Source organism: Homalodisca vitripennis, chromosome 2 (assembly GCF_021130785.1).
Source record: "Homalodisca vitripennis isolate AUS2020 chromosome 2, UT_GWSS_2.1, whole genome shotgun sequence".
NCBI classification, from domain to species: domain Eukaryota; kingdom Metazoa; phylum Arthropoda; class Insecta; order Hemiptera; family Cicadellidae; genus Homalodisca; species Homalodisca vitripennis.
In genome coordinates, this window is record NC_060208.1 from 123,742,582 (window position 1) to 123,886,760 (window position 144,179).

Genomic DNA, 144,179 nt, shown 5'->3' on the forward strand with positions numbered 1-144,179 from the left:
GTAAAATTCTTTACTTGGTAGTGATATGTTGGACGAAGTGTCCTTGTCAACTAAAGTGTTTTTTTTTTTTTTTTCAAGCCAGTACATAATTATACATTTCAAAATAAATAGATAAGACCCTAAAATAACCCCTCCCCAAAATACCCCTTAAAGATGTCATGGGGAGTTCAAAATAATGTTTCGGTTTCTTTGGCCACAAAATAGGGAGGGGGTACAGTTGAAACGGAGTGTCTTTCTTCTATTGTGTTACCGCTAAAATCAGTGGCCCAAGTGATCTGATTCAGCCTATATTTATTACTTCAGAAACACTGTGTTCCATATCTATACTAGGTGTTACGCACGGCTTCGCCCTCATTTTCCCGCAGTATAATAGAGGCATCAAAACGCAACCCCTTTTAAATGGCTCTCGTATTCCCAAAGAATACTGACAAAAATTACGATAATTGAAAGATTTTCCCGTCTTTTGACTTTTACCGATGACTGAACGTCCAAGAAGCCAGTGGACCGAACGTCTGGCCTTATTGTTTTCTGAGATAACCGCATTTCTCTTTGTTCCTTCTGATTTATGTCGGTCAGTGTATGAGATTTCAGTGGCTAAACATACATTCTTCATAAATTTTAGCATTTTTATAGTGTTGCTCTGTTACATGATGAATAGTCAAATAGTTGTGTGAAACAATGTTCAATACATTACTCCCAACTACAAACTTCATAAAATATTTTTTTTCCAAAACAACATTAAAAGTTAATTTGTACTGAAAGTTTAAAATTGATGTTTTTATTTATTCTGAGTACAGTAGTAATTAGTCTGAAATCCTAGTGCTAAAATCGCAATGTATGAGCACACAACCTGGTTTTCTTGAAATAAGAGAGTAATTATTAAAAAAAATAAATCGGTCGTCAACATCGCTAGTTTTGGTAGAGTTCGAAAGAAGAGCGTATCATATAGAACTACAATTATTTTACGAAATCATTTTTGTCTTTGCTTAATAAACTTAACCCAGTGTCCCTAAACTTAACCATATACAGGCTCTGAAAATGGCAACTTTCAGTCTCTTTATGTAGTTGTCTCACGGTGATATAACTATTATTTGTCTGACTTAAGGGTATCAAGCGGAAAAAAATATAAACTGAGAAAAAATTATAGTTGCATGTTATTAAATTTCCCATTTCGACCTCCAGCAACAAAACAAGCGAGTCTGAAGACTTAATCCTTAAGAACATATATTATGCTCTATCTATTTTAATAAACACCAGATTGTATGCTTATACAGTGTAAATTTTCTCACGGTTCTTAAACAATAAAGTTCACTCCAAATTATTAGTGTGTTTACATGTTTATCGAGAGCTGAGCAACGAGAGAAATAAATAGGGATGTTTACAGCAATGACTTATTGTCTTCCATAATTAATACAAGTTCTATACCAATATACTGTATTATAAAAACAGCAGACAAGAACACTGACAAAGAACTGCTCTCTGATCGAGTGCCTCAACAACATATCGTATTTTCATACAACTAGTTCAATCAAATTTAATATTGACAGTTGTAATTTATTTTATAAACATTGAATTAAAATTACAACTTATTAACCAAATTCTTTTTATTTATTGAACAGTTAATTGCAATACTTAGACTAAACAGGCGTCATTGTGTTCTTTGGCTGTACAGATGATTACTATTGTTTTATTCTCAGTCCTAAATCATTTCTGGGTAAAAACAAAACCATCCCAAACAAACAATAAAATGGCCTAACTGCGCGGAACTTATTTTTAGAGTGACTAGTACAGTCAATCACCATGGCAACGGCACGCCCTGCGCCCGCCGCCAGCCTCCCTGCCTTTATACTCTGCACCTTCACTCATCTGTTCTCGACTTGTCGCAGTACATGCCCATAAATGATTCTGTAAATTTTTACATATGAAACATTCAAAATAAATCATAATAAAGTACTATCTAGCTCTATTAAATGGAAAGAAAATATTCAAATTTTCTGTTTTGATTAGGATTTGGAATTTTTTCTCTAAACAGAATAAACTCAGTTGCCTATCAAGTATTTAACATTGCTCTGATTAACGTAATTAGATATTTGAAACAACAAAATTAGATAATTGTGATGAAGTTGGCTAATCCCTGAAAATGGACTATTAGTTTAATAAAATAACTGAAAAAGTAAGTACGAAAATAAAAGATTAATGTTTCTTAAGTATTTCATTTAGTTTAAAAGTGTATTTTGATTTTTGTTTGGAAATGTGTCTTCTTACGAAAATTAACTTTTATTTTTGTAAAAATCGGTTAGTTACTGTAGTAAAACTTCTTAGACTCAAATAAAACCTTTGACGAGTGAAAAATTAGTCGTTTTTTAGAAGAAAAATATTAAGATACTTGAAAACATTTCATTTTACCCAATTATAACCAATTCAAATCAAATTAAAATAAGTTAATTGCTTTACAGTTTACTTACTTTGTTTCATTATTGTTAAAATTAAATACGAAAGTAGTAGATTGAGAGGGATTTTTAACACCAAGGGATAAAGCGGAAACTGATTATATTAATCTTGCAGAATGTAATGATAGCGTCAACAATGTAATTGATAATGTTACCATATTAGTAATAACGGATATGATTCTGTTATATGTAGTTCATAGATTATTTATCAAGTGTCTGCCTATCCACTCTTGTGGTAAATACTATGTAATTGAAGTGAGGCGCCGTGGCTTAGTTGGTTAAAGCGCCTGTCTAGTAAACAGGAGATCGTGAGTTCGAATCTCGCCGGTGCCTGAATTTTTTTAAACTTCAGTAGAAACAAAACATATAACGTAAAGTTATTAGTGGTGATATGTTGGATGATGTGTCCTTGTCAACTAAAGTAATTTTTTTAAAGTCAATATGTAACTATATATTTCAAAATCATTATTTAAGTACCTTTTTAGTACCTCAAAAACTCATGAATTATTACAAATTATTAATCCATGCTAAAAATTAAAAAAATAACAGATAAAAAATATGCTAAAAAAGATATGTTCCAAATAATAAATTGTTAGGATAACAAGTTCCTCAATAGGTGTAATTTCCTGTTCCAAACAAACATAAGACCAAATGTAACTCCTGCATGTAGGAATACTTTGCAGACACTGTAGCTGTGAACTCCATTAATTCTTGTGGTTTTAGGAAGTTAAAAGTCCATGCGGAAATGTATATCTTATTTAACACACGAAGCAGTTAAATTATTAAAATAATAAACAAGTTAAAGGGGAGTGCAACTAACTTTTTAATCACCCTGTATAAATAAATAAATAAACACACACGTGTGTGTGTATATAAAATTAAATGTATACAAAAATCAATATCACATCGTATAGAATGCAATAAATCACAATGATGAAATGAGCATTCAAATTTTCCGTTTCTAGTTCAGGGAGTTTTAGGATGCAATAGATCTCGCTAGATATATTTTGGCACTGCAAGTTTGCATTTTACTCGATGGTAAACACATAACATCATGCTAGTTTAATTAAAGTGAAACATAATCGAAATCAACCTTTTAATATTAAACATACATATTGAGTTAACATTACTTTCTCATCTGTGAATAGCGTAAAAAACATAAGAAGGAAACAAATAAATAATCTTATGGCTGTTAATTCAGTTTTGTTTCTATTTCTTAATTCGTCTAACATTCACATAGTAAAAACAACAAACCGATCTATGTTTTGTAGTTAAACCTTTTGAGGTGTATTTGCAATAATTTTTGTTGTTGTTTACTAGGAGAAGAATGTTTTACCTCAAGAAACCTATACAGGATTTAAACCTTTAGGACCTTCCGGAAAGAAGTTATTCAGGACGATGTGTTAGGGTTAGGGATAGGGGCCGCCCCCTGCCAATATCCCACGGAACAGCGAATTAGGAGGGATAATGGGCCCTATCTCAAACTGCCATCTTGGAAGAAGGGGAGGTTTTGTTCCAGCCTCACCGTTAAATTGGGCAGATAAGGGTTCTCCTACACGTCTAGTCTTGCTAAAACATTTAAGGGATCCCCACCCATTCAAAAAATCATCCTCCACAGTAAAGTTGACTTATCGATCAAGTCATCCCTTTATCCAAATATACCTTGCCGTTAACGATGTGGCGCTTTTGGACGACATCTACCGATTTGCACGGATGTAAATGACATTAACTGCTTTCGCTGTATCTAGTGTCGGTTACTCTCAGATATAAACCATCTAAAAGTAAACTATCTTGTGGAGATGTGATACTCAACTATGTACTACAAAGTACTATGGAATAACTATTCCACCGAGAAGCCTCATGCATGACTAAGCGCAAGCGTGCCTACTTCAAAGTTCGCTCATAATTATACAATATTTCGAAACCAAAACTATATTTACATGCAAATTAGTATGTACAACATTTAAATACACAAATACGTTCGTTCAGAAAGACATCCAACGGATTATTTTGATCTCGCGATATTTGATAAATGGCTCATTAGACTTTTACAAACATAGGTAATTTAATGAAGTATACCTGACTGATGTACAAAAATAAATCAATTTTAAATCAGCGGCGCCGTGGCTTAGTTGGTTAAAGCGCCTGTCTAGTAAACAGGAGATCGTGAGTTCGAATCTCGCCGGTGCCTACATTTTTTGTCGCTTCGGTAACTGTTCAAGTAAAAGCGTGCTGATAGATGTTGTAGATGTGTCATAGTTCACTAAAACATTTGTTTTTATTTTTATTTCCAAGCAATAACTGTTAAATTTTATTTAATGCTTAGGTATTCTGAGTCAAAAGTTTATGTTTATTTACTCGTGCTATATACATATATCAGATATATCAGATAACTATATATATATATATATATATATATACATATATATCAGATAATTTATATTATATATATATATATACATATATATCAGATAACTATATATATATATATATATATATACATATATATCAGATAATTATATATATACATACATATATAAGATAATTATATATATATATATATATATATATATATATATATATATATATCAGATAATTATATATATATATATATATAATTATCTTTCCAATGGACAGATTTTCAGAATGTTTTTACCTTAATTTTAAGCATACCACTGCTCCCACAGATTAAATGAAGATGTTCTCATAATAAATTCGTAGTTATTTGAAAAGTCTACAATAAATAAATTGAAAAAGATTTACAAAGCGTAATTAATTGTTTTTGATATGTCTTTTATGTACACTGAATTCACAGCAGGAGTAGGTTAGATTTTATTAAATTAAACGTTTAACTAAATGCCTGCACTAACATATAATCATTTTCTAACTATGAAAGCGAAATGAACCTGAACGAAATTGTAAGGCCTAACCCAAGATGTTGAAACGTGCACCACCTTATTCAGAGTTGTACAATTTAATAGAATCGTAATATTATTAAATTCTGGTTAATTCATGTTAAAAAACATGATGCAATTCATAGAATAGTACAATTTGGTTAAAAATTTCCCTATTTTTATATTTCATAGTTAAAAATGTATAATGAACTTTCCATAACACATATAAAACAATATATCATTCAACTTTAACTAGCCATTATTTGATTATAAAGGTAATCCCTAATTTTTCCCCACAATTCTTTTACTTGTGTAAAGCCATGTTTAAGGACAAGGTGTCAGTTACGAATAAAAAGGCAATTAGGTTTGAAAAGTTAGAGTTACTAGCAAAATATATACATACGCATAAAGCCATTTAAGACTTTACCAATACATGGAATAATACATACGTACTCTTAGGTAACATGTTTATTGAATTACATTCATTTATTGTAACATAGACAAATTATTTCGATATAACTCCACTTTTGAACGTTATATTTAGTGCAAGATGTTTGGTCAGTTACAGGAATCTTGTTGCCCACCCTACGAGTTATATAACTGTTCATGCTTAAGAACTAAAACTACTAAAACATAACCTTAACATTTCAAATTTATATAACCGTTGTAACAAGTCATTCGCTTCAAGTGGAATTCTATTGTATAAAAGAAAGCCCTATCTGATTTACCTTAAGTGTACCTAAGTTAATCCAACGAGCTGATATTCCGTACATATATTGGCTACTAACAGAAAATGGGAGTAAGGCATTACAAACTCGTTATAGTAATACTAAAACTGAAGAACTAGCTTCTGTAAAATTGTGAACTCTTGAATATGTAGACTTAGGTTTCACGCGTAACATGAGATTGAATTGAAAAATGCCCGCCGGCGCATATTAACTATTCCTGAAATATACATTCGGACAATGTTTATCTCATTCTACCAGGGACAAGTCTGACCATTAGCTTAGTCTGACTACTCTCTTGAAATGACCTTTTATTCAGTAGTGCAATGTCTTTACAGAACTCTATGTTATATGTTATTACCATGAAAAAACTAGTCCTAATACAAGCTAAATGTAAAAAACGTCCATTTGTATGTAATAGTCGGACTGTGAATAGTTTAATGTAATCCTAATCGTATTATAATTCTGAGGTTGAACATTCCCTTTTGGAAACTTTAAACAGCACATAATAGCTGAATCTACTATTTGTCTTTGTCGTTTAGCAGAAGGTACAATGTGTGACAAAACACAATATGCCACACACACACACACACACACACACACACACACACACACACACACACACACACACACACACACACACACACACACACACACACACACACACACACACACACACACACACACACACACACACACACACACACACACACACACACACACACACACACACACACACACACACACACACACACCACACACACACACACACACACACACACACACACACACACACACACACACACACACACACACACACACACACACACACACACACACACGCACACACGCACACACACACGCACGCACGCACGCACGCACGCACGCACACACGCACACACACACACACACACACACACAGTGTGTTTTGTTTTAGTGTGTATGTAGTTTAGACTTGTGTTTCTTGTTTTAACTAAAAGGTGTCCCATAACGTGAAATATATTTTAGGATTAATATCTGCATACTAAAAAATAATAGTTTGAATTATAATTGACAATAGAACGAAATAGGCCTAAAACTATTTTAAAATAACCATTATTAGAAAAAGTAGTTTAATATATACAGCCTATACTATTACACATTTATTGCATGACAAGATTGTCCAATGGAATTAATTGTTGGAAACATTTGAAATATATTTTAAAACTAATGTAATTCCAATTCTATTTTAAGAATTTAAAAAAAGTTAGTAAATTTGTCAATACTTGACAGGTCTTGTCAATACTGTAGGAAAATATTAAATTTCGATGAAAACATGGTACTCAAAGTTGATAGCTTTTACCATACATAACTACCAGCTTATCACACTTAAATGTACCCAAAATTTATGTACCAAATATACCTAAAACGCATAACTACATATAATTGTGGAACGTTAATCAGTTATACAAATAAATAAATTGTGCTGTATAACAAATGGTGACATATGGAAAAACATAATTTTTGATCATTGATTTTTTAAAATTTTAATGACCTAATTAATTTTTGAAAAACTTGTCACAATTACGGAAAATTCTGTATAGTATCCTCTCGCAGTAGAAGCTATGTTCAGATAAAGTTCCAATTTTAAGCAGTGACATGGAATGGAAACATATCTTTTAATTGCCGTCATTAATCTCAAGGAGGCCATTTTCTCTTTTGATATTTCTCAATGACTCTAGTAGACAACGATGTTTGACTGCTGGCATAAAGGAACAGAAAGTCAAATAGTAAGAATAAAAGTGTGAAATAGTAAGAATATGATAAATCCTTAATACTATTTAAAAATATTACTGTATTGGAGCCGTTGTCAAATTATAATGTGTTTCGCTGATATTACCTTGTGATCCATAAATTACCACTGCTGTCGTCTAAATTTACTTTGAAAAATATCGGTTACCAAGGATAAGCTTCCAATGACATTCTATGTTAAGATGTCTAGACATTTAAAATTTTAATGTCTAAATCGTTGACTCTGAACACTAAATAAACTTAGATGTAGTAAAAGTGAATACGAGGAGAACGTGATTAATTCGATATTGTGATAGTGATTTCATAATAAAACATACCCTGGTTTGTATTCTAAGCTGTATTCAGAGCTAAAATCCCGACGTCTGAATTGAGTTGCATTTGTATGAATACATTATTTATGCACGGAGAGAGAAGTGGCAAGCCGGGATTTGCATCACAACGAAGACACAAGCTTGACAGTTTTGGCACACAATTCGTTAACTCGGTGTTTCTCTGATCCCGAGTATGTGATTCATATTGTTTCATACTTCGAAATATAAATCTGCGTTACCTCGAATCCTGTATCTTTGAGTATTGTTATAATCCTCTAAAAATATTTTAGTAGGACTTTTAGTGTTCACTGGACGTGCTTACATCATGTCGTTCCATGTTTACATGTGTGAGCGCCAATCCGATGCGACATGGGTTTGACAGGGTCAATATTCTCTAATGTGCCAGAACGTGAGGCGGGGCAGTCGTTAAGTTACAATCGTGTAAGTTTAGAGAGTGGGGTTTAAACATCCATCCCATTATTTTCATTTCTCAAATATCAGTGTCAAACTAGTTGGCAATGAAGCTAATATTTAATGTTGACTTAGTTTACAGTTTTGGCAGCCCACTTGGATTTCACATTATTTTCTAACTGGATTAACTATTATTTCGAATTCTAAACATAGAGTTTTGATATCCTACTTTGATAAAATTAGTTTCATTTACAATTTTCACGAAGATTTCAATTATACAGGATAATTAAAACCCTACATTTCTTTATTGTTATAGTAAAGAATTAATTCCGACTGTCTCAACACATGTTGACACATTGTCTGAAAACTGAAATATTAATATTGGAATTTTTAAATATAGAATTCCAATTACATTCGTCCAGAAAATGTGTCTAGGCTTATCAATAATGGAGTTGTAATATTTTATAGTCTGAACCGCCGCCGTATTGTTCCGAAATGGCGTACCGAGCTGGCTAACGTTAGTTACAGTCGACTTTTATAGCATCTGTCTAAACAATACCACGACAACTACTGTTACATGCTTTAAAGTAATTTTTCAATAAAATGTAATAAAAATAAACCATTTCGTCTGTCGAATTCGAATTTGATGGAAGTTAGCAGTTATACAACTAAAGTATATGAGAACAATCAGTTATCTTTGTCTCATATACATAATGGATGGTACTGTCTGGTTGTAATTAAAAATTAAATTTGTAAAGTACTGTATTAGTAAGTTGAACTGTCATCATAGCTGTTAACGGGTTTTTTTAATAATAATTGAACAAGAAATTTGATACCTCTCATAGAGCCAATTCCAGGACCTTAATAATTACTAAACCACATCATTAACTGACTTTAGATCCTCAATTCCATCCTGAAGCAACCGAATAGGGCATACATTCAATATGTAGTTCTTGGCTTGAAAGGCTGCTTTGCAATCACTAGACTGGTTCTCTGCTTAGCCCAATAATTACAACGCCAGCATCCACTCTTTGTGCAATAAACCCAGACTATTTACTGCAATCCTTATCAGATGTTTTTTCTGCTCATTGGGAATGTTGCAGGATCCCGCCTTTTTGTTATCAGAAAAAAAAATTTTTATCCATCGCGTTTTAAGTGTTTAAATATGTAAACTTATATTGTTAACAATAATAAGCACTGAATCGATTCATAATATATATATATATATATATATATATATATATATATATATAAATATATTTATATATAATTCATATCCCTAGTAAGAAAAATATATTTGAGAATGATATCCGAAATGGTGTTCATAATGTAAAAAAATTCAATTTATTTCTATATATATATATATATTTATATTTTTTACATTAAAAAGAAAAGCTGGCAATGGTAGCTCCAATATGACACTGGAAAATATCACCTAAAAAAAAAAATATTTTCTATCCAATATTGAGCGATTTTTAGACAGTATTTGAAGGAATGAGGAGATAAATGTTAGAGAGAGGGTTTGTGTTTGAAACTCAACCTATATGAAACGCTCGCTGACCTGTATTTGCTTTTAATTACTTACCATGCAAAAGTTTCTTATCAGCTGATAGAATAATATACATTGTAAAGTGACGTACCTTACATGAATGTCTCTCTGACTAGGTTTACGAACTATTAGAATGTGGGTTAAAATGCCAGTCTGGGTTCAAACTTTAGTCTAGTGTATAAGAACTACTGGTCGTAGGTGAAGCTGGTAAGATGGACCCTATCTTAATCAACTATGGTTAGTTTGACAGTATATGTATTCTTTCTTGCTGACATGTATTATGACTAAAACCATAAAAACATAATCATCGAAATCCATCTGTAAACATTAAAGTTTCACTAATCTTTTAGTTATGCATTGCAAGTTATAGTTATAAAGTTAAAGTTATAAAAAAATATTGAATATATTTTTTATAGTATATCAATTAAAAAAAAATATATAAAATACTTGAATATAGATTCAATAACATTTAGAAAAGAATATTGTATTTTTAACTATAAGTTATAAACTGAATAGATAGCCATATGAACTTTGTAAACGTAAACAGTAATTTTATCAATATTGTTTTGGGGGATCATTACGCCCTTATATTATCGTAGTGAAGCAAAAGAATGACGAAATGAATGTAGCAAAATAATATTATAATTCTTTCCGATTTAACTTTAGATAAATTGTGAGGTAGGAATGGTGTTGGTTTGACTGCTACATGTCTATGATATTGGATTTTTGAGTGTATTATAATTATATAACGATATCCCAATATGCAATACACAATACCTTAAAGAAAATAAAGTTTTACTAACTCGACACTTGACGTGACACTTCACTTTAAGAACAAAATAAGTGGTTTCTTTAGAGCAAATACCTTCTCAAATCCGTATTGCCTTGAGAGATGCAAGCTTGAAAATATTAATACCTGACAAGAAGTTGTAAGCTGTAACAGACACCACAACCTTTCTCAAACATTGCCGTAATTTAAAATACTTAAAACCTTTTACAAAACATGCACCGTCCAACTTTAACTATATTTTATTTGTTCCAATTTGAGCAGACTTAATAAAAGAACTTAATAAAGTTTACACAACAAAATTGTGTAAGCGATACTTTGCAAATATCCATTCATATTGGATCGTGCGTTTATCCATTTATAAATGAAATAAGGATTATTGCAGAGGATTATTAGTTGTTTATAAGCCTACATGATTTTATACTTGATATTTCGGCTAAATTATGCCAAGTTATACTTATTTATTTTGTATTGGTTCTTTAATGTGAGACTATTGCACATTAAATTAACCAAAACTGTCCTTAAACATATGATTACATCAACTTAATAGTTTCCTTATATTACTTTTATTATTTTTCCTGAAAATAAATGTAAATGTAAATGTTAAATTTTAGTTAGGGATAGTTATAAAATTTCTTCAGAAGGGATAAGATCCGTTATTTATTAATATAAATTAAAGTAGTAACACTGATTTTGATTTTAAAATAGAGTACAATAATGTATTTTTATACTAGCTTTTACACACTGCTTTGCACGCAATTTTCATTATCATACTCGTAGTATTTATACTACTTATTAAAATCACTTTGAAACAGAAACTGGATCAGAGTTTATTCTGACGTTTTTATCATGCTATAAGAGCATTTCTGATTCCAATCAATTATATTTATGACGCCCCATCCGAGTCTTTCTCTTTTTCCATGATCGAGAAAAAACAAATACAGAGGTCAAAAAACCTACATTGGTCAAAGAGGGTTTTTCTCGCCCTTTTCATATACTTCCAATCTAAGATATTTCCAGTCCCATAATAGGGTTTGATTTGTTGTTCTTACTTAAAAAAATATATACTTCGTACGCAATTTTAAATATCAAAGTCATTATACTACTACTTAAAAGCACTTTGACAAAATAACTCAACTGAACGTGTCTCAAATACTAACTACCCAATACCAGTACCCAATAAGAGATGACATGCTAAACCCAGCTATTGGTATTCCAAGGCCTTCCAAATGGGTTTCTGTCAGACAAAACAAAGCCTAATAAATGCTATGTTAATCATGGTTGTTGATTCTTGTAATAACTTTCTTTATGGTTTCATGTGTCATTAGTTCTCAAAATGACTAGTGAGTGAATGTTTTATCTGCATTACAATAACTTTAAATTTAACTTAAACTGTGGGGGTTTTATAAAAAATACAAACTACAATTGGCCACCAAATTTGAAAGAGTAAGATTAGAGTCCACTAGTTTATGCCATTTGTCTTCTTATTATAATTCCTTTAAAATTAGGATATTTGCAAGGTTTAATATTTAAAAAGTTTGACTTATCTCCAAAATACCCCATTTGTGGGAGGGGGGGGGTCAAAATTGTCGTACATTAAAACTCCTCAGTTGGTCATAAAAACATCCTCCAAAGTAAAACACTCCATCTCTATTCATAAGAAAGTTAATATAGTGTGGGACTTTTAAGAAACCCGATATAATGTGATGAAGTCCTAGGAAGATGTCCAAACATTCGTAGGCACATGTCAGATACGTATTGTATCAGTTTAACCCTGACTTTTTTTATCATACTGTAATAGCAATTCTGGTTCTAATCATTTATATTTCCGACGCCACTGCCGAGTAGGCTATGTCTCTTTTGCCATGATCAAGAAAATAAAAATACAGAAGTCTCGAAATTTTACATTGGTCAAAAAGGGGTATTTTTCGCCCTTGTTATATATTTCCGATCTAAGATATTTACAATCCTATGATAGAGTTTGATTTTTTTGTTCCGTCTAAGAAAAAATATATACTTACCTAGAACTGACAATCCTGTTTCGATCAAAAGGAATCTACTTTCGATCATTTTCATTCAATTAATGTGTAAAAATTACGTTTGCCTTATTAACCTGATCAGAAAATTGTATACATATTTTATAATTTATATTTTATACATTATAGCTACATAGCTATCGCAAACCAAATTCGCTCAAAAAGTGTCTACTTGCATCTCTTGTAATCTACTTTCGGTCTAAGATACTTCCAGCGTCATAGTTGACTTTGCCTTGTTGTCCCGATGAAGAAAATGTACGTACAGAACAAACGTAGGACTAAGAAGCAAATTACGGTCTATGGGGAAATCCCATCTACTTTCTATTTACTTCCGGTATAGGAGGCAAATCCTAAATCCTAAATACACATGCGGCATTTCAAAATAATCGTTCATAAGGTTTTGTGATAGGAGTCTTGTTATTTTTTCCGATTGTAGTCTGAGAAAGAATAGATCGAATCATGTTAGTGTTAATTTCTAAGTTTTTCCTTAAGGCATTGGTAAATGTCATGTTACCGTGTCAATGTACCGTGTTAAGGAATCTAAAAAATTTGCAGTATATAAACCAATTCACAGGTTTGTTCATAAGGTTCGTTTTAGAACAGCGTCAAACATATATTGTAAATGTATTTGGTGTATTAGGTGTTTTAAATTCGTTCTGGCTTGGATCTCTGAAGCATCTAGGAGCTCCCAGCCTTTATTTTAAAATTCTACATTATATTTATGGTTGGTGAGTGAAATGGTCTTGTTTTACTTTAGTAACACCAGGAATTAAAACTTACCATATGAAGGTTATTTATATGAAGGTTAGTCTGTTAGTTTTTTAAATTCCAAAATCTTACACTGCAGCATTATTTCGTTAATGTAGTAAAGTTCACACTACCTGTAACATTGTTGGCTAAGCGTTAGCGAAGTCACATCACTAGATGGTTTGAAATCATTTCTATTTGTCTGTCTGTCTATCTACACGATACCTACAGAACAATGTGATATATAGACTTTGGAATTTTGTATTAAGCTTTATTTCTGTATTGGAAACATCGAGTTCGATGATGATGCATGTCACTTCATGAGGTTTGGGTGAGTGTCATTGCAACCTTTCACTCGATAATCAGGCAAATTTCTTCTTTTGTCTGCTGGTGGCAGGGATTAGATTCAAAAGAAGGTATAAAGGGCTCTTGATTCCCAATGTTTCAATCTAAGATAATTATTACCTATTCCACTAGTATGGCCGGCTTACCCATTTATCTTCAACGAGATTCAATAGTTTCTGCCCAATGCTGACGTCGAATTCATACCTGACTGTGAAGCTTCAGTTCTGCAGGTTATTCTCATAACCTCAATTCCCTCACAATCTAAAATACTCGCAGTCTTCTTTGGATTATTACAGTATACACCATGGATCTTCAGTAGTAAGACCTAAGTTGTGCAAGTGTTTTCTCAATTAAATGAATCTATTAATGATGGAAATTACCTATATTAAAAGGCCTATGTTTATTTCTGCTGAGGGTATGGAAACATTTACTTTCTGTGTGTGGATTTGTCTGTCTATCTGCAAAAAAAAACTGAAGAACGAAATACGTTCATAAACGTACTTGAAAAAAAAAAAAAAAAAACAAATCTAACAAACAGCATATAAATATTAAAGTTTTAGATTCTAATAAAACAATAGACTATTAAATTTTAAAAACCTGGATAAAAAGTCTGGATAAAAATTTTAAGAAAATAAAAATCCTCATTTTAGAACAAGCATTTATAATTGTACGGGACATGGTAGATGAAATTTAGGCAACTTGTTCCTTTATTACTGATAAACCATAACATGTAAAAGTCATTTAAAACATAGAGAAAAAAGGATTATAACTCACAACATGACGATAAACGTAGCGAAGTAAACTAGGAAATTGTCTGACGAGGTGCAGAGCGACTTAGCAACACTGGAGATGTCTGAATTATTTCTTTCCACCCCCTGGCACCGGAGCGATCATGCCGGTAGTTTTATATCTAAAGGTTAGTCTTACTCCTGACCTGTATGTATTATGTACAACATTCTACGCTAAGTTTTACGTTTTTTACTATACTCAAAAATGTTTTATTATAGGAATTTCTAATTCACTGATCGTAGTAGATCTTGCACTGTACGTAAGGTAATCTTGAACCTAGTAATCATTATATTCAATAGGTTTATTGAAATTAGGACTAATTCATATCAATTTTATGATAAGAGTAATATTCATAGATAAGACTGCAATTGTTCGGTAAATTTTCAAAATGGTTTACATAATAATGCGATTAAATTTTGTAATTAACAAATCTGACGATGTTGAAAATCCTATAGATTTGGTTTTCTAACTACGAATTGCAAACTTCATTAAAAACATATCAGGCAAATATTGCAAAACAGATTCACCAGTTATTGGTTATTGAGGGATATAAAAACCTAATTATAACTAATTTAAGTATATTATATAAGTAAAGAAAATTACTTATTACCAGGGCGTGATAGCTTGGCATAAAATGATGGTAGAAATTATTTTTGAAAACGAAAGTTATAAGAGTAGTACTATATCTACTATAGTAAGGTCATCGGGGACAATGCTAGGCAAAAATATTCAGTAAGGTAGTAGTAAAAGATCTAAGACCACCTTAACTCAGCTTTCAACAAATAAAAGCGTAACCTTGAACATTTGACCTAAAATCCAATAGTATTATCAGGAGTTATACAATAATTCGATCGATAATTTAACACTGAAGCAATGTAAAGCTGCTTATAATTTTAAAGATATTTTAATTTTAAGATATAAACGAATATTACAATATATATATATATATATATATATATATATATATATATATATATATGTGTGTGTGTGTGTGTGTGTGTGTGTGTGTGTGTGTGTGTGTGTGTGTGTGTGTGTGTATGAAACTAACTAAAGAGAAAGACTGGGACAAATATGTCAATATTTAATTATACCAATATTTTTGTGGTTTTGCGAGTCTAAGAAAAGGGACTGGAGATATTTTATCGCTTGCATTATCCACTTTATTAAAATGTATTTTAAACTTATTGTTAACGTCCTTTAAGTTTAATGTTTTACAAATAGTTGAGACTTTCCAACTATTTGTAAAGTTCCAACAATTGATTAACACTGGAGATTTTCCAATGGCTCATTAGAAGGTGGCTCCTAGAACAAATAAATAAGTACGTTTTTTATTGCCTTTAGGAAAGATGTAACGCCACTGATACTATAAGGAAGCCATAATAGGAAGGAATCGTGATTTTTAACTGGTCTTCTGTAAATTAATTATCTTACTTTCCCGGTATCTTTCTTAATATTTGAACTGAATAGAAGCCCAATTTATATTACATTTGCTTTGAAAATTGCTGATTGCAATATATTCTTTTGTTACGCTAAATGTAATATTAATAAGAATACAGATTTTGAGTTATAAATCTGTTATAGTTGGAGACGTCCATGTTCAATTCCTAAGTCCAAACTGTATAAAAGACAGACACTCATGAACTTTTTTATGTATAGAGGTTAAGGCCTTTAATTAAGAACCCAACCTGTATAACTAATCATATTAATTTAATATATACAGATAATGTGGTTACAGAAATTCCAAATGATTACTGCGATGATATTGGATTGCTGCACTCTTATATTCTAAAATTCAGCTTTCTGACCACGATACAGAGCTGCTCAAATTCAGATTGAATAACTTCGAATTTCGAAATAGGTCTAAAATTGCTTCTATAACTACTTTTTCTGATGTAAATGTTATCAATTTTCATTTTATGTAAGCCCAAAAGTCATGGGCCCAGGTGTTAAATTAGAATTTGTACTAATTTTAGAACGCGAGAAATCGCACTCGGAAATTACTCAGTGGTTTTTCCCCTAAAAAATGCTTTTTACTGTTTTAAGATTAATTTATCGCAAGATTTTATATCAAATAATGTATTAATATAGTACTTTTACAAGTAATATTCATTACATTGTTTGACATATGTCTCATTCACTAAACACATTTAAAGGTTTAATAATTTATATTTAAAATTTCATACAAAACAAACTATTAAAAAACATTGTTAAAAAATATACTCACAAGTGTGCTTTTTAATTAGTTCATCCTAAAAGTAAAGAAAAATTTTTTTACTTTTGGCAAATACAAAATTTTTACATTTTTAGAATGATCTGACTTTATGGAATAACTTTATTACTATTTAAAATGCAATTTAAAATAATTGTAACCAAATGTGGAATTTAACACACAGTGAACAGAAGACATTATAACAATAAAGCCTTCAGGTAGTTTTTAACTTTAAAAAAGTTAGTGACTATAGCTTACTTCCATTAATTTCTTCATTGCCCGAAACACAGTTGACGCAACGGGTAGGACCAGAATGTTCTTGGCAAATGAAAAATCTGAATTATTGACATTTGGTCTTGGACAGGCGATTTTTCCTTCAGTCGCAACAGTAGCAACGTCCAGAAATAATGTCTTCAGGAGGCACATGCTGCGGCCGAGGAAGCTCCAACACCAACAGCTGAAGCCTTCTTCTTTTCACCCAATGCTGGAGTACTTTTTAACGTTCAACCTCGAGGGCATATGTTGCTAGCACTATTCTTTGGCAAATGTCCTTAAATAATGTCTATGAATCATGCGTGGATCCTTTAGATTTTCTTTCAAAACTATGAACGTGCTCAATCGAGCAATATCCAGCATTGTGTACAAAACTCTAAAACCTCAGTGGTTAGTTGTTCTGGCAATGCAGTACGTTTTCTTTATACTTGTTAACTCTACCTTTACTTATATTGTAAAAAAATAATGATTTTTGGTTTGCCGTATAGTCTTGAATGTTTGTACATGTCAACTGAATCATCGTAGTGAATTGATAACAATAAGAATCACATTCTTGCTTTTATGTGGTTTGGTAATTACCAATAGACCTTTGAAATCCAAAACTGAAGCTTCCATCCTTTCTTTCCCTTTTTATACGAACGTTGGTGGAATCTCCCTCTTTTTTTAGTGTGCCAACTAAGGTAAGCCGATGATCTGTCAGAAGCTCTTTTACACAAGGGAACAGAGGAAAACAAATTGTTGAACTGTGGCATTTCGCTCACTCCCAGTAATCGGCTCAATCAAACGTGTAACAACGCTTTAGCTGAATGGTCAATTTTAAACAGACCTTCAGATTGCCTACTAGGATAATCGTTTTCCATTTTTGCTGTATAAAATGTCCGGGCACATCCAAAAGAAAAAAAAAATCTTAATTCCATGTTTGGCTGATTTATTTTTTCATATAAACCCGACACTTGCCGTTGCCCCACAAAGGATTGTGTTAATAGTAAAAAAAATCACTGATGCCATAATCACGTATAGAAGCCACATTATACACAAGTTTTCTCTCTTGCATTATTGTTATGTCGTTAACCCTCATAGCTCTGAAGAATAACTGCAACCTACTTCTTGCACTGACAAGAGGAAAACATTTAATTTCCGTACCGTCAGTTGCACAAACATCTAGAACATTTTTTTATGTAACAATTTCATCACTAATGATAACCCAAACCCCCTCTCAGGTCAGATGTTGTTGTCTTCCAATCTCTTTATCTCGAAAAATGTTGTGTATATTTTTCAATTAAAATATCGCTATTGTCGAAGATCTCTGCAATTATTTCGTTAGTAAAAAAAAAGATTCCATACATCTGATGAAACACTGAATTCTTCAGCTGTTATATAAATTGCCCTACACGCATTCTCAAAATTTTTCCTTTCTCTCGTTCTATTTTGCATCTTTGGTTTGCCAACCCCAAGTGTTTTCTGTATTTACTTATGCATAAACGATTAACATCGGTTTGTCTCACCATTTTTGCCATGTTATCTGACAATAAAAGTAATACTTTTGAGCTCTTTATATTCAGGTAATTAAATATATGATTTTTTTCATAATTTTCATCACCTGATTGTCCATTTTCTCCCCTCCTTTTATTTTGGCCACAATCTTCATCTGCATTCTCCCGCATATCTTCTTCGTCAAAAAAAAAAGTGTTTCCTAATTGTCTCAGCGATCTTTGGATCGCCGCAAACTCTTCTCTAACATCACTGGCTAATAGCCTTGTTATACGATCATCGCAAAATGTTCATTTTACCAATAAACCACTGAATGACCTTTTAAAAAAGCAAAGAAAATTATGCAAACTTGCACAATTATAATTTAAACTACACGGGCACTCGAATATGGAAGAAAACTCTGGGTTTAACGCCACGTAAAAAACTCTCACACAAAACCTACCTCCAGGGCGTCGCAATAGTACTGCCAGGCTTAACACAAAGTGGGTGTAACGGAATAGGGTTGGAGAAATATTATTCTAGGAAAGACGCTCTCGTGAAGTGACTCGAAATCTGCACAGCCGACCACAGGCCTTCTTTAAGAAATAATGAATAAACTTAGACCCGGAGTTAACTTTTAATGTGAGTTTCTGGAATATTAAAGCTAACTCGATTTAAGATAAATGTGACACATTTTAAACGTTGAAATACCACTTCAATGATTTACCTTTGTAAAAAGAAAAATAGCTTAAGAAAAAAAATGTAAACAAAGACTGGTTTTTTTAAACATTATAAAACGAAAACTAAATTAAACCACCAAAAATCGCTGCCAAAAAGATCGGTGTCGTCTAAAATCTCAACAACAAAATGTATAGAAGGTATTAATAAAGATAAACTAAGTTTCTATAACTACAAAATTCAGATAACATTTCTAAAACCATATGGAACATATTTAATGAGAACGTTACAGTAAAGAAAAAGTTAAATTATATTTCTGGATTTAAAATTAATATGCTGTGTCCTGAGCCCCCTCCCTGCCCGGGCCTTTAGTCTTCGGATGCTCCTCATCGCATAGTTTTAAAACGTAAAATCCTTGCGATATGGGGTAAAGTTTTGGGAATCTAAAACAGCAAGAATTTTATTAGAATTTTTAGAATGCGGAAATAGTTCCTTAGAGCTGTTAAAGAGCTTATCACCCGAGATTCCCAATTTAAAATCACTCAACATTCTGACCCTTGTAGGGCACTCATAGGGCTGCATTTTGGTCAGAATGAAACCTAGCCTCTTCAATATCCGTGGGTCTTCTCACTCGTACGATACAAGAGGCAGGACCATGCTTGCAGTTCACAGGCATGGAAAAGGCCTTTATCAACTATGCGTGAACATTTATAAATGACCTGCCTACTGGCTACAAAAACAAATATTCAGGAAACCTTTAAACGTATATTTAAAACGTTTTTCCTATAAAGAATGTCATCACAAATAAGAATTCTTCCCATAGCAACGTAACAATGTTAATGATATTAATGGGTTGAATTCTTTATCCTGTTGTCTAGTTTACCAATCATTGCTTTACTTCAACTATTTTAATCATGACGTGTTCATAACTTATAAAAATAGTTTTGAAAGAATAAACGATTTAATACTCTGACTATTTGATTGGATATTTTTATAGAACTCGAGGCGACGAACGTGGGTGTCATTGTCTGCTGGGGAAGAATAGTTAAGTTTCATAAATATTTTTACTGAGAAAGCAGCTAAATACGAGTGATTGAGCGGTACATTATCTGTATAATAAAAGGCCAACTACGCTATAATTTTCGTGATCAAATGTGATATCACTTGGGGGCATTTAATAATACATAGCTTTGCACAATCTACCGAAGTTAAAACCTCATTATTAGTTAAATTTATGTTCTATTAATTAATTAAATATTTTAAAAATTATCAATTTAGTTGCGAGTTAAACGGTCAAATTTAGTTCTCTATTATTTAGTTTGTATGAGGGCATTAATACATCAGAATCAAATTCCTTTCAGTCATGTGTTTATTAAAAACTAAATGTATATAAAAAGTCAACCTTATGGATACAACTAGGTTGATCAGGTTGTATCCATCAACTGATTCGCAAGGCGAAAACAGCGAGTAAAATAGTAACGAGAAGCGGGCAGTGGTGTCTTCTATTTTTTGTCACATACATCTGTAGAAAGGCGACCGTAAAAGTAAGAGTTTATCCCCTCAAGAGAAATTTTATAACTGATACTATTGTACACCTTCAATTTAGACGTAGAATCATGTTAGATGTTTTTTTCGATGTTTTTTACGCATCCAAACGTGTTTTAAGTATTCAAATGATGAAATGTAGCATACGTTTTAGCATTCTATCTGAAAAATTCAAAGTAATATAAAAACAAATGATTAGGATGGGTATTCTTAAAGTTTATAAAATATAGTCCTATAGTTCTACGACGAAACATAATTACCTAAAAATGTTTGTCGATTTTTATAATTGTTCTTATAGTGCTAAGATCAAGTTAATCGCCATTGAAGCAAAACAATTACTAAAATTTTTTTGAGTAAAGAACTTATAAACATTTAAAATGAGAGAGAAAACTAATTTTATTTTATAAAATATTAGGAAAAAACGTAAAATTGGAAAGAATAAAAGTTTATTTACTTACTAGTTAAAAAGAATTTTTTTTTGTATCATATAGGAAAATATTTACAAATATGACCTAGCTCCTGTAAAGACAGAACACCGAATGATGTTCGGTTATTCCACAAGTAACACCGTAGTTGAATTCCCATGTGGTATGTTCCAAATAGAAGAGCTTCCATCACAATCGCGCAATTTCACCGATTAAACATCTCTTGTATTTTGTGCCGAATTGATATAATGATACCAATCACTCTCAATATTTTACGGTATATAATAAACTTGGATATATAGTGGTCCTAGACAATTTTACCTGCTACTTAATAATAATGCAACTAATAAAAGATACTGCACTTTTTTGACAAAGAACTAATTTGTGATAATCTTCTATGTAACATTAAAGTCCGGAGGTGAGAAATATATACCAAGGCTATCAAATCGGATTTTATTGGCATAATTGAAGAAATCTAGCTAAAGGAAGGATGGATTAAAGGAGTTGCAATTTTGACAACGAATTGCTTTTTTCTCTTAAATAATTTTGTAATAACGTTAAAAAGAAATATATTACTGAATTTTTTTATACTCAACTTTCTTGGTTTCTAATTATGTTTAGATTTTAAATAGACTTTTCAACTGATAACAATGGAATATCATAAAGGATGTAAAGAAATGTGATTAGACGTTTCTTTACAGGCGACTTTTAACTTTCTAACTTTTTAAAGGGGGTTCTATGTACGCCAGTTCCATTTTAATCCAGTTTACCCAACGTTTTAAGGAGAAACAGTTTAAAACCATTTGCAAATTATTATTAACCTTCCTGGGAATAGAACTCGTGACCTCTTGGTTAGAGAACTGTAGCCTAACGCTATGGTGATGATCATTCGTATTATATTCAGTATGAAATTTTAGGATCTGCACAGTTTGTCCTCCCGCTATATCGGTGCCACTGTTACCCTGGTTATCAGTCTGAAGTACGGCGCTAAATTACTGTAAATTTCATATAACTGGGGTGTCAATTTAAGGCGCGTTTAGTCTACAAAGTTTGTAGACTAAACATCATCAAACATCAATGGATTAGCGTTTCACTAAGTGTTTTACAAACATACATCACGGCAAAATCATAAAATTTTATTAAAAACAAACAATATAAACAACCCAAAAAACCTCATTTTCACGCTGTGAACACATACTCGTATCTGCGTGGTTTACAACTACTGAAAGGAGGTGCTTTATCATGGATGGACTTTGTCACTAACCTATCCTTTCTGGTGCAGGTGCATTAACATGTCAAACAATGAATTGGTTTGTCGATGAGCTCTTTATCTTTGTGTCACATTTCAAAGCTTTGTTCGTGTCATTGTGTTTAAGAGTAAACATCACACTGCTAGTCTGCATCTTTGAATTTTAAATTTATATTCTTGTAGTAGTGGTCACATATTATGAGATGTTTGCGTAATTTAACAATTGTGTCATGTTTCCACAATTACCGTCGTTAGGCGTTTTTCGGTAATTTAGTGTCATGTTACATGCTACACATATAATACTGATAAACGTATATGATAAACTCTGAAATTGCCTTTACAGGTATGCATAGTTATTTTCTTTTAGCAGTTGGACATGAAATTCAAAATTCTGGTGTCAACAGCTTACGCTTAACTTGAATGCTCATCGCTCTTAATGTGATAAAGCAGATCCTTTATTAATATTTGTATCATAGTTAACTAGTGAAATCCATAAAAATAAAGTTGAGTGGGGTATCATGGTGTATTTTAATGAGAATACTTTATCACGACCCTTTGGGTGACTGAGATATAGCAACGGATGGACCAGATATCTTATCACAGTACTGATCGAACGTCAGCAAAGTAAACAGCTAATTAGTATATAATACCAGAATTGAATAAAAATGTTTTAAAACTTATTTGTTGTTTGTGATTGATATTATTAAGCGTATAAGTATAGGGATATTTTATATATATTTAGTGTCTGCTCGATATCTGTACTGAACCGCATGTTCCACACAGCTACATGACCCGGACTGCGGATTACCACAGGAATGCATTTACAGCACGCTCTTACCAGGACTATCATTAGTTTCCTTTTTATTTGGTTTACTATCAGTATATTATGGTGAAATATCTTTTTAGTTTACAAAAGAGAATTGCAGTTTTATGCACTGTTGAAAAAGTATGTTATTTTAGTATCATTTTGAATGAGGACAAATTTAGCAAGTAAATTTTAAAAAATTTAATTGGAATAATTTTATGTTATTTATTTGACAATTTACTTATTTTATAACATTCGAAAAGTATCAAACGCATATAGAAGAAAATAAACTTCAATCCCAGAACAATACCAACCATCATTAATAACTAAAAGTGACAAAACATAAAATTTCTTTTAATTTTTGTTTCTTTAACGATGTGAGTTAAGATTCAATTTTTCTTGGTAACAGGAATTCTGTAAAACCTTGTATGTTCTGTAAAACTATAACATCAAGTCATCATCCAACCATATTTTAGTGAAACGTTGAAACAAAAGTCGCTTCATATTTCCACTCTGTAGGCCTAAAGGAGCTATATCAGTCACAGTATGATGTGAAAATGTGTTTACAGTTTAAATTAGAAGGTAACCGGTTGAAGTGTGGTGCGGAGGCGATGCGGCTCGTCACGGCGGGGCTGTACGATTTATAGTTTAATGAAGGCCAATCAGCTGATGCGGGTGCCAGCTGATTCAATTAACCATCGATTACTCACATGACATGACTAATAGATTATGAGCTGCAACATCTAATGACAAGTATAACAATTAGATTATACAGTAGGAATAGTCTGTACACTTAGTCTGCCTTATTTCAAATTACTGTGTATAAATATAAACAATTTATAAGTTCATTTACTCTGTACGTTTTAATCCCACCTTATTACAGTTTGAAATATGTATGAGTAGATTATATGTGTTTATTATACTATGATATTAATGTTTTGTTTAATGTATGTACATCTGACGACGTTTCCCGTACAAAAAATAAACACTACTAACAAACAATAGACTAATTATGCCATTTTATAATTAAATTAATTAATACAGCAAGAGTATATGTAATGTAAAATTTTGATAATGAACCGTTGCAAACCTAAAGCATCACTCTTTACAAAATGCATGCTTAACAATGTTTTCTAGACAGGATGCACAATATTAATTAAGTCTCCAGTCAATATTAATAAAGCTGTTATCATTATGAGCGTTACAAAATCAATTATTAGGAAAATAGCCTAAGTTTTACACAATATCTTACAATGAAATGAGGAGTAATTTCCAGAGGAAAAGGACCTAATCGTCGTAAATGCAAATATTGTTATACTTGAGGGTAAAGTTTTCAATGGATTGATATTAGAATACAATTTAATATTTAACAATGCAACCCGAAACTACTACTGAGAAAATAGATTTTATTTTGTATACCTGTACACACCAAATAAACAAGACCACGGTGCATACATTAACCAACAATAGTGCCGGATTATTATCTAGAAGATTTTGGAGAGGTTACATTATTCTCTCACCTCTCTCCTTTCTATTCTACAAATAAAAGTACAATATTAAAGAATAATGTATCTTGTATGTACAGTTTTTGTGTGAAATGTGGTCGGTTAGAGATAAGCTTGTTTAGATAGATAGTACAAGCGATCCTCCAAAAATAGTCTCATGTTAGATTGTATTATCTACGGCCGACAATACCATGTCTAGAATATAGGTCACGTCTCCCATGAGTAATATCTTGATACATACTCCAACTAGCTGTTACAGTGCAGCAGTAGCCCTGTATTACACTGTACTATCAGTTACACTCGGCTTTGTACGAGATTTACTTTTGTGTGAAATGTGGTCGGTTAGAGATAAGCTTATTTAGATAGATAGTACAAGCGATCCTCCAAAAATAGTCTCGTGTTAGATTGTATTATCTACGGCCGACAATACCATGTCTAGAATATAGGTCACGTCTCCCATGAGTAATATCTTGATACATACTCCAACTAGCTGTTACAGTGCAGCAGTAGCCCTGTATTACACTGTACTATCAGTTACACTCGGCTTTGTACGAGATTTACTTTTGTGTGAAATGTGGTCGGTTAGAGATAAGCTTATTTAGATAGATAGTACAAGCGATCCTCCAAAATAGTTAGAAAATTGTAGTCTCGTGTTATTCTACGGCCGACAATACCATGTCTAGAATATAGGTCACGTCTCCCATGAGTAATATCTTGATACATACACTCCAACTAGCTGTTACAGTGCAGCAGTAGCCCTGTATTACACTGTACTATCAGTTACACTCGGCTTTGTACGAGATTTACTTTTGTGTGAAATGTGGTCGGTTAGAGATAAGCTTGTTTAGATAGATAGTACAAGCGATCCTCCAAAAATAGTCTCATGTTAGATTTGTATTATCTACGGCCGACAATACCATGTCTAGAATATAGGTCACGTCTCCCATGAGTAATATCTTGATACATACTCCAACTAGCTGTTACAGTGCAGCAGTAGCCCTGTATTACACTGTACTATCAGTTACACTCGGCTTTGTACGAGATTTACTTTTGTGTGAAATGTGGTCGGTTAGAGATAAGCTTGTTTAGATAGATAGTACAAGCGATCCTCCAAAAATAGTCTCATGTTAGATTGTATTATCTACGGCCGACAATACCATGTCTAGAATATAGGTCACGTCTCCCATGAGTAATATCTTGATACATACTCCAACTAGCTGTTACAGTGCAGCAGTAGCCCTGTATTACACTGTACTATCAGTTACACTCGGCTTTGTACGAGATTTACTTTCGAATAACAGATATTTCTTAGTAATATCATTTTTACGTGGCACAATAGACACTACTGCAAATAAGTGATTATTATTGAAGATATTGCAATCTCATGAGCCATTTCATAATAACTGGACTTAAAAGAGCAAATAGTATAAAGAGCTATATTTTGGGGCCCTAGAGTAGGAGAGTGAAACCGTTTATGTTAGTACCTTTGAAATACACAAATTTAGCTAAAAAATTCCATGATATTTGAATGAATAGTTCCAAAACTGTTAGTAATATTGGACACATTTTAAGCTTCACTGAAGAAATAACATATACATGACAGTCTTAGTGAGACTACTTATGATGTAATATAATTGAGTCTTACAATAATTTGGAATCGCCAGTAGACATAAAGTATATTATTTAAATACTCATTGTTAAGAAACTCTAAAGTATGAAAAATTGGCACTTAATCTTAAAATAAAATGAAAAATGCCTTTATTAAAGAGGCGAAGTTAGGGCTATTAAACCCTCTCTACGACAAAACCCCATAATTGATATAGAAAATTTATAATATTTTAATACAATTGTGGTAAATTATTAATTTATTCTTTAAATAGAAAAAAAGAATGCTTAACCTATACAAAATTAATTAACTTACTTATTCTTAAAGTGACATTACTTTAGGTTTAACGAATGAAATCGCCTCGTTCTAATCAATAGTATTGACACGCCATAGTATCGGTCTGAGAAGCGTACTGTAGTTAAATATACTCTACTTTCGAATATTGTACTCTTGCGTTCCGGTCTAATGCATTCATCGTGCTGCATTTGTGTTTCCATTGTTTTCCCGATTAAGAAAATATACACATACTTTGTGGTGTGGGAGGGGGGGGAGAGAATTTTGCTACCATCAAAGGTATTATTTTTTTTACATCATTGTTGAAATGTAAACAGTTATGGTCAATGTTTTTTCGCACTTTTACCAATCACTTTGGTTGTTGTCATGTTTTACACTTCGTTGATTATCCACATAAGAAGCAGATCATATTGCAGATCCAATATTTTCCTGATTTGCTTATCGTTGAACAGTGACAAATACTCGAAAAATTCTTGTCATCTTCAAACAACCTTGCAATGACTGAAACAAAGAATAGGCTATATAGAGTACTTACTGTTACGTATAGTGGATATAACCGTCCGCATTTGAGACTCAAAGTTGGGTGAATTAAGTAGGGATGGTAATGGATTTTAAAAGCGAAACACTTCGGGATGAGCGAGAAATAGGAGTGGGATAGGGGAGGGTCTAACCTAAATGCAGTTGACAGTTGAGCACAAAACAAAAAAAATCCCATTAGATATGTCTAAAAATATCGAAAAGGAGTTTAGTAAAGATTGAAATTGATAAAATATATTCTAACAGATATGGATATGGAAAGATTTAAAGTCAAGATGTGTCAAATGTAAAATTATCTGTCTAAGAATATTACGAGTTTTCATTGATCATCAATACTGAGAAAAAGGTTTTGAAGCTTTTTATTAAGATAAAGAAACTTTAATATTACTATTTATGGATGAATAATCACAAGGAAATTGAAAATGGTAGGTCCTTTGTTTTCATGGGTTTCAATATTAAAATTTTCAAACCACAGTTCTGTATGTTCCATCGCAAGCTGCATCGAGCAAAGCTACTTTCCTTCCTTATCGCTTATGTAACATTTCATTCTTATGATAATATAGAACCAGCGAGTGCGCTTGGCGCTCGAAAGAAAAAGATAATTTGTTATTTATTCTTAAAATGTGCGGGAAAAACGTTCAAATTGGATTAATATAATTAGATTAATATAGAGTAATGTTTGATGTTAAATAAAATAATTCATAAGATGTCTTTCATACGTACTTGGTGCACACGTTTTCATACAATGTTTAATCAATGTTCGTGTTTGTAAATTTCAGAATTATCAGAATGTTCAGAAATTAATATATTACATTCGCTTAGTGTTGAAAAATCTAGTGAAATCTATCGCAATATCTAGTGAAATATCTATAGACATTAGTCATTTTAGAGGTTTAAGGTAGGAGAATTGTCAACCAATAGAATTGTAAATACCGGGATTAATAGTGCACTTGATTTAGACTGAAATATTAAATATATTCCTCGAGATAAGTCTTTGAAGCGTGACTTATGTTCATTAGCAATCAACCCTTAGTACAGAATACATAATTAACAGTAGTCTGGGTCATATCGTAGCTGCATTAGTGGAAGTATTGGAATTCATTGAAACCGAAGATTTAAACTATACGTACGTATGCTGTAGATGGAGCTTATATTGGTCACTGTTAAATTACATTAAAAACATAAAACCAATATTTAATACATTTTATTGTTTTGTGAGGCCTTTCGATATCCAAGATATCTTCTTCAGACACATCACAAAATAAATACAAAAAGTTTGTTAAGCTCTGCAGACTTGAGGGTTATGTTGAAATGCTGTAGATGGAGCTTATATTGGTCACTGTTAAATTACATTAAAAACATAAAACCAATATTTAATACATTTTATTGTTTTGTGAGGCCTTTCGATATCCAAGATATCTTCTTCAGACACATCACAAAATAAATACAAAAAAGTTTGTTAAGCTTTGCAGACTTGAGGGTCATGTTGAAATGCTGTAGATGAAGCTTATATTGGTCACTGTTAAATTACATTAAAAACATAAAACCAATATTTAATACATTTTATGGTTTTGTGACGCCTTTCGATATCCAAGATATCTTCTTCAGACACATAAATACAAAAAGTTTGTTAAGCTCTGCAGACTTGAGGGTCATGTTGAAATGCTGTAGATGGAGCTTATATTGGTCACTGTTAAATTACATTAAAAAACATAAAACCAATATTTAATACATTTTATGGTTTTGTGAGGCCTTTCGATATCCAAGATATCTTCTTCAGACACATAAATACAAAAAGTTTGTTAAGCTCTGCAGACTTGAGGGTCATGTTGAAATGCTGTAGATGGAGCTTATATTGGTCACTGTTAAATTACATTAAAAACATAAAACCAATATTTAATACATTTTATTGTTTTGTGAGGCCTTTCGATATCCAAGATATCTTCTTCAGACACATCACAAAATAAATACAAAAAGTTTGTTAAGCTCTGCAGACTTGAGGGTCATGTTGAAATGCTGTAGATGGAGCTTATATTGGTCACTGTTTATTTATTTATTTTATTTATAAACAGTTGTTTTACATAGTCTTGGCCTCACCAAGTTCTACAAAACTTGTCGGTGAGGACCACTTGAAAAAGTAAATAGAACACATTGATACAAATATTCAACTTTTAACTTTCTTTTAATTTACTAAACTATAAACTCAAATTCGGCGGTTTAGGGCAGGCACTAGCTTAGATATCTTGGTATGTGTATCTTAAATTACATTAAAAACATAAAACCAATATTTAATACATTTTATGGTTTTGTGAGGCCTTTCGATATCCAAGATATCTTCTTCAGACACATAAATACAAAAAGTTTGTTAAGCTATGCAGACTTGAGGGTCATGTTGAAACGCTGTAGATGGAGCTTATATTGGTCACTGTTAAATTACATTAAAAACATAAAACCAATATTTAATACATTTTATTGTTTTGTGAGGCCTTTCGATATCCAAGATATCTTCTTCAGACACATCACAAATACAAATACATCATTACTGAAAAAATGTATGTGGTTGTTTTATTCTGTTGATGACGTATACGATATCAGGCTTTTATATAAGTTATTCAAATTATTGTTTCTAGACTGATAAATTATTCTAAAATCCCAAAACTAGTAAAGATTAACTAATTTTAAAACTCTGCGAAATATTATTTGATATTGTAACCGTTATTAATAGGGTGCCGTGATCGCTCTCCAATTCAAACTATGGCCTGACGGTACTAGACAAACCGGTCGACAGTGCCGGTACACAATGTAGGTCATATCTCCCGAGAGCAATCTCTTGGTCAGCAGTCTCTTGATACATCTCCTACCTAGTTGCTGAATTTTACCCGATCTAAGCTATCACTTATTAGAGTGACTAATACTTGAGTTGTTGTAATAAATAGTTCCATATATAATATCCATTTATATAATACGTATTTAGCAATAAATATAGTGTTGAGTTTCGAAATAGAGTTTCATAATATTTAAATAAATTTGGAGTATATAAAAGCAAGTTACAATGTATCCAAATCCTCAGCGCCTGTATTCGGTACAGCGCTCTTCCTATATTTCTATTCCTGGTGAATAGCTTGCCGTCTTTATCCATGTAAGGTTAAATCTATGTTTTGTTTTAGTTTCTCTTGGAGCTAAACTAGTTTCCTTCCAAATAGACACAGACCAAATAACCTTTTGATTTGTAATGTTTTACTGCCTGATAAATATCATGACAATGACAGATAGTTTGGATTGGACTATATGTTTTTGTAAGTGATAATATATCTCGTATAAACTGTGTCACCATCTGCCTTCTAAGCCTTAATTTTATTGATTTTTTCTTTGTCACACTATAGCATTTTACACGCACTTTGGGTTTCTATAGCATCTATTATGTGTTTTTAAATTTGCTAATACTTCTCATCATAATTTTCCTGTAGTAATTGACAATTGTTTTTACCACATTTATTGAATAGCAAACATCAATGTTTGGACGCATTTTGTAAAAATTTACCGCAATTAATATAAATATAATATTTAAAATATTACCTTTCTTCCTTTCAGTATTTTGCAAAGAGACATACAGTTTTCCACTCACGGATGCAACACGCGGAACGTTAGATGAAGTTACCGGCAGCAATTGCGTCAATATCTTCTTTGCTCATCTTTACGCAGCTACCGTACCATGCATGCCGATAACATTTATACTAAGTCATATTTTACAGGGTGTCAAAAAAGTCCCGGGTCGGTTAAATATTTTTTCCAAATATTTAAATAGAGCTACAAAACCTTACACAAAGTTACTGGACATAAAAATCTATTTTATCACATATTCAGTGATCCGCTAGTTCCTCAGGGGGGCGGCCCGCTAGGAGTCAGAAGAAAATCTTAAAATGTAAGCATAGGTTGATATGCATATCAAATAAAAGGTCGTCTTTATTAGTAAAGTGCAGAACCGCAAACCCGACCTCAAACGGATAACCGAGTCAAAAATGACAGCCTGCACTCTACTAATAAAGACCTTTTATTTGATATGCATATCAACCTATGCTTACGATAAACATTGAATCACAAAAAATTACTGGCTCCCCCGTGACTCGAACCCGGATCTCTCACTTGCCGGGTGAATGTATATATATAAAGTTACACTATTTCATAGATGATTGTAACAGAATGCGCTTAAACACAGTACTACAATCTCAAAAAGATGTCCAGGTCAGGTGGTATAGCATTACTGTGCCGCTAAATCCTATGGATTGCACTTTTCTAGAGTCATTTTCGGCTGTTCTAGGAAAGAAGTCACGAGTTCTGTTACCACATGAATCCCTGAAATTGACCCTTTGAGGAAGATCTGAAGAATCAATCTTCAATGTTGCGAGATGGCATAAAAACAATACATCCTGATTCAAGCGTTCTGTCTCAGGAGATGGTAATAAAATGAGATGACACTACAGCAAGTGGAAAATCTAGCTATCTAGTCCCCAGGAAGGTCCCAGCCAGAAGGAGGACTCTGGTGCTATCAAGTTAACCCCTTAAGTATGCATGATGGGGTGACCAGATGGCAGCACAATACTCCAGATGGAGCCTAACCAGAGAGCAGAAGAGAATCATTACAGTAAGCAGACTGGTGAGAAATCTGGCAATGCGTTGTATCAGGCCTAGGTTTCAAAGAGCATTGTTGCAACTTCCTGAACTAGTTCATACCAATAGAGAGTTTAGGTGAAAAAAATCCAAAGTCTTTGTCTTCAGATGGTTGAGTAAGAACTGCATCATTAATCTGATAGTCTCGTCGGAAATGATCTTTGGTTCGGTGGAAAGTGATAACACGATTACATACAAGATCTGTAACCAATCTAGCACAACAGCATAGTTGGACATATTAACGTTAATAAAATGAAAATGTATGTAATTTATTCAATATGAAATTCTAAACAGTTTTATATTTTAGGTCCTTTTAAATTTCATTTATAAAAGTAATAACAGTTATCTTACAACTGATTACGGATGACCAGGAGATTAGCTCCACCATTAACGTTTTTTAAGAGCGATAAAGAAAACTTATATGAGTAGTTATGTATGTATTTCCTTTCATTTCATGCAATAAATTCATTCCATTTTCTCTTTGCCCTAAACAGTTCAGACTCTAAAGTAAGAATAGCATAGTATGGAAATATTGTGCGTACTACTTTATCAAGTGGCTACACTAGTATATTACGGCTTAAAATTCTGATATGCTATGCTAATTGCAAGTATAATAAAAAATAGATTGAATTTTGAAACTCTGTAAAACCCAATTAAGTATACTAAGATACTGTAAGACTTAAATACTTGATTAAAAAAAAAAACATAGGTACTTCTAAAATTTTGGAGAGTTACAAACTACACAATCCATTTACTTACAATTAAAATAATTTATTTTATCGTAATTAATATACGAGCGTTAGGTAAATTAGTACATGTTGGAACAAATTTAAGATTTGTTTTATAAAGGTAAAAACCACAGGGGTTATTCTTGTTAGTTTTTCCGATATCGCGCTGCGTAAAAAAACCACTGTTATTAATGTTTGAATTAGTTTCAATACAAGTATACAAGTTATAGTATAGGATACAAGTCAATAGTTTTAGCTTTTTACTATTAAAAATATAACGCGACAACATTAGGTACCTCAACTATAACATAAAGTTAAGATAACAGTTTTAATGTATGTTCTTAGACTAATACGTTCTATGACGACTTTGGTCGACTTATAGCATTGCATTTAAATAAGAAATTAAATAATATTCCTAAAATGTAAAATTATTTGAAGCGAAAATTTATTTTGGGTCTTATTCATATTTGAAACGCAGACTTGAAGTACTAGAGCTGTTCTGACGAACGTGTGTAGATTATCCCCTGGTAGAGGCTCTTACCGGATGACATTAGCTGCAGTCTGACAATGACCCGTCTACAATGTAGGTCATACCTACTGGGAGCGATTCTTGTTACTGCCAGCTCGGTTTCAGCAATACTTATACAAATTCCTAAGGAACTATACTACAGGATAGAAGAAAAGCTGTATCTACAATTAATAAGAGTACTTTTTTAGTTTTGTGTGATTATTAAAAATACTATTGCTTACCATAGGTGTAGTATACATTTTTATTATAAATCTTCTAAGACCAAACTATTAACCATTATTCATCAATATATATTATCCTTTGAAACGTGGTAGGCAGAAAATTGACGATAAAATACTAAATTATATTGTTCCATGTCTGTAAGTTTGTTTCATCTTACATAAGGTATAAAAAAATGGAAATTTAATATTTCAATTAAGTATCTCCGACTAACTGATTATTGTAATCAATGTTATTTTTAAATTGCACATAATCATTTATAAAAATCGTGACAAACAAAAAAAGTGCTTTCAAGGAACACTTAAATGAACGTAAAGATGAACAGCATATTTCAACGGCATATTTTCAGCATATTTTCAACGGCTTTATACTCCTTTGGTCACGTAGGCCCAAATATAAAACCCCCAGCCTGCAGAAACAATATTGATATATTCTCACCTACAACTGTACATTATGACATTTATCACTGAATACTCGAATGCATTACAAATGTAATGTAATGTAACAAAAGTGTTAAACATCCACGTGTACGTTAAATGGTTTTCTTATAATATATTCCAATCCTGAAACTGACCATAAACCTGCTTTAAGTTTGTTTGAAAGGCCTTTTCAAACATATATTGTCTGATCGCAAAGATATTATATGTTACGGCTTTGTCCTTAGAACTCATACTCACAAGACATACAATTATATCTGTTAGTAAAAGCTTCATATCGTGCCTTTAATAAAAACGATACTGACACATTTTTTAGTATGGCAATAGTTATATTTTTTGTGTTCCAACTGAAAATTTATATCTTTAAAATTATAGAGATAACTATTCAAAATGAATCATATAACAAAACTGTTTTAATAATCATATAAAAAGTACTAAATTTCAAACGATTGTTACCAAACCGAAGAGTGTGATAGATTCAAATTAGAGTGCTCCTATTCAAATTAGGAGCAATACTTTAACTTAAGAAACGTACTTGTTAAGGTGAAGGGTGTTATTTTTATGGATCGAATTGAAATATTCTTAACTTTAAGTAGAGATTATAATTACATACGAACAATCCTCAAAAATGTATCATGAACATATATTTTAACATATGGACTGCGGTAGACGCCTCAGCATGTACTGCTTGATGGAACTACTCAAGATCACTTAGTATAGAGCGTGATCCCTCAGTGATTGAGTTAATTTAATGCAATATCGATCGCTAGCAATGTTGCACAGCAGTTAAAATAGTACGGTATAAACATAATAATTTAGATAAAAACTGTTTCTACATGTTCTTCAAAACGATCATGGTATACCCCAGCCCACTTATTAATCAATACCGTGTTACTGTGCTGACGTTTCTCTACTTTTAGAATTGCAAAATAACAAATAATAAACAAAATAATAAAACACGGTTTGGTTACAATTGATTTTGAAGAGGCATATTGAACAGCTGAGAAAATAACACTAAATTGATTAGGTTAATCACTATTTGTATAAATTAGTCATGGATTGTTAAATTTTTATAGACTACATTAGAATTTTAAAGTGTGAAATATCGCTATTGACTGAATCAAGTCATAAACCAATAGTATTTGTCGAAGTAAAATTTAAATCTATTACAGACAAACGTTAATTGCGTTCGCCAATTTGTCTCTTAGTGATATTTTCAACATTGAGGTATACACTTAAATTTAAATTTTTTACGAACTTTTCTTTTGCTGTAAGATATCTAAGAGAAGTCTTAAAATACGTGCAGAGAAGATATGATACGTGCGTATTGAAGTTCACTACTTTAGCTAAACAAGATGAAAATACATACAAATACAAGTGCACGTAATTTGAGATAGCTAAAATATGAATTTAAAATGTACTGGATGTATTTAAGGTATATACTGTAATTAAAAGCAAATTTAAAACCACGAATGATGGAATAACAATTTTGTAACAAAGTACTTTGATTAAGGAATGTATAAAGGATTATATTGTATTCCTGAAGGCGGGACTTTGAAACGTGAGCCCTGTTCATTAGCAATCCCAGGTAAGTGAAAGTAAGACAATGCATAATAACGAGTTGTCGAGCTTGCTTAGTCAGGATAATATGAAAATCTTTATATTATTTCTTTTAATCAGGATTACAAGCTAAATAAATGACAATTTTAACCTTCAAACTGTTGGTAGTCATAATCTTTAAAGATAAAATCGTTTAATATAAAAATGTAGCTATACAATTATTATGGTGTGGTTAGATGTTTTATAAATTGTTCAAGGTTTTATAATGCCACGTTGGAGTTCTTAATTGAATAGTACAAATAGACTACAATGAGTTCAAGTAATCAGTTTGGGCTGAGCTGCAGTTGCAGAAAGATGGCTGCCTCTATTGGTTCTCCTGCCGGCTATCTTTAAACTATTGACGCGATTCACGCACATCACCACTGCGTATGTTTACTCTGTAAAACGGCACTATTTCCTTCTGCTTGCAAGAAACTAATAACTCCTCAATTTACGTCTGTCAAGAGAACATGTTTATGCGGCATGTTGTTCAGCCTAAACTAACTATTTGAACTCGACAGTGACAAATTCTGAAGCGGGGAATATGTGCGATCGACTACTGCCCTCACCGTGGTTCCGCCACGTGATCAGAGGTTGAAAAAATGGCCCTTGTACTACTCAACTACATTATCATTGTGGGCTTTTATATTCATAAGATATTTATGTAGGTATTGGAGTTCAGAAGCAGATGGCATTATAACAGCAACTACATTTTAAACTCTACACTGTTGAAACCATTTGCGTTTTTTGTTTAAAGTTGATTAGTTTTTTACATGTTTCTTTAAATATTATATTGTCAATCAATAAAACGGTTGTCATAGTAAAACGTTTCAACAATTTAACCTATACAACTATTAGCACTTTCCAATGACACAAACTTTATGCTTTCTTTTAGCTGTGTCGAAACGAATACTCTTTTTCTTAAAATGTTAGTGATTTGTACAATGTGATCTCTGAAATTTATAAAAATCTGAAATTTGTATTTCGAAATGACACATAATATATATATATATATATATATATATATATATATATATATACTAGCAGACCCGACAGACGTTGTCCTGTACACAGGTCTTTAATTCGAAAATGTTAAACTTTGATTAATCTGTAACAATCTGGGCTGTTTTGATATAAAAATGTCTATTAAAAAGTTATTACATATCTAAACTTCATCACATGTACATTTAATCACACTTCGACCAACCGATAGTGTGTGAGTTATAAAATGAGTGATGTGAAATTGTAGAGGATGTTTTAAATTAAAACTTACTTAATTCTGAAGGTAAAAAAGTTGAAACAAACTATTTTATAACAGGTATATTTTTTCAATTTACAACTTAATTTATCGTTAATGCCATTGAATGTACAATATTTTTTGTTAATCCTTCAGGAGTATACACAAACAAATTAGATGATTTTCCGATAGGGCTGAAGTATAATAAGTGACCTCCATCACAATCGAATTATTGATATTTCTGAGTAGCCTATATAACTACTATCCGAATTAGATTATAGTTATGTAAAGGCTGAAGTATAATAAGCAGCCACCATCACAGTCAAATTATTGATATTTCTGAATAATCTATCTAAAACTACCGAATTTCATTACAGTTACTTAAAAATTACAGTATAGTATCTAGAACTGGCCACAGAATTTAATTTATCTAAAATACTAAATAAGTATTCCATATAGGGCTGAAGTATAATAAGTGGCCACCATCACAATCGAATTATAGATATTTTTGAATAGCCTATATAAACTACTAAAATGACGAACTGAATTAGATTTATAGTTATTTAAAGGCTGAATTACAATAAGCGGCCAACATCGCAATCAAATTATTGATATTTCTAATTAGCCTATCTAAACTACCGAATTTCATTATCTTTATATTTATATTTCTTGTGTGCGTGTGTATGGAGCTGAACTCCTCCTAAATGGGTGGACCATCTTAGAATGTTTTACATTGTATCCAGCAGCTACAATCACCGTTTCAAAATGTTTTCTATTTTAATTCCAGGTTTTCCTGACAGTTTGTGCTGTTATCAAATATGTGTGTTGTTTTGTAAACATCGTGTAATTATTGTGTGAGTGCTAATTGTAATATCACATTAATAGAGATTGAAGGTGTTTGAAGTACATAATAAAAACTATAGTTATTTATTGAAGTTATTGAACTAATTTTGAAAAATTTATTGAACGATGTGAGTATATTGGTTGCATAACCTAAGTAGCATACAAATCAAAAGGTTGTGTTTCTATGTGTGAATAACTATTGTTAACAGTTTGGTCACATAAGTTCAAAATTAAGTAGCATATAAATCACATGATTGAATAACTATTCGTCCTCTGCCACGAAGACGTGGCATTTTTCTGTAAAAATAAAATTCTGTATAATACTACACAATGAGTATGAGTAACTTATTGAATATGTAATTTTAATTAAGTAACTTCTAGATAAAAAATGTATAAACAACGTAGACTACGGTATCTAAAATACTAAATAAGTATTCCCTATAGGTCTGAAGTACAATAAGTGGCCACCATCACAATCAAATTATTGATATTTCTGATTAATCTATCTAAACTACCGAATTACATTATAATTATTTAAAATTACAGTATAGTATCAGAACTGGCCAACAGAATTTAATTTATCTAATATACTAAATAAGTATTCCCTATAGGTCTGAAGTAACAATAAGTGGCCACCATCACAATCAAATTATTGATATATCTGAATAGCCTATCTAAACTACTAAAATGACGATCCGAATTAGATTATAGTTATTTAAAGGCTGAAAGTTAATAAGCGGCTACCATCACAATCAACTTATTGATATTTCTGATTAGTCTATCTAAACTACTGAATTTCATTATAGTTATTTAAAATTACAGTATAGTATCAGAACTGGCCAACAAAATTTAATTTTAAACCAATTCCTACATTATTAACAATAGTTATTGACACATGTGATTCTCTATTAATTTAATATTACAATTAGCACTCATACAATAATTACACGATGATACAAAACAACACACAATTTGATAGCAGCACAAACTGTCGGGAAAAACCGGAATTAAAATAGAAAAAACATTTGAAACTGCGATCGTTAGCGCATTCTGCTGGATCCAATTTAAAACACATACCAAGATAAAAAACAATTTATTTACAAACAAAAAAATTAACTGAACAATCGCTGCACACTTAATATTTACGAATTTCAGTTAAAAGTGTATTTTACTAAAACTTCCAATTTTATATCTGGATAACCTCTATTGATATTCCTGATTAGCCTATCTAAACTACCGAATTTCATTATAGTTATTTAAAAATTACAGTATAGTATCAGAACTGGCCAACATAATTTAATTTATATCCAATTCTACACTATTAACAATAGTTATTCACACATGTGATTTGTATGCTACTTAATTTGAACTTATCTGACCAACTTTGACTGCAGATTAAAAATGTTAATTACAACAAATTATTTTAAATCCCATTAGTTTAAAATTTGATTGTCTAAAATGTTAACAATAGTTATTCACACATAGAAACACAAACTTTTGATTTGTATGCTACTTAGGTTATTTGAGGTAATGCGACCAATAATCTCTATTAATGTTACTATTACAATTTTAGCACTCACACAATAATTACACGATGTTTTATTTTTTATTTTCTTCTTTTTGCCTGTTGGCTGGCCTTTATAAACTTATAACGCGGCCACGTAGTACACTTTTTATAACTTCATTCTATTATATTTTAATGTTATTTGCCCCGTATTTACTTTTGAAACTACAAAACAACACACACACATTGATAGCAGCACAAAATGTCGGGAAAACCTGGAATTAAAAATAGAGAAACATTTGAAACTGCGACCGTTAGCGCATTCTTCCAAGATCAACACTTAATATTTACTAAGAATTTCAGTTAAAAGCTAAAACTTCCAATTTTATATATGGATAATCTCTATCCTCCAAAGTGACTACAGAATATATTGAAATAAGAAGTGGTGTTATTTTTATATGTTTATGCTTACTCTATGCTTTCAAGACTATAATTGATTTAAACGTATGGCTGTGTTGTAATATTATAATGTTTACATAGAACAATTGGGTGAAAATTTAACTTTGCAATCTGCATTTAGACTACTGATCAAGCACTTTATAATAACGTAATATAAATGTAAACAAATGTTTCTGCCTCTTTGGTGAACTTTAGCTGGAAATATTCACAGCTGTTAAGTATTAGTTCACTTTGTATTACGTGTCGTAGCGCAGTCTGTCGGATCCAATATAAAACACTCCAACATCAACAACAATTTATAATTAAAAATTTAATTTAATTTGACCGAATAAATAACTATAATGAAATTCAGTAGTTTGGATAGGCTATTCAGAAATATCAGTAATTCGATTGTGATGGTGGCTGCTTATTATACTTCAGCCCTTAAATAACTATAATCCAATTCGGATAGTAGTTTGGATAGGCTATTCAGAAATATCAATAATTCGATTGTGGATGGAGGCCACTTATTATACTTCAACCCTATCGGAAAACCATCTAATTTGTTTATGTTACACTCCTGAAGGATTGTACATTCAATAGCATTACGATAAATTAAGTTGAAAATTAAAAAAAATATACTTGTTATAAAATTAGTAATTTAAAATTACAGTATAGTATCGGAATTGGCCAACAGAATTTAATTTAAAACCAATTCCTACACTATAAATAAGTAGTTATTCACACATGTGATTTGTATGCTACTTAATTTGAACTTATGTGACCAATTCTTACTGCAGATTAAAAAATGTAAATTACAACAAATTATTTTAAATCCAATTAGTTTAAAACTTGATTATCTAAACTGTTAACAATATTCACACATAGAAACACAACCTTTTGATTTGTATGCTACTTAGGTTATTTGAGGTATGCGACCAATATACTCACTTCAATAAATTTGCAAAATGAGTTCAATAACTTTAATAAATAACTATAGTTTTTTATGCACTTCAAACATCTTCAATCTATATTAATGTATTATAAACAATTAGCACTCACACAATAATTACAGAATGTTACAAAACAACACACAAATTTGATTAGCAGCACAAACTGTCAGGAAAAACCTGGAATTAAAATAGAAAAACATTATGGCTGTGTTGTAATATTATAATGTTTACGTTTTAGAACAATTAGTGAAACTTCATCTTTGCAATCTGCATTACACTACTGATCAAGCACTTTAACAAATTTAAAATATGAACTTTCTAAATTTTAAAATGTGAACAAATGTTTCATGCCTCTTTTGATGAAACTTCACCTGAAAATATTCACAGCTGTTAAGTATCAGTTCACTTTGTAATACGTGTCGTTCGTAGCGCAGTCTGGCGGATCCAATGTAAAACACTCCAACATCAACAACAACTTATTATTAAAAAAATTAATAAAATAAAACTATTTAAATTGGACCGAATTGTGAATCTAAACCATTCTCGGATCCACCTGAAGACACACAAAAAGTTTCATTGAAATCGGTCCACCCGTGTAGGAGGAGTTCATTAACATACACACACACACAAGAAATATATATATAAAGATATCTTTTATTTAAAAACTAGAAGATCTTTTGGAGAGCCCTAGTTCCTAAGAGAAAAGACTTTAGTAAAAAGTTGGAACACACACCAACATCCTCGTATTTGCTGTCTATAATAAGTAAACAGTTTATTCTGTACTTTCACATAGATTTTTCTATTTGACTACTTCTTTATCTTCAATAACCCCTAACGTATACACAGCGTACCCTTGATATATGGTATTTTACCACAGTAAAATTACAAATTAATACGAAGAAATGCTTTGTTTTAGAGTAATTTGTTTTTCGTACACTTTGAAAAAGTAGTTAACCAAATTATAAACAATAGTTAGTCTTGAATATACTTAAATTATCTTTAAATAAAATCATATATGTATGATATTCTTTATATTTTGAATAATTGTTGCCAAAGTAAGAATTTTGGACATCTTTGCCCCACAGGCCGGCCAAAACATTAACGTAGACATCCATGATAGACAAAACCTCCTATTGCTATCCACTATGTTCTATATATGCTCAGTCTCTGAATGTAAATTAACTCTGGAGTTAAGGTTGTAAATCTTAACTAACGCATGAATACCATACGAGATTACCAAACTAAAGTTCTACCTAGTTACTTGGAAAGATCTGACCGAAAAGCTCCTGGTCACAGGACAAATCGGTCTCTAGGTGCCATACTGTACTACTCAGAAAACTATCTCAGGGTATACCAGTCTCTGGTAGCTACTATTATAGAAACGTTACTTACCTGTGTGATCAACTGGGCTAAAACAATTTAAGAATCTGGTTTCACCATAGTAAAAATGACTCAACGCTTGAAACAATCTTTAGTCTTTTGGAGCATGTAGTCTCTGGGACCATACTCTATCCAAAAGTATGTGTCTATAAGTCTTCACCTCCTGCATAGTTTATACTTTGGAAAATCATAGTTGTTGTATTATTCTAACTTATAACAATGTCCAAATCCTCTCACCCTAAGTGAACCTCTTAAGATTTTGTTACCCTCCTGATTTCTAGTAGCCTCATATATACTCACATATACTTACTCCTTTTATGTCTGTTATGAGTATAAACAAACAATACACCGCACTACGTATCTATTGTCATGAAAACATTAAGTTTCTAAGTTTATACTGAAGCTAAAAATGACAAACATTATATATTATAATATTTTTGTGTACGTTATTGTTTTGTAAAGTTTTTGGCTATTTTAATAAATCTAAGGTATAGTATGATTCTAAAAAGGTTTCGGATTTAACAAAGTTTTTGACTAATAAAAACTTAAAACTCTGGAGATATAACAGCTGTGGGGTTAGCCCCTCACTCTACTTGACATTTACCTCCTGTATAATTCACAGCTTAATCAGGCCAGTGTTGCCAACTTGAGTATAAAGGTCCAACCTTACCTTTTTCTTTGGCGAAATCTTGTAAAACCGGGTAAAGGCGTTCATTTACTGAAAAACTGTTTTGTAAAATGTATCCAAAGATTATTTAATTTCTGTTTTTCATTTTACAGATCCTGTTACTTCTAATTTTTAATAATGAAATTAAAGTAAAAAAAAAAAAAAAAAACTCTTAGAGAGTATTAATGAAAGAAAATAACTATATCGCTTTAGAAAGGTCATCTTTATGTTTTACTTGATATAAGTCTGAATAATTTTTAAGTAGGTAACAAAATAATTTACACAAGAAAGTATTACAAAAGTTTTCCTAAAACTGTACAGTTTTGTATTGTTGATATATAGCTTATTTGGAGTTTCTTGTAATTAATATATTGGAAATACAAACAGCTAATATTTTTATCATTTTTATGGTGTAGGCTTTGTTATCAAAACTCCTTACGCAATTAAAAATTAAAATATTGACTATTGTTTATTTTTATTATAGTGAGTAATGTATTTCTTTGTGTAACACATACGAACGATCAGTGTTCTCATCAGTGTTCACAGTACCACTTTTACCTGTTGAAAGTTATTTCATTTTAAAATAATAAAGAGAGAACTGTGATATTAGTCCCAATAAAGTTACAATACCCTCAATGTTCAAAACAGGTATTCTGTAATGTACCCTGGCTCCAAATGTGCTACCACACTTTGCATTGTATTGAAGTATAATTTATCCTAGTCACAGTCGTAGTTTTTGAAACAGAATGTTAATTCATATTGGGCCCATACAAAAATTGAATCAGTTACAAGACTTAAAAGGGAAAGAGTACCTGCGGGCACATGAGAATCAAATGATGGGAACTAAATGGATGAACAAGGAACACGCATATAGCTGCAAAGTTTGGCACAGAAATGACCAGCGTCTGTGGAGAAAACATGCAAACTGAATAATTCACTGGTTGGTTCCAGGAAGTCTATTTTATTTCATAAAATATATTTTTAACCAGATTCTCAGTAAATATTTTTGGAGATAACGGGCATTAAATGTGCTGACCGCTATACAGCAGCTTAGTACTGCAAATAAACAAATTATAATGTTTGTTCACCCTGATAGAATCATACTATATTACAATATTACTTATAATGAAGGTTAAAATAAGCCTTTTGGAGGTTAAAATAAAATTTCATTTAATTTCATAACTTTAGGGAAATTTATTTACTCCATTTAAATATAATGTGTTTACATAAACCAGATGTACGAACAGCAAGAACAGCTGAAGATAATCATGTGAATAATGTTCACGAGTTATAGGTTCAGGGATTAGCATGACTATTAAATAAATTATTGTCGTAAAGAAAGATATCTAATTAATTTTTAACTTTTTATTCAAACGAACATATGTAAATATTTGAAGTCATAAATAAGTAAAGAGCGTGTTATTCTCTAAAGTAATTGTAATTATACTGTCCAAGTTCAGGTTTATATTCTTAGGTGTTTTTATTTGGGTACAAAGTTATCTGCGTCTCATAATTTAAATTCCTGTAACATTCACGCGAAATGTTAAAAATTACATTTTATACCTTTGGTGTGCAGGAAAGTTATCTATCTTACATGTTTCTTTGAATTTAACATGAAAATATGTGTTCGAACTCAAAATCTATTACAAAAACCTCAAAGCACCATGTTTGTAATATGAAAGTATCTGATTATATTATATAAAAACTAAGGATTTAAAACAGGTTTTTAAAGAAGTCCTTTTGTTGTATTTTAACTCAGTAATCCGTATCTCTAAAACTATTCTTAGTGAATACTATTATCAATCCTTTATAGATATACGAGTTTTCCCTGAACGTGTTAACTTATTGTAAACAAATAAATGTCAAAAAAAAGTTTAATGTTTGCGAACCTTTGTCACTGTCTGATAATGAGGAGGTTATATGGGTCCCTAAAGATCTATAACCAATAATTTACTGATAATGCGACGGCTTCGTTATAATTAGATTTTATTACTAACCGATAGAATTGAGGTCTATGGGTTTGTTATAACTGAATTTCTTGTATTTAATAATAGTAGTAAACATTTGGTTACTTAGTGGCCAATCAAACATTAAGTCTTAAAGTTTGCTCTCAGTCTTACATGGATCGACGAGATAAAGGGAAATACTTCGTAACTTTAGAATTAACTGTTTTAAACTTTCACTATTACTTCCATGAGTAACAGCTACATTTCCCCACTATATTTCCCCACTATTAGTTCATAATGTAAGAACCAAATGCTAATTTGCTTATAAATCTTTTCCTTTATCATTAGTGTTTAATGTTTTCTTGTAAATTTAAACGTAAAACTTTTATTGTATTAATAATAAAATCATTTTTTTTGTATTTGAACACAGGCTTTATCAGTTTCTATGTCTAAAATTAAAATATTTTATATAATAGAATTTCTCGCCTTTAATATAGTTTTCAATGCCTGGTAACTTAAAACAGTAAATTTTCTGCTATTTAAACATTAATGTGTCTTAAGAGTTGAAACAGATGTGAATGTTTTAAGTGTTAAAGTTTGCTCTGTCTTACATGGATCGACGAGATAACGGGAAATACTTCGTAACTTGAATATAAGAATAAAATTATAAACATCAATGGATCAATGGATTCATAAACCCATTGGTATTTTTCCTTTATAATTTGTGTTTAATGTTTTCTTGCGAATCATTTACTTCAACTAATAATAAAATTTTTGCATTTTAGATTTTGAGTAAAGGCTTTGTCATTGTCTGTCTTTAAAATAAAAATACATTTAAAGGCATCTTGTACGTTTTATGGTGGGAAATTGCAATGTACCATAACATACAGACATTAGAAAATGCCAAGTATTTATATGTAATTATAAAGTACATGATCTTTAGAAAAGTGATGACAAGGAGTATTGGAAAGTCCCACAGGACAGATGAAACTGAAATGCATGTTACTTATACACAAAACTCACTTATACAGATGTAAATATATTCTGTGAAGTAATTTGTTCTTCAGTCCGTCTTACTGTGGAAATGTATTTTTGCATAAAGTTTTTGTAGGTAAACAATTAAAAACTAATGCAGGATTTAAATATCTTAGAATTTCCAGTGTAATTAAGGCGTCAGCTTGAGGAGTGTTTGTACACATGTAACAACTCTAAACTTTCTTGCTGTGCTCTGGGGCGTCGAGCAACTGTTGTAGAGGGAAGACTTATTCTCCTCATTTAACGTAATTTTATATTTAGGAACGATCTTCTGTGCAATTTAAATCTATTTGAACAGGCTTCTATTTCATGAATACTCATAAAAGCTGAAATAGCTAGCGCTATTTTATAAAAGTGTCAGCACCTCACACTCCTGTTAAGAGGGGGTTAAAAGGCTGTTCGTGAAGGTTGATACAATTTTTTATACGATATGTATAGTTGCTTTATAATTTACTCAATCTGGTAAGGAAAGGTGATGCAAACAGATGAAGATTTATACTTTAAAACAATGATTAAAATTATAGCGTGGAGTGTTATCTCTGAGACCTAATGGCCCAAATAGAAGTAACATGGGAGGATATACAAAACTGAAAAATGATTTAAATTGGTGAATTTGGCAATATTACTCCTAAATGTAGCGAAATGCTAGGATATTGTACGATACATTTTAAACCGTAACTCAGTAGGAATGTCTAAATATCTTAATTTAACTCCTGATTTTCCTAATAAAAAATTTTCTCACCTATGTCCTAAAATATATAAAATAGTCTGCATTTACTACTAACGTTCTCCATTGATAACCGTTAGATAACTGCTTTTTAATTTTCTGAATTCTACTGTCAATATTTTCCCTCAGTCACTGCTTATAAATCTGTGTGAGCTTTTGCGTGAATTGTCTTTTTTTTGTTAAAAGCTGTTAGACTCTTATTGCATGCATAAGTATTTCGTGTCTGCTGTTTGTAGATAGGATTGTCCAACAAAGTTACAGACTATTTCTCAAGGTCTGTATAATATTTTATCAGTATCGTGTATCATACATCTTACTAGACACGCTGTTATACTTACTGGATGATTAATCTAACAAAATCAAGATTAATATTCAATCTAATAATAAACTGTTCTCTAAAATCCATTAGTTTTAATTAATATAAATTGTAGCTAGCTATTTTCTCGCGAGGATGCTCTATTCTATTCTACTAACGTTTCTTTCTTATATTTAAAATGCACATTAAACTGTGTTTACAAATAAATTTTCACATAAATTCCTTTAAGCTTCTCATCTTAAGAAGGAAGAAGATTGCTACAACATTTTCTACACAACTAGTACTTAAGATAATGTTTTTAATGAAGAAAACATGTTTGTACAATAATAGAAATATACACTTATTAAATTTAAATATTCTATCAATAAAAGTTCTCGATATAGAAATGCAATCGATTTACAGCATTCATACAGAATCGAAATATTGTAATAAACTTTGGTTTGATTTAACTGAAGGAAAATATCTATTATTGACAAATAAGATATCAATGGTATCTTGAGAAGTATTCCATAGAACGTAGCAGATTTATATAGATTACTGTATAACCATAAGCAAAATATCGACGCGTACATGAAGAGAAAGACCAAGTTTAAAAAAAACGTGTTAAACTATGTTACAGCGTCTTTAAATATGTTTATTTGTTACTGTAACTGTAATATCCTTACACTAATAATGAAATAATCGTTTCATTGAAGCAATTTAGTTGATTCATTTTTACATTCGATTCACAGATAAAAGAATTAACCATAATATAGTGACATGTATTAAATCCAACGGTGAGTAAAAATGGTTTTCCTGCTTCTACCACTTTCATATAGAGTGGAGATGTTATTTTAGTGATAAATAAACACCCTTTTATCAAAAATAAAAAAACCGATTGTTTCTTATGCCCATTATACCCATAAAATTGGTGAAAAATATATTCCGGACCATCACAATACATACACTTTACTGTCACTCAGACAGCGAATGGGACTAAATCTGTTATCCTCCTCTCGATAAACACCTTGAATTGAACCCTTTCGGAAGGGTGACAATAATGAACCCTCCATTATTGAGAGAATCCGGCATTATTCGAGAGTCGTATTCAATCCAACAGTGGCTCACCGTAGACAAACTGTATCCAGTCCGAGGGGATTATAGTAAAACTGTCTCTCGCGCTCCAACACTGCCCGGTCCGGAATAACTTAATTATAACGTCGCGTAGTGCAACCGCACTCTATTGTCGATAATGGAACACTCCTCACTCACAAGTTTCTTATTGGGGGTAAAAAAACTACACATATACATTCGTTATTTAATACTAGCGATTCGTAGTTTGAACATAATCTTTCTTTAAAATAAAAAAATGTGTTATAAATTATAAGTAAAAATAATCATATGATGACATGAGTATTAATTCAGCTATCAACTCTATGGATAAATGAGAGAAAACAGTGGGAATTCTTTTGGACTATTACCCAGCTATTATTTTTCCGACTATATTGCTTAGGTTATACTGAAGTATATAGGGTTCTATCAATATTAAATAGATTTGGCTTTTAAATTTGAACATAGTATGCCACTGTAGTATGCCATCCAGCCAGGATATTGAAAACTTCAAAAAAAAAGGAAATCTGTAATGTGCACAATTTGACTGTAAAATGGACTTTGTTCGGATAAGTAAACGTTAATGGATAAAAATGATAATTTGAACATTTTTATGTGAACATTCAGAGTGTAAGAAAACATTTTGATTACTTGCAGGTATTCATTGATAGTTGCAGCATGAAATTTAAGATTATTGTTTTAAGTGAAGTTTGGATCTTTCCTGAAGAGCCAAACAAGTTTCAGTTGTCAGATTATGACATGATTCTACAGCCCAGGATAACCGACAGCTCAGGTGGAATGATTGCGTATGTGGACCAGAGCTTGCAGTACACTTATCAGCAGCTACCACTGATAACAGCCCAGGCTGTTCAAGTTGTTCTGTCTGTGTGTCTGGGTGGCACCACTATACAAATGTCAATCTATGGGATTTATCGAGATTATAGAATACATTTTTTTGATTTTTTAAAAGAATTGGGAATTGTATTAGGTAATAAGTATGATCCTTCACTTATAGTTGGGGATATAAATAATAATTTATTGAATGAATATGATAGGAATACGATATTGTATAAAGATGTAATATCATAATTTGGATTTAAAAGTAATATTAATGAGCCTACGAGGGTAACTACTCATAGTAGCACTTGTATTGATCATGCACTTGTGAGAAATTCTAAAAATATTGAGATTAAATGTAAAGTAGTCCATTGTAAATTTACAAGCCGTTTTGGCATTGACGTGGTTTACAATATAAAGCCAAAATGTGAATTAAGAGCACAGTATGGTACATATGTTGATGAAATGTTATTAAGTAGACAATTATTAATTACAGATTGGTCAGATTTATTAAACTCACAGGATGTAAATAGGGCTTTGTCGATTTTTTTGATCTGTATAATGAATTTGTAAATAGAGCAACTAAACTAGTCAAGTATACAAGTAAAAATAGAAGCCGTAATCCATGGGTAACAAATGAGTTAATCGTAAAGATAAATGAAAAAAATAGATTGTACAAGTTGTGGTTGGTAAATAGGCAGGATTTTGAAATTTTTAATATTTACAGAGACTTGTCTCGAGAAGTTTCAAGGGATATAAGACAGTTAAAGTTAGAGTACTACTCTAGAGAAATTGAAAAATTAAGTAAAGACTCAAATAAATACTGACAAGTTGTGAGGAGAATTATAAAGAAAAAAACAGAAAATATCTCTTGTATTAAGATTGATGGTTCTACAGTTCAAACATGTGATAATCCTAAATTAATTGCTAATGAGTTCAATAGATATTTCACAAAATACATTGCTTATTTGAAGCATGATAATTTTGGTGAGGATGTAATGGTACCCCCAAGCTACCGGATGTAAATTGTGAAATGAGCTCAATTAACATAACACCTGCACATGTTTGTAATATTATTAGAAATATGAAAAATAAAAATTCAAGTGGTATTGATAGCATAAATATTATTACTACAAAAAATAATATAGATATTTTTGTACCATTGTTGTATCATATTTTTAATTTGTCATTGCAGGCAGGTACTTTTCCAGCTAAACTTAAGACTGCTGTTGTTATTCCTGTGCATAAAGCAGGAGAAAAACAAGAAATTTCGAACTATCGTCCAATTTCGCTCTTGAGCTGTTTGTCAAAAATATTAGAGACCCATGTAAAAACAACCTTATGGAATATTTTATGAACAATAAATTATTTTCTCAAAATCAATTTGGATTCATACCTGGAAAGGGAACTGACCTAGCTATATATCAGTATGTGAGTGAAATTACTAAAGGAATAGAACAAAATCAGTTTATTGTTGGAGTGTATTTAGATTTGGCTCGTGCATTTAATTTTGTTGATCCAAATATTTTGGGTGAAAAATTTAAAGACTATGGTCTGAAGGGCGCTCTCTTGAAATGGTTGTCTTCTTTTTCATGTAGTAGAAGGCAGGTTGTAAGGATTAATGGAACTATGAGTAATGATTGTGATTTAAAATATGGTATAGAACAGGGAGGAGTACTTGGTCCTCTCATGTTCGTTGTATATATTAATGATCTCCTAAAATTGAGGATACATTCAAATATTTACTCATTTGCTGATTATACTGCTATTGTTTGTACAGGATGTAGTTTTGATGTGTTAAAGTTCCGATTACAAAAAGACTTAGACAGTATTAGTCATTGGTTAGCAAATAATGGCTTATTAATTAATGTAAACAAAACAAAATGTATACATTTTTCATATAGGAAACTTGCTTCTACAGATGTTTTAAAGTTGATATGTCATAAGCATAGCTGTGTTTATTACTGTAAATGTGTTGGAATTGAGTTCGTAACCAACATTAAATACTTAGGTTTAATAATTGATAGCAAACTGAAATGTGATTTAAACGTTCAAAGCTTAAATACCAAACTAAGAAAAATAAATTATCTGTCATATTTCACAAAAAAATATATAAAGTCAGAGTATCTTAAAATGTTGTACATATCGTGGTTTGAGTCATCTCTGAGGTATGGTATTTGTACACTGGGGTGGAACTTATCCTACAACATTGATGCCCTTACAATTAATGCAGAGATTTGCTGTTAGGAATATATGTAATATGAGTAGATATGAAAGTGTATCACATATGTTTATGGAAGTAGGCATCTTAAATTTACAGAAACTCTATGTTTTTTCTGTATTAATGTTTACAGAGAAAAATAAAGAAATGTTTGAAAGTAAGGATTTTCTCAGACATACTCGAGCATCCGTTACAAATACTCTGGCTATGCCATTCTATAAACGGGAAATTCCCAGAAAACAACTGTATTATAAATTGTTAGAAATATTTAATAAATATTCAAATGTTCTAAATGTTGTCCGGGGCAGTACCTTGCCAATTCTGAAGAGGACAATCAAAGCCATGATTTGCAATGCATAATGATTATTCTGTTGTTATTTAACTACGCCCATTGCTTGTTTGGTTACTAATGTTTATTTATTTAAAGTTGCTGTGTAATGTAAAAATATTTATTATAATGTTATTAAATTAAATTCTATGATTGTTGACATATTTAAGTTTATTTGTTATGTATTACTGTTATTGTTATATTAGTTATATTGTTAATTTGGCTTGTTTATTTATTAATGCTTTTTTATTGAGGGTTTGCAATAAAATATTAAATATTTAAATATTTATTAGAATGTATAAAATTCAGTTCTATGACAGTTGAGTTATAAATAAGTTTATTTGTTATGTATTAATATTGTTATTGTTATGTTAGTTATATTGTTAATTTATTGTTATTCCTTCTTGTAAGTTATTATATATGTATAGTTTGTTGTTATCAAATTATATTGCTTATAAAATACAGGGAGACGGTGGTACAACAAAGACTGCATATATAGCCATGTAGAATTAAGTGTTTAATAAATTATAATAACCCCGCACGTGCGAGTGCACATGGGGAATGATAAGATGTTAAAAAAAAGTTTTGTTGAATAAAGTTTTTTTGAATTTTGAATTTGAATTTGAACTGTAACTGATATTACTATGATGAAATTGTCTACTAATAGGTAGTTTTCCTGGTTAATTTTAACTCATTCATTCATTATTCTCATAGACATGATAAGGAAGGATTTTAATGAAATAAAAATCTAAGTCATTGGAGTACATGAAATCACAAGACAAACTAACATATTAATAAGTAATTTTTTATACATCGAAAAAATAAAAGCCTTATTTTTAATTTAGCTACAACATAATTTATCATTCTTTTTAGTACAATTAATAACATAAAAATGGTTCGGTTTTGTAAAAACTATTTCGGTGTATTAAAAAAGTAATCTCCAAATACTTTAATTGTGTAGTTCTGAATTAAAATGGTAAAATAAACTGATGAATATAGAAAACTAATTTGTAGTTGGCCGGAGTCTTTAATAGTCTATTAAATGTTGTTAAAATAGATAGACGTGTACTCCAGACACAAACCTATGTATATTATTATGTATTAAACATTAAATAAAACGTCTAACTTTTAATTTTGTTTTCCGCATAATAAGAACCGTTGTTGTTCACAACACGGAGCAAGTATTCGTTAATCGTATTTCGACCTCGGCTTCTCCTCGTTCGTAAACACGATTACGCGACGGAAACAGCCACTTTTACTGCTAATGATGAAAAGTGATATTTTTAATTGTATTTTTAATGATGACAAACTCCGGTAACCATTCCGGACTTGTTCAATTGACAAGTAATTATTCAATAATAAACTGTAAACAAACAGTCATAGACTTCACTTACTCTCAGCCGCCATTTGCACTATACAGGAATCGGTAATCAGCAATACACACTATTTCTATATTGCTTAACTTCGTTTAAAGGAGAACTGTTTAGCCTTGCCCAGTAAGTAGGAGAGGCGTGTTGCAGTTTCGCTATTGGAATTCCAATAACATTGTCATGTGTAGTGTGTGGCCATAAGTGGACAGCATTGATACGGGAGGGTTGCATTGAGTCCAGTTTTCACAAAGTCCAGGTCTCTAATATTAATTTAAAATATAACACAGTTTCATAAAGTCCAGGTATCACTGAGTCCAGGTCTGAAATATTATTAAAATACAGCAGTCTCAGTAAGTCCAGTGGCATAGAGTCCAGGAGTACAGTCTAAACCAGCAGTTGGACATCCATTGCCGCGTGCAGCTGCAAGTAGTTTGCGTCGTTCACCTGCAGGCGCGTTTCATAACTCAGATTAATTATACCTTAATAGATTTGTTTTTAAGGTTGGTTTCGCTTTATATACACTTTTAAAATAATGCTTGATGGTTAGTTATAACTGAAACTAATTTGTAGCGTTTACCATTGAGAAATATTTTTTTACACAATATACGAGTATTGTGTATTGTACCGCATCTCTCTAGTCACAAACTCCAGATGTACTGTACCGATTATCTGAAAGTGTAAAACTAAAAAAATTAAATATTATTAAATGTTGTGAATCTGTAGTTTGTACCCAAATAAACAACACACTAGCCATTGATACTTTTTGTTCCAGAATGTTCGATGAATAGGCTAGGATATTTTGTATCGTGTAATATGGAAATAATAAATTTGTTCTAGAGAGTATTGTGAAGATAAAAGATAACAATCAGGGAATGTACTATTAACGGTATACAGTCGTATTGGTGTACAATTATTAGTCCTAGTAAAATGAAGATCGTATTTAAAAAACATCCTTCATACATATGGTCTACGTAATATTTATTTAATATACGATAAAAAGATAACAATCAGGGAATGTACTATTAACGGTATACAGTCGTATTGGTGTACAATTATTAGTCCTAGTAAAATGAAGATCGTATTTAAAAAACATCCTTCATACATATGGTCTACGTAATATTTATTTAATATACGATAGAAAATTAATCTTGTTTTAAAAATATTTAATATTAAATATAAATTCGTTATATTTCGTGTGTTTTTTAGTAATAATTGTTAATTTAGAACATTAAATAATTATGTGGAGGTATTATTGTATATTTAAAATTAATGAAATTTAAGTTATATATTAGTACAACATTTGATAAACAAATAACGTAGAACACAGATAGAACATAATAGAATGTAAAACATAACAGTTCTACATTCAGAATATTGACATGCTGTAAGACCTATGCTTATTAAAATTAATTTATTGTTTTTTAAAAGCAATATTTTTAAATTTTAAATACAAGTTTAAGGCTTTGAGTAAGTAATCAATATACAAACAGTAAAAATACATCAGGACATTTGTAATGTATGGTTACATTAGAAGGTGGTAACACTTTGAAAATTAAACTCGGAGTTCATGTATTAAATTACATGTTTAAAACATGACTGTGCGTTGACTCTCCCTTTACTTTGCAAATACACCTCAGTCAACGAGATTCAAGCACCTATTACATGCTCGATCAAGCACCAACGCACTTAACCACGTGAATGAGCTGTGCTCGAGCTTGGGCTTTTTCTTTACTACTTCCCTGATTTATTTAGAAAAGGTACTTTATTTATCTACCCGCTGCTTTTTCCACGTGGATAAGCTTTGGAGAGCAAAATTTATTTTTAGTCAATTTAATATTCTTTCTTACATAAATAGTTTTTTTTACCACATGTTAACAATTTTATTCTTTACTAAACATAAAAACAATTTAATACAAAAAGCTTTAGGAAAATACCATTGTAAGGTAAAACAATTTATCTAGGACTGAAAAATTAAATATCGGTCTAGATTGTAAAACATGTTATTTTTGATACAGTGATATCGAGTATAAAGTACAACTAATTAATTTATCGTTTACTTACAACTACATGTTATGATTTAGTTTCTAACTGTAGTAAATAAAATTATATCATAAATGTATTACCTATACAATGGTAAAGCAGTAGAAGAAATTTGAGTTTTGGAAAATGAACAATATATATATATATATGAAACGATAATTACCTTTTTAACCCAGAAAACCATAATTACACTTATATCACTCTTTGCAAACAACGAGATGTTGATGAGGGGTCAACAGAGACAGCGGTTTAAAAGACATACTTATAAACTTGTTTGCTTGAATAGTTGTTGATCTAGTTGTAATGGGTCATTAGTGTTGCCTTCATTTTCCAAGAACAGCTTTTACCTTAAAGGAGTTAGTAGGTAAAGTAAAAAAAAGATCCAGTATCAGCTTCAAAATATGTTTTCTTCAAAATGCACCCTAATAGTTTTTTTTTTTAAATATTTACACCAATTTTATTAAAACTGTGAGTATTATTTACTTTGATTTCTATCAATAAATCCGCATTGTTACTATTCCCCAATAATACAATCGTATTATTGTTCACGATACAACAGCTTTAGCACATATTAGACGAGCTGTTTGTAATGCAGTTGACTGTTTTCGTTAAATACAACATTTCTAGACTGTTCCGTTTTCGCAGCCGCATGAACAGACCGAGGGACACAAAACGCACTTCAATCGGTTCCATGTTTTGTGTTTTTAGGACTGAAATGGCAATTACCTAAATTGAGTTTCTCATTCAACATGTTTAAGGATTTTTACGACATAGTGTTTGTAAGATTATTCAAAACTTACGTATGTACATGGAATAACGTTTACTTGTATGTGGGTCGAATAAATGTATATAGTTAATTAATTTTACAGAAGGGAAACGAAAAATAACTATTTTGAAACGGTTTATTAAACTCCACATACTGTTGGTCTCTAGTAAACGAATAAAAACTGTTACAGATGACTGTTATTGTATAAATTTATGTTATAATAAAATATCGTTTATTATATAGCTATATTATTGAGATATACTTTATAAACTTTTGAAATATGTACTCGTAACACTACAGTATTAGTGATCGTGATTTGGTCAGGACCTTTTGAATATGCCAGCTGATTGGTGTTACACCAAAGTTGGATACACGTTCACTCATGTTTGTAGATTAATCCACTTAGCAAGTTTTGATGTAAGATTATAACAAAACGTTTTCCTTTAGCGAGCTGTCACTCAAAAATAGTGAAGCTATAATATAATATAACTTCTGTACTCACAGTTGGAGTTTTAAGTACTAATCTCCATGCCTTCGAAAACGTGTTAATTCATTACATTAATAGTATTTGAGAGGAAACATTTTCTAAAATGTTTCCCTCGCCTTTTCAGATTCCGTAGAAGTACATAACTATTTGATGCAATTTTATGGAGAATGAATATTGAGGAATGGGGGAGAATCAAAGGCATCTGCAAGTTCACAGTTGACCACGAAACAGACTATCTCAATACTTAATTGGTATCTCTCATAATATCGAAGAGGAGTCTGTTAAAATTGAAATGGTAATAGTTACTCGAAGGGATGGATATGGAATGCTATTCAAATAAAAGTGTGACAAATGTAAAATAATCCGTCTTAGAATATAAACGGTTTTGTGACATGTAATAATGAGTAAAAATTTAAAACTGTATAGAAAGAAAAAGAACTTACAGATATTACTGTTTAACGGAAGAATCGCAAGCAACTAAGTCTCTTTGAAAATAGCAGCCATTGAAAATGGAGGCCCTTTGTATTTTCATGGATTTTAATATTTAATGTTTCCAACCCCAGTTCTGTATGTTCCGTCAAAAGCTGTATAACAAACGCAGCTAGTTTCCTTCCTTATCGCTTTTAAATATCTATTGTTAGGCATTTTATCATAAATTACCTGATATAACAAATCATATTTATTATTGTACGTTATTTATAAGAAATCGTTAACGTTGAATTGAAAATGTGCAGTATTTCATTGTTATGATAATATAGAACCGGAGATTGAGAGCTCATAGTGCTTGAAGGAAGAGATGCAATTTTGTTATTTCTTCTTAAAATGTGTTCGAGAAAATGAGGAAATTACATTTTTATGTATGTTATTGTAAAAAAGATTTCATATTCAATATGTGTATAACTAGTGGTTTGGAATTAAATTATTTTTTATAAATTAAACAAAGTAAATATCAAACAAAAGTATGTAATTTTTGGGCAAATATTAGTCTAAGCCCGAAAATAAATGTGCCGAAATATAATAAGCCCGGAAACTATTTTTAATGTTTACATAGAATAATTTATGATGCCTTTCATATAAAGATATGTACACACTTTGTTTGGTTTTTAATATTTAAAATTTGCGGGTATTTGATATTTCATAAAACAATTATTTAGGTTATAAAATAGTACAATTTTCAACTTCCATTACTTTATATATGAGAAAAAAATCCACATAAACTATAAAACTAAATGTACTCTTACACGTACAGGTACAGGATGCAAGACGGTTAGTGTTGACAACTCTAGTAAACAATATCGCGGAAAATTACATGACCAAGGCCTAAAGCCTAGAAATCGCCTCAAAATGGTTTAATAATAACAGCTTCCCTCCACTTTAAAGTTATTTTATTCTACCACCTTCCCTTACAAGGGATCATTTGTTAGAACGATGGATTCTTTCTATATGAGCTTGATCCTTTTAGACATTTAAGATAGAAAACATCATCAACCAATAGATTTTAAAATACTGAGGTTAATGGTGGACTTGATTTAAACTGAAGGGTATATATTTCTCAAGAGAGGTCTTTGAAAGGTGACTAATGTTCATTAACACTCAATTCTTAGTGTATATGAACACCTGTGTTTGGCGATAAAACAACGAATAGCAAACAGTAGCGGCACAAGTTGGATTATTGAACGTTCTTGAAGTTAACAGGTTAAATTATATACAGGGTGTCAATTAAGTCTGGAACCTCTTTTTTAATTTTTGAACCACAATAGAAAGAAATACCAAAGTTCACATGTGCTTACTGGTGATCGTAACGCACACATCTGCCCAATTACCGACCGGATAATCCCTTTGGGGGACGGTCCACAAGGAGTCAGACAAAATTCTTAAATAGCAGCATAGGTCAAGTTTGGTATCAAATTAAAGGTCTTACTTAGCAGAGTACAATGCCGCAAACCGGACTTCAAAAGGTGGATTCATTCAGTAGTTATAGCTATTATTATTAAGTATTACAAGTAAACACCAATTTTTAAGTACCTGTAATCAAAGTAAGTGTTCAAAATGTTCCCCTCCCATCATCTGACAATGTAGTAATCGAAGCCAGGAATCAATAATTATTACCAATAACACAACTACTGTTAGAATGTGAAAGTGGCAGATAGAGTCATACACAGCATCCACAGAAACTTAACGTTTGGGCAGGTATTACAGGAAATCAAATTATGGGCCCATTATTTATCAATGGTAATTTAAATGGTGAGTCGTATCTAGCAATGCTCCAAAATGAGATAATTCCTGCACTACAAGCTGCTCTTGGTCAACAATTTCAAAGAATTTATTTCCAACAAGATGGCGCGCAACCACACTTTGCTCTCCTTGTTAGAGAATACTTGGATACAATATTCCTTCGCAGATGGATTGGAAGACATGGTGCAGTAGAGTGGCCTGCTTGTTCCCCTGATTTATCTCCGCTGGATTGTTTTCTTTGGGGATACCTCAAAGATAAAGTTTATCGTACTAAGCCTCGAGATTTGGCGCACCTAAGAAATCTCATAGTCCAAGAAGCTCAAGATATTCCTCGTGACTACCTTCAAAATGCAGTGGATGGCTTTTACAACCACCTAGGACATTGCCAGACGATGGGAGGGGAACATTTTGAACACTTAATTTGATCACAGGTACTTAAAAATTGGTGTTTACTTGTAATACTTAATAATTTACATTGTTCAATTGTTTTAAAATTCAAATAGCTATAACTACTGAATGAATCCACCTTTTGAAGTCCGGTTTGTGACATTGTACTCTGCTAAGTAAGACCTTTAATTTGATACCAAACTTGACCTATGCTGCTATTTAAGAATTGTGTCTGACTCCTTGTGGACCGTCCCCCAAAGGGATTATCCGGTAGGTAATTGGGCAGATGTATGCGTTACTATCACCAGTAAGCGCGTGTGAACTTTGGTATTTTTTTATATTGTGGTTTAAAAATTAAAAAAGAGGTTCCAGACTTAATTGACACCCTGTATATTTGCGAAAGTCTTTGACGTTACTTCACACGTTATTTTAGTAAGTAACATTTGTGATACTCCATATTGATACTTTACTAGTGATCCTCGGTAAATTTAATGCAGTTCACATGGTTCTGGATAATGTTAATAATGGTTTACACTGTGCGTAACCGGAATAAAGAAATGTTAATATGGAAACAAGTTTTTATCATACTATGGAAAAATGACGTTGATTTTTGTATTTTTGAATTTTAGTATAGACCATTTTACAAATTAAAACGATATTTACTTATCGAGGGAGAAGAACGTGTCACTTTATCAAAGATGGAGAAAAGTTTCACAGCATGAGATGGAAGTTTCAATTAACCGTAGGGTGGTAAGGAACGTTCCTGCAGTAATACAACCAATATTTGACCTCTCCTAAAAATAAAATAAAAATTATTAAACTGTTATAAGAATATACAAATCCAAATAAATTATCTCCATATTTAGAGCTATATTTTGAATGTTTTAGCACTTGTTAACAATTAATAGTTCTAACATTAAACATATAATTTAATTTACTTTTTTATAAGAAGTAAATAGCTACATTGCCTTCATAGTGGGAGAGGAAAGGAGAAAATTATTATATTTGTAATGATTTAAAACAAGAATATACTAGTAGTTTTTTTTACAATTAATGACGTATAGAATATCAGGCTTTTATTGAATTATAAGATCACAATACAGGTTCTGGACTGATAAATAATTCGAAAACTCTATAACTAGTAACGTTTGTGTAATTTTAAAAACTTAAGCGAAATATTATGTAGTTAATAACAGGTTGTAGTGATGGCTCTCTAATTCAAACTATGGCTTGACGGTATTAAACAAACCGGTCGACAGTACCGGTACTCAATGTAGGTCATATCTCCCGAGAGCAATCTCTTGGTCAGCAGTCTCTTGATACATCTCCTACGTAGTTGCTGAAATTTACCCGATCAAAGCTACCACTTATTAGAGAGACTAATATATTTAATAAGAATCAAATAATAAATACAATTTTGAGTTTCAAAATACATTTTTATAAATGTAATTTATTTTTGAATATATAACAGCAAGTTACAGTTAATCTAAATCCTCTGCGCTTGTGATCGCTACAGCGCTCTTCCTATATTTTATTTCAGGTGGACATCTTGCCGTCCTTTATCCATATATCCATGTTTTGTTTTAGTTTCTCTTGGAGCTAAAAATATTTTCCTGCTAGATGAATATAAATTTTTTTTATACTTGCGGTTGACACGAAGTAAATAAAGATAACTAATCATCAATTGATATTTCCTTTTAAACTGCTCTACTGTTGCTTGACAAATATCACGATAGTGTCTTATAGATCGGATTCGTCTACATTATAAATAATACCACCATCTACACTCAGAATAGTTCCTGCCCTCTGTGCCACATTTTTATTTATTTTATTCTTTCCCACTTCCACTGTCATTTAAGTTGGAAAATGTATTCAATTTTTGATTTAAACTTTAACAGTTCATAACCTAAGGTAAGAATACCTTACTGTGGAAACCCCGTGCGTACTAATTTGTCCATGTGGTTACAATATAATTTTATGGCTTAAAATTCTAAATTGCTATACTAATTGCCAGTAAGAAGGAAAAATAAATTTCACACATAAAAACACATGAGGTGCTTCTTATGAGTTACAATTCCACAGATTATTTAATTAAAATTAAAATAATGTATTATATTGTATTTAATATACGAGTGCTCATAACTATTATTGAGAAGAGTATATTTTATATTTTGTTTGATTATTAAAAATACTGCCACTTTTATAGCAATAATATCAATTTTTCATTTAAACATTCTTAGACTTAACCGTTAATCAATATTAAACAACCTGTCTTAACCTTCAATAAATTTGGGAGACGGAAATGGGCGGTAAAAAACCAATCAAAATTGTTCAATGTCTGTAAGTTAGTTTCATCTTATATAAGTTATAAAATGAAATGGAAATTTAATCATTCATATAATGATCTCTGAGTAACTGATTGTTATAATCAATGTTATATTTAAGTTGCACTTAATGATTTATCAATATTTTGTCTAAGTTTTTAGTTTAATGCTTTCAGGGAAAACTGTGACACAAAAAACGGGAATAAAAAGAGTTATTTTTAAACATATAAACGAACAGGCCCATAATTTCAATATCTTCATATTCCTTCGAGCATACAGGCATTCCCATAATTAAAACCCAATCATGCAAAAACAATATTGATATATTTTCATCTACATTTGTACGTTATGATATTTATCATATAAGAAACCGATGCTGTACGATGTGTTCTGAAAAAGTGTTAAAAATGAATCTGCATCGATTAGTGACTTTCTTAAAATATATTACAAGCCTGAAACTAACTAAAAATCTATTTCAGGTTTGTTTGAAAGGCTTCTTCAAAAATGTATTGTATGGTCGCAAAGATATGTTACGGTTTTGACCTTAGAAAAGTATAACTTTTTTACACACACGATATAAAAGTATATATCTTTTAGTTAAAGCTTCATAAATATTGTGACTTTGATAAAAACGTTAGTGATGTATTTTTTTAAGGATAATAATAGTTGTATTTTTGTACTCCAGCTAAAAATTTACATCTTTAAAATCATAGAGATACAACTTTAACATGAATAATTATATAAAGACACATTTAAATTCTATTAAAACACTACATTTAGAACCAATTCTTTGATCAAACGAACTTTTTACGATTAAGGGTGTGATTTTTAGAGACCCAATTGAACTATTGCTAACCAATTAGCAATGAACTATAATTATTTACGAAGAATCCTAAAAAAGGAATGAAGAATATCAAGAACGGATATTTTAACATATGGACTGCGGATTACGCCTCTGCACATGTTGCTTGATGCAACTACTCAAGATAACTCAGTATAGATGGTAATCTCTCAGTAACGGTGTTAATTAAATGGAATATCGTTAGACAATTATTGCATTACAATTAAATTTGTATCGTATAAACAGCATAATTTAGATATAAATTTTTTCTAAACGTCCTTTAAAATGATAATGGTATACCCAAGTTCTCTTCTTAAATCAATCAATTCATTAACATTAAAAATTGGGAAATATAATAAACGACTGACTCACGGAACACTTTAGGTTAAAACTAAATCAATGGTATTTGTCGAAGTAAGATTAAATTCACATCATAAATGTTAATTGCGTTCACTTATTACCAACGTTTTCACAATTATACGTCTAACATAGAGGTATACAACCTTACCTACACTTAAATTTCAATTACCCCCGGATATTTAATTTACGATAAGATTTTTGAGAGAATTCTTGAGAGGAGAGAATAAGTAACAATCTTTACATGGCATGATACGTGCGTACTGAAGTTCACTACTTTAGCTGAACCAGATGAACATACATTCAGATACATTTAGTCTCATCTGAAATAGTTAAAATATGAATTTAAAATATACTGGTTATATTTACAGTATATAGTGTAATAAAAAACAAACTTAAAACACAGATGATGGAGTAACAATTGCGTAACAAAGTACTTTGATTAAGAAATGTATTAAGGATTATATTGTATTCCTGAAGGCGAAGATTTGAAAAGCGAGTTGTTTTATTCATTAGCAATCCCTGGTAAGTAAAAGTAACACAATGCATAATAACGAGTTACTGAGCTTGCTCAGTCAGTATAATATGACAACCTTTAAAAGTTTCATTACTAGTTTTAATCAGTATAACAAGCTAAATAAATAGTAATTTTAACCTTAAACCTGTTGTTAATCATAATACTTAATCATCAAATCGTTCATTGTATAAACGTAGCTATCCAATTATTATTGTGTAGTTAGCCATCTCACAAATTGTCGTAGGTTAAAAAACGGGCTTTGGGTTTTTAATCGTATAGTACAAATAGATTAAATCTTAAAATAAATTATACCTTCTGAAAACGTTCGAAGAAAGTTTGTGGGTCATTTTGAAATATTACTTGCAGAAGATTTTTAAATTTCTCATATCAAATTGTACAAATTATTAACACAAAGAATGGGTATTCATTTCAACACAGCTGAAAGAAAGCTTAAGTTTTTGTCTTTGGGAAGTGTTAATTATTGTGTAGATTTAATTGTTCAAACATGTTGCTATGACAACAGTTATAATGATTGACTTAATGTAAAATTAAAAAAAAAAATTAAAGACTAATCATTTTGAAACTGAAAGAAAAGAAAATGGTTTCAAAAATATAGTTTAAAATGTAGTTGCTGTTATAATGCAATATATTTCTTCTAAACTCCTTACATACATAAATATCGTGTGAAGGTCACAGCCCACCATGATAATATAATTGAGTAGTACAAGAGCCGTTTTATTCAACCTTCGATCTCACGCCATGACGTGGCGTTAGGTCGAATGAAAAATCGTGGCCATCGTATATCGTGAAATAAGTCAGAAAACATATTTCATAAATTAATATAAGATATTATTATAACACCTTTTTACTTCTTAGCTTCTAACTAGTTTCTATGGATAAAGCTGACTTAATTGATCAGTGCATAATATGACTGTTCTGGCTGTGATGAGGAGGATATTATGTTAGTATCGTGTTGTACAGGATCACGATGTTTTATACTTACCGATAAATTGTATGATCGACATTTTGAAACCGTAAAATATCCAGGTATCGTAAAATGCCAAATGAGTTGGAAATAAAATTTCTAAACCCATTATTTTTTATTTTATAATATATCTATTTAGTTTTAAAATTGTTAGGTACCATCAACTTTAAAATATAACAATGCATTGATGTAACACAGTTATTTTTAAAATCGGTTATCTTTAACAATATTTGGCATTAGTTCTAAAATGTGTCAGAGAGAAAATTTTAAAAAATTCGCATAATGATTAACTTAGACGAACTGCAGCAGTTTTGTTTATTAATATAGTAGTAGCTAATAACTAGGCCTGTTTAAGGTATATAAAAATATTGTTAACCAGTTAATCTGATGGGTATCATATTCGAAAGGCCACGAGATATTACCTAGGTCTCACTACATACACTTTTAAATTGGGAGTTGTTATGGAATCTGAGATTATAATCTGTAAATGTATGCAAAAATGTTTTAAAAGTATTTTGCATAGGCTTCATTCAATGAAATTAGTCTAAATAATTATATACATTTACTTTTAAAAATTACTTTTAATCGCGGTCATCACTCTTAACGAAATCAAGTTACACACTTTCTTAGACTAGATTACGTTAGGTTACTATAATCTGTTACAACACACTTTCTCTACAGATTCTTAGTTACAAGTTTGAAAGACCCCGATTTCAAGGTACATAAAAATATTTACAACTGAATGTTGACATTCTCAGCATTCTTAATGGCTAGCACATCTTCTTCTGATTGTGGGAATTCATAAAATAATGCAAAATCAGTACAGTTACTCCGGATTTTGACGATTATATTATTAAGCTTTTGCAGAAAAAAATGAGTTTTTGTATTAATAATAGGTTTTTACGATTTGATTGTATGAATAGAAGTTGGTAAATTGATTTATATATACAAACGTGACTGTAAATAGTTTTTTCATGCTGTTAACAAGATTGTGTACTGTGATATAGGGTGTACTTAAAATTCAGTTCTGTAATTATATCATGTGAACAATATAGATAAACTCTATAATAAACCAGTGAATAGTTAAGTGAAGTTTTGAACTTATACTATTACCAAACGGTATTCGTGCCAAGTGGCCTGAAGTAAAAGGCATAAATTAGTTAGTTAACATTTGCTGCCTAAGTAGTTTTTAATTTAATGATACTAGATAACAATGAAACGCAATTTAATAATGATATCTACTCTTGCTCATCTCACAGCTGCAATGAACGAAATTTGTACTTTATTGATCAACGCCTAATAGATTGACCTAATCTCGTGTTTAAAGTATTGAAGTAATAGCAGTATACTCCAGTGTTTAATTTAAATGTCTCGGAAAGACAAGTCATAAAGATAAAATAAAAATTGAGAAAACTTACATCCTGTTGGGATAGAAAAGTGTTTAGAAAATTGTCTATAAATGATATCCGTTATCTAAAACAGTTTATTACTATTTAGGGAATACTCAAAGACCACCTTAAGCCCTTGATTTTTCTTCATTTTATCATTTGCATAATATATTGATATGGGACATATGATTTTAAAATTTCAAGAGAAAAATGACTTATATAAAATATTTGGGAGAAATTATGCATTTTAATTTGTTTAAAAAATTACGATTTATCTGAATAAGAAAATGTAATGTAAAAAATGAGAAATGAATACTAAAGTATACTAAGTTGGTCGTTATATTAATCAAACCTCATTATTGTACATCATAGCGGGGGCTCTGGAGCTTGTAAGCCCAGTAGGTCAGACAGAACATGTGATACACGGGTGCATTAGAATATTACGTTCTAATGTATTATACGGACACATTTATGCATATACATTGGATTTTATACGGTTGTACTTAGATCAATGCACATAATTGAGGTGATGCACTCTAGATGCCCAGAAACTTCTTTTATAACAGTACATGATAAATTAAAGGAATAAAACAAATTTTTTTCTGTAAATGCAAACTATTCAATCGCCTTAAGTCTGTTATAATTGAAGCTGGAACACCACTATTATTTAAAATCCCGTTTAACTTCATCCTGGTTATTTATACTTGTGATTCCCGTCCGAAGTAGTTATGTGTGGAGCTCTGACCTCTAACTTGTTGTAATGGAATAGGTAAATCATCAAAAAATGTAATATATAAAACCTTTCCTTTTTTAATAGAAAATCAAATTTCATAACCTGAATGTAAAGTTATGCACAGTAACTGCAGTTCGCAGTTATTTATATTGCTTGTTAGAAAAAATAGAAGAACCTTTTGGGGAGCCCTGGCTCCTAATGGACAAGGTTTTTAAAAACAAGATAACAGAACATACAAATATATGTGCTCTCTGTAATAAGTAAACAGTGTATTCACACAGATCTTTCTCCTTGGCTACTTCATTATCCTTAATACCCCTCACGTACCAGCGTTCACTTCATATATGGTAATTTACCACGTAAAAACGGTATTGTTTTAAATTAACCTTTTTTCGTACACTTTGAAGAAAAAGTTGACTAAATTATAAACAAAATATCAACCAAACTGCCAGACTGTTTTATCTTTCTATTTTATTGAAACCTTGAATAATTGTTGCTAAATTAAAACTTTTGGACATTTTTGTCCCCACAGGTCGGCCAAAACATTAACGTAGACCTTCATGAGAGACAAAATCCCCTAGTACTATTCACCATGTTCCCCAAAGGCTTAGTCTCTGAACGTAAGCTAACTTTGGGGTTAATCTTGTAAATGCCTCTAACCTTCACTAACCACTGAATTTAATATAGCATCACCAAACTAAACGTCTAGTTAGCCACTTAGAAAGATATGACCAAAACGATTCTGGTCACAGGTAAATTTGGCCTATAGGCATCATACTGTACAGATTCTAGGAGAACTATCTCAGGGTACACCAGTATCTGGTAGGCACTCGAATCGAACCTGTGTGATCAAATAGTCTATAACATCCGAATATGGTTTCACCATAATAAAAAAATATTTTAACGCTTAAAACAATCTAGCCTCTTGCAGCATGTAATCTTTGGGATCACAATCATCTGGATAAAATATGTGTTTATAAGTCTTCACCTCTTGCACCATTTATCCTTTGGGAAATCCTAGTTGATTTATTACTCTAGGTTATAACAATGTGCAGCTCCTCTAACCCGGGGAAACGTTTTAAGATTTTATTAGCCTTCTGAAATCTAGTAGCCTTACGTATGCTTATTCTATGATGTCTTTTGCCAACCTTAGAATCTTTAACTTGTAATAATAATGAAACATTTGCTTTCTCATTTTGAATACAGCCTTTGTCAGTGTCTGTTAACAAGGAGATTATTATGGGTTCCTAAAAATCTACAACTAATAATTTACTGATAATACGACGGCTTCTTTGTAATTAGTTTCTATTACTAATCGATTGAATTGAGTTTAATTACAACCAGCTATCTTTTGGTTATAATTGCATTTCTGGTCCTTAATATAGTAGTAATAATTTGTTGACTAGAAAAGTAATTTTCTGCTAATCGAAGATCAAGACTTGAAACAGACGTGAATGTTTCAAGTCTCAAAGTTTGCTCTCAGTCCTACATGGATCGACAAGATAAAGGGAAATACTTCGTAACTTTAGAATTAACTTTTGTAAGCTTTTACTATTACTTTCATGAGTAAGAGCTTTATTTCTACAATAAATACAGTTCATAAATGTAAGAGTTGAATGCCAAACACCCATTTGCTTATGAATGTTTTCCTGAATCATTTGTCTTTAATGTTTACTTGCGAATCTTAAAATAATTTACTTGTAATAATAATGAAATACTTTCTTTTTATATTTTGAATACAGGCTTTGTCAGTGTCTATGTTTAAAATTAAAATATTTAAAGACACCTTGTACGTTTTATGGTTGAATATTCAAATTTACCATGACGTAAAGGCATTATTACATAAAATTCATGCTAAAGCAATGCATTTTTTTACGGTTAGTCATGTTATTTAAATTTTTAAGTTGTGCATCACATAATTATGAAATCGAACATATTACCCTTTGTAAACAAGTCAAATGTGTCATTAAGAAATGCCAAGTGTTTATATGTAACTATACAGTATAACAGTTTTAGAAAATTGATTACTATAAGTTTTAGAATGGCTGATTACCTCTCCCCGGTTTAGTGTAAAGGAATAACAATGTCCTTTACGTCTTACCGGCTATAACGTGGTTAAATAAACTTTTATCATATTGAGAGTTTTTTTAATGAATTTAAACGTTTTTCTCGTGTCTAAATGACTTCTGTTTGACAAATATTTGTAACTCAAAATTTAATATAATTTTAGAACATGTGTACTGTCAAAGCAATAACACATGTATAGATTGCCAATTATTGTTAATACATTGTATTAGCGATTAAGCTTCCATCTTCTATAGGGAACATATCAAATTGGAATTTTGGTAAATTAAAATGTCAACAGTGCTTATAAAAAGTGTAACGGTCACTGTCAATGTTTTTACTCGAACTCAGATCCTACGTCAGACCGTGTGGCCATCGGCTTTCCCAGTTTCTCAATATTTTCTTAACAAATAGGAAAATTATCGAAGATTTTAGTTCGTAAATAAAAACGTTTGAAGAAAATCAACCCATTATTTTATGTATATTGTTATATTGATGCTGATCTCCGAATTTAGTTATGGGTTCCTGTCATCTCTGACCAAAGCAATCCTCCCACTACTATGAAAACTCACAAATACGAATAATATTATAACAGTGTACTGATTTCTAGCATTGCAGTTAAAATAATGTGATTACAAATAATAAAAAGAAGGAGTTAAAAGCTTTACTGTGAATCTTTGCGGTTAGTCATGCTATTTTTATTTTTTAAGATTTCACTTTTCGTAGCAAATATTTTTATCATACTCAGTTCAAAATGAATAAGAAATAGTTACTTAATTTAGTTTTGTAATAGTAATATTTGCTTGTCTGAAATAAATTTATTTATGAAAACCTTAAGCGTTGCTATAGTTATTAAAATTATATATTAAAAATATAAACAGCAAGATAGAAATGAAATAATAAATATAGCATCGTAGATTACAATAAATCAGCTGTTACTTATTTTTTTGATCGATAGTACATGCTGCTTTACAATAATAATTCTAAATGTAATTCAGTGGTCTTATTTAATCTAATCGTTACCTTTTGTAATGTTCATATTCAAACAATAATTTACACGGTCGTATTGAAAGTTAAAATTGTGCAATACATTTAGTGTAACTTGAACATATTAGGCAAGTTTACACGAGATATGCGTATCTTTTGTGTGAGTAAAACACAGTTTGTGTCGGTACACAATTATACACCAATGTAGGAGTTTAACTGTCTTAGTATTTGGAGCGTAATGAAGGCGTCAGCTTGAAGTGTTTGTAAACATTTAACAACTCTAAACTTTCCTGCTTTGCTCTCAGACTTCGAGGAACGTTTGTAGAGGGATGACCAATTTCCTCATGTAAAATAAGATTGTATTTTCTAGGAACGATATTCACGTGGAAACTAAACTATTTGATCAAATTATACGCTGATCTAGGAGTTTGACTTTAAGCATTTGCAGCGTAATGAAGGCGTCAGCTTGAGGAGTGTTTGTACACATGTAACAACGTTAAACTTTCTTGGTTCGCTCTGGTGCGTCGAACAAATTGTTGTGGAGGGAAGACATATTCTCCTCAAAAAACGTAATTGTATATTTATGAACGATCTTCTACGAAAATTTAAATTTATTTGACCAAGCTTCAGTTACATTAACAATATTCATAAATATCTTGCACGGTTTTATAAGAGTTTCAACATCTCAATCCCCTGTTAAGAAGAGTTAAAGGGATGCTCGTGAAGCTTCATATAATGTAGGAAACATGATTTTCCGGACATTTGCCATCGTTCAGTGAAACAAGAAATCAGTAACAATACGTTTCGAGATCTGCAATCTGATCTCTTCTTCAGGTGAAGAACTAACCTACTACATAATTACAAACTAGGTTAAAATAAACAAATATTACCAAATCGTTGTGGCACGCCTAAGTCAGGAATCACGACCACCATGTTGTTTGTCAACTTCACTAACTCTATAAACATGCACTTAATAAAAAACTATACACAACACTTGTACCGTAAATTAGTTAATTAAATTTCATACAATGTAAATTTCGCAACCTAATCAGCCAGTATAATATAATATTATTTTACATCCAATGTTCCGGAACTAAATAATTGGGCGGAGTAACTACCTAATTGGCACGCGTATGAATTTTTTTTCTTCTAACCCTTTGTAGCAGCCCAACTACGTAACCGATCAGACCTCGCGCGCTTTGTCCGTAAGTAAAATTTATCTTTTCGTATTATTTAATTAGCCCTTTGATGCCAAACGTATAAAATGAATGTAACGTAAAGTAAAGATGTGAATAGTAAAGTAACTTACCCTTGAAGATCTTTTATTTGCTTGATGGAGATAGATAAAAGGTTGTGGCGTCGTCCTTATGGCGACGAGCACGTTGTTATAAATAGTAATTTGTATCATTAAATGGCTAATACCGTCGCGAATTTGTTTTAGGCGAGTTTATGTAGCTGATGTACCTCACGTGTTGTTTGAATAGATGGCTACCACTTCCCAACTTCTACTCCTCTTCTAGAAATAACCGTTTTTAGACTACTGCTTCAATGTCTCGTGCCAAGACGCCGATACCCGGGTTGTGAGTCTACCTATTGTGAAGGGAAGTGAAATATTATTGTTTTGTAAAGTAAAACGTCGTACGCATAATTCAATAGAACATTGGATATTTTAGGCCCACCTAGAAGATATACTTTTAGTTATTATATTCTAATTGGCAGCAACGTGGCAGTACATAACCTTTCCTTTACCATCTAAAAGTGGTGCTTTTAAGTTTTCGTAATTAAACTGAACTTATAAGTACACTTTGTATTTCTAGTATTTATTACTACGACCTCAGAAGTCACCACCCCCATGTGTTATCGTCATACGGTACACATTTTATTGCGCCACTCTGCTTTTGATGTGCCTACTCTGCCATCCAACTGGGTGAAACTGAGGGGAAAACGCCACAATGCCTGCCATTAAAATAGAAATATTTGTCTAAAGATGAGTTGGTATTTGAACTGATATCTAGAGGTATTAAATTAAATAGTTACAGTGCAGTAAATGAACTCAGAAAGTCCTTAAGACAGTGTTTGAGAAACAATATTTTACCTACTGCTAGTAAGCCTAATTAAAAATAGACCACAATCAGGAAGTTAAAACTTCTCAGTGAAAAAGTGATATTATTAGAACATGGGTGCAGTGAATTGAACAGTGCTAGTTCACCTATAGAAATCACCAAATTCCAAGAAAAGTGTAAACATTTAATAACCGTTTATTTTTAGACAACCGGCAGCTAGAAACTAAGTTCTGTACATAGTGAAACTTTATCAGCTTTAAAGTGTAGGCTAGTAAATGTTGAACAAACAGTTAGCTAAAAACTTGCTACCTACAGTGTAACCTAGAACAGCTTAAAGTATTAGAAAGCCAATTTAAATGAAATCATTAGAACAAGATGAGCTATGGAACAGGCAATGAAAAAGAACAAATAGGCCCTATTTCTGTACAACCACCAACTATATCACAGCCTACTGCCAGTACCCCCACTTTGCCTGTAATGCCTAATGATAATGCAAACTATGATTGTATTAGTCAACCTATGTCTAGATTAAATATGTTTAATAAGTTAAACAACCCTGTAGAATGTTATTTACAAAATTTTACAGTAACAAATGGCTTAGTAGTACCTGAGCTAATAAACTTTTTGAAAACTTTGTTAAAACTAAAATGTGAAACTAGCCTATCAGAAAATGAAATTTTAGCATTGTTACCATGTTATGCAAAAGGTCCACTTTTAGCCAAAAAATAATACAGTGTAAGTCTGTCATGCTAATGTCAACTATCTACACAGGGAATTAATTAGTGCTTTTATCCCTGTAGGCCTAATTGAAAGGCTGAGACTAGATTTAGTTTATAGGCCACAAAAGGAATTGATGAGCCACTGTATGAATACATCTATGACATCAAAGAGCTCAGTCAAGTTTTATTGTGTAACATAAGTGAACAGGACTTGGTAACTTGTATAAAAAGAGAGGTATTAAGCCTACAGATAGAAACAAGTTAATTTTTGAAAAAACAATCCATTTGTTTTACAGATTTGGAAAATGTGTGTATAGCTAGTAACAATATAACCTTTAATGATAACTTAAGGGACAATTTAAGTTAGACATATGTTAACAACATGTACCACCACATGTTGAAACTTAGAAAAAGTAGGCCTACTGTCAAAAACCCAAAGTTATGTTTCAATTGTAATAGGCCTGGTCACTTAGCAAAAAATTGTTTTAGGAATCCAAAAAAACTAGTTGGTAGGGGAGTGGTCATTACACACAACACCTAAAAATATCTCTCCCGGTTCATAAGTTTAAGAATAATAATTTTATAAATAGTAATACAGTAAGAAAAGAAAAACACTATTTTATGAGAGTCTATGGTAAGGTAATTAAAAAATTGGAGTTAAATTAAACTATAGAAAAAACCTAATTTAAGACTAAATGTTAGACAGTGTAACAATATGCCTTTAATTGAAGCTATAGTGGGTAAAAATTGTAAAAAACAAACTGCTTATTAGATACTGTGCTACAAGAGATATAATGAGTAAAGAATTTTATGATAGCCTATTGTTGAATAAAAATGTTTCTAAATTAATGAAGTCAGATGATAGAATGTTTGCTGCAAATAACACTGAAATAAAATGTTTTGGTTACTGTTTATGCTAAGATAAAAATTTTTCTAAATTTTGTTGGAAAGTAAAGTTTATTGTATTGGATAATTTAAAATGGGACATTATATTGGGAAACCCATTTATATCTCATAGCAAATTAATTTTAGATCTTGATGGAGAGTCATGTTATTTTTATAAATTCAATTGTAATGAGAAAATAACTATTGTCAGACAACAGCCTTTTGAACATGAAGTTAAACAGCATCGATGTAAAAATAGGGTGCACTAGAGCTGAGGCTGAGATACCAAAACCTTATAGGGGATTTTCCAAATGTTTTTAATCCAAAATTAGGAGAGGCTCTAGATTTGGAAGTGAGATTAGTTCTAAATGACCCCACACCTGTAAATATTAGGCCTTATTTTATGAGCCCTCCTACTGTAAATAAGATGAAAACAATAATACATGGATTGGTTGGGCCAAGGAATAATTGAACCCAGTACTTCAGCCTACTACAGTCCAGGCCTTTTTAACCAAAAAGGACAGACTTGTAGTCAATTATACCGAATTAAATAAAAAGTTACAGAAAATTGATTTTCCCCATTGGTGATTTAAATAATTATTATCAACATCTTAGTGGAGCCAAATATTTTTTTCAATAATAGATTTTAAAGAAAAAGTTTTTTGCAATGTCCATTATCACCTGATAGTCAAGATCTTACCTCATTTAGCACTATATTTGGTAAATATAAATTTAAACGAGTACCCTTTGGTTTACATGTTGGTAGTGCTGTATTGTCCGCCTATCTGGACAAAGTCCTAGACAATATAAAATTTAAATATGTGATAAATTTTTGTGATGATATTATCTTATCTTAGTGTACAGTAAAGACCTTGATTCGCATTTAGTACATGTCAGAGAGATTGTAAATAGACTAAGCAAACATGGCTTAACGGCAAACCTAGAGAAAGCAAAGTTTTGTTTTGAGGAAATCTCCTTTTTGGGGAACTTAATAAAAAATAATACAGTAACTATAGATCCCGAGCGAACAAGGAGTATAAGAGAATTTATGCCGCCTAAGAACGCCAAACAAATTTCACAGTTTTTAGGTATGACCAATTTCTTTTCAAAATTTATAAATAATTATGCCGAATTATGTAATCCTTTAAATCGTTTAAGAAGGAAAAACGCCTAAATTTGTTTGGACAAGTGAATGTCAAGATTCGTTTGTAAAGTTAAAAGAAGCTATAATGAATCCTCCTGTACTCCAGTTAGCCGATTTTTCAAAGCAATTTATAGTAATGACAGATGCTAGTGGAATAGCCGCAGGTGGTTGTTTGTTACAGGAAAACGACCAAAATGAATTAATGCCAATAGCCTATTACTCTAGGAAAAATTTACTGATGCCGAATTAAAATATACTGTTTATGAAAAAGAAGCTTTGAGTGCCACTAATTTGCATAGAAAAATGGCACGAATTTTTAGAAGTAAGAACCTTTAAATTAATAACTGATAACCAAGCTTTAATCCTATGTCCTCAATCACAAAAGGAAGGTAGGAAGACTTGCCCGGTGGATCGAGAGGATTTTGAATTTGCCATTTGAGGTGGAATTTAAAAGTTCCACCGATAATGCGCTGGCAGACGCCCTTTCACGTATGTTTTGAGGGCGAGTCGACGGGAACAGCTGATCCGAGCCCCAGTGACTGCCGGAACGGTCCTGACAGGATAAAAATTCGATTATCGATTTCCTTCTGCCATTCAAACTCCTCCCGAAGGCAAAAACATATAAACGAACATCTAATGTAAAGCCTAAAATGCAGATAAATAATAAGTGCAATACACAAGGATAATTTGTGGTTGTTAATTAATGATTTGCCATTAGCGTTTAAAGATTTAGAAAAAATATCAACTTCAAGATAAAGAAACTCAGCGAATCATTCAATCTGTAAAAAGCAATAGTAAAACAATTTATGTTATTTTATAAAAAACAATTTACTGATGTACAAAAGGAATGTAAAAAGTAAGAGTAAGATATTTTTGCCTGTACAGTTAATTGATTTAGTATATGAATTCTTCCACAGTTTCTTTAATAGGAGGTCATTTAGGCATTGCTAGAACGCAAAGAAAAATTAATCAGTATTTTTATAGACCTGATTTAGACGCAATTATAAAGGCAAAAGTCAAAGAATGTAATGTTTGTAAAATAAGTAAAGTGTGCCAAAGAAAATATGAAGGCGAATTAGTATCTGTGCCATTTAAGAACAATATGGATTGTTTATTCATAGACCTTTTAGGTCCCTTAGTGAGAACTAGAAACAGCAATGTATATTTACTTGTAGTTGTAGATGCCGCTAGTACATTTCTATGGCTAATCCTTTGAGGGAATGTAAGAGTGCTGAAATATGTAATAAATTAGACCGCATAATTTTTAACAACTTTTCTGTACCAAAATAATAGTGTCAGACAATGCCGCATATTTTACATCACTGTATTTTAAGAAGTTCTTATTTAAGAATTTTATTGAACACCGTAGATTAGCGCCTTACAGGGCTAATGGAAATCAATCAGAAAGGCATATTAGAAACATATCTACATTTATTACGTAGTTTTCTATCACAACTGTCATAGTAATTGGGATAATGACCTAGGCTATATACAATTAAGTTTAAAACACCGCCCATAATGAAAGCACAGGTTTTGCTGCCTTTGATTTAATGTTTAATCATTCCTGTAATAATGCTTTATCTAATTTATGGAAGCTAAATGATCTGATTGGTGAGAATTTGTCCAAGGAAACTGTTGCAAACAATTTAAAGAGAGCTGTGGTGTGAATGTAAAAAGGAGTATTAGCACATAACACTAATAGACAAAAGTACTCAGAGCAAAATGTAAAACATCCCTTTAAGTTGCATTCCTTAGTATGGATTAGAAAACCCACTATTTAAGCAATAAGGTAGAAAAGTTTTGTTTTGTGCAAAATTAGCACCAAAATATGTAGGAATTTATAGAAATTTTATATTTTTTAAGCCCTGTAACATGTATTGTACAACACACTGAAAATGTTTTGAATGTAAAAAAGGTTCATATTGTAGATTTAAAATTAAATTAAGACCTGTTCTGTATAAAAAAAAATTTGTAGTATCCCTAGCTTAAGGAACCACTTGCTGCCAAATTTAAAAGATAAGATAAAATCCAGGAAGTTAACTGTTTGGTGAATTCTTAACGAATGTGTCAAATGGAAATAAATATAGAAAAAGAATTTGTAAATAGACTTAGTGTAAAGAAAATGAGACAAAGTTGATCCTGACTGTTTGTAATGAGGGAACCAAATATGAAAAATTGTCTGTGTTTTGTAGGTATGCCGAAATGTTGAAATTTTGAATTTTGTAGATATATTTGAAGTGTTAAAATTCATGTAGATGTAAGATGTATAGGATGTTGTATGTAAAAATATATATATTAAGAGTGATGCAGTATTAATAAGGAATGTGAGACTTAGCTTCTCGTGAGGGGACGTTTCATTCCAAAAGTATTCGATCCATATTGGTAACTTGTCCGCAAGTCTCAGGGTATTTAATGGCAAAAACTATATACACAAAAACACTGGTATGAATGCAAAAAAGAAGTATGAATGGGGCGCCTATATAACACTACACTACACTTGGTCTACGATTTAATCGCCTTAATGCCCTTATTCTTGCAACGACCCGCAAATTCTAAAAACGCTGCAACGTGCACTGCATGGAAATAGTTTGCCTATATTGATTTTCTATTTTTGGTCCCTAAGCGAGCAGTCATAGAACTGCATTGGCATGCGATCTAGCGGATTTGATAGGAAACTTTTGAAACCCCGCGCTATCGTATTTTTATGGTTGAATTTGAATTTATGTAATGAATAAAAGGTTGAATTAAGTTTGTTATTTAGAATGTGTTTAAAGTAAAGCGACTAATTAGGTTGCGAAATCAAAACAGGGGGGATATTCTGTACCGTAAATTAGTTTAATTAAATTTCATACAATGTAAATTTCGCAAACCTAATCAGCCAGTATTAATATAATATTATTTTACATCCAATGTTCCGGAACTAAATAATTAGGCGGAGAGTAACACCTAATTGGCACGCGTATGAATATTTTTTCTTCTAACCCTTTGTAGCAGCCCAACTACGTAACCGATCAGACCTCGCGCGCTTTGTCCGTAAGTTAAAATTTATCTTTTCGTATTATTTAATTAGCCCTTTGATGCCAAACGTATAAAATGAATGTAACGTAAAGTAAAGATGTGAATAGTAAAGTAACTTACCCTTGAAGATCTTTTATTTGCTTGATGGAGATAGATAAAAGGTTGTGGCGTCGTCCTTATGGCGACGAGCACGTTGTTATAAATAGTAATTTGTATCATTAAATGGCTAATACCGTCGCGAATTTGTTTTAGGCGAGTTTATGTAGCTGATGTACCTCACGTGTTGTTTGAATAGATGGCTACCACTTCCCAACTTCTACTCCTCTTCTAGAAATTAACCGTTTTTAGACTACTGCTTCAATGTCTCGTGCCAAGACGCCGATACCCGGGTTGTGAGTCTACCTATTGTGAAGGGAAGTGAAATATTATTGTTTTGTAAAGTAAAACGTCGTACGCATAATTCAATAGAACATTGGATATTTTTAGGCCCACCTAGAAGATATACTTTTAGTTATTATATTCTAATTGGCAGCAACGTGGCAGTACATAACCTTTCCTTTACCATCTAAAAGTGGTGCTTTTAAGTTTTCGTAATTAAACTGAACTTATAAGTAAACTTTGTATTTCTAGTATTTATTACTAACGACCTCAGAAGTCACCACCCCCATTGTGTTATCGTCATACGGTACACACTAATAATTAAAACTGAACTACGGAATACTAAACACTTCAATATATATTGATACGGAACTACGGAATCAGATTGCAGATCTCGAAACGTAGTGTTACTGATTTCTTGTTTCACTGAACAATACCAAATGTCCGGAAAAATCCTGTTTCCTTCACAATCCTTCCATCGTCAAAAATAACCTTCAAACTTCATATAATATTTCGCACGATAAAGCTGTCAATGTCGGTTTTAACCCATTTTCAATACTTTTAAAACTGTCTAAGATTTGTGTGTGAGTTATATTCTGTTTGTTAAGAATTGATATACTCTTAGTAAATACTTAAATACGTCCAGAAAGTAAAACTATTTCTCAAGGCTATAAAACAATTTTATCAGTATCGTGTATCATACAACTTACACAACCTTGTGAGACAAGCTGTTATTTTTGCCGGACGATTCATGTTAAAAATTCAAGATGAATATTGAATATATTAATAAACTGGTTTGAAGATTCGAATTATAATCATTAATGTAAGTTATAGGTACCTGCTTTTTTCGACAGGGTGTCCCAAATTTAGTGTTTATTGTACGTTCAATTTAACACTTCTTTCTTCCCCTTAAAATATATATTGAAGTGTTTACAACTAAATCTTCACATAATTTCGTTTTTGTTTGTCCTCTTGAGGTGGAAGATGATGCAAAATCTCAACAAAAGTAGTACTTAAGAGAGTGAAATTTTTATAAAAAAACGGCTTTCTTATAATATTATAACTCAATAAATATCAAATTTAGATATTCAATTTCTAACAGTTCTCGAGATATCATGGATACAGAGACGAATTTTTGTGAGAAACATTAGTTTGCTGAAATTAAACTTAAATGTCTTCTATTAAGCAAATGACAAAAAAATTAGCAAAATCTACCTGCTACAATCAAAGGTATCTTGAAGCAGTATTTCAAAAAACGTAACAGGGTTTTTTAAAGTTATTATATAATCATAAACAAAATATTGATTCATGCATGAATTAAACATGAAGGTTACAAAACAAGTGTAAACGTATGTAGCACTTCTTTAAATATGCACATTTGTAACTGTAACTGAGGTAGTCTTGCAATAATGAATATTTAGTCGGTTCATTGTAAAAAATTATGTGAATAATTGTTATTAATATTTGTTTTACAGATAAAAGAACTAAGCAGGATAAAGTACACACATTAAATCCGTCGACGAGCAAAAAATGTTTTTACTAGCCCTTAACGTGGTTACTACCACAAAGAGAAGTACTTTGGTATGCTTTAACTGAACGAAAATATTTTCTATTAATGGCAAATAAGAAATCAATGGTATCTTGAGAAGTATTTCATAAAACGTAACAGTTTGATATAGTTTACTATGTAATCATAAGCAAAATACTGACGCATACATGAAGTGAAAGACCAAGTTTACAAAACAAGTGTAAAAGTATTTTACAACGTCCTTAATTAAGTACATTTATTACTGTCACTGTAAGAGCCTTACTCTAATAATAAAGTATTCGGTTAATTGAAGCGATTTAGATGAGTAATTTGTATTAATATTTAATTTACAGATAAGAGAACTAACTATAATAAACATATAACTAACACATATTAAAATCCAACGGTGAGCAAAAGTGTTTTTCTGCCTCTACCACGATTACTATCACAAAGAGAAGAGATGTTATTTGAGTGATAAATAAACACGTTTATCAAACACAATGAAAATGTGATTGTTTCTTATGTCGTCCATTAAATCCATAAAATTGGTGGAAAATATATTCCGGACCATCACAATACATACACTTTACTGTCACTCAGACAGCGAATGGGACTAAATCTGTTATCCTCCTCTCGATAAACACCTTGAATTGAACCCTTTCGGAAGGGTGACAATAATGAACCCTCCATTATTGAGAGAATCCGGCATTATTCGAGAGTCGTATTCAATCCAACAATGGATCACCGTAGACAAACTGTATCCAGTCCGAGGGGATTATAGTAAAACTGTCTCTCGCGCTCCAACACTGCCCGGTCTGGAATAACTTAATTATAACGTCGCGTGGTGCAACCGTACTCTATTGTCGATAATGGAACACTCCTCACTGACAAGTTTGTCATTGGGGGAAAAAATTAACATATACTTTCGTTATTTATAACTAGCTATTCGTGGTTTAAACAGAAAGTTTTTGAATACACACATTTTTCTTATATTGAAAATTAAAGAAGGTATAGTGACGATGAAAAAATTTTAGATTTATATTGACATATCCTCATGGGTACTATACTTCGAAAAGTTCTTGTTCTCAAGCCAATTTTTGTTCAGCATTATCGATGTTTTATTGAAATTTGAGCATTATAGCCACAATTAATTTAAATAGCCAAACAGATTTGACGTGCACTAAATGTACCTCTCAAAAGTACTGGAGATTGTTCTTAAGTGTTGTAGCAAAGTTGAAAGTAGTATATGATTGTAACCATACACACGGTGCTATTTTGAAAAGTTTAGAATCTGAAAAGTAACCATCATTCTGACACTTATTATTTATTTAGATATTACGCTGTGAAACTCTGTGGTCAACCACAGTATATATGTTAATGTGTATGGGAGCATATATGTTAATCAATAGTAAAGACTATTGTTCCTAATATTTTCTTTGAAGAATTACTTCATTGAAGACAAGGATTTTGAGTTCCAAGGGTTTGAAATACGGATGGTCAGAGTTGAAAAGTTACGACTTTATATCTCTTAACATCTACTAAAGGTAATACAATTTTTACATAGTATTAATTCTATATTTTATAATCAAAACCTAAAATAGATAGATAAAAGTAATAAATACACGTATTTTCGTATAGTAAAAACATGATTTTCTACCCCGATTATAACAATTTATTCAAGATGTTCACAGTTGGAGGCTTATATCATGTTCAATAATTATTGCAAAATAGTTCACAGTTTGTAAAATATTGTGATTTTGGACGACCTTTAGATAAAATAATGATGGGTACCTAACAAATAGTGCAATGTTAGTGCAATGCTGCATCCATGTCTTGGGTATAGCTCTTTCCTAGCTATTATTTTAGTTAATGTATTGTTTAAATTGTAATGAAATATAGATGGTTGTTAAAAATGGTAAATAGGCTTTATGCTTTTAAATTTGAACATAGTATGCAACTTTAGCTGATGATACTATCTACTAAAATGTAGTTCTCCTATAAGTATACAATTAATACTTGTATTCTTATTAAGTATACATTTAATAAGAAAAACGAATATACCTGGTTTGAAGTTTAACATTGTTATAATGGGGTAAAAATGGGGTTGCACTACAGTGTAAGGATGGTTTGAGAAATCTTACTTTCAATGAATTGTTGGGGAGCGAGGGAGCTGTCTGTTACATAGGTGAGGTGTCAATAATAACACTATACTCAGGTGCTTCCTCGGTATTGGTTGACAGGAAATATTGTTGTTTGAAAAATCTTAGTTACAACAAATTGTTGAGGAGCGAGGGTGCTGTCTGTTACATAGGTGAGGTGTCAATAATAACACTATCCTCAGGCGCTTCCTCGGTATTGGTTGACAGGAAATATTGTTGTTTGAAAAATCTTAGTTACAACAAATTGTTGAGGAGCGAGGGTGCTGTCTGTTACATAGGTGAGGTGTCAATAATAACACTATCCTCAGGCGCTTCCTCGGTATTGGTTGACAGGAAATATTGTTGTTTGAAAAATCTTAGTTACAACAAATTGTTGAGGAGCGAGGGTGCTGTCTGTTACATAGGTGAGGTGTCAATAATAACACTATCCTCAGGCGCTTCCTCGGTATTGGTTGACAGGAAATATTGTTGTTTGAAAAATCTTAGTTACAACAAATTGTTGAGGAGCGAGGGTGCTGTATGTCACTTAAGTGAGGTGTCAATACCAAATCTACCCTCGGGACCTTCCTTGGTACCGCTTGATAGGGAGGGGAGTATTGATGTTGGAGAAATCTGAGTTACAATACATTGTTGAGGAACGTGGGAGCTGTGTGTCACTTAGGTTAGGTGTCAATATCAAACTTGCCCTCAGGAGTGTCCTCGGTATAGGTTGACAGGCAGTATTGTTGTTCGAGAACCCCATTGTTATTTACTTGGCTTATCTCGTCGTAATTCTCCTAAGGAATTTACCCGAGAGTGGAAATAATTTTATAAATAGACAAATACCTGATTAAAATTCAAATTAATTCTAAGGTGTTCCAAGAAACCCATCAATGTTTGTTTATAAATTATTTATGCAGCGAGACAGAAGTGGCAAGGCTGGGATTTGCATCACAATGAAGCACAAACTTTACGAGCTGTGCAAACATTTTAGAAACAAATAATTTTATTAGATTATTTTAAAGCGTTGTCCTTCACAATCTAGAATATTTTATACAGACTGAGGTAAGGCACAGAAATTTAATTAATGTGTTGTTTGAGATGAATATATATTATTTTTTTAATGTACGATATTTTAATTCGAAAAGTTTAATGAGAAAAAATAAAATTAAAATTTGAGAAATTTATAATGGCCAATATACAATTTTTGATATATCTTCCAACTCAATATTGGCGTAGGAAACCAGTGGTCATATGCGTACAAAGACTACAAAATTGAGTATAAGGACACTAACAAATAACAAATATAATTGTTAGTAATATTATAACATAAATAATATAACGATTTAGTAAGCGTACGCATACAAGGTTTCTAACAATAGTGAGCTTTAATCGATATTAGATGGTTTTAAGTATGAAGAAAAATTACGTTATTTTGTATAACTGCTTTAAAATGAAATATTCCTATTTTTATGCACGTTTTACTTCACAGTAAATTGGATTACCGCTAACCGTTCATGGCAACGTTGGCAGGTCGCTAGACAGACTCGATCATAAATTCTTTTGATTGAAGTTGCCCAGCCGTGCTGTTTAATAAACTGGAACCTCGCTTGTCTCGTTACCAGACGAGCAAGAACGAGTTTAGAACATGTACTTGGCTTTTTGTGTAACGAGCACTCTCTGTGTTTGTTTATAAGACTTCGTTATTGGATATCCGTGGATTGCCTTAATGAAGCCGTAAATATTTAAAATAGTCCATTCCAACTGAAAGGTTTATGATGGATAATTGAGAACCGATATTTTATTAACAATTCAATATTCTTGCAAAATTATAGAATAAAACAAAATATACCCTATAATAATACGAATAAAAAATACACATATAAATGATGATTACCATACATTTAACAATATAAAACTACGTTACTAGACATTCTCGTATAAATTAAATATCATAAATGTTTAAATCTATGTTTAAAATTAGTCTTTTTGAATGGAAAGGCATTAACATAAATATATATTGTGCAGTAATATCAATATTATTTTCAAATATCATATATTATTAATTAAAAACTGTTAGCTCCTTATATATATATATATATATTATTGAAATTAAAATAAGGCAATTGCCATTTATACAATTTAATGTAAATAAAAGGCGTTTGACAGGTATTTGGTCTTCCGATCATATGTTAGTTTGCTTATTTAAACGCATATGTGATAGATACGGCCAAATACAAAATAATTGAATCGGAAAAAGTAAGCGCTCTGTGGTGTAATGGTAGCACATTCACCCGGCAAGTGAGAGATCCGGGTTCGACTCCCGGCGGAGCAAGTACTTTTTGCGATTCAATGTTTATTGAAATTATATGTATATATAATTTCAATAAACATTCAATAGCAAAAAGTACTATATATATATATATATATATATATATATATATATATATATATATATATATATATATATATAGTCTCTTAGAGCAGTTTCAAAAGAAAACTAAAATTTTTTCGTACAATATTTCGTTGTAATTAACAACTTTTTCAAGTAAATTTTTTAAACATACACAGAATAAAATAAACAAACAAAAGAAGAAACACCTGATAATAAACATTCTAAATGTAAATACAATTTTGACATGTAAACAAGTTTTGATTAGTTGTTAATTTAACAATAATAACATAATATAATATAATTTTGAATTTAGGTAAATCACAATCTAATTATTCAAGTGGAAAACAATAATTTAGCGAATGTTAAGTCCATATGGTTGTTTCGATTTTAATATAAGTTGGTGTGCCAATTCATTATTCCTTAAATTTAAATCATTTCGAGAGCTTTTTTCACAAGGAGTAAACATGTATATATATTTATGTACAATTATTTATGTATGTATACAATTATTTATGTATATATATATATATATATATATATATATATGTATACGTAAATATTACTTGTTTACACCACAATAACAAATATTATTTTATTGATTTTATTGGTTAGTCAACAAATCTAATTTTAAATATATTTTAGTTAGACTAACTAATGTATTCTTTGTGTACGAAAGCTAAGAAAACAATATGAGTAACTATATTTGTATTCACACTTAACTTTTAAATAAGTATTTAGTTAAAACATTTTAGTTGTATTATATTTACAATTTAATATGATAATTGTGTTACAAATTGAAGTTAGGTGTTAATTCAGTAATATTTATACATATTTAAACTGTAACTCGAAGCCAAAAAGTATATCGGAGTCATAAAACTTTATTTCAAATATATTTTTATAGTTCTTGGCTGATATAGTTAGATTATGACTTCTTCTAACCTTAATTTTCAAATGTTTTAGAATATGTACGATCACAATATTCTTTAGTGGGCTAAACATAATAGATGATATCAAAACCAGCTGGATTTTGTAGAAAAATATGTATATTTAGAATTGTATTACTTTTGAATCCAAAGTTGTCTTGTGTATTTTACTATCAATAACTTTTAGTGTTAATGGACTGAGAGTATGTTATCCTTTACATAGTAAGAACCTTTCGTTCCTATTACTGTTTCAATACCGTTTTAGCCAAAAATTATTAAAAATTAAAAGGTGTAATATTAAAACTTAAAACATAAATTTTAAAAATATTTTGGATTTTTCTAACTTGATAAAAAAAATCAGAAGTATTTACTCATCTATATAGAAATATAGGGTAATCTATAATTCTGAAAATATTTAAAATTAGGCAAATATATACCTTAATCAATCTATAATCAAACAGAAATCCAAATCAGAATGACATGCTTGTGCATGATCTGAAGTGCTGAGTTACGCGTAACATTGGTGTGTGCTTGTTCTAGGTATCACATACGTACGAGTACATACTGCACTTTGTCTAGATGTATGGTACATTAGTCTAACTTAAAGGCTTACGGAGGTACTACTAAATATATGACTCAACATTAATTACAATTTGTCTCCACTTCTGTGTGTAATTACGTAATGTGAGAAACATTGTATAAATGAGATGTTTAACTACCTATTTATTATGTTGTTAAACTCCTGTAAATTATGCCTGGGAAACGAAAATAAAAAACGTTTGACATTTTTAACATACTTCAAATATGACAGATTTAATTTAATGTGATTGGCAATTTGTGAATGTCGCCGTTTTGACAAAGTGTAAGCTTTTATCGACCTGTTAGACCGCTACATTAATAAACACAACCGAGTCAGAATAACATCACTCACCACTCGGTGATGTTAACAGGTCTCCGATATTTGGCATCATTAGTATAGCAGCACATGTAAATATTATATGTCATACTGTATAGAAATAAATTGATTTTGATACGTCAACTTAGTCTATGAAGTGAATTTTTTGCTTAACTCTGTAACAAGGATCTAAAAAGTCTGCTGGCAAAAAATTTATTTTTTCACTGCACTACCTTCAAACTTTGTATTAGTAGAAATAAGTGTCCAAAACGCAGCTATTTTAATACGTAAACGTAACAGCATAGCTATGTTGATATATTGTGTAATAAAAAGTGGAAGTTTTAATTTTATTTCCAGCATGATAAAAACCAATATTTACTACACAGACCTTAACACATTATTTGTCTTTAGGCGCTTTCCGACCTTGACTTCTTTTCGTTTATAAAACGCCGAAAACAACCACTTTCATCCTCTAATGATGAAAATTGTAATTTTAATTCTATTTTTAACGATGGGAAATTATGGTAACCATAACGAGGCTTTAAGTAATTCATTATAAATAATAAACTGTAAATAAACGATCGGTGATAGACTTTATTTATTCTCAGGCACCAGTTTACACTATACGGGAATCGGTAATCAACAATGCACACGATTTGTATATTGGTTAACTTAGCTCAAAGGAGAATTGTTTAGCCTTGGACAGTAACTGGGAAATGCGTATTGCAGTATCGTGTCTGGAATTCCAATAACATTGTCATGCTGTAGTGTGGCCATACCACATAAGTGGACAACTTTCATACTTTCTGGTCCAGAATGTTCCGTTGACTCGGCTGTGTTTCGTTATTAGATGGGCTGTGCTGTCTTTTATAGAATTTTTTATCCTGGAATATGCAAATAATAAATTTGTTCTAGATAATATTGTGAAGATAGATGTCTTTATATTTAATTAATGTGCTATGACCGTTATATAATAGTATTGATTTACAATTATCAGTACTAGTAAAATGAAGACCGTATTTAATAAACGTCTGTCATGCATATGTTTTTTGTAATATTTAATAAATATGTGATAGAAAAATAATCATTATTCTAATTAGAGATGTTTTACATAATTTGGTTTTCTCTTTGTTGCTTCAATGATAACTTTTAAGTGTTTATGTAGGTTACAAAATATGCATAAATATAACTGTATGCACTCAAAATAATTAAAATTGTATGATGTGATATGTATAAAATTTTTTTATAAAAATGATGTAGGACATCATATAATGTAAAACATTGCAGTTAAACATTCAGAATATTTGTACCGTTTTACTGGCACATGAGGGGTTAGCTTTGAAATTTAAGTTTTGTGAAGGTTCAAAAAGGAAACGAAAATCTTCTGAAATTAATAAAGTTCAAATTAAAATAAAACTTCTTATTGAAAATAATCACTGGATTTAAAATTAAAATAAAAACTTCTTGATTACTTTTAAGTTCAAACTTGTAATATATTCGTCACTCAAAAAATGTCCAAAGTTCTCACAGCTTGTCTTTTATTCAATTTTCAAAATTCAAAACTTTCACACTCTAATCTGATTTGGCAATTCTTCACTTTAAGTTATGTTCAAAATTCAATTTTATTCTGTTACTAATTTCTTTACTTTACTTTAAATATCAACAATATTTGTATTATAAAAATTCTTTTGTGTTAGAGAATTAAAATTACTAATTTTCAGTGTTAGAGAATTAAATTGCTGAAAGTATCCGCAGGTTCGATGACGATTAGCAAGAAACAACTCTAAACACTTTCAAAGGCTTTAATCGTTACCACTACTACAGATCAACTGAGACGGGAGGTACGGCTCGTCTACCTCACCCCACCACTCAATTTCGTTATCAAACTCTCCCATCTGCGATGCGCGCCTCGCTGATAGAAGGCTTTTTGTACTGTCCAGTCCTTATCATTCTTCTGGGCCTACTCCTTCCACCGGTAATCCAGTTAACCCAAAAGTACTATTTAATACAATCGGTACATATTGACATGCTATAATACGTATGCATTGTACTAGTTCATTGTATTTTAACAACTATGTGACAGTTTGAAACCTTAGATACAATGATTAAGGCCTCGAGTAAGTAATGGTAAGAGATTAAGTAAAAGTATAAAAAAAGAATCACTATTTTTTTTTTTTTTTTTTTTTTTTAACAGAGGCCAGGTTTCCTAGGCCTGGTAGTTGCCTCTCAGCCATCCGGCTTATTGTGCACCCTCTCCCAGGTTTAAGCTGTATCAAATCCCAGGCCTTTACAAAACCATGAGATCTTCTGAACAATGCCTTCCTGTTCCAACCCCTCTTCCGTATGCATAAGAACACCTAGCGATCTTGAGCGTTTGCTCTGTAATGCCGGACATTCAAATATGACGTGCTTGGCTGTTTCGTCAGCCTCGCCACATTTCCTGCACAGTGTTTCCTGAACTGGAATACCTATTCTGTTCAGGTGACTTCGGAATATCCAATGACCTGTAATAAAACCAGTCACCTTTCTGATCTCCGTTCTAACTCATTCTAAGGGCATCTGCTGCAATGTTCCTTGATGGTCCCTTGAGCATCCGCTTTGCCTGTACATTCCCCTCAGTGTTTCTCCAATGTTGTAGGTGTTTGTTAGCCATCCACTTGGTAAACTGATCTACGTGCTAAGTTATATGAGACCCCACACGTTGGTTTCAGGACCGGTAAGAAGACGGTTGGCTCCCAAGTTAGCGCAACCGTCTGCCCCTTCATTTCCTGTGATTCCTCTATGTCCAGGCACCCAAGTTAGAATAACTTTATTGGTTTTCGCCAGCAATTTCAAGACCTTATGGCATTCCCAGACTGCCTTTCGAATTACAGTCATGGTTGGCCAAGGCCTGCAGAGCAGCCTGCTGTCCGAGTTAATGTAGATGTTTTTGCCTTTGTAGCCCCCTTTCCACATTAACTCTTGCACATTCTGCAAGGGCTGTAACTTCAGCCTGAAAGACAGTTGCCAGTTTACCTAGGCTAAAGCTTAAGTTAACCCTCGGTCTGGCTCCCCAGACCCCTGCCCCAGTACCCTTCAGAGTCTTTGACACCGTCCGTGTACCAGGTTAGAGCCTTCTTCATGTAGTCAGGCTCACCTTTTGACCATTCCTTCCTCTCAACAATGTTGACTTGAAATGGTTTTCCCAGTCCGTAACCTTTGCCATTCTGTCAGACATCATTTCTAGAATATCCAGTTTGAGAATGTCAACGATCTTGGAGTGCTTACTAGCATGGTGATAATGCCAGTTCCCATTGCACTTCAGTCTGTAGGCAGCCATCCTAGCCTCTCCTATGACGAATATGTCTAGGGGTGGGAGGTTTAGCACTACTTCCATAGCAGCGGTTGGTGTTCCTCTCATGGCACCCGTTGTCCCCAAGCATGCCAACCGCTGTACCTTTGACAGGTTTTTTGCGGCAGTCACCTGTTGGACTTTTGGCCACCATACCACTGAGCCATACACCATCATTGGCCTAATGACTCTGGTGTACAGCCAGTGTGACATGTCGGGTCTAAGCCCCATGTGCATCCTACTGCACGTCTCACCATCATCAATGTAGTCTGAGATCGTCTGATTATGTATTCCATATGACAATTCCAGGTGAGTTTATCATCCAGTTTGACACCTAGATATTTGAACTCCCTGCTTAACTGTATCTGGCCCCCACATAGGACTGGCTGTGTGATTTCCAGTTTCCTTCTTCTTGTAAATGGTATCATGACGGTCTTCGAAGGATTTACTACAAGTCCTTCTTCGTCACACCATCGCTCCACAATGGCCAGTGCTCACTGCATCGTTTCCAGACACGTTACCATATGCTTACCTCTTATGAGTATTAACAACATCATCTGCATAGCCTTGAGCATACATACCCTGTTCATTCAGAGTCCAGGAGTAAGTCATCCACAAACTATGTTCCACAGCTTGGTGATAATACACCTCCTTGTGGACATCCTCGCTGCGTTTTTGACCTCTCTTGTGATTCCGCACAGAGATGCCTGTGCTCTTCTGCTCTTAAGCATGTTACTTATCCACCTAGACAACAGTTTCCTCCGTACCCCTGGATGTAAGCTTAGACACTATAGAGTGAGTACTCGTATTATCAAAAGCTCCTTCTATGTCCAGGAACACTGCTAAAGCTATTTCCTTTTGTTCAATAGCTTGCTCAATCTTGCCAACCAGACAGTGTAGGGCTGTTTCACAAGATTTACCTTTCTGATAGGCATGTTGATTTGGATGTAAGGGACGATTGATGAGGACTGTGTCCCTTAAATGCCTATCCAGAACCTTCTCCATGGTCTTGACAAAGAAGGATGTTAGGCTTATTGGTCTATAAGCCTTTGCAACCTCATAGGAGGGGTTTGCCTGGCTTCGGGATAAATATAACCCTAGAGGTCCTCCAAGATGAGGGTATGACTCCTGTCGCTAGACTAGTTCTAAACAGTCGTAGGAGCAGGGGTATCACCAAGTCCCCACTCTCCCTGCAGTAAAGCGGGAAAAATGCCATCGGTACCTGGTGATTTGAACGGCTTAAAAGACTCCAAGGCCCGTTTTATCCCTAAGTAGTTGATGACAGTCTTTGCACAGTTCCAGTCCACCTTAGACGAGCTATCTCTAGGTTCTCGCCGCCATTCACTAACAACTGTTTCACTGGTTTGAAAACGATCCTGGGAAGTGTGTATTCAGTAAACACTGAAGAGTCTCCTCAGGATCCTTGGTGTGAGTCCCATCTTCCCTAAGTATAGTACCCACCGCATTTGTGGGGCTTCGAGCTAGGACTTTTTGGAGTTTTGCGCAGTCAGGAGCCTTATCAATACTCTGACAGAATTCTCTCCACGAGTTTCTCTTAGCTCTTCTCACCTCTTTATTGTACTCTGTTAGAGCAGCAGAGTACCTATCCCAGTTCCCTGCACGTTTGCATGTATTATATGCTCTGCGAAGGTTTTTCCTCAAGGTTTCCAGCCCCTGGTTCCACCAACATGCTTTTTTCCTTGAGTTTTTCTCAATCACGGGGCAGGCTTTTGTGGTACGATTCTATCATGGCGTTTTTCAAAGAGTTCGCCATGTCCTCGACCCCCTTGCCCCTGATACCCATTTTCCCTTACTAGATTGTTTTTTAGCTCTGCATTGAAAGCTACCAATCTGTTTTCTTTGGGTTTCTATAGGTCTCCTTTATTTTATACGACCTCATGTCAAAGGAGATATACTTATGATCTGAAGCAGATGCTTCATCAAGCACACTCCAGTTTAAAACTTTAGTTGCAATAAAGTTGCTAGTCAGAGTTATATCTAAGACCTCTTCTCTTACCCCTGTACCTCTTCTTTGTACAAAAGTAGGTTTACAGCCTTGATTCATAATAACTAAGTTAGATTCTACTATGAAATTCAAGAGGCACTCACCCCGATTGTTGATGTTGCTGCTCCCCCAAGCGGTGTGGTGGGCATTCGCGTCACAACGACAATCAGGTGCCTCCGCGTAAGGGTTCCGAACTCCACAAACCGCCTCATCTCCGCAGTTGGCGGTGGTTCTGGAGAATCGTATGGGAGGTAAACTGATGCAAACAGGATTCTGATGTTGCCATCACCTGTCTGCAAGTGAACCTCGGTCTCACGGCTGTGTCTTCTAGAACACATTTGTGCCATTTTTAGTGATTTGATTTTGTTACTGACATATATACAATGCTCTAGGGTTGTTACTGCCAGAATCATATATCAAATTACCTTTAGCGGTGCTCATCCCCATCACACGGCTGCCCAATGGTCCATGGTTCTTGGATCAGGACCACGCCTATGTCGTCAGCCAGGATCTTCTGGCAGAGTGTTGCCGTAGCTGCTCTGCTGTGGTGTAAGTTTATCTGGGAGCACCGCTGTCATCCACTATTGATCATTACCTCCCTGCAGCTTGAAGGTGATCCTGTCACTGCCCAAAAATGGGCGCATCGCCAGAGTCTTCAGCTTCTTCAGGGAGTCTTCGTCCACATGAAGGACCAGGAATTCGCCGTTGGTACTAGATTTCCCTCCAACAGCAGTCCATTGATCCGTGTCAAGGTCATTCTGGTTTTTTGAGGGCTTCGAACAGCTCTTGCTTGCTGTCCACCTCGATGTCCTTTAGGGATAAAAGTGGATACTTTAAACATCCTTACCAGACTTTTAGCTGGGCCCATTTTCAGCTGAACCCCTTCGAAAGGACTCAGCTCCTGGACCTGCTTCTCTAGCCACACCTTTGTTTCTGTGTTAACACAGCCGACCACTATCGCTCCACCTTCAACATGACAGCTGGACATCCTAACGTTTTTGCCCTTAAAGGCGCGTTTTGCCCAGCACTTTCTTCAGGTTGTTGGCTTCTTCCGTCGATAGCTTCACTTCTGGGTGTTCGAGCCGGACAATAGCCAGCTTCTCCACAGAGATCCTTTCGGCATATGTTTCGGGTGTCTTCTTAGTGACACCTCCATCATGCCCCTTCCTTCTTTTCTCCCCTCCCTTTGCTTGTTCTTCAGGTGTCAGCTGCGATCGCTGCCTCTTCACACCTGAATAGCTTGGGGTTTGTTGTTTTTGGGCTGGTGCGGAATGAGTTTTCCTTGCTCTGAGGCCCCCAACAACAACCAAGTTCCCTTTTGAGGAACCGGCTTCGTTGTTTGGTTTCATCAGAGCTCGGTTTTTCTCTTCCCACCTCTTCTGCCTTTCTTTCCGGGGGATTATCGGCTCACCTCTAGCGATAGCCTCTTCTATCCTCCGCTTTCGTAGTTCGCCTCTCGAGAGAGCCGCTTCTTTTTTGGCTCTTCCGGCCGAACTTCGCCTTCTGACAAGAGAAGTCTGTTCTTCCTCCATTGGGGTCATCTCAGACACTCTTAGTTGTTCAATCGGTAGCTCTTCTGGTTGAGTTTCGCTTACCTCTTGAGTTTCAGTTTTGGTTTTGTTTTGGTTTGGTTCATTCTCCATTCTGATCCCACGAGAACCGGGTTTTTGCGGTCCATCTTCCCAGTGACCCGATTAGGAAGATAAGGGTAATTACGACTGGGTGTCCCCTGGTTCCCAGAAGGCTCCGTTGTAGACACTGAATATACCCCCAGTGCCACGAGACTCTCAGCACGGTCGCATAACACCTTAGTCTGGGGTTGTTGGTAAAGTAGGGGTGGGGACCATCAGGAAAGGAAGGGATAGGTAGCTACTCTCAATTTCAGGGCCAAAATAAGAGGGGGAAAAGGTTTTCTACCTTGTCACTGGAATAGTGACAAGGGAAGGTGGCTTCCTCCCCTTGCCCTGCCACTCCCTTAGAAGTTGCAGCACAAGACGAGGATGGTACATCACCCACGATCCCATCTGGGACAGTGGCTGATGCCGATGAGGATGCCATTCCCCCACGGGTATCACTATTAAATCACATTAAAACTATATTAGAACATTTGTAACTCTTATACATACACTCGGAGGTCATGTATTAATCACGTGACTGTGCGTTGACTCTCACATTACTTTGCAAATACACCTCAGTCAACGAGATTGAAGCACCTATTACAAGCTCGATCAAGCACCAACGCTCTTAACCACGTGAATGAGCTGTGCCTGAGTTTGTGCTTTTCTTTTACTACTTCCCAGATTTATATAGAAAATGTGCTTTATTTAAATATCTCCACTGCTTTTCCACGTGGTCAAGTTTTGGAGAGCAAAATTAATCCAATATTCCTGCTTTCATATATAGTTTATTTTGCACTTTCATCCTCTATTAAACGTAAATACAACTTAGTACACAAAACCTGTAGCAAACTACCATTGGATAAATGAGCTAAAACAGTTTATTAAGTCCAACAGAGTGAAATATTGGCCCAAATGAGATTCCAAACACGTCTTAAGTGTTTATTTAAGACAGTGCCTTTGAGTATGAAGTATAACTTATACATTTGTAATCTGCATGAATTCACTAATTAAAAATAAATTATGAGATTTAGGCGGTAAATATACTAAATAAATTATACATTTATATCATAAATGTAGAGGTAAATGTTAAAGCAGTAGAAGCAATTTGAGTTGAGAAAAAATTAAAATATAAAGCGATAGTTACCATATTAACCCAGAAAACTGTGAGATAATTGCAATTATCTCACTCTTTACAGAAGAGATGTTGGTGAGGGGTCAACAGAGACAGCGGTTTAAAAGAGGAAATTAGAAAGACATGCTTACAGACCTGTTTGCTTGAATAGTTGTCGATCTAGATGTAATGGACCATGAGTGTTGCCTTAATTTTCCAAGAAGAGCTTTTGCGTTGAAGGAAATAGTAGATAAAGTATTAAGTTAAAGTATAATAGTAGATCCAACGCCAGGATCAGCTTCAATTCTAACCGTAAATATGTTATAAGTAATAGAACGCAGAAAAATGTTTTCTTATAAATACGGTTTAATAGCTTTTTAAAATATTTACATCAATTTAATTAATACTGTGAGTATTATTTACTTTTGATTTATAACAATGAATACTCATTGTTTCTATTCCTCAATGTCATTGTTAACGATTTACGATTAACGATGAACATATTTAGCACAAATTAGTCAAGCTGTTTGTAAAAATGCAAACTGTAGATGATTATTTTTGTTAAATACAACGTTTTTAGACTGTTCCTTTCTTACAGTCGCATGAAGGGACCGAGGGACACAAAATGTACTTTAATTGGTTCCATGTTTTGTTTTGTTTTTAGGACTGAATTATCAGTTAATGTATATCACATAAAATTTAAATATTTTAATAGTATCACATTAATCATACTAAGATTATTCAAACCTTACAGGTCTATATGGAAACACATTAATATTTTGTGAGTTAAACAAAGATACCCAATAAAATAACGTAATAATAGTTTAAATAAACCTATTTTATGACAGTTTATTCAATTAAAAAAAATTATTGCAAATGAGTAACTACCAGCAATTATTACAGATTATTACAGATATTAAATATTAAATTTATGTACTAATAGCTATAACTTACTACTACTTTATAACCTTTTAAAGTATCTAAAGCTGTATTATTAGCGATCGTGTTTAGTATTTCCGCTCAGGACCTTATGCATTTGCCAGCTGATTGGTGTTACACCAAAGTTGGATACACGTTCACTCATGTTTGAAGATTAATCCACTTAACAAGTTTTGATTATGATTATAACAAACCGTTTTCCGATTGATACCTGCCACTCAAACCTGGTGAAACTCAATATAATTTCTTTACACACAGTTGGAATTTTAATCAGTAACGTTCCCTGCATTCTAAATTGAATTAAATAAATAATCCTTTAGAGCAAAAATTCACGAAAAATTAGAAGGGAATATTAGTTCACTGATTTCGTAGTACATATTACAAATTGATTTAAAACAAATGTATGGAGTAGTAAAGGTTGAGGTTTATTCCTTTCAATAAGGTATTTATTAAAGATTGTATGCTTGTACCGTAAACAAATAATAATATATGGCTTTACATATTTATTGTTATTGTTAATTAACTGTACAGATATGCTATGGATGTAATACAAATAACATTTTATAAACTAGTACTTCTGACATATATATATATATATATATATATATATATATATATATATATATATATATATATATATATAAAACGTAATATAATAATGTAATAAGCTGGCAATCAAACTTCCTTCATTCATTTTTGTTTCAATTTTCAATTTGTTTACCCATTTTGTGATGTCATTATCGGTTCTACAAGCAGCGCCATATAGAATAGATAGGTTAGGTTGGGACAGGGAGACGGGATAGGAAGGTTTTGAGCCCATAGGTACATATTGTTTGCATGTAACCAATGAGGAAAATTGCAGTAGGCCGGTTTTGTGTATCAAATCTATCAGGAAAGAATACATTAGTTATATGGCTGAAAAATGCAAATATGTAATTAATACATGTCACACACTATTTTACTTATTTTATTTATACGAGAAGAAATTGTTTTAATATTTAACTAATCTGAGATAAATTGAAAGTAGAAATATTTATATATTTAAAAATAACTTAAAATGTACTATCTCGTTAAACACAGTCTTATTTTGAAGACAGACCGTTATGCTACCTTATATCAAAATTGTGGTGGAGTCTGTCAGCCTCAGGTGATTTTATCTATCAAAGATTTATTAGGAAAAGGATTTGGAAATTGTTTTAGTTTATATTTAATCTTTGATAGTTCAGCATCTTAATTATGGTGTCAAGTATTTTACCCATGACAGTACTTGTACGAGTATAGGTAGTATATTACAGCACCTGCGTGAATTCTGGTAACTTGACTGTCGTGAGCGTTAATGAGCTGATGCTATCTGAAGTCGTAAATCTTAAGTCCATAGACGCGTTTACACATGAGATAAGCTTCACATAAGACAGCTGATAAACTCTGAAGTGATAAGAGCGGTACTAATGTCCTAAGCTAAGATGATCAACATCGATTAGGAACTTAAATATTAAGTACTGAATATGTTAACATAATGAATGCCTTATTTTTAAAGAAATGGATACATTCTTATGTATTAACTTTACCTCATTTAAAGCCAATTTTTATTTTTCAGAAAATTATATCGAAAAATCTTTTGGTTGCACAGTTGATGTTTCAGCATCTTTTAGAACATGTGCGGAAAATTTAAAGTATTGCATTCAAGAAATTTTTAAAGAACGTAAGCTTTAAGACGAAATTTGAGCCATTTACGTATTAATCTGATTCTTCGGATTTTCAGATGTCTCGACATTCAATTATCTTCTTTTCAGAGATTAAAATAAAGTGTCCAGTCAGTTCTAGCTCGGATTTCCTTACTAATTGTTCCTCTTCAACCGTTACAACATCAAATCAGGTATCTATGTGTTTTAAACATGAAATATTTTAGTAATTGTAATACTAAAAATATTATTCATTAAATATTTATAAATAATAACAAAATTGCATGTATATATATATTATATTACGATCAAACACATTCATAAGGATGTGAATGCTGTATAAAAACCACCGTCATTACTTTTAATAAATTTAAAACTATTCATAAATTTTACAAAAACATTTTTCTAATATGTTAAAAATATATTAACATAAGAAACCTTATTATTATAAGGTGTTTAATGTAACCTCAAACTACTTATAATATTTAGAATTTATTGAAACATTCATAACACTGTGCATTAACAAAAAATGTCCTTAAAGTAAGAGAATATATTTGTCGATTCGATGTTAGGCAAATAAAGTAAAAACATTAATTTGACTATGTAGAAAAAATTAGTTCACTGAAAATTTAATTCAAACTATCGGGGCTCCACAACGAACACAGTTTAAGAGAAAATAATGCAATGTATGTAACTTAAATTTCATTATAGTACTGTGTGCACAAGTTAAACGTCACTTATTCAGCCTCCACATAGGCGTAGATCAGTTGTAGTTGTTGACCTTGAGCAGTCGCACAGCTGACTAGTCACAGAAGGCCACCCTAATGGACGTGACACGCACGGTTAGAGTCATTTAACGTATGAGCCATATATACTCAGATACTCTGGAGAAGGTAAGCAGTTGCTTTAACAGACTATTATACTAGTATAACGTCGATACTGACTCCGTGGGCTTATGCAGGTTAATACGTTTACTGAAACACAGTATTAAAAAACCACATGTGTGTTGATGTTTTCTACATCAGGAATTTCTTAGGACAGGAGTGAGTGTAATGTTACATTTATTTCGAATGCACAATGTATATTGGTATAAATATACTCGCAGTTACCCGCGGCTTCGCACGGATTTCGTTTTGGTAAATAGGAGTAAAATGAGTATTTTCCTTTTCAATGGCATTGCAAACAATCCTGGGATAAGTGATAATACCTGATTGATCTCAACATCTTAATACATTTAAAGTTCAGTTTAAATATGCCTGAAGTCGGAAAGTAAAACAGTTTTTTATGAGCACCTTGGAAATTTCTTGAATATATTTCAAACCCTTAGTTTACGTAAGTTTATTAAAATTAAAATCGCAATAAAACAAACCCAGATCAGTAAAATCGTTTCGTAGATTTCATGTTAAATTATTTTTGTATCTACTTAAACATAATGTATTGATAAGACAATGTGTATTCATTGTTTTCATATTAAGTGTTTTGGAAAATTAACGGAATTGCTTTAAGTGATTAACGAAAAGTATGCTGATACTGTTGTTCTGTTTTAAATATTAATTCTGGTTACGAAGTTTAATGTAACTTCTGACACGGCGGAATGTGGCTAGAATTATTTTAGTGACCTGAACTCAAAAAGTATTGCAATTCGTTTATATTCATTAGTGGACCTAATCACGAAACTGGATATATGATAAGGTTATTGAATTTACCGATGTAATGTATATACTTATATTTATTTGAAATAATAAATCATTATTCTCTTTATCTACTATTTACTTAGTGACAAAATAAGCTGAAACTAAGTAACATGATCATCTTGTAATTGATCATCTTGAATCAACCTGTAATTCAAAGTGAACCTTCGTGTGAGGCAAGATTATTTATTGTTTCCCATTATTTAATAGTATACTTAGTATTATATAACAATAATAATAATATAGTAGTATATAAATCACCAGCCTACTAAAAACGTAAGATAGTAAAACAGTATTTGCTCTAAAACTTCACATTAAAAATTGTGAAGGATATTTATTTGTAAATTCATATTTATGCAATTACTTTCATCAACCAGTATTAAGCAAACAACTTGGTAAACGGGCCTTGTTAACATTTCCAGGAGAAATTCAAATGAGCTTTGTACAGTACTAGTCATTATGTGCCTCTTGTGTTTGGCTCTCTCTGTGTGCAGACAAATAACACAGCGCCTGTCTGATTTCCAGGATGCAGTAAAGACTGATATGAATGCATTAATTTTTTTCTATGGTGTTTTCACTATTCCACATTTTAGAGTTAGTCAGGTCTCTTAAAAAGGTGTTTTGTTAATACAACGTATTATGGATGAAATTAGAATCGATGCCATTTTCGGGAACATTTGCCATAGTTTAGTGATACAAGAAATAAGTAACACTACGTTTCGAGATTCACCATCTGATCCATTTCTTAAGCGGATAACTAACGTAACAAATGACTATAAATCATACCTAAGTGTTTTTATACGCATAAGTCTGGAATTGAAAAAAACATGAATTTCACAACTCTATGCATATTATCTTTAAGAAATTCAAAATAGAACAAGCAGTAATTAGTCTTTTCGACCGACCCACAAAATTTTAGTTTATTGAACAAGGAGTTGTGGACCTCCTAATGGCTTCTCCAGTCATTAATTTCTTGTTGAAAAGGTACAGTATGCAATAGTAGAGATTCTTTCGAACTAGCTTAAGTTTGAACGACCATAGGAGTAAATTAATAAGCATCGGCCAGTTTGACCGAATTCAAATATTTAGTTTCTGCTACTTTCCTACTTAAAAAAGGCTACTTTTTCGGCCAATGATTAGTAACTTAACACAATATTAATGGGATTAAGTATGCAATTAAATTTTTTTAACTACGGTTATTTGAAATATTGGTCACTCTAGTAATATTTAAATCTTGTTCTTGTTGACTGAATGAGTGAGTTATTTTTAATTCGATGAATAGAATAGTGCTGAGTCTCATGTCACAACTGGTACCAGTAAGTGATTTGATTTTCTTATGTGTCTGCATTGTCTCGAGAAAGAAAACAGTGTAAATGTAAATTGAATAGAGAGTCAAAATTTTAAAAGTTTTAAGGAAGCGTTTCAAGTGCCATATGCAGTCTAGCTGGTACATGGCTCTGACTATCCTTTTAAAAATTTGAAAAATTTTGAATGAGCCTAAAAAATTACCCCAAACCACCATTCTCTCGGGTGCGAATGAATTTGTGAGAGAGTGAATAAATATAATATGCTAAAGGAATAAATATTCATAATAGGCACGACAGTCTCAGGAGAGACTGTTCTCAGAGCAAAGCATACTAGTTTAAATAATGTATAAGAAATATAATGTGATCTGTCTATTTCGAATTGTTGTTAACTTTTAGTCCGAGAAATTTTGAAAATGGTACTAAAATAATGTTTGAAATCGGTAATCGTACGCTTAAATTTGTTAAAAATTCTGTTAACTAACTTTTAAACTGGTTTAACATCAATTCATTGCATCAAAACACGTGTAAATAAATTACGCTTGACTAATCTACAAAAAATGAAGAAGTTTATTTTTAAGTACGTTGTTATTACTTTCTAAGCCAAGAGAAAATGTGAAAAGTACACATATTTTGTCATTTAGTAGATTACACCAAAAATTAAATTACAAAACGCTTGGTTTAAGTGTTGTGAATTCGGCGTTTCAGTGAGTTAGTTAATTGGAGTTTATTTGTCCAAGTTTATTAAATCTCGTTAACGACCGGCTTCTATGATCATTGAGAGTTCATTGAAATAAATTTTGTAACCGGATTTTATAGATGTACTCACACCTACAGATTTTCAGTTCGTGTGTACGTAGTGTGTAAATATATAGCATTATCCAATTTACTTTTAAACTTGGAAAGAATTTACTTGATTTCGATGATATTTGCCATAAGATTATATTCTAGTTTTTAGGTTCTGTTTTGGCGAAACTATGAGCCCTTTCTACATCGATTAAAAGGTAATAAAGTCCGAATTTATTTATCTTATATTATGAACACATTTTTATATCTAAATATGAATAAACTTATATAACGTTAAATCTTAGCTGAACGTTACGTATTATTTAAACTAGTAACTATGTCAATATGTAGCTAAATTACATTAATAGTCTGTGGTTGTATAAAATATTCCCATAGGTACTTTCCCAAATACTCAAAAGAAATCTTTTAATCGCTGAGTAAATATTTCGGAGACGGCTCTCAAACATCCAAAAAATGGGGCAAAATTTTCCCCCGTCGTCCACGTGGTGAACCAACAGTAACCCTTCTGTCATTTGTCAAACGCTACAAATAGATACTTCTCAAGTACTATGCAATGTCTGAGGGGCAAACAAGAAGTAGCGAGTCAGAGTTGAGCATAAAGCGAACGCGTGGTTGTATGCAATCAGCCCAACGTCTGTGGCAATATACGAGTATGTCAAAGAATCATAACGATTGTTCGGTCAGTGAGTACCCTCGTCCCCATGGTTCGAGAGGGAACGTGAGCTGCGGTCGGTGCATAAAATTAGTGCATTCCTCATTATATAAACACACCAGTCTATGGAATAGTTTGTAATTACTACAAAAGCAACGTCGCCATTTATTATGTAAAATTACCATCTTGAATATATGCCGTAATAAACTCCTTGGCAGGTTTAAATTAGTCTAATTACATCTATGAAGTATTTAATAAAACCCAATAATAAGGTAGTCTAACAGAGTTAAAAATCCTAGTAATATGTACAGTGCTTTAAAATTAACAGTAAACATTATACACATTATAAAGATTAACATTTTTGTATTTAACAAAAAGAATGCTTTAAATCGCACTTGTGAATTAGATTTCGAGTACTTGAAATATATGAACATTTTTAATATATAAATAATATACCATTCAACGTATTAATATAACTTTATTCAACTAAGTTGCTAAGTTGCTAATAGAACTTTATTTAGGAAAGTTAAGGTATTAAATATAAAGCCTGTATATTCACTGGAAACGCGTAATAAAATATGTTTGGCTCTTTTTTTTGCAATTGTAATTTAACGCAATTCATAACATTTCTTCCTGATAAGAATACTACTATTATATTATTTTATTAAAAATAATACTTATATTACTGTATACTAAGTATGTACTATACTAAGTGGCTAAAATGTTTAAATAAGTAATAAGGAATTGTAATTGAATAGGTTATGCTATTTAAAATAAAAATGAAAAAAGTAAATTTTGAACTAAAATGTTATTCGTACTCAAATTTGGAATTATGTATATAATAAGCCAGATTAAAACTCCACAGAGACGGTTGAGGTTTATAAAACACATTTTTATGACACTATTAGCCATATATATATATATATGTATATATATATATATATATATATATATATATATATATATATATATATATATTTATGAAGTCACTCCACGTCGTAAAATACTTTGAATAACTGTTTAGCTTTAAAGTGTTTCGCTTCGAAACTGTTACATTTAACAAGCAAACACAAAATTGCTGCACTTTCTCAAAGGTTTCGAAATGTTCACGCAGCAATTTAACGTTCTAATGAGTACAGCTTGACTTTACTCTCAAATGACGTCTATTTAAAACTGCTTTATTGTACTTGTTATTTTAAAATGTTCAACTTTGACAAAATATCCATGAGAAGGTAACAGGTTTATTTCGCCAGATAAGTATAAACACAGTTAAGTTCAAAAAGCTTCAGTTGCTGGATCATTTTTTCTGTGTTGGGAACTACAAAAATAAATAAATACTATTCTATAAATAGTGTGCAAGATTGTCAGAAAGCTTTCTCAATTGTTTTCAACTAAATGGTTCAAAAATAAAAGGAAATCATGTCTATTTCGTTTCTCCAACAATAATGAATAGTTTTCATTGTAATTTTATTAAATTGTGACCTTATTAAAGGTAATACATTATAAAGTCAATGAACCGTCAGCATTTACGTAAAGTACTTAACATTTCGCAAGGTATCATAACAAAACTTTAAGTACTGCATTTTGAAATTTCTTCACATATTGGAAAGAATTAAGTTGTAAACATTAATTGTTATTTATTTCATTGTCCTAAATTATCTAACATTAAATTGCACAATAACTCTCTTTTGATGTCTAAAGATAACGTAGCAGAATCAGATAAGTGTGCAGATTGTGGAACAAAAGGTGAGGGTTATTCAGTTTGCCAACAGAAGCATTATAGCTTATGAACGGTTGCCGACTTTTCGACTACAATTGATCTCCCTGATTCATGGGATCCCTTCTCCGTCCTTATGAAGATTTTAGGCAACGCTTTATATAAGAGCCCAATAACCCATAAGTGTATGGTCTTAACGCAGAGATACATAGAGATTTTTACGCAAGTGATTCCAACTTTGTGCCTGAAACATATCGAGTGCACATAAAGTTGTCACCAGTTTCATTCAAAATAATACAAGGTAGGCGTATACCAGATAAAGTGTCGCGTAACAGTCTTGTACAATTAGATGCAACATTTTATGACTACATATTTCCTTAAGTAAAGTGTACTTAAAATGTATTTATTGGAAGATTTTCTCGTTGCCAAGGACGTTACTAAAAAACTTTGCTACTGTTCAGCCAAATCCAATGGAGTGACATACACCATCATCGAACTCGATGTTGCTTATATAAAGTAAAAAAAGTAAAATAAATAATGTATTTTCTCATAAGAAACCTTTTCTAACATTTAAACTGGAGACCAACGGCTGTCCGCTTCCAACTACCACCAATGCGAGTGTTATTTGGGAAGAAGCTTCGTGTGAGATTTCAAGTCTATTGGCCAGTTCGGTTTTGAGATTGTAGAGAGGTGCGGATAAAGAGGTGGACAGAAGAATAGATAGACAGACAGAAATTCAACTTCTGCAGCTAACTACAAATTAACACTGTAGTTTTCATATATAATACACGCCTTGAAATTTTTATAATCCCAAGCTTTATGTTCCAATTCATTCAAAGATTTGTATTACTTGCTAAAACTTTCATATATCCATGATCTCCCCGGATCCATGAGTATTCCTCGGAAATTGCAAGCTACTAAACCTTAGAACTAAAGGATTTTACAAGACGTCAGGAATAAGAAATGAAAATAAGATTTATGAACTATCTTGTATTGGTAATGTTTATATGTAACAAATAAATTGAAGACACTAGTTACAGTAAATTAGTATTTATACATGAGTCTTAGCCATTGGTATATTAATTTAAATATTGAATGTAAGAGTGAACAAGCTTTATAGGTACAACGTACATTGAGTTATTCGTGATCTGTTTTATTTAACTGATCAACATAATAGACACAAATTAAAAGTATATAAGAAGACTGTGAGTGCTGATTTTATAAAAAGATTCTTGTATAGTTTATTTATTTAAAAGAACAAATTAAACTAAGAAAATAAACTGACTAAATTATGAAAAATGTATAAACAATATTTTGCTTAAAACGCTTTTGTATTAAACATACATAATTATACAGATACTTGTCTTTAAATAATTGTTTTGATACAATGGTGATGTTTTTAACTTAGTAGCTTTAACACAAAAAATTAATAATCTTTCTTTTTCAGGTTAGTGTTATGGCTTTGTACTGTCATATTGGTAAGTGTTATATCAAGAATAAGTTTTATAATATAATTTTAAAATAAATTAAATACTTTAGCTAATTTTATGACTATAATGAACTTAAATTTCCGTTTTATGTGTTACAGTAGTAAGTCTTCATACAGGTAGGAAAGTTTAATAACTGTCTGAGTAGTCAAAAATCTATTAAAAGTAAAACATAAAGTATACAATTTTTCGGAATCAACCTTTTTCGGTAATTGACCCACTATTTTTGCTTTTGACGACATAATAATGTTTTAATCAGGAGTGTTTATGGTGTATAATGTTCCCGCAACACCATTTAATACTCTCATATCCCACATCTGGGATCCATATTCAGACCGTCTATCTGAGCCAGGAATTTGTACTTGGGTTTGTACTCTTTCTCAAAGGTACTTCACATGTATATCGATACTTGGCCACTTCTGGAGCATGAAAAATACTCAAAGCAGTCGGGTCCAAACCAGTATGAGCCATTGCCGTATCCTAGTGGGAATAACGGTTATCGTAAGCACCGAGTCAAGCAATGTTGACTTTTTCTGATGCATGGATGGGTGATCCTGTCCTTGCAAAAATTCTGCCTACCTGGGCATAAATGGTGGTTCGGAAATCACCTTTAAGCCTTTGGTTATCTATGTTCTTAGCTCTAACGCCGCTAGGTAACAATGGCATAGTTTAAATTTTTAACTCAATGCAGGTATTCCATTCGATGTAGGTAATAAGCGTGGCCTATTTTTCGGACTATATGTGGTTTTCGAAATTCCGAATCAGAGTCAAACAAACTTTCCTTTATCACAATTCTACCAGCATCATATAAAGCCTCAACAGCGGTGTCATACACTACATCATGGCGTTTAATATAATCTCCACGTGCTGTTGCGGTTTTAGGTTACATATGCCACAGTTTCTATTATTCAACGATCGATACTGTAGTGAGCGTGTATTTCCAGTATTCCTCTTATAGGATGAGCATTTTCAATATTGTCTATTGCCTGTTTGTTTTCCTGAAGGATAGGTCAACAGCAAACTAAGCTATAGACTTTACATTTAGTTCAGAGCTTCATTTCTAAATAGGTGATAGGGAGTACGAAATTATGCTTTTACCTCCATGGAATTCGATTGAGCGTAAAGGAAGTTTAACTTTCCAGAATATCTTAATAATGGATTAAATTATAGATCAAAGTTTTCGCGTGAATGTTTATTTCTACATAAGAAAGATGGTACATCTTCGTACATGAAGTTTAGCCAATCTTTAATGAAGCCTTTCACTAGGGAGGACATCTCGAGAATACATAGAGATAGACTTAAAATTCCGTATGAAGTTAATTACCTATAAAAGCAATTTCAAAGAAAGTGCGTGCTATGGGGATTGCCTGAACATACAGTAAGTAAAGCTTATTTTCTACAGGATATCTTGAGAACGTGTGGTGCTAAAGGCTTAGCAGTTTTCATGACAGTTAATTTTGACACAGACAAGATCGAGTTAAATGAAGGTGCATGTTCCGGGATATCCTTGGTATAATACTTACCATAGTATCTTATGTGGCACGTGGTGGCGTACTCCTAACTCGAATTATATACATCTGTACGAAGGTAGTTAGTTTGATCCTGGATGTACTGAACACAAACCCACTCTGTGGAAGTTGTGGAACTTACTACAGTTCAGAATCCCCTATTATAATATTATATACCCACTTTGTTACGATGGGGGGGAGTCCAAAAAGAGTCATGAAATCAGTTTTTATGAGTTGACTGAAATTAAACGTATATAGATGCGTTGTATCTATATTGGTTATGAGATTATGAAAAATTAAGAAGATTGGTAATGATAAAGGCAAAAAATATAAGTTTTCACCTACAACGATTTAAATGCTCATGTTATTACTAAGGCTGTGGTATACGACATAGTTTTTCTATTGGTCTGTGATGGTTCATTTTAACTATCCTGGAAGCAAAATCTGCAAGAATGTGCAGGTCTTTGTTAAGAAGTTAGTGCTTTTGATGCCTAAAAATTAGGCATAAACCAATATTCTTTTAAGGCAATGAGGTTCCTTACATTTTTGCCTCTTGTCCAGATAAACTGTTGTTTATTTATAATATATCAATAGGCAATATATAAGATAAGATGAAGATAAACATACGTGTGTTTTTCTCCAAGATTCTGACCTTGTTATTTCGCAACGAGGATTAACTACATTGGCCTCAATGTTACGTTTCAGAGACCGGTAGTAAACTACTGATTGAATATTCATACTATTTCACCACTAGTTTGTTGCGAATTTCCAAATGTAATAAATATACGGGAGGCTTCGACATTGAATACCATTAAAAATTTACGAATTCAGTTCAGTAATTTGTATAAGTATAACAACTTACACTTAAACTTGTGTGTAAGTGTTATTTGGTATATAAGTTTTAAAATTTGGTAACTTTTTCAAAGTATCTTCTCCTTGGTTTAGAAATTCACTCTTTATATATTTTTACTTGTTCAACGATGCGCATTATAGAAGTATCCTACTAGTTGTTGCTAGATAATGTTTATACTGTGAGAGCTACAGTATTCTATGATATTGGTCGTATGTTTGGTAGATTAGATAAATATTTGTACGAAACTCACTCAAAATTATAACTTTACAGGATCCTTGTTAGATATATTCTTAATTTCCTCAATCTATTATTTAATTAACAAAAATATACTTCGTAATTTTAATGTGCTGGAGTAGTTTCACGCTATTTGAGTTTGTAATTACATTAAGTGTTAGAAATCTATATTCTGATTAGAAATCTATATTTAAAAAAATGAAACGTCTTAGTGACATAATTTGTCTTAAACTCCTATAAATAATAAAATATTTCAATACTTGAGCCAAAAGAAGATGACCAAGTTCTGTTACATACCAAATACTTGGAATACGCTGCGTAATTTAAAGCGTTAAAATGTACGCCATTGATTACTTTGCACGTACAGAGTTCGTTCTTGATTCCTGTTAACCGGCATCGTGAAATGTAAATATGGATGCAAGTCTACACAATTTTTTAATATTAAAACAATTAATACAACACACAAGTTTTTTTGAATTTATTAAAAAATTATAAAATCATCACTACTTTATTACTGTATTACTTTTAAGGTAGGGAAATTTGTGATTAAATTTGATTTATCCCGTAAGAAATATCAAATGTACTCTGAAAGAATTCTTAATACTCCCTATAGTATAACATAAAGACAGCTCAAACACGAAAGCAAGCGCGCCTTGGAATGTCTTAGAGACGGTTGTTGACGAGTTGTCACTTAGGACGACGTGACGGGTATGATGTGGATCTACGTATCAATACTTGTATCACAAGTCACATTTGTAATCCAGCGATGGAATATTTCCGTATGTAAGTTACCATTTCCCCTTGTTCTTCCCTATTTTTCAACTGAAAAGTCATTCATCTCAAAGTAAAAACAAAATTTTAAGTTTTTTAAATATTAGATTTGAAGCCACATATTCTTAAAACACCTCTCTTCAAAACACGCTTGAGAAAAAGAGAGATGACTACGAACCGAATTCACTATAGGTTGGGTAGACAGCATAAGTGCCAGGATCCAATTGCTTAGAGATCACATACTCAATGAATAGCCCCCTATTCATTTAACATTATTCTTATTTAAATTCACCACTTGTTACATACTAAAAATGCTAATTGTTTATGCTAATATTTAATATATTTAACTATTATTTGGCATAGTGTTAGCGAATTTTATCACTCGAGGGGCTGGTGATTTTTGTCTGTCTGTCTGTCCACAAAATAATTTCGGAACAAACTGACCATTTGAATGTTTTCGAATCTTCATTTATACATAGGCCACATCGAGTTCGATTATGGTGAATGTCACTCAATGGGCTGAATGTGGACATTTTTACATTATAGGTAACCATGATGGCAACTAATTCGTGTAATAAATAAATTTGTAAGCAAATTGATTACAGTCGTTTGGAATTTTACAATTTCACATAAAAAAGCTGTAATGGTGTTATTTTGTTTTACTTGTCGTAAAACCTTTGTTACGTTTTCTAGGGTTTTGAAAAGTAGAGAAGTCAATACCGAGCTCTGAGGAGAACGTAATTTAATTACCTGACAATGCTTCTCCTATGACTCAAGCAAACTTGTCCATTGATTGTCACTGAATTTAGGAGGTCCAGAAGAAAAAGCACGGGAGCATTTTGTAGAACTTATGAAGAATGCATTTCTTCCACACTATGCCATAAGACTCAGAACGATATAAAAATGCTGCGGACGTTTTTCTTTTCTTATTAAACTTGTCCTCAATGAGAGTTGTAGGAGCTAGAACCTGATCACAACAATTATACGATCACAAGCTTTATTGATAGGAATTCTAGCATTGAAGGAAGTTGAAATTTTGTTATAAATTATCCTTTCCAACAGCTTATAGCACATAATTTAAAGGGCACAAAATACAATAAAGCTCACTTTGGATCTTTGAGTAGCTTTAATAAAGTTAAAGTCTGTAATTTTTTAAAGGTGGCTGAAAGCTCACCAGTGGATTTGATGTTCCCGTAGAACGAAATAGTTCATATTTTATTTTTATAGCCAAATTGATTCACCAATTCCAGGAAGATTCCATCAAACCCAGCTGCCATTCATGCAGCTTCGTCTAACTTCGTCAATGTAAACGATCTTGAAACATCCAGCAGTACTTGCAAAATGCTCTTTATATAATTTATCTTGTAGATTTTTAATCTTATCAGGTGTGTGGCGTGTTTACTTTGATTAAACGACAACCCGCTTAGCTAATTCACAAGGACTAGCTAAGCGGGTGACATTGTTTATTTGCTCGGAGGACTACCTGTGGACAGAGTTTTAAGTATGGACTACGCTTTACGACTGCTGCGGTTAAAGTTCAAATTATGTACGTCTTTTACACCTTTATTCTGGCGTTCTGAAGAGAGTTTAGAAGAAGGTTAGTAGTTTGCAAGCTACCGTTAAAATATAAACTCATAAATTAGTAGTTTATAATAGCATTTAAAAATATAATGTTATAATAGTATTTGTATAATCAAAAACTTCTATATTCAAGGTATTTAATCATATTTTGTGTAATTTATAATCTTTTATATGTATAGAACCTGTGATAATATTAATTGAAACATGCGACTAATAGTTTAAACAATATAACAAGAATTTTATATTTAAATGAATCACAAAGCTTATTTAAAACACACATTCTCAGTGTTTCCTTATACATTATTTATACTCTCTGTCGGAAATGACATGGATTGAATTTACATAACAATGAAGACGCAAATCTGACAAGCTTAACACTTGAGGAATAATTGTGTTTATCACAGTTAGTGCTTATTTAAAGAATTCCAATACATTTCATCAGCTAACTCAGTTAATTATCTTTGAATTTATATAAATAAAAATAGATTTGAAATAAGAGTCTATAGCGTAGTGTTCGGGAAACATGATCAGGATTCCTAAATAAGTTAGATGCTGTGTTTGTTAAGCGCATGTTAAAATTAAATAAAAATGAATAAGAATTAACATAATCGTTTTAATTCTAACAATTAGGAAAAGATTCTGTACTTAGTGCGATGAAATAAAAGTAAATACATTGTTTTATACCTTTATAATATGAATTTGTCCAAGCAGACAAATGAATATTGAAAACTAAGTTTTCTCAAACGATTAATTTGTATTAGGCTTAAGTTGTCATTTAAACATTGTCATTTAAATAAAATACATTTATTTTAAAGCTTTATGAATATAAGAAGAATATATACTGAAACTTTCAAATTAACGGTTTCTGTAAGTGGTTAAATTTGTGAAATCTTAAAGGACTTTAGAATTAGATAGTATTATTCTGTAAAAAGAGATATCTATATGTACATTTAAAATATAGAATTCACTGTATGATAATTACTAATTTGATAGGAATTGATTTGCTATTGCGGGAAACTCTGCCCACTTCGTTGGTCAACTCCGGATCACGTTTGCCATTTTAGTGAAGGTACTGTATGAAGCCACGTGTTCCGTTGTGTTTTACATTTTGCACAAAGATTTATTGAATTTGTTATATGTTATTGTTATTGTAATGGTTATTCAAGTTGTGAGAGTCCCTTTTGAGTTCACTAAAATGGAAGAAGGTACAGATTTGTAGGGCATTAAAATACTTTCAAGGTTAAAAGATAATAAAAATAAAACTAAGTGTTAAAGTAGTTACAGAATAATCCTGCATTTGGAATTCAAAATACGTTCAAAATATTTTGACCCGATCCAAGAGTTTAATTTAGTAGCAATTAGCGTTTAAATCTTATTTATTTATTTATTTGAAAAGATAGTGTGTTTTTTTATCACAAATAGATGTAAAAACCAAAAAATATAAAATATTCTTGTAATCCGCTTGCTTCGTTGCTAGCAATTGATTGAAATCCTTTTGACTGGGCTCGTTGGGCCGTGATGCTCAATAAACTGGAACGCCGTTGTCTTGTTACAGTCAGTGAAGGATTTATCAATTTTACTGAACTTTTTGTAAAATTCAACTTTATTAAGAAAAAACACATTGCCGTATACTTTTAGATTCTCTCGAGGTAAATATTTTAATTTAGCCCTTGAATAAAGTGTAAAGGTTTTATTAATCCTTCTTATATAATTGATTGAGAATGCATATATTTAATATGCTACTAAAAATACTACAGTAAAAATATTGATTTACTAATATATAAAAGTTATAATTCCTATGAATAAGTAATGTATCTACTCGTAGTTTTTTTTTTTGTATAGCATTTAATACAATTTAAAATGTCTTATTACGTTCTGGGAATGCATAGCACAATACACTAAGATCTATTATCCAAGTAATATAAGTAATTGGAAGCTTTTTATTGATGTTGATTTATACGAGGTTTCTGAATATTATTCTCATGTAATATACTGAGAGAAATACGTTCCTAAAAAGTCGGTATCTAGCAATACTCTTTTCTTCAGATACTTATTTCTCTGAATACTTTTGCTAAAAACAAAGAGTGTTACATTTTTTGTGGTTTTCATATCGGATGCTAGCAATAATCATGAAAGCAAGGGTCTCTAAAGTTACTGTAAGTGATTAAAATTATTCATGCATTATTTAAATTATAGTATTTTACGGTTTGCATAATAAATGTTCATACTAGTTTACTTTTTATCTTGTATCCTGTTACATTTTTAATTACTTTTCCATTTCTGGTAGTGGAAAACATTTGATTGAAACCTGTTATTATTATTGGGTTTTACTTTCATCAACGGCGAATGTTGGTGAAATGTTGGTTGGTCGCGCTCTAGCGAGCCAGTGTTATCTGCATCGTGCAGAACTCCCTTAGTTAGGCAGCTGGGCTTGATTACTGACTATAATCTAGCTATCATATATGTTAGAACAAATTCCATATATCCTTTATATTTAGTACATAATATTTAAATATATTATAAGTAATATATATATATATATATTTATATTAACATATTAGGCTTATATATATAATATGTTACACTTCCTATTAAAGGTGCACTTTAAGTTTTAAAAATAATTCCTACAAGGCAACATCGTAAAACCACGTTTAATGTCGAAAATACTATAAGTGAAAATGTGGTGTGATTGATCTGAAAATCTTAATACATAAAAAGGACTGCTGTGATAAAATAAGATACATTCCTAAATAATAGTTTTGCGAGATTAAATGCTTGCAACTTAAACGTTATTAAATTGTATAAGATATCAAAAAGGTTATTAGAAAACGTTTTAACTTTTTAATTCCATAAAATCCGTGTTGGATTTTGAACATATGAAAATGGTTTGCCATCTAGGATACATTGTTGGGACAGTGTTGCTAAGAACTTTGTGCAAGGAATATGAAATTATAACTGCTATTCCATATTTGATGTAATCATTTAAGAACTACAGCATTAATTTGTGAGCTCGAATTGCCGATATAGTTGTAAATTGCTGAAAGACAACACAATAATAAAGATGTTTGCTATCCTAAACATGAGAGAGTATTGTACCCGTTTTGATTAGAGAGGGCTGGAACAGAGCTAAAGCTCTCCTTCTTGCAATGTAACGTGACTGAGATTTCATAGACATAGATTCATTGACATAGACTTTTCATTATTCGAATTCGACAGGAGGCGATCTCCACGATCAACCTCAGTGAACCAACGTACAGAATTCCTTTAGGACAAAATAATATGAGGGGAGAAGTGAATAAGTGTCTTGATTCAATTTTAAATGTCACACACATAGTTAGCTATACGAGTAAGTGTAAAAATCTAGAAAACTAGTGAAAGTATATCAATTTGGTATTTTTAACTCTATTAATACTTTCTTATTTTATACAAAAAAACCCATCGCGAGTGCTCAAATGTTTGGGTGACGAACGTCTGACGAAGTTCTCAGTTTAGATATATAATCTTTGGAAATAAAGATTATTAATAATGGTTGTTTCAAAAGGATCTGTAATACAAATTACTAGTAGACAACGTTATTTTCAAGCTGTGATTGTTAATAGAAAAATTTCTTTTGGAAGCACTTTATCTAAATCTGAAACATTCATGCACCATAGATTTTCTGCTTGTTCAGTCACATTGAAAAATAGTAATATTAATAATAATAATTTTCTTTTATCGTGGAAAATTACAAGATAAGATAGAGAGCAACTTATGAAATACATATTACTTTTCTCTTCATAGATGAACTATTGAAAAATGTTTCTTGCGGAGGGTATTAATGTCAGTTAGTATTTACCAAAGGGCTTTTTATAGCATTAACTGAACATTTATGGGAACAGTTGAATCCTTTAAATATTTTCATTAAATGAATACAACTTAAGAAGTTAGTAAGATTCTGATATATTTAAGAAATAAGAAATAAATGTTATTCAATTCTTCCATCAATATTTCATTACAAATATTTGCAAATTTTCATCCTTTCCTCAAAACATGTTATTTACATGTAGATTGCTTTGTTTAAGATATTATATCTACGAGTAATTAGAATAGCCTTTTCTTCGATCTGGTTGAAAATGTATTATAGCGTGTGACAAAGGAACACAAAACACGTATTATATAAATATGTAACGTTTAAAATTTAAGTTTATATTTATTTTGGAAACAATATATTATAAATACTAATGAAAATACAAAGAATATATATATATATATATATAAGTAATGAACATCAAATTTTAAAAAAATGAAAGAGTTACAGTTAAATTTAAGTAACGTAAGTTATCAAAACTAAAATGATCATTATTTACACCAAACAAATATGAAATAACTACAAATTAAAACTTTGAATAAGTGTTACTGATTTGTGAGCTTAATTAATTGAAGTGAAATATTTATTTTACTATGAATGTTACGTTATTGTGAGCAATGGTATGTTAAATTAACTATTACATAAAACCCTTATAAATGAATTATATAAAATGGTTGAACGTTAAACTTAGATTAGTATAAGAGGTTCACAAAATTATTTAGTAAATGATAATTAAATTGAGGATATTTCCACAAATAACAATGTAATGAGTCTAATCTACACCACGTACAATACTTTCTGACAAGAAATATACTTATAGAGCTATAAAGGTAAAGAAACTTGCTTTGACCTAGTTCTGTGTCTTACTCGTTGAGTTTTTCCACCTTGCAGTCCAGGATTATGGTAATGTTTGCTTTTCGTTATTTTCTTTCAAATGAAGTCTGCCAGTATAAGGGCGTGGAAACTTGCATTTAATAAGTTTGCTCTACTCGTCCATTGCGTACTTAGACGTTACTACACTAAGTAAAATAGTATCACTAGTTAAGAATAGCTTTGGAATATTGATGAAAGCTGTTAAAACACTACAGACTAAGACTAAAATACGAGTATTTAAAGTACGGATAGTTGAAGCGTATAGTTTTAAACTAATTGTATAATTTATAATTATTTGCGTCATTTCATTTAAAGAGTAAGTCTTTCCCTGTAGTACTGAAGAATAATACTGCTATGCTGGGGGAACAGTTGCATTTAAGTTATCAGGCGTCGTAGAACTAAGTAAATGGCCGATTTAGAATTCTCACATAATTTACAACTGTATTTGTTCTTAAACACATTGTAAGATAGTGGCCGCATAACGTTTTGAGAAATATACGACAGCGCACAATCATTAACAGTGGTGAATATGCTCGCAAAATATTTCTAACTAATTAAAACAAATCCGTGAAAGCATATTCAGAAACTACATGATTACGAATATTTACGTCTTGTAAGGTGTCAATACGAAGTTTTGAACGTATTAATATTTTAATAACATGGAAAAATTGAAAGGCCATTATTAAGGTTACTTCTTTTATTTTTGAAATATCTGTTAATGTTTCAAGAATGTGGCCATTTCAAGTTTGGAAAAAGAGTGGTTGTATCTAAGTTGTTATGCATTATATCAGAAAACCAAAATTTTATACTGTTATAAGGTATTTTACAATACCGTATGATCTTAAATGCTTTTAGTTTTCTCATTCATGTTCGTGGCTCTGTACTCATAAAAGTTGGAAAAAATTAGTTTTTGAAATTTGGTATTTTGTCACTTTTATCCAATATTTTTACATTATAAAGAGACGTGTATCACTTTTAATGTTTAAATGACAGTAGAAGAAATTTAATATAAAGTGTTTCAACAATTATTATAAGAAATTTTATAACGACAATTCCAATAAGCTAGTCATGCAGTGGTCCTTACAATGTTAGTGATTATCTTTCAAACATCCATCTCGAATATGTTCTGCTGATTCTGCTTTATTATTGGGAAAGCTATCCTGGTTTTTATAGGGTTTTTTGTATAGTGAGTTATGTTTTGTACTCACATTTAAACAATAAAATCACACTATAATACACTAATATTGTTCTTGAATCTAAAGAAACAATTTGGTAGGTAATGTTTTATTTATAAGCTTTAATGAGTGAATAAAAATATAGAATGAGGTGAATAGAAATTTAGCAAAATAAAGTGGCAATGATACATAACGTGAGATTTGAGCATTCCTTGGCGGTTTTACATAATATGATAGTTACGTATAACTTGATGGTTACGTATAACATGATAGTTGTTTATAACGTGATAGTAATGTGTAACGTGATAGTTGGTCGTAACGTGATCTATAAAAAAGTAAAAGTTCTCAGTCACTATCTTACTTATCACCAATTCTCCAACTTTCCGATAACTATGAAATTTGATATTTGCACACGTAAGCCTGATGTAAAAATTTCAGTTCAAAAGTATATGATATAGAAAGTCTCAATAAAGGCTATTATACAACTGCATAAAATGGACATGGCTTTGTAACAATTAAGCTATATTCAGGTAAGATTTAAGTATATTTAAAATATGTAAGCACACATTTAACATTTGAAAGATTATGCCTTGAACAAGTTTGAGTTTTAAGGATTTTAAAATAAATCCTGAATACCCTGTATATTAGGCCACGATAAGGAAAATGGATTTACAAAGAAACATATGACTAAATAACATAACCGTGTTCAAAAAACGATACTCTACAAAACTTCGTCGTTTGCTCTGCCCTTCATTTTGGACGCGATTCTCAATCATCAGGTATTATAAATACTAACTGTAATAAATAGGTAGACCTATGTAATAACGTGCTTGATCAAGCATAAACGCACTTACCCACATGGTTGAACTTTATCCCAGCCTCATGTTCCACCTCACCTAACCGTTGTTTCATCGCGTGGGCTGATACTGGATGGCATATACCACATGACTCAACTGCCCATGTAATGTTATATTACCACACATATGGTGCTTTCAACGCAGGAACTGGGTCAAATGTCAAAATGTCAGAGATGTTCAGTTATAAAATCATCCCTCTGGACGGTATGTACTGAGATTAATCAGACTATTAAAAACAATGCACAATACAATACACACAATATGCTGTATTGGCCTGCTTAAAACTGCTTAACCACCTTTAAACCTTCAAATACCTAAAATCTAGACTTTTGAGCTATATATCAATGTAGTTCAGTCATCTACTTCGTACTAAGAAAGCCAAGTGTATTGAACATGTAACAATAATAATAAGTTCTTTATTACAGTAAGACAATTGTACATTGTATTGCAAGCATAGATATAGTGTAAATATAAAAATAATAATTCCTGTTACATTCAGTTATACATGATAAAAACATTCGCTCACTCATTACACCATTATCGGATCCAAATTTAATGTGGACTTCTATTGTCCCAGCGGTGCGTCAGAAACTTATCCACAGAATAAAACACACCTGACACAAAGAGGTGTCTTAAAGGAGCTTTAACTTGAGTGTAGTTTTGAATGTTTTTAAGCATTTCAGGAAGCCCGTTGATTAGCTTGGCACCGAATTTTTTTTGGACCCCAGCAAAAGCTGATGTTCTTTGTTGCTGTAGTTGATAGTTGCTCCTACCCATTGTCTCGTAATTGTGAACCTCCATACCCCTTTACAAAAGAACACTTTGAGAAGCAGTACAGTATCACCTCGAGAATATATAGGCTGGGTAAAGTCAGCAATTCGAGATCACTGAAAGTACCTCTATACGACTCTCTAAATTGTAATCTTAAAATGCTTTAACAGCTTTCTTATTAAGTCTGAACGCTCTCATTAATTGTTATTGAGAACAAATACCCCAGATGTGAATTTCATATAACACATGAGGGTGAATAAGGCCAAAGAGCGTGTTTTTGAAAGATTCTGCAATGCGTGGATGCTTGTTACCTTTTGTAGTAACCTTGTCAATATGGTTATTATAGGTAAGACCTTGATGAAGGTGCATTCCCAAACATGTTATTTCGAGAAGTACATTGTTCAAAAATATACAAGTTTCTGATATGCTTTCATGCTGGTACAGAGAGAATTTAATGACATTTGATTTTTTATTTTGTTTTAAAATGTATTCAAAAAAGAACTGAACGCAAGTGCTCAGATCCAAGCAAGATTTAATCTTGACATGTTTTTGAGAAAATACAAAGAGTCTTGTCATGGGAATATTGGATTACTTGGACTTTTGACCTGAGGATTTTATGTAGTTTACATACAGGGTGATTCATGAAGTTCTCCCCCCCCACTTCTACAGCACATTTTACTAGTAAAAATAATGAAAAAATGTTATATAAACATAGGTCCGAAAAACGCTTTCGTTAGCGAGTTACAACTAGCGAAAGATTTCGCCTGATATCCTGGGTAAAGAGTAAAATAAAGCTATACTGAACTTTTGGAAAGGTTAATTAAGTAAGAAAATATCGTGGATTCTTATGTATTTTTACCTGATAAAGCTAATAAAATAGGTTTCAGAACTGTACCTGTAGTAGTTTTTGAGGGATTTCAGGGTTAAATGCAAATAATTTGGGGCACGAAACAATGTTTTTTTTTTTTAAGTTTGATGTACAATAACTTGGTTAAATTGGTAATAAATACATAAAATCAACAAACATTAATTGTAGAGAATTTAATTCTGAGAAAATTGATATAATCAAAGTCTAAAATAAAAACAGAAAAAGTACCAAAAAATCGATTTTATTCAGTATAATACATTACTAGCTGTAAAGAAATACCGTACGGTATTTAGTTAAAATAAAACAAAAAACAAATTGTTTGTTCCTTAATGATGAGATAAATTGAGAAAACAAGATTAACTGTTAAATAAATTTGTTTGTAAATAAATATATCATGTTTTATTACGTTGTATTTTTTTTTTATAAAAAATTTACATCAAATTTTTCGAAAATAAATGAAGCAAGCATTTTCCCATTATTGTTTACTAATCATCGAAATGCAGTTTTTTGTTTTATTAATTTCTAAGTTGGTAACGCACGAATGACAGCTGATCAACAATGGTATTCTGTACTGTTACGTTAGAACTGTGTATTAGTGGTGTTTTGCAAGCTACAGCAGGAGATCGGATTCTGTGAATCGTGTTATTAAATGCAATTTTTCTGTGAGTTATAATTCGATTGTTTATTCAGCGAAGAAATGCCTTACTTATTTACATCAGAGGTATACGCTGATATGGTTTTTATTTTGGGTTACAGTAATGGTAATGCTAGAGCTGCTGTAGAAGAATATGAACTACTACGTTAACCTAATAGGAGGATTCCAGATACCAAAACAATTTCAGGAACTTTTCGTACTCTTCGGGAAACAGGATCACTACCAAGTACTAGAACCAATTATGAACGAGCTGTCCAACTTGATGATGATATTGTTATTAATGCTGTTCATCGCAGTCCAGGTGTAAGTACACGACGTATTTCTAGGCGGATAGGAGTTTCGCAGTCAACGGTGTGGAGGTCACTTAATCGAAACAAATTTTATCCGTTTCATAAACAAAAGGTTCAACATCTACAGCTAGGGGATGGTCCCGCTTCGCTTGGAGTTTTGCAACTTTTTGAATATTAATAATCAACTCTACAAGCGTATTTTGTTTTACGGATGAGGCACAATTCACTCGGGATGGTGTCAATAACTTGCACAATGAACACTCATGGGCAGAAGAAAATCACATTAGGTAGTGGAACAGAACTTTCAACAACGATTTAGCGTCAATGTCTGGTTGTGGCCTTTTGCACAATCGGCTGATTGGACCTTTTCATATTACCTGGACGCCTAAATGCTGAGTTCTATTTGCATTTCCTTCAAGAAGAGTTGCCGCAGCTGTTAGAGAATGTTCCTTTACATCTCAGACAAAATTTGTACTTCCAGCATGACGGAGCACCTCCCCACTTTTCACGTGCCGTTTCTGCTTACTTAAATCATCAATTTCCTGGACACTGGATTGGTCGTGGAGGGCCTCAACCTTGGCCACCAAGATCAACCAGATCTATCTCCATTGGATTATTGCATCTGGGGATGGATGAAAGACACTGTATACAAAACAAAAGTGAATTCTCATGATGAATTAATTGCCCGTATTATGGATTCGGCTGTGCAGATACAGGGAAGTCCTGAAAAATTAAGAAACGCAAAAAAAGCAAGACACAAACGTGCTGCAAAATGTATTGATAATGATGGCCTCATTTTCGAACAATCTATTATAAAAATTTGCGTACGGTTGGCCCAACCTGATTAATTTTGCTTAAAAGTAGTAATGTATTATACTGAATAAAATCGATTTTTTTGGTACTTATTTCTGTTTTATTTTAGACTTTGATTATATCAATTTTCACAGAAATTAAATTCTCTACAATTAATATTTGTTAATTTTATGTATTTATTACCAATTTTTAACAAAGTTATTGTACATCAAACTTAAAAAAACATTGTTTCGTGCCCCAATTTTTTGCATTTAACCCTGAATCCCTCAAAAAACTACTACAGGTATAGTTCTGAAACCTATGTTATTAGCTTTATCAGGTAAAAATACATAAGAATCCACGATATTTCTTACTTAATTAACCTTTCCAAAAGTTCAGTATGGCTTTATTTTACTCTTTACCCAGGAATTCAGGTAAATCTTTCGCTAGCTGTAACTCGCTAACGAAGCGTTTTCGGACCTATGTTTATATAAACATTTTTTCATTATTTTTAACTAGTAAAATGTGCTGTAGAAGTGGGGGGAGAACTTCATGAATCACCCTGTATATTATAAACAACATTGGCCCTAGGGTAAATCCCTGAGGGACATCATAAAGCGTACTAACTTTATTTGATATGACATCAGTGATATGACATCCTGGTTTCTGACTTTCAGATAAGAGCAAAGCCATCTATGTGGCAGATCACTTACACCATGTGATTCCAATTTGTGCAACAGTGTTTTATGATGCACACAATCGAAAGCTTGAGACAGGTCAAATAATATGCTTATAACATGTTCACGCCTGTCGAGGACATCGAGAAAGAGTTCACAAGTCGTGTAACTGCATAAATTTTGGATTTGTTCTTCCTAAATCTAAACTGTTCTGGATGTAGGAATTTCAAGTTTTACAAAAATTTAATCAGTATTTCCAGAAAAAAATTCTTCGTAAACGTTACTGAAAACTGGAAGTATTGAAAAGAGACTATAATTGCTTCGCTGGAGTGGATCGCCTTTTTAAAGATTGGAATGACTAAGATTGATTTTAAAACTGATGGAAAATTTCCTATTTGAGATGAAGAATATTAATTAATTTTGTTAGTGGTGTTAAAATATGCTTAAACAGCGTTTAAGCAACCACGCAGACATATCACTGATGTCACAAGAGTTTTTCATATTTAGTCCATGCACAACACGAGCCACCTCCACCTCGCTAACTGGAGTCAGGACCATGGAAGACATCGGTCCTCGATCTGAGGAGTGATGACCCATAAAATATGGATCAGGTAAAGCAACCGATGAGAAAAATGTAATCAACTCGTGGGCCACTTTCTGTATAATACTCATATATAATAATAATATTTTCATATTGTTCTGGCTGGTTTATACCTTCCAGTTGAACCCACCACTTGGCACAGCACAAACAGATGTGTCACTTAAATCTGGGCAACCTTATGGATGTCCAGGAGCGGCACAACACTAATCACAAATGTCGAGATTCTGGGGTTCATGGGCAATTCGATAGGTCTAAGCTACTGTTGGAGATGACTGTTGGAGTTGGTGTGGTTTGTTCCTTAATCTTAGAGGTTGCTAGTCTCAACAAGGATGTGCCAACCCCTGCCTACTTTGCCTAGAGAGGCTGGTTCAGAGCTGACCTTCCCTTCTTCTGGGGAGTCATGACTTTGAGATGTAGTGACCTAATTCCACCTCGTGTATCTCGATAGGAGGCGGACCCTACTCCCTAACCTTACGCATCCTGATTATCCTGTTACTCTGGAAGCAGCGCAAAGGTTTTTACAGGACTAAGTGCAATTTATAAGCTTCTTGTCCGAAGAAAAAAAAAGAAAAACTCCCTGGTGGCAATATATATTCTGCTGCTCATATGCAGGCAGGTCGTTAGTACCCGCCATCATTACCACACAGTAGGCACTTGCCTCAGGTGGAGTTGGGCTAAGGTCGACGATGTTGCGGAGTCTTCCTCCAGGTTTGCACCGTCATCTCGGAGTCCGTCATTTCCCTCACCATTCCATATATGCGCCGTGCATGGCTATCCCCTCAAATAACCACAGCCTTATAACCAACGTTTTGTTTGATTATGTTTTGCTGCACACTGTTCTTTTCTTTCGAAGTTTTTATGTTATATTTCAAACTAATAGAATTGTAATTTTTAGATTCTCTGTTTTTATTATTATTACATAACATCAAACGTTTTTATTGTGTTCGTTGGCGCTCTCAACTTCTTCGTTCGCACTTTTGTTCAGCCATCTTCCGGTGTAGGTTCCTCACGTTTACTAGTTTTTAGTTCTAGTTTAAGGCATTCAATCTCTGCCTCTAAAACCTCATTATCGTTTTGAGGCTTTGCACGCGATCTCGACTCACACAGCACTGTTCGCTCTTACACATGGCCGGGATTGTCAACGATTTATACTTCATTGATGCGTCAGTTTTGTCTTGTTTACCGAGAGATGGATGCTCATACCGTGTAGCACAGTCCACGGTCATGGCGGCATGCGGCGCGGTTATATGGGCTGAACTGGAGACATTAGCTACAATCACTTAGTCAGGATACTGGAGAAGACGAGTATCAGATTCAGTTGAGTGATCAAGTAACACTCACAATCGCTTGCTTGGATCCAATATCTTTTCCATCAGTAGTTTATTTTCCGCTTTCAAATCTTCTACATGTATTGAGTTAAATGACGTGTAATCAGGTGTCGAGGAAAATACACTACTGGGTAGTGTGGATGGAGCGGTAGAGAACGGCGTTGACATCGCGGGTCTAGGCGTGGGTGACGCGGGAATTTGTCCGTGTTTGGGAGACATCAGTTGTCGGAAAGTAGCTGGGTGTGCACCACTATGTTTAGTATTACAGACAGTAATTACTTGTCGTGTCAAAATCAGTCTATCTTTGCAACACAGGTTCTGCCAAGAGAACGACATGAGAATTCATCGTTTTTTAATGTCCTTTGCTGTATGTATTTAAAATTGTTGAACAATATACATTATTTTTTCCCATTTCGGTTTCTTCAATTTTTATCGAAATATCGCATTTAAATTGGTGGACTAGCACAATAAATAAATAAACAAACAAACAACACAAATATCAAAGTTAAATTTTCAAAAGTAAGTTAAAATGATTTAAAATAACACGTAGACAATTTAATAATAAATAGGATAAACTTTAAATAAATGCAATAACAATAATAAGAGATAAAATTCAACAAATAAAGCGTTTTAATAAATATATATTAATTTTTTATATTATATTATTACATAAATTATTTTAATTTTAATACGGAGCGTAGTAAACAGTGTGTCACAGGATAGCCAACCTTCTAATGACTCTAACCATAACTATAGAAATAACAATAATTAATCTGTATCTAAAACTGAGGGAAGACTCCGAAAAATATGAAATTCAAGAGAACTTTGTTTTGATTAGTCTCACAATGTATGCAGTAACTGATCATCATTACCCAGGTTCGCTATCCCGAAAACTATGGTTTTAAAGTCAGTAAAAAGTATAAGGTAAAATAATGTCCAAAACCTATGCTACATTACAATATTACGTACGTTGATAAGGGAACAAAACGGGTCCACAAGGTTATATCTATACAGATATAGAATTTATAGCAGTGAATAAATAAACAATACTGAGTAAAATACGAAAAGCTATCCAAGTGTCAAACTGAACGTAGCAGAACCCAATTATTTAAACAGAGCGTGTTGAATGTACATTTAACGTTCATTCTAGTGGCAGAGTCAACATTAGTTCTGTAATCGTGTACAGGTCACTGCGTCAGTTCACGAGATATCATTAAAAGTTACATTGTGTAAACTACTAATATTATTTGTATTCATTAATAGAGTTAAAATAATATGTTATTACACGTTATTATGTATGTTGCCCAAGTGTACCTGTTACTGAAACACTTTTTGATTACAACACATTCATGGAATTTAAATTTGTGACTGATGGAAAAGGAATTGCGTGATATGTTTGAAAATAAATGAGTTTTATGTTCTTACGCGTGCCTGAAGAGTGGATAGACTACGAATGTCCTAATCTGAATTGTGTGATAAATATGTTTAAATTTATGGAAAGGATGACAACAAAAGAAAGTCTATAATGATTTGTCTTCCTCGTATTATGTTAATAAAAAATCGAATCTTTTTTAATTATTCATATTGTTCATAATGTTTTTATGGTGAGTTTCGAGAAATATTTATTATATTTAACTTCAACAATAAAAAAGGTACAGTCAATATTTAAAAGATCAAAATTTAATTCCTTATAAGCAATATATTATGCAAAATATATACTATACAATATATCAACAGTCGAAATTTCATATTGTAGCGACTCTTGTCTGACAGCAAATAAGATACTCGTATTACTTTTCTGTATTTCTTACAGTAATGTTATTAGTGTTTGATGTACGTTTTCGTAATCATGCTGAATAAAATAATCAGGTTGTGTGGCGTATTTTAAGTTCCATTCAATATTAGTTCACTTCTATAACTTCCAAGTTTCCCTGACAACTCATAAAGTACTGAGGAAATCACTCTTACACCAAAGTTTCTGGCAAGTTTATTCTTGTTCCGAAATGTGAAATAGCTTATGTAGAAACAATAAGTAAATGTGAATATTCATTTTCTGACTGATTCGTGGCAATTTTTAAAACAACAGAAAAGAAAACATAAGGGACATTTAAGTTCAAAAAATGATTCTTTATAGATTTCTTCAAATAATATCTGAAAATAAAAGACAGATAATATGGCACAAAATATGACGAAGTAAAATATTTTATTTCCAATATTTAATTTTAGATCACAGAGAAATTGCTAAATTTATTTAGAATACATTGAAGTTTCAGTATTCTTATACTTGTTTAGTAGAAACATGAATCAGAGTAGTTCATAGCAGAGTTCAAACAATGTTTATTGTAATAGAGGCGTTCTAAAAATATTGAATAGACAATGTTGTGTGTGTGTGTGTGTGTGTGAGTGTTGGTGTTTTTCTTTCAATATTTACACAATTGTTGTAGTAATATTTTACAGCGTTACATTACGAAGATAGCTTTTTGAACAGCAACTGGAATATCCATTTAAAGATGGCAATGTTATACTACAATAAAAAAATGATATATTTATCAATTTTTAAACGGGAAGAAAACTTTTAGGGAACGTTCAGTCCGTCTTGTTCTTTAAAATTCTTAATATAAATATACACTTTAATTAATTCAAGCTTTTTACATACTTTGAAACTATCCACCTACTATACGGTACTTTTGGTAAAAATAAACATGCACTTTTGAATACACTTTTACAAAATATAAGACAAAGGAAAATTCCCAATTTAAGATTTGTCTGATTTACAGATTAGAATATTCTAATAGATGCCTGTTTTAAAAGTGTTTTCTCAATATTAAAATAAAAAATAACAAACATGTTATTTAAGATGTTAAAATACAATGCACTTAATATAATGCACGCAGATAGACAGTCTGTAAATTAATCAACATAGGAATATTCTGTACTTATTCCTTATTTGGACCTTAAAAATGAAATAGTGAAGTTTGATAGCGTAATTTATGGACACTCGTATACCGTTCGCTCGTTAGTGTGATTTGTGTAAGTGCGTCTAAGTATTAAATAAACAATCCAATCTGAAGATTTAAAATATTTGTTCACATGCAATATTCACTGAAGTACAGAGAGTTTTGATAGTATATATTTACAGCTATTCGCAATGTTTTAGAACGCGATTTAGTGTGTACCTTTTAATTCACTTCATAGAGAACTAATTTTAAAATTTTCTAAATCCTTATATAAATACGGTAGTTCTATAGATAATTAAAATATAATTTTATGTGATAAAATAGAAATAACTTAAAGGTTCGCACCATCCAGGCCTGAAGACCGTATCATAGTGGTTTTAAAAACTTTTATATAAAAATTAGGTTGTAAACACAATAACTAACTTTTAGAATGTCACCTAGAAATACGACGAAAAGTCACGGAGGTTATGGATGGTACACCAACTTGAAGGTTGTAAGCTATAATGAGCTGATAACACATGTGGTCGTAAATCATAAGTGCTTTGAAGCGTTTATAGGTGAGATAAGCCTTGCAAGAAGACACTTCCTGACATAAATTGTATGCTGGCTTAAGATGGTATACATCAAATTAATTTTTCCGGTAAAATGAAAAGTCAGTAAAAGAGTTCTGATCTAATTCTATTCATTACGTAAAATGTCGTAATATTTCTATAATGATAACGTCTTTCACATTAAGTATTTTATTTCTACCATATTTTATGGAGTAAACAACACATTGTAGTAATTTCTTCTACTATAAAAATATTATAAATACTTATGATATTGTGTAAATAATGTATTTATTTCCTGAAAAGTCTACAATACTACTAACGTTGGTAGATTATCACACACAATGCATTTAAACAATACAAATCACGTATGGCTTTTTTGCAATGGTTTATAAAGATGAAGTTAACTAATTTTCTTGAAATTTGTTTTTGACGATGGAAGGATTGTAAGAGAGTTTCTTCCGGGATTTTTCGGACATTTGCCATTGTTTAGTGGTACAAAAAATTAGTAACTTTGTGTTACTGATTTTTGGTATAACTAATGTTGACACTATATCCACAAATTCTTATTTTATAAATAAATAAACTTTGATTAGAGATACGGGTAATAGCATTTCTGTATATTTGCTAAACAGGTATTTATGTTTGTTTGTATCGTATATATTTCCATTCCCTTCAATGTTTCGTTTATTTTGTTGGTTTATGCTAAGTATCCGTCCCAAACACTTGTGAAAGATATGGTCACTGGAATATTTTGTAACTAAAGTAAACTTTTATCCGTGACTAGAAGTGTACCTGTACCTAATAGGAAACCAACACTAAGCGTGTCGGAGCAGAAGCTGACCACTCACTTCAGAGATCCGTCCTAATGGAAATACCACGATCTGTTAACGTTAGCTACATGTTCTGTCTAGTACTTCAGTGTTCCAGCAGAACTATAAATGCTCTAAGGTTGCAATACGTATTGAAATAAACCTATACATTTTTGTAACTAATCATCGAATTAGTTTCGTTCAATATCCGGGTTATTATAAAGTTTTTTAATTACGTACTTTTCAATTTTTCGTGTAATACTTTAAAATTATTATAGAATTGAAGTAGTCCGTGGTATTATTAAAATATTTTTTTACATATAGAATTTGCGTGACCGAGGAATAAGAGCGCATTTAAAAGTTTCTTGTTCATTTTAAGCTCTAATTTGTTATGTATTTTAGTCACAATGACACGTTTAACTGAATGTAAAGTGATTATTGTGAACTAATATTGAGTTCTTGTAACTCTGGAATTCTACCAGAAGCGTTTCGTTTGGTAAAAATGAAAAATTTAAACGTTCATAGAATTTTTAGGAAATTCAATTTGTTATCAATATAATTCGTATGCATTTAAATAATATTTTAGATTTTGTGCTGAGGTCACCAAAGGAATTTTTATCGTTTTAGATTCATTTATGCAATCTCTTTAATGGCAAACATTTTGATTTATAACTATTAAACGCGAAGAAAACTAACGTTCAGGGAAAAATTGAGAATCAGCCTGATATGATAGAAAACTATTTTACAATATAACCTATTTTAAATGTTATCCCAATAGTTTAATAACTGCAGAATACCTAAAGGAAAGGAAAGTTAGATCAATGAGTAAAAACCTCATCATATTAGGTATCATAGTATAACTATTAATGAACCTCATTCATATACCACATGTAATTTATTACATGTTTTGTATAGAATTTTTGTAACGTTTTTATTTGCATTCCTTATTAAATATGTCCTATTAAAATAGTTCATTTAAATACATGGAAACTCATTTAAGTTAAAGTATTTACTCAGACATTACTTAAAAATAATTTAGAGGTAAATTTATACACTAAATTTTTCTCATTAGTTCTCCCCCCCCCCGCCCAATATATACATGTTTCAATCATTATTTAATACAATTTTATTTATATGAAATTATCGAGGAATTCAGCTTCCTAATACTATCATAAAATAATAAAGCAGGTCCCAAAATATTTACATTACTCATTACATATACACACACAATTAGTAGTATTACTGTAACACGTAAACAATACAAGATGCAATACAAAAAATATAAAATCTTCGATTTAATCTCTATCGAATGCCAAATATTGTAGCTAATAATTATCCGTGTTTGTATTGATTACTAATTCTGTATATTATAACTTTTAAACTCTAGTGATGAGATCCGGTTCATACTATTCTTATCATTGAAATGTGTAACTAGATCTTGATAAGGTTTTAAACTGATTTACCTTATAAATGTATAGTTTGATAAAATATCACTTTTTTATTTCATTTTCCATTTGTTATCTGGTAACTGTAAACAATATCTTGTAGTACATTAGTTTGGTTCTTAACAAGTTAGATTGTTACAGTAGTATCTATACAATAAATATTGTTATATTATTAAATGTCAAATATCTTTGAAAGTTGCTGTCAGAGAATTTGGACGTCGGTATTTGCATCTGAGTTATAGTATCTGAGAAATAGAGCAGGTTCAAATCCTGTTTGTGACCGCAGCACTCCATCCACCAGAACCATCGCCCGTAGTGTATCGACTATCTCCCGTATTCTATTCTACAAGATGTTCACATTGACCAGTGGCTCTTGAGTACTGACAGAATATCTCTTTTAAAGAAATCGGTCTCCCCTACAAAAATTTTAGGTATAACTACTATAACATAAATAAACAATAAAAATCTCTATGAATTATTTGATTTGATAATTAGTTCCCATAGTTAATTACATTGCGGTATTGTGCGGTTTTAATTTTGTAATCCAACGATCTTTGCCATTACTGCATAAAAACACTCTTACGTTTATATTTTTAAACATAAATACATTTTATATATATTTAAAGTGGGTATTTCAGTGGTAATGGCCAAATTTATGAAGATTAGAATAATTCTTTTGTTCCACTATTGTAAATGCAAACTGATATTCATATTATCTAACATGGACTAAATATACAGTGGCAAGCATTGTATTCTCGATGTAGATAAACTTGCTGTATTTGTCATCGGACGAACGCTAATGATAATGACCATCATCACTACAGCTGATGTTGTGTACCTCTCGCATTAATATCACCACTTTGAAGATCATAACAAACTGTGTAATTGACGTCACGCAATCTAATGTATCCAAAGTAAACTACTCGTAGATGTTATTTTTTATTTAGGTTATGTATAGTTAAGCCATCTTTGAGCTCGATAAACTATTGGCTTATTACTTTTAATAGCATTCATATAACTATATTTTGATAATTGTCTTAAAATTTAAAAATAACACTGTTAGATACTGTCAATGTTAAATAAACACGCCTATAAAATATCAGAGAGGCCAATTGTTATCGTTCATCATGTGCGTATCTAATAACTATGGATTACGGTTGAAACAGTGTTTATAGTTGCTCCGAACTTCTTTGTAAAATATGTATTAGTGTGGTATTTATATTTACCTCGTCACCAGTAGTCTATTTTTGTACACGGGCCTATTAAAGCACAAAATAAACCTCCTATTGAAATACTTTTTCAATAAATGTGTTCCTCCTTTTAAAAATGTGTATTTTTTAATGTATACCTAATATTTAATATACGAATTCCCTTTATTACCTTATGGGCAAGAATACATAAGAGAACAGATAAACCACTGGAAGAGGGTGGGGTAGAATACTATAGGACTGATTGAGGAGATGGGAGAAACTTTTCAATGTTCTTCGTGTGTAATATGTCTATATGCATCGGTCTCGTATTAAAGAACCAATATAATCTTCGCTTGGAGTTAAGTGTGTTTCGGTGAGTCTTTTTTTTTTAATACTTGTAAGCATTTTTTAATGATCCGAATTTCAGATACATTAAAGAAGACAATAAAAATGTAAAAAAAATCATTTCATTATAATTCTGCGAGAGACTTTAAACTAAGTAGTATTTATTTCTAAGAAATATTTAGGATATACGGAACTTACTGGAAAATAGCTGAAAATTAAATTGATTATTTTAATATATGTATATATGAATATCGGTTAAGTGCCTAATATGTTTTATCTAAAAAACATTTTAATCATTTCATTTACTTGCAAACAATTGAAACCCCTATTGGTTTGGTCCAATAACATACATTTCATTCCTCACGGACTTTAAAAAATCCCAAAACAAAAAAGATTACATTACTTTAAACCTAGAACAATGAAGTACGGGTCTTTAAAGAACTGAGAAACTTAAGTAATATCGGGGAACGTTTCATTGTCCAGTGAGTGTCAGATAAATGTTTCGCAATTAGATCCGGCGCTACAAGAAAATATAATCTAATCCGAAGATGGGGGAGTGTCGGAACCATTTACGATCTTTTGCCACTAATGTAAAATCTCTTTTGCCACTAATTTATGGTAGTTATATTGCAGTTCAAAGATTTCAATGAGTCGAGAAGAAGAAAGGCTATAAGGATTTCATCTATAACGATCGCTGAGATTTTCAGCTCTCTGCGGTAATGATTCTTGATGGGCCTTTTTCATAGTACTTAGTATAATAAGACTATTATACCTTTTCAAACCCTAATTTTCGAATTAATACCCTGCCTGACTATTGTTTTCAGGTAGGCTACAAGATTAAAAAAAAAAACAGAATCATTAGAATAGTAACTTGAACTCCTTGGCTCAAAATTCTGCTTACAAATATTGCACAAGATACTGATTTACTTGTAGCTAAATATACGTGACAAGTAAAATATTTCTTTTCATTTATTGAACCTTAAAATATCATAAAACTACGGTCATGAATACAAGAATTCAATAGTTGTATGCTAAAAGTAATGTAAGAAAATTAACTGACGAAAGAAAATTAACAAATCTTTTGGACTTTTGGGATATTCTGTACTTTCAAAGTCTATACCATTTTCAACAAATCTACTTCAATTCCAATTATTTTCATTGATCTTAAAACTATATATTTCCTGATCAAATTATTGTAATCTGCTGAATAATACAGTACTTTTGCTAAAATTTAAACTAATGAAATCCTAGGTGTATAAACTCATAATAACTCTCGTTAAAGTTTAAATAAAGCAGTTAATTTTTATGTATTTGAAATAAACATATTTGGATGCTAAAGAAATTAGTTTTTACGTACATTTGTTTGAAATTTGTTTGATTTGTATATCCTGTAATACTTATGTTGGGATAAACAGCGTAAAAAGTCGTTTTAGAATAAAAAATATCACAATATATTAACAGGAGAAATCGCAAAACATACTAAAAAATATATTGTTTTGTAAAAAGTATTTTACAAAGGTATGTTCATAACTCTTGTTGGAATGGCTTCTTTAGTCTTTGGTATGCTGGCCGGCATAACTCCACATTGTTGGGCTATGTACGAAAGCCTCCTCCATTGCATGTTTCTCTATAAATTCACGTTCACTGGTAATATACCAAACTTTATCTGACTGAATGTCTTTTTATGTTAGGTACTATAGTTTATAGTTAGTTCACTACGTCATTTAAAGGGTTTTTTATAACTGTAATTTTCAAAGACTGACCATGATTCATATTGATTGGCAACATGGAATTTATGTTAAATAGTTAGTGCAAGTCAAGTAACTTTAAAGGTGGAATAAAACATAATATTATAGTTGAATATTAGATTCCTACTAAGAGAGTCACCGTACATTTGGTTCGGCACTGTATTCAAGACTTGTTTTTCATACTTGATTTTAAGCAATATATAACTCAAATATCATAGTAAAGAGTAAACATGTAAAGAGGTTTCCATTTCCATTACAAAAATGAATGCAAGTTTTGATACAATACGAAATTGACACATACTGCTAACTTGGGGAACATACATTCTAATAATGTTCATCGAGAACATAACCTAAGCATCCTAAAAATAATTTTGTATAACCGCTATGTTCCCTCCGTAACGTCCGGTAATAGATAAAAGTCACAAAAAAACACAAAAACCTAACAAAATCTCATTCATTTTTGTGTTTTCTTGTAAACACTCTCAAAAGAAATCAAGAACTATAAAAGTAAACGAACGCAAATTGTTTGGTTACTGAACAAAATTGTTTGAATACTCTTTTTAATTGCAGGTAGCGATGCTTTTAGTATCTAAAATGAGAGTTTAGGGGAACTACAACAGGGGATGCGTAAATTTTAAAGTCTTTGCCTGAGTCTGGCTAGGGAGAAGAAAAGGAAAGAAAAAGAAAAAAAGAAGTTTTTACGGTGGGAAACACTGTGAATTCACTTATACCATTAAATGTAACAAAATAAATAACCTAAAATAGCACCTAATAATTAATTCTATAAATCTATCATCAATGTATTCAACCAGTTAAAGGAAAACATATGAACCAAACCGAAACTGAGCAATAATTAATATCATTACTCAGTGTATCGAACTGTTAATGTTTAGAAATATATTGCGAGTAATTGCAAGCAATGAATACAAAAATCTTAAATACTGTTTCAACGTCATAAAATCCATAATGACGCCAAATTCAACGTTACACTTAATTTATTAAATAAAAGCATCTGTATCTAACTAGCAAGTATCAAATCACTGCATTTTCACAAAGTGTTTTCAATATTTGGCATTTTAATACTGTAATCATTATAACTTTACTTCCCTTCGGTTGCCCTTGCTTCCATTTATTAAGTGCCCCATAATTACAACTATATATTTTATTTTAATCTGATTAAATATATGTATTGTATAAAGGTAGAAAAAGAGCCCATTTCATGTGGAAAAATGTAGTGGGAGTTTTTAAATATATATTTATTATAAACACTTTACATTTAATGAAAGAAAATATGGATGTTATTATGGAGGGAAAACACCTAATACTATTCTATTAAATAGTTGCGTAAACTAGAACTTTATCCTTATACTTTCTTGTGTACGAAAACACGAAATCTGTGGTAACAGTAATAATAGTTATTGTAAAAGAAAATTTCATTAAGAGTTTTGTACCTATTTAAATAAAAACAGTTTTGAAAGCAGTTTGTTTTTAGCGTAGTTAGTATTTTATTTTGTCATGAATAAAATGCCAGTTTTAGTTAACTGCGTGTGTCCATATTGATGAACTATAGCTCGACAGCTAGCTATAATTGGTTTAATTAGAACCAATAAATGATTTGTACATCCACATCCTGATGAGACTCTAAGTGGGTGGTCAAATTGTTTTGACGAGTTTACTGTGAAATAACTCATTGGTATTAAGAAACATTAAGTAACTACATAAATACCATAAATTCTGTTAAAGAATACATCTCCTTCTTTGTTTGTTTAGTACTTTTTTTAGCAGAAAGATACAGCAAGTAGCCCTTAGTGATGTGAGTACTCTGTGGCTGGGGTTAGAGAAAACATCGTACCTCATTACACATAACATCTGAATAGCACACGGGTAGTTAGTGAAACTCGACTTCGACATAGTCCACAATACTATGTTTCCGCAATATATGCAAATACATATTTAAAACCTGTATAATAGGTACGTTCATTAAATGATCCCATAATATAGGGAGAAATACCAACTAAACTCCAATTAAGCCGAGGAAACAATAAAAAACTCGTGGAGATATTATATGAATGCATAAATGGCAGTTATAGCACGAACAGCTGAGAGCAGCGCACTGGAAGCCCAGTCCTCATTAGGCTGAGTGTTTGATTGTGTTGCGGCGGCGGTCGCGGTAGCTCACTTGTCGTCTGGATACAGCTCCAATCGTCCATTCTACGTCATTTGTCACATTTTAATTACTTTTAGTCATTTTTCATAAGTTATTTTAAGGCTAGAACTATTCTCCATATCATGTTAAACGTGTAAATTATTTCTATCAAATTGTAATTACAGTTTTAAATGCGTTTTAAAAGTTAATAATAGTCAACCGGCTAAATATTTAAGGTACACTTATTTCCAAAAACTTCCTTGACAAAATGATACAATAATTTCTATGTTTCAGATTTGTCAGTAGTATAAACTAGTATACCCAATTTAATTTACATTTAGTTATTGTTAGGTTAGGTAAAAATGATTAGTACAATAACATTTAAATTCATGTCCTTCATCAAGAAGGATGAAATATTTTATGGTGCAAAATGATGGTTCATAAAATATTACAACTCAGGTTAAATCTCTCTGTAATCTTCTTGATGAAGTCTATAGAGCCTGAAAGTTGGCTATTAAGTATGAATTAACGACTAGTACTTAATAACTGCCACCGTCTGACTCAACAATTATTTTATTTATATCTACTAGACGTTCAGCGTATCACGTTGTATGATTTATTTCTTAATAGTTTCAGCTATAAAACACTTCAAAATAATAATTCAATATAAATAAGTATTTTAAAAAGCAATTAACTGGAGTACCACAGATAAGCGATATTAGAATTAATTCTTTTCTTGATTGCAAGATAAGTAAAGATAATGACAGAGGGAATCAGCATAAAATACTCAAAATAAATAAATAATTGTGGATAGCCCGGGACCGTTGTTCCAGAGATATTTTGGAGAGAAAAGGACAAACTATTACTACGCCGTTGTTGCAAGAGATCGTTGTCGTTGTCAGAGGCCCTTGTCTTCTGTTGGGTTTTATGCACTTAACATTATTGAAAGAGAATTCTACAAGCTAGATAGATAAAACTACTCTCTGATGCTTGACTTTGACTGCTTCACACTCAAGAATATTCAACATTCATATTAAATCCAACATTGATTTAAAGGACTAACAATTTTAAGTTACTTTTAGTTTAAATTACCTCAGACCTAAATGAAGCTATTTTGTGATTTAATAGCTGATAATCCTGTTAATGTGAGTGTGTCTAGAACATATTTTAAGTAGACAAATATTCCTTGATTATGCGTCCTAGAAGAGGCCATTTGGTAAAATGTGTATCAGATACCAATACGTCAGGTAAATCATGTGAATGGGCTGATTTTATGGTTATGTAAATAAAGGTCACATCAGAGAATTGATCATGTAAGAAAACATTTGAGTTTTCTTGTATATTTATGGTTCTAATTTAATTTCTCTATTGAGATGGATTAATTTAATGGGATTTAAGGACTTTGCGTCATACGAACAAGTTTTGGAGACATGTAGTACTAAATATACACGGGGAGTTTTTGATCTTAACTCGCCATACTAACAGTTACTAATATAAAATACCAAAAAAAGAGTTGAAAATATACTAAGGAGGTGTTAATATGTGTTATGGAGTTCGATATTTTGGTATGAAGGTTAATGTTAGAAGTGAAGTGAAAGTGTCTTGAAAGCATACTTTAGTGTGATCTAACACCAAGATAGGTAGCATTGACAATTATAATGTCAGTATGTTGGTAAAGAAATGTTGGTAACTAGTAATGGAAATGGCATCTCGACGGTAATTAGTAAAGTGTATACATCTCACTGTTATAATGACGTCGATTTGATCTTTGGGAATGTCTGTATATATTTTATTAGTTGGTAATGTAACCGACTCTTTGCCAATTGGAAATAATAATTTATCAAAAGTTGCCTCAAAACTTTTCTTTAAATATGTCATTGATTTTTTGTTCGTACTTGAGAATGTTGACAGCTTGTTGGTATTCGTTTTATATCATAACATGATGTAAACTTTAGCAAAAAGAAAATTAGAAACTGTCAACCATATTTCAGTATAGATAGGATTTATTTCTCAGAGCGTAGATATGAGAAAATCTAATTTTTCTAGGTGGCATTAAAATGTAAGGGATTACTTGCCCATAACTTTTGCTAGGATTGTCGTAGAGATGTTTAGTTCATGTCATTGTGTTTCTTTTGAATGCACCATTCTAATGACTCGTCACAAGATAAGGGTTGCTATTTGGAAATATAAAGTGACCCTCTCTGCCTTGAAAAGGGGTGAAATATATTTACACACTAAAAAGTATTTTAGTATGTATGGTATTATTACTATGAAGATTGTACATCGATATCTCAATCCGTTTGGAATATACCCACGCGCTCAGGACTTAATTGACACCTTGTATATATACAATATTTCCCTATGTATATCCCTATATATATTTTTTTATATATATAGTGATGATGGTTGGATCGAATGAAAAAAATCTCCCGGATATTCCGGCCTAAATAAAATTGCAATAAACAGATTTCTATTAAATCTACTTAAAACGTACTAAAATATTAATGAGTTTTTTTAGAATTTCCGTATATTTGTACTCATAGTTGCCTAACATAAAACAAATCGATAAGGCCATCACTTAAATCTGTGTCACATTCGTCTTTGGTGTGATTTGATTTTTAGGAATTTTGTGTTACCAGCATGTGCCACTATTAAAAGTAATAGACAAGTTTTGGTTATGTCTATCTTTTTGGGTATTTTTTTGTGCGCAGGTAAATATATGAAATTGTAAAAAGCTTGCAAAAAATAAGCTGGTGTTTTACAGACGAACACACTGAGATGTTTCATACAGCGAGGAACTTGACTGTCACGGTTCTCTTAAAGTAAGTGATATTGAACGCTGCGTCAATCCTCTTTTCGCTTACAGCCACTGCCTCTCAACTTTGACAGACTTACGTTACCATTTGGGAATTTTCTGCCAAAACCATTGGGAACTCCGACTACCGATACAAATTTAGATTTTCTTGTTACTGTATAACTGTTTTAAATTTATTATTTGGTAAAGTATTTATATGAAAGCTTTTGTACTATGCATAGTATACTGTTCAATTGTGTGCATTTAAGACATTTTCAAAACAGAGGACTATATTAAGAAAAATACTTAGATTCGGAACTTTTGATGAGCAATCAGACACAACGGGTGTATGAACATGAATATATTAGTTTGGTTTATGGTGCAATACAATATAATTAATTTGATGAGCGTTATACATATTTAATTGAAGAATGTAATAATAATATTTGAAATTTCACGGATTTCATAACGGATACTTTCAAATTATAAACTGTATTGTTAAACATAGGTATATTAACCCTACGAGATATCAAAAGTAATCGTGTCTTTAGCCGCATTATGTGTCAGAACAGGAATAAGTAATACTTAGCATAGTTGAAAATTTGAATAACCTTATAAAGGTTTTTATAGTGATGTGTGAGATATAATTCATCATACATGGGTAGGATATTAAGAACTTCAGGTGTGGTTTTGTGGTATATATATAGTATGGAGAGCTTCCTAGAACATGTCATTAATATGGCAGTGACGAATGAAAACCAAGGAAGTGCTGCAGTTTTATCGTGAATTTGAGCCACAAAGATTCTAGTAGGCTGTATTGGTATTTTTTAATGCATTTCCAATGCAAAATTCCACCCTTTCATGTAAATTCATGTGTGAGCTTTACGCTATTCAAACTTTTAAAAAGAATTTTAGGTTTTTAATTTGACTTTGTAAGAAGATGGGTCCTTATAATTATGTACAAATTCAGATCAAACAATTCTGGCCAAAAAAGATCTTATCATATAGGATAGTTCAGTTCCCTGGAGGTCTTATACTCTTGATAGTTTCGTTCTCTGGAAATATTCAACTATGTTTCCAGCGTATAAAGTTTAATACTTGTGTAACTTTTAAAGTTGAGGAAAAGCTCAAAATTAAAGAATTAATTTGAACTACTACGTGCTTCCAGCTGCAAGAAGATCCATGTCTATAGTCTTTCAACTTTATATGCATTTCTTAATATATAATAAACTTCATTATATGTCACTAATCTGTTGGCTTCTCACGATAATATGTAAAAAATTAACGTTTATGGAGTTACATATATATTTGAACAAATTCATAATTCATTATACCTGTTCTAATCAAAATGGCCTATGGCGTTACTATATAATATTTCATATTAAACTTGGTACATTGGTTTAGGGTAAAAAATAAAATCGCAATTGGTCCGTCTGTCTATCAGTATATCCACTACCTGTTTGGTCCTTCCAAACACCCAAATACTAGAAATAATCACTGAAATGAAGGCAATAGTTTTTACCTATCACTTACAAAGTATATTAATAATAATTTAAAAAGTAAAGAACTAACACATCATAAGTACAGTACTGTACATCATGATCAATACGTTTGAGTACCTTTAAGTCATAATATCAATGCTGGAATACACGTGTTTATTGTGCTTTAGAATCTTCTCGACTATTTCAGTCTTCCGCTATTTTATGTTATCCAATTTTAACCTTCTAAAACTTATATTCTCTAATCAAACGAACTATGCTAGATGAATAAAGAATGCTCTAACCACAAAATAGTTAACCCGTAAATACAAGAAGCAAGGGATAAACCAGCCTAAACCTAAGCTAAACCGCACAAAAGAAAGTTTATTTGTGTACCAGTTTCTGTCAGAGACCAGCTATAAACCGACGGCAGACATCAGCTGGCACTGAGGAACTGCAGGCTCTTGACGTCATAGCTGGACTCCTGTAGAGTTGCTGGAACTTGTATTTCTGTTGATACAATTAGTCAAACTTGTTTCATGCCACTTTTGGATCGCAGCAATTACATATTCAAGTCAGAATTATGTATTAACGAGTGATAATGTACTTAACGTACCTTAAAACACCCAATCCTGCTGTCCGTTATTACTATCAGAGTTTCCCATCAAAAATCTTGCTAAACGTACTAATTGTAAGAAACCTTAATTTTACCTTAGAAACCTTTAATATTGGCTTTGAATTAAAAATATTAAGCTATAATATACAAACTATAATACTTAAACCAATAATATACAAACTATAATACTTAAACCTATAATATACAAACTATAATACTTAAACCTATAGCCTAATATACAAGAACGTTTGTAAATTATAACATATAAATTGTAAAATATAATACAAAATCTGCTAGTAATCACAAATAAACTACAAAACTAGGTTAGAATATCATTTGACAAGCGACAATTCCAATAAGTGCATTATTCGATTTCAGCACAACTTAATACTTGTTAACTGTAGAATTTGTAAAGTTTATAATTGATACAATCGTTTCTAGTTTATAATTTGATTATAATTTAGAACTAATAAGTAGGATTTGCTGTGGTGTGTGACAGTGCTTTCCATCTTTACACTACAGCCGTTAGGTTTATTAGTAGTAAATTTGCATTAGATGGTTTATTGATCATTGGTGCAATCTAAATTTAAAATGTAATAATAATTTATTTTGTAATTGCACTATAACAGGATATATTTATTATAAGATAAAATGGAGTTTGTAATATACTATAGAAATACAAGATCTATTACAATTTTCTTTTATTAAGTGTTTGACAGTTGTTAGTAATTGTTTACTTTTAAGCCGAGATTTGGACGAGTAAAATTATCTAACGCTTGCGTGTAAACGATCAGAAGCATGAAGGATTTAAAGCGCATGTTGTGCCAAGATGACATTACGCAAGACTCAGCGGGTTATTTATTTCTTTTGTTATTCCTTTTGTACAACCGAAAAGGAAATCATAGAATCACGAGAGGCCCAAACCTAATAATAACTGCTAGATCAAATTTCGCACCAGTCAATCGTGCAGAGAAGACACCATGTTATTGGCATCAGCATTACTCTGTTGATACAACTTGAATGACTAAACTTCTACCTTGAATTCCAAAACTATCTACCTTCGTGGAATCCAAACCGTGGAATAGATCTTAGTTTTGTGATGGGACAACCAACTTAATTCAGTTTTTTCTCCTTTCATGTCAATCTTAATTTTCAATCGGTTGTGTTGATATAAAATTTAGTTTTTTATTCGAATGTAACAACCGATTAAAAACCTCTTTATTTCCATTTCTACTTTCAGCTAACATATATAAAGATACATACAAAATAATATAAGTGGAAATTATAATTCTAATATACACTTGAGGAAAGATATTAGTAAAATATTAATGTAAAAGATTTACCGGTGTTGTCACTAAATTTCATGTAATAAATAAATATAACTAATTAGGAAATTTAATGTCAATGACGAAAAATATCAGTTACTTTCAATGATCAAAATTCAGAGACAGAATCCCGATTGATAACTAAACACTGCTAGATTTAATTTATCAATAGTTCTAACTGTCTAAAATTGATAATTAGTAAACAATAAAACAACGATAAGATCCAGTTGACTTTGAAAAAAATTAAATAAATTCATAGAATGATACTGATTTATTGGTTTCATGCAATTTCAAACAAGTGGATAGACCCACCTTATATGTCAAAGGATACGAAAGGCTCTAACGGATTGGAGTATAGAAAAAAACTACTGCAAGAATTCATTCGATCAACTGTTTTCTATCAATTTCCCTATCATTACCTGTGCATCAATAGCAGACAACTCTTCACCTATTTTGCTAACCATACCAAGGCGTCCTTTATTTGTTAATACTTATATTCACACGTTTGACTTTACTTGGCCAAAAGGCAAGTGTTCCTCAATTTCCTGTAACGCGTTGATGATCAGCCGAGGAGAAACATTTAGATTAATGATGCCTTCAACGTCGGAACTGACGGCTGTCGTTAACAAGAAAGAGGCCAACACTTTGCTACATGACGTGGCATACATTTAAAGATTAAAAGATATTACGTTAGGCTGTAATAACTCACATTATATTTTACTAATATTTATTAAACTTCACGTAAATATTAATTTTCTTAAAGTGGCAAAACATTATTGTGTGTCATAAACAATCACTTATGCTCTGATAAAAAAATAATAATTATCCTATGCGTACCGTAGTGTTGCATTGTAAAAATTAAATCTTTCTTTTCTAATTTAATTTCACTCAAAAAGAAATTATAATTTCGCCAGTTTCGGACGCTGGATATTCTGATATCAGATGAAAACATTTTAAATGAACAGTGAACAATATTGAAGTATTTGATTTCTCAAAAACTACATTTTATATGTGATTACAATGTGTTTGTTCTCTGGATGTTTTTATTTAATTTATGGGGTCCTAGAAACATTGCTACTGATACGCATTGTACATCTAAATGCTGTCTTCCTAATAACAGGGAACATTGTAAAATTTAACATAATATCGACTCAAGAGAAACAAAGTCCACTTAGGGTGTTAATATGGTAATATTTTGGTTCGCCTTCAGTTCAAAATCACCCATTGAACTGTGCAGGGTAATACATACGTAACGCGCTCAACCAAGTCGACATGACGTTCGAACTTCATAAACCTTTAAGCGGCTCAACTGATGTGAGGAAGGGAACCGTAATATTATTGATTCTGTCAAGCCAGTGTAGAGTAAATATGAAAACATCAGAGCAAAAGACAGCCACATGCCGGTAGTGAGAGGTACCAGAGTTGCAGGTCTATGACGTCATCACTTCCGAAACACCAGGTTGTATTTTTGCTCGCAAAATTGTATTTTTATATACTTTTACATTATTTTAAAATAAATGCAGCCTCAGCCTAACTATTTGTAAATATAATGCTTAATGTGTTTATAAAACTCATTAGTATTTTCATTAAGTTTTATATATATATATATATATATATAAATATATATATATATATAAATAAATATATATATATATATAAATAAATATATATATATATATATATATATATATATATATATATATAAAGCATAAATAAAAAATTACTGTAGGAAGACAATCGTGAGTCCTATGTTATTATATTTGTATTAACGGTTACTAAAGAAGTGGAATAAAGCGACTAAAGTTAGCAATATTTAATACCTATCTTTATATGAAATATATTCGTAATTTGTAAAGCCCAACAAACCGTCAATTATAAAAAAAATTGGATAGTGAAAAATTAGATTTAAAATAAACACACAACAAAAGTTCGTAGAATTACTTTTGAGTAAGTTATTGTGTTAGTAATTTAGGCCAAGAGGAAACAATGGAGTTTAGAAATCAAATTAATATAATAAAAAATATAAAAGTTAAAGAAAATATACGTATTGATTGTACATTATTGTTTATTAGATTATATAAGAATACAAATGCAATACACTATTTTGTGTTTCAGGTATGTATGAGATTGTTTGCAGTTAACTTCTCAAAGGCTTAAGTAAGTATTTATAGTATCTTTAATGAGTTCGTTTTTAATGAGCCAAATTTCAATTTGGCACATAAGTTAGTGCTCAAAATATGTAGATACTGTTTTATCTGACATTGAGATATTGAAAGGGTAATGACGTGTATAATTTAAAAAACTTCTCTGCACATAATTTTAAGAAAAATGTATACCACCAATGATTTTACGTGATATCCTAGATATATTATTGCTCTATTATATTAAGTTAACTTTATTGCAAAGTTAACTCTGTTAATAAAGATTTCGCAAGGAATTGATTTAGTTCAAGGGGTTTTACAAAAATCTGAGAATGAACCTGATTTTATAGTAAAACTGATTTCTAACTGGTACTATTTCGATTTTTTGCTTGATCTAGCTAGACATGTTTGGCACGGAGGCACTCGCAGGTGGCTTAAAATTACTATTGGTATGTTTAGGCCAACCTATATCCGAGCTTGTATGAGGTTCTGGTAATTTAAATGATTTCATAAAAAATCGCTTTGGAGATCTGTATAAAATTTTGTGTCTACTATAAAAGAATCTTCAAGGTATCAGGCATTTTGTAAGCAATAAAACATCTGGCAAATCAATAAATGATAAAATGTAGTAAAGAACATATTAGTAGCTTGCACCCATAGAGGAAACAATATATATATATATTTTCTCTATGGGTCATATTATTATATATATATATATGACTAAACTTTAAACGACTCGAAATGTAAAGAATAAAAATTATAAATTCTTATTCTTTATACATTACATTAACTTTTAGAAATATTAAAATATTTCTCGAGGACAACTTACTATAAATATTTTTTCGTATTTTAGTATAGTTATAGTTTATTATTATTCTAAAGTTTCTTTATTCTGCTCTTCTGATAATAAAAGTCTACTTTAGATAAGTAGGAGCAATAGTAAAGATTCTAGACATATTTGAAGTTCTGACTTGTACACACTGTTATTTACCTAGCTGAAACACAGGTTATGTGAAATATTCATGAAATGTTCACAAACAGTTGAGGGTTATTTGCAAAATGTAACACCTATGAAAAGAAAAGTAGGAAATGGAATGTCATCCTTAAACCAAATGAAAAACAATTTATACTACCAATCCTGTACAGTGCATTTAACACCATTAAAGAATACCCTTGATCAAAAGCTTGTTGCTGAGTGATTTTTCGTAAAATATAAATATTTATGTTATGAGATTGCCTTGAAAACCCATTCCAGTAGCTCTGTTTTGGAAAATGGCACAATGACAAATTTATATAAAAAATAAAAATTTAAAAAAACTGTTTAATAAACTGCAAACGTTGAATGGATCTTTTAACATGCGTTTTGATCACAGAGGTTCTAGGCCACTTATATTCCACAATACGTACTTTAGTACGGACAGTTGTTAGCTCACGAAAATATAACACTGGAACAAATACCTAGGCATGAGAATTGGAGACTCAAACCCTCATCACAACTATCGTTGTAAAAAATGCCAAATTTCCTGATAAAAGGTATTCATTGACATAATATTGTGCATTTATTTTAGTATAATAAGCTTTTTATTTAAAAAGTCAGACGTTTTAGAAGTTCAACGTATTTGTTTATATTCATTGTACATTTTTTACAGTATTAGTATGAAATTTATGAATTGCAGCTTTAAGTATTTTGTAGTAAATATCATGACTCATACATACCCAGGGAATACCTCTATGATGATATTTTGTAATAATTAAACAGAACTATATTATTATTGACAGGATAAAATACTGCCTTAAATATTGAATGGAAAACATAATTTTCAATAAACATATAGAAGACATTTACTTAAACCAGCATGTTATGACAGCTAACAGTCTCACATTGACGATGAATGATTGAACGTAATTATTTATACACACCGCGAGGAGGAAAAACATCTTCAGTGTGTCTCGGGAGGAGGGTTCTTTGCTGCTATCGGAGAATTGCCAACCTTGTTTTCAACAACCTATCCCAGAGTGATAAAGTGCCATTTCCCTCCCTTGGCACGTAACTATTCTGACACTTGATCAGGTTTCTTCTTAGGAATTGCCACCTGGAAACGTCTATATATTCTGGAAATTAGACTAAACTAAAATTAAACTATTTAACATTGAATGAAGAAAGATTATTGATATTTTTATTTTTTTCTGTTTGCTAGACTTAAAAAAGAACAGTGGATAATTACGTTACCTTGAAGTGTAGGGTGTCAAGTCTAGATTACTCTCGTTTCATTCTTGTTGTAAATGTACAATAAAACATATCAAATACTCAAATATAACGAATTTGTATGGCCAAATTGCAAAAAGCATCTTTCTTCGACATCAGTAGTAGCAGGATTTAAGTTATTACCGTTGTTTAGGAGTGTTAAAGCAAATTGCTTGTGCGGTGACAACCGATCTAAACAATGATTAAACATTAGTAGTTCTCGGCCTGGGAGTTGGAACCTTGTTCTTGTAGTTCTGTGGTCGGTCGTTTGTTTATTTCGTCACACTCCATTTACATTTACTTTTACTGTATTTTATACTTGATTTATAAAAGATGTAGTTCCAAAACACAAGAATGTGTTGCCTAGTTACCATTTACACAACTTTTAAACTGATAAAATAAAAAAATTACAAATATATCATGAACATACGTAACAAATATTTATTATTAATTCGTTTAATAGTTTATAATTCGTGGGTACTGTTAAAAGTTTACGTAATATGTAAAATGTATTGTGGAATGTTTTTTTAGTGTTTTGCCTTTCAATTTTGTAAAAATAATTTTTACATTGTGATATTTGAAAAGCAATTTGGTACATTTTTCCTCTTTATTAAATTATTAAAACGAAAGAATAAATAACGAATGTAATTATACAGAGACAAACAAGTACCACCTTTCCAGCCCCTCGAGTTATAAATTTATCTAACGCTTAGTCACTGAATAATACGCATCTTAATCTAATAGATTGTGATTATTTTTATTGGTTATTCAGATAAATTTCACATTTTATGGTACTTTAAGTTTTAAATGTTTAAAAAATATTATTTACAAGAAGCGTTGATATTATAAATCTCAGACACCTCTCATAACTTGATAAGAAATTAGGTCGTTAGTGTTTGAAGTTTGATATTGTTATTACGGAGTAAAACTCAGAGCTTGTTCGGTATCCTATAGCGTTACCTTATAGATTGTTCATTGTAATACGTATTATACTATTTAATGAAAAGTAATCAAATATTTAAAGCGAAATTAAGTTCTATTGTGCGGAATATTGCAGAATATACACTTTTTTGTGCTGAGTACTTAATGTGTCTGACGCATGCCAGATGTAAAATTCCCGTTATAACCTTGATTAAAATACTTGCGTCGTTCTATACAATTGTGCTGAAAACGATAGCCTTATCCCCGTTACTTTAACGCTAAATTTATTTAAGAAATATATATCCTGGATCAATATATCGCACATTAAGTTTTATTTGTGTAGAAACAGTTGTGTAGGTCTACCATCTCAACTGACGCCTCAATAGACGTTCATGACCAGTTAATAATAGTTATATACATCTTCAACTGTAGTTATGAGAAAACATATTCAACCATATGGCTATACTCTAGCATTCAACCAATTATTTTCGCTCTGCTACTCCAACCCAACACTTCAACTGACTTAAATAACGATGTTGAACACTAACAAGTATTTGTAAAGTGCATGCTTGTAACGTTCAAGGTCAGTTTTGAATAAATAACTTACTGGTGATAGATACAAAGAAATATTTTTACAAGCGACAGCGCCAATTTAATTTAGAAATTATATGCGCAGGCAGGGCTGGGCAGACACTGAAACGTTCAATTAAAACGTTAATAAGCCTCTAGTATTTGATGCCAGA

The 144,179-nt window shown here is 31.7% G+C and overlaps 2 non-coding genes across 2 annotated transcripts; both read left to right on the top strand.

Moving 5' to 3' along the window:
• The first annotated feature begins 2,709 nt into the window (after window positions 1-2,709).
• Trnat-agu lies at window positions 2,710-2,783 on the top strand. Its single transcript has one exon. It is a non-coding gene; the product is annotated as a tRNA-Thr (tRNA).
• Window positions 2,784-4,567: 1,784 nt separating this feature from the next.
• Trnat-agu lies at window positions 4,568-4,641 on the top strand. Its single transcript has one exon. It is a non-coding gene; the product is annotated as a tRNA-Thr (tRNA).
• The last annotated feature ends 139,538 nt before the right edge of the window (window positions 4,642-144,179 follow it).